This window comes from Hyperoodon ampullatus (assembly GCF_949752795.1).
Source record: "Hyperoodon ampullatus genome assembly, chromosome: 4".
Classification (NCBI taxonomy): domain Eukaryota; kingdom Metazoa; phylum Chordata; class Mammalia; order Artiodactyla; family Ziphiidae; genus Hyperoodon; species Hyperoodon ampullatus.
In genome coordinates this window covers 97,453,326-97,580,523 of record NC_136917.1, presented here as the reverse complement: position 1 = coordinate 97,580,523, position 127,198 = coordinate 97,453,326, and the positions used below count along the sequence as shown (strand labels likewise).

Below are 127,198 nucleotides of genomic sequence, written 5' to 3'. Positions count from 1 at the left end.
TGGAGATATGTAGAAATGTATTGATAAATATAGCTGTAATAGTTTAGCTGCAACACAGACGGTCTACAATGCCCGACATTATGCAACTACAACTTTGCTTCTTTGTTGTTTTTTTTAAACCTTACATAGAATCCTGGAATTAGCCCAACCAGGTTACCTCCAAGGAAACACAGCCAATCTGCAAAAAAATCTTTCTTTTGCATCCTTCCATCTTCTTACTCTCCAGCTCCCTCAACTCAGCCTGAATAGTTTAATTTTTACCATTCATGTAAAATCTGAATCAAATTATGAAGCATACAGATGAAGAAAACAGAGACTTTATCACCAAATCTCAGATTATTAGAAATTAGATGTCAGGGTTTATCAAGGAAGCCAGGAAGGCCTCTTGGCTGGAGCCTCACATTCATGAAGAGCCTCAAAAGTAGACTCTTGAGATCATCTCTAAATGAAGTTAAATCTGTAGTCACAGAGGTACAGGAGAGAAAGATGACACCACTTTAATCCATGTACTATTGCATTTTTAATAAATCTTCTGTAAGTTGCAGAGTTAGATCATACTATGGTGCGTATTTTGGATTAAATTATGGTTTAATGTAACTATTTAAATGTATAATCATATTTTCTAACCCAGTTTTGGCATGTCTTCATATTTTAAGGGAAACTCTTGATCTCTAAAATGCTTTTCTAGATGCTTCCCTTAATTGTTTGACTAAGGTATTAGGAATAAATAAAGAAAACACCACTCTAAATACAGGCAGTAAATTTAATTAAGTAATGATCCACATATAAACTATAAATGTTCTAGAAAAATTTGAATTAATACACAGATGATTGGCTTATCTGGGTTATGGAAAGAGGCTGGGATTATCTGGGTGGGAGTGGGGTGGCAGGGTGTTTTCCAATCCATTTTAAAGTGATATCATGAAGGTCTATAGCTCTTTCTCTGTTGCCATAGTCAGAGACAGGATACAGTTTGGATGGACCATGGGCATGACCCAATACATGTTTTGTTAAGTCTGTTTTAAAATCATTTCTTGGAGTCTTTGAAGCACCTTTGACTCTAGATTTGACCTGTTCATGGCCCTACCAAGGTTTGTATAACACCTAAGTGATATCACTCTAGAATTATATGTAATGTAGCATAAGGAAGCTGAAAGAGTAAAGAATACTATTTTTCCACCAAGATAATATGTAAATTAAGCAGTAAATATGTATGAGTTTCAGTAGAATTGTGCCATCAACATTTCCATGAATAAGAAAAGTACTTTCTCTTGTGTAGTAATTTATCTACCATAAATTTCCAAGTTTTTAATTCTCTTCCTTTTAGTTCTTTATTTAAATACATTTTTAATCTCTCAGATTCTTAAGAATTGAGTACAGAAAGTGGAAATTTTATTATTTGATGAGAATGAACATGAGAAGTATCGTGCCAATAATGTTTTAACGAATAAAGAGTTTTTTTTTAAATGTATTGTACTTACTAGTGTGGTATTTCAAAACCTTTATGGTGGATGCCAGACCCCCAAAACAAACTAGGGTTTGGCTAAAGTTAGTTTTACTTTCTTTTACCTTGAATGAATAAACAAGTTGTAAAAACGTTATATACAACATCATGAATAATGATGGAGTGAGTAGATACAACTTCTCCATGCTTCCCTGATTCCCCACAGAGGCACAGGGAAATTTTTGTGGTTTCCAGAGCCCACTCAGAATGAGAAACCTTCCAGATCAGGGGAGCCCAGAGCAATGACTTGCTCCCTTTTTAGGGTTTGTGTCAGGGAGACTAGGCCCTTCAGCCCTCAAGAGTCCAACTTACTACCGTGACAGGAATTTCTTGTCCTACTTCACGTTCATACTTCTGCATTTCATTCTTTGATATGTCATTGGGTCTACTTGAGGTTCCAGAGAAGCAAGCCTGGCCAGGAACTACTAGGAGAGATCCTAATTTTCTGAGGGAAGTTCCTAGGGTTTTTCTTGGTTTTGTTTTTTGGAATTTTTTTGTGGGGAGGAGGGGTTTATTCCATTCCAAAATGCAAGAAAGGCCTCTAAATAGTCACGGGATCTAGTTTTCTACTTAAACATTAATGTCTACCAAGCACAAGTTTGTTTATAATGGCCACATTTTTACTCTGCAACAAATACCTCTTCACCTAAATTCATTATGACCTTATTTCCATTCAACTATGTCACTACTTTTCATTCAACACATAATTATATTTACAGACTTTAAATCAACAATTTATTAAATTGTCTGCTTCCTAAAACCTTAATCTCATCAAAGTCATGTTTCCAAATCATAAGGAAGAAAGGGTGAAAAGGATAATGAAAGAAGTGGGTTTGCTGGGTTGAAGCGTATATGTATTTTACATAATCTAATATTTTAATAGTTAGTGCCAGATTATTTTTCTGAAAAGGGGTGTTAATTCACTTTCTTCTTACCCCTATATTCTTAGTTGTCGGTATCAAATATTAATCTCTTGTATCTAGTAATCCTTTTTCATAGTAAGGTACAGTTTCTCCAGATACTTACAAAGCTATGTCACTGCTTTCTTTTGATTCGGTATTTGCTTGATACATCTTTTTGTACCCTGTTACTTTGAATTTTTCTGTATCCTTCAGTTTCATATGAGTCGTTTATAAACAGACTATACCTGAATTTTGTTTTTTATTATGTTCCCCACCTCAGGCAGGCCCAGGCTTTGTCCTCTGTCCCCTCTGCTCTCAAAGGCTTAAAAACTGAAGCCTTAGATGCCGTCAAGGAGAACATTGACTTCAGCCTTCTGCTGACCCCTCAGGTTTCCTGCTTTCACTTAGTTTTTTATCCATGACTATTCCTTACTAACTTTTCAGGTCACGAATGCATTAAAGTAATTTAAAAATATATTTCATTCTACATTTTTAGTTATTTTTACCAAGAAGGTTAGTCAGGGTACCTACTCTAGCATATTCCCAGAAACCATAATAATTTATTTTCCAATATGCAAATGCCGAACACTTTTACATAGAGGCTCCTGAGGATGGAAACTGGTTGGTGGTATTGACTGTGTAGTATTGATTTCTCAGAAATAAAGTTGTGGGTGCCTAATACTGTATCATACTTAAGAAGTTAGCAGTATAAACAGACCATTTGTTCAGGATTTAAATCAGGAAAATTTTTCCAATGTTCATAACGAGAAATGGTTAGAAAGTCTGAGAAATGCAGACTTAACAAGATAGAAAAACCTTTCTATGTCTCAATCACTTCTTCAAACTTAACTTCAACCATAACTTCAAGATCTTTTGCTAATTTGTCCTCCTTTCCGCTGAAGTCCTCATCTTCTACCATACTCCCAGATAAGGTCCAGTAACCAGTTTTCTATTCTCAGTCTATGACTCATTAATTCTCATCTTTAGGTATTTACACACATGATTTCCCACACTTCAAAGTTCATGCCTTCCGCTGTTGAATTATACCATATTTCTTTCTTTCAATACAATATTTCAGGTTCATGCCTCTGTAAGGAGTTCCCATGTTAATACCACCTGGCATGTTCCTCTAGTCATCCAAACAATACCTCTGTTATAATTACAAACCTCATTTTAAAGTAGGCAGAGCAAATTGCCTGTGAAAAGACTTAAAAGGTACAAAGGACATTATTTTTCAGTTTTAGAACTGTACTCTCCTTTAAAAACTGTTTTCTAATAAACTAGTAAGATTGGAAATCCTAACTCATTTCTAATATTTTGAGTTGGAGTTGGAATATGGATAAATAGAACATTCTAAAGACTTAAATATGGAAAGAGGTGGGGAAGGGGATGGGGGAACTTTTTCTAAAAGAGAAACAGTTGTCTCCATGGTATAAGGCTACTGATAGGTAATTTTATTTTCTTTCTTTTATTTTTTTAAAAATTTATTTATTTATTTATTTATTTATATTTTGGCCATGTTGGGTCTTCGTTACTGCACGTGGGCTTTCTGTAGTGACCCCAAGCGGAGGCTACTCTTCTTGGTGGTGCGCGGGCTTCTCATTGCAGTGGCTTCTCTTGCTGCAGAGCTCGGGCTCTAGGTGTGCGGGCTTCAGTAGTTGTGGCACATGGGCTCAGTAGTTGTGGCTCGCGGGCTCTAGAGCGCAGGCTCAGTAGTTGTGGGCATGGGCTTAGCTGCTCCGCAGCACATGGAATCTTCCTGGACCAGGGCTCAAACCCGTGTCCCCTGCATTGGCAGGTGGATTCTTAACCACTGCACCACCAGGGAAGCCCTTATTTTCTTTTTATTCATACTTCCAGATGTAGAGTCAAAGAGTAATAGCAGAAATCTTAGAAGGACGAACAGAGTATTTTAGCTGGTGAGGGGGTAAACAGGTAGAGATATGTCAGCTGATAAGGATTAAAGCAAAGATCTGGTCTGAAATAAGTATGCACAACCTATGTGATCAAGACAGAATCCATAGGAGTCAGACCCTGTGTCCTGAGTAAGTTAATTTCACTCACACTCGGGGGGCTGAATTAGGTCACTTAAGAAACAATGAATAGGACTTCCCTGGTGGCACAGTGGTTAAGAATCCTCCTGCCAGTGCAGGGGACACGGGTTCGAGCCCTGGTCCGGGAAGATCCCACATGCCGTGGAGCAACTAAGCCCGTGCACCACAACTACTGAGCCGGTGCTCTAGAGCCCGCGAGCCACAACTACTGAAGCCCGTGTGCCTAGAGCCCATGCTCTGCAACAAGAGAAGCCACCGCAGTGAGAAGCCCTCACACTGCAAAGAAGACCCAACACAGCCAAAAATAAATAAATAAATTTATAAAAATAATGTTCTATATTCTAGAAATGCCATTACCAGGTAGGAAAAGCTTATTATTCTCCTACTTTCAGTTAACTATTTCTCTGGGAAGCCTAGGTGTTTAGAGTTGAAGTCCAAGTGAGTATACCAACTGTTGGCTCCCCGGTCTCACTGAGAACCCAGAAAGAAATAACACCTGCAGTGTTGGCCTTGCAAAGCCAAATCTAAAAAGTGCTGCCTAAAAAAGGAAATTCATGGATTTTTTTCCCAAAATACATCTCCCCTTATCCAGCAGCCTTTTCTTCTGTAACTCCACCATTACAGATTCATTCCTTTGGGTTAATAAAAGTTAAAATATTAAGCTTTAACTCATGCTTTAGTGTGACTTTGTGTTTTTAAATTAATATTTGTTTATAGCTAGCTGACAAAAGGGCCTTAAGGAGAGAAGACCCTGAAGCTGGAAGAGAGGACTAGGGGAGTGGATTCTGGAATGAAGGCAATACCCCAGAAAGGACTGGTTGGGTAGGAAGCTCTGTAGGGCAGTATCTCTTACTTATTTATGGGTATTGTATACAGATGGCATTTGATAAATATGTATTGACTGTGTGAAGCAGCACCTTGAAGTGAGAAAGGAAAATAGAAAATGGGACCTTGGAGAACTCAGAGACAAGCCTACTTGGCAATTTTGCATCAGATGGTCCTGCTAGACCATGATTGTATAGTTCTGCGTCATGTATTACGCATTATGTATATATCCTGTGTGCTGGTCTTGACTGGCCCAGTGTATTGTAAAGCCTTAAAAGCAAAACTTTAGCTCCTGTTTTGTTTTCAGTTCTCTTTGGTCTCTGGGCACCATGGGCACTCCACAGCTGTTGCTGACTGACTGACAGCCTGTTCTGGCAGCTATCAGCCAGAGGGCGGAAGAAAGCATCTGAGCCAGCCTAGAGTCAGTCAAGAATTACAGTCAAGTGTAATTTTCTGCATAAACATTACAGAACCTTCTCATGCTCAAAAACAAACAAAAATCTGAAGGACACATTTTATAGGAATGAACCTTAGCCACGCTTTTCAGCATAGATGTAAGAAATAAAGGAAAATGAAAACTGAATCAGTACCTTCAGGAGTGTAAACATCTCCCTAGAAAGAATAAGTCAATCAAAAATTCCAGCTAGAGATCATTTCTAAAAATAGTTTTTATATCCTCTGACTTTTATTAAAGAGGGTCTATGGTTGGTTTTCACAGCTGAAGCAGGGCGCACCATCCCTGCCATTTGCTGGCCTAGTGAGGCCCCTTCTGATGCAGGACTTAGATATAAACTCGATACCAAAAACTTGGTTTCCTCAGGACCCCATTATTTTAAATTATCAGGTTAAAATAAGTCAGCATTATACAAATTTGTTTGCTCTCTCATTATACTTTGTGTGTCTAATCTTTTTTTGCATGCAATCTACATGGAATTAAAGGTTTACAATTCACATTTAATAGTAACAGCAAATACCTCTTTAGTGCTTATTTTGTGCCAGTCTCTGCTGAAAGCATTTTTGGTGTGTTAGTTCATCTTATCCTCACAATAATCTTAAGAGGGAGGTAGCTGCCCTTAGTTTGCAAAGGAGAAAAGGAAACCCAGGGAGGTTAAGCAACTTGCCCCAGTCAGAGACAATGGTTTTTAGTATATTTACAAAGCTGTGCACCTATCAACATGGTCAGTTTTAGAACATTTTCATCTCCCCAACAAGGAATCTGTACCCATTAGCAATCACTTCCCATTCCTCCCTCCCTTCATTCTTAGGCAACCACTAATCTACTTTCTGTTTCTATAGATTTGCCTAGTCTGGATATTTCGAAAACATCAAATAATACAATATATGATCTTCTGTAACTGACTTCTTTGTTGAACATTTGGATTGTTTATATTTTTTGGCTACTTTGAATAACGCTCCTATGACCATTCATGTACCAGTTTTTGTGTGAACATAAATTTTCAATTCTTTTGGGTACACACCTAGAAGTGAAATTGCTGGATCATATGGCAACTCTATGTTTAATCTTTGGAGGAAATGCCAGACTATTTTTCAACACAGCTGCCTCATCTCCACCAGCAGTGTGTGAAGGTTCCAATTTCTCTACATCTTTGTCAACATTTATTATTATCTGGCTCTTTGATTCTAGCCATCCTATGCCTATGTCTGGCCAGATCATGAAGTGGTATCTTAACTGTGGCTTTGATTTGCATTTGTTTCATGGCTAGTAATATTGAATATCTTTTCATGTGTTTATTGGCCACTTGTATATCTTCTTTGGAGAAATGTTTATTCAGATCTTTTGCCCATTTTTAATTGGATTATTTGTCTTTTATTACTGAGTCGTAAGAGTTGTTTATATATTCTAGATACAAGTCCCTTGTGAGGTATATGATTTGCAAATATTTTCTCCCATTCTTTGGGTTGTCTTTTCACTTTTGATGCTGTCCTTGGAAACCAAACTTATCTTCAACTTTGTCTTCTTTATTTCCATTATATAGATGCTGTTATGATGAGTTGAATTGTGTCCCCTCAAAATTCATATGTTGAAATCATAATCCCCAGTACCTCAGAATGTGATGTTATTTGGAAATATGGGTGGAAATGTAATTAGTTAAGATGAGGTCATACTGGAGCAGGATGGACCCCTGCTTCAATCTGACTAGTATCCTTATTAAAAGGGGAAATATGGACACAGACATGCACACAGGGAGAATGCCTTGTGAGGACTGGAGTCATGCTGTCACAAGTCAAGTAACTGTCAGAAACTAGAAGAGAGGCCTGCCTGGAACATATCTTTCCCTGGTGCCTTCAGAGGGAACATGGCCCCACTGACACCTTGATCTTGGGCTTCCAACTTCCAGAACTATGAGACAATAGCTTTCTATTTTTTAAGTCACTCAGATTATGGTATTTTTTTATAGCAACCCTAGCAAACTAATACAAATGCCTAAGATATTTTTCCATTTTGGTAGTTACTTTCAGCTCAAAATTCAAGGTTGAATAATATATCATTTCTAGGTTTGTGATCCTAGTTATATTGATCAATCATATGAAAAATTACATTGAATTGGGCTCTTCTTTACATTTCCTGTACAAGGGTCTTAGGGTTCTGAAAAAATTGTCAAAATATTATTAAAATATATCAGTATTCATAACATTAAGTGGACCTACCTAACATTTTGGTTGCTTAACCCCTTTTCCTTTCTGAATAATAAAAATGATTTTGTCCAAGTGCTCCCTTGTTCCCCCAGATGAAATAAGGGAAGTGATCCTAGACTCTGCTTTGTCTACGACACCAATCACAGGAACCCCATTTTCATTTCCAGGGACTGGCTTACAGTTTTGGCCAGTGACACCTACGAAGAGTTCTAGTAGGGTGTTTCTGAGAAAAGTTTCCTTGCTCTTAAGAAAGAGACATCAAAGAAAAGGTTCTTTCTTCCTCCCTGACACAGCCACCTTGTTGACTACACGGTCCTCAGACTTTCAGAAAACTGCTCAGAGAGTACACAGAGCGAGAAGCTGGATTTTTATGAGGTTGGGGAGCTCTGACTGTGGATGGCCTTACCTCTGCACTTGTTATGTGAGATGGTAAATTTGCATATTGTTCCAACTAGTTTAATTCAGCATTTTGGTTTTGTAGTCCAAAGCATCTGAGCTAGTATATAACTGCTCCTTCCTGATAACTTTTCACTTCATTTGGCTGAATCTTTTTGCTAAAGTCTAAGCTATACCAGAACTCTGTTGGAGAATTATTCTGCTTTCCTCTGTGCTGTAAACATTTCTTAATTTGATACAATTTCAAGCATCACAATTGATGCAGAGCATGTGTGCTGCAAATATTACAGGAGTAATGAGATACTGACCCCTCCAGTCCTTGAAGTGGCTGGAAACCTCATGGTGGTCATCTGTGTCCTCGCAGCAAGCCGCATCCACCATTTATTCAAGAGTGTTGAACAAATATCATTTTCAAACGTGTACACTGAATCAATGTATTTTTAATTATTTATTTCAAAATAATTAGAAAGCATATTTAATAATGCTACACCTAAATGTGACATGGAACTCAGTAAATTATATTGGAATATCAACTGAACGATGAAATAGCAGTCCAGTAGCCTGAAGTTAGCTATATTTCTCTATTTCATATCCCTCCCATGGATTATTGTCATTGACCTTAATTTCCCTGTGGGAATAGGGAAGAAACAGGAAACTCCAGAGCTCTGGTTTAGAACACAGACCACCTGAGTTCTAGTTTGTCTGCCACTGGACTGTGAGTAAATCCTCTAGCCTCTTAGACTTCCGTTCCCTTCTCTATTAAATGAGGTCTGGGTTAGCTGATCCATGGTATAGGAAGTGCTTTATTTTGATGAAAAAAAAGTTCCTGTTTTCACTGATTAGCACGTTTGTTGCTCCTTTATAAATAAATGCTGTTCGTTATTCAAGGAGCTCATATTTTCCTTTCATGCTATTTATTATATATTATAATTAGCCCTCCAAATTTTTGGTTTTCAAATGTTAAATGGTAGACATCAAAGATTCTGAAAATAGTAAATGAATATAGTAGATAATGTCACACTATCTCCTCTGATAGTAAATAGTTGTTTCATAATAATTTTAAAGTATTATGCCCTTAACTAAAAACGAATTTTTGTGTGGGAGGGTAGGAGGAGGTTAAAGACTGAAACATAATGGGTTTCAGTAGTGAATTCGTGCAGTTGTGTTCCCTCAAAAAGGCTTTGTGAAGTGAAATGTAAAATGGTATCCAAAAAATAAAAACCCAGAATCAAACAAAACAAAATTCACTTTCATTCTGTGAGGGTAGGTAGGATTCTGAAACATTTAGATTTTCTTTCCTCTTTTTACCCCCAGTACCAACCCACAAGCCTTTAAAAATGGTCCTTAATGAGGCAAGAGGTGGGCAAAGGGAGGATAAAGAAGTTATTTGTCTCTATGCCATAGAAATCTCAAAAGACATGATGATCCACCTGTATATGCTAGTGCAATGGTGAAGCCTTTTTACAAGTCTCTGTAGAACTGAAGTATTTAAGACCAAACACAAGGTAACGTGTTTCACACTTAAAGGCATGATAGACTCTAGCTTACAGGTGAGGTGAGGTGAGGGGACTTAACAAGCTGTGGAGTTTTAAATATCTCTAATACTAAGGGCTTTGATTGCAAAAATAACTCCAAAGGAACATGACATGACCTAAAATATAGGTAGCAGTCTCTTATCTAAGCAATACAATGTGTGGGGTCCTTTTAACAAAATCCAGCACTGCATATACTATATAATATTTGAACACTTATGTACCAGCCCCTGTGGTTCACTTCCTATTTTTGGCTCTGAAGTTGGGAGGGGGGCATTGAGGAGGCAGCCTAAAGGCTCTGATTATCTTTGACACAATGGGAAGAGAGCAGCTTTGAGGTATCATATGATATGGACACTTTCTCTGTACTGATCACAAACACACCACTCAATATAGAAATGTTCTCTGGAAGGGTTTTCAACGTTGCACGTGAACTAGAACTCAAAACATCATTGCATCCATTCACAAATTATTTATTGCATACTTATCTAGGGACTAGGATACAGCCCTCTAAGAAGGTAATGACCCTGACTTCATGGAGCTTGCATTCTTGAGAGGGAGATTGATAATAATGAAATAACAAACAAAAACATTGTTTTAGACAGCGATGACTGTTGTGAAGGTATTAAAGCAGGGCTCAGTCTTTTTAGAGTAGACCATGTGTGGACCTATTTTCGATTGTGTGGTCAGGGAAGAGCTCTCAGCAGAGATGACGTTTGAGTTGAGACCTTAAAGACAAGAAGGAACTGGCAGGCAAGGTACCAGGCAGAAGGAACAGTTCTTGCACGAGGAACATGCAACAGGAATGACTGGATGTAACTTGGTGACTAACAGCCAGAAGGCCTCTGTAGACAAAGTATCGTGAGCACGTGTAGGAGATGAGGTCCCAGAGTTAAGAGTTTCGCTTTTATTCTAAGTGATCGGTATCCACTGGAGGTTTTAAAGCGAAAGTGGGTGGTTTAATACAATCGACACTTAAAAATACAACATTGCAAAATACAATACTGCACTTCGATTTTACTTCTTTGAAACCTAATTTCTAATTCCCACGCGGGTCAAACAACACCGCGGGCATCCCCGTTTGCCCGGGCAGTTTGCGCTCGCCTCCAGCGTGTTTGCACCCGACGCCCTGCCGTTGACAGCCTCGGAGGAGCGTGTGACAGTTGGCAGGCGCAGTGAGGCATCGCGGGAGCCAAGTTGCTGCTGGGGCCAGGGCTGCGCTAGGGGAGGAGGGAAGAGGGACAGTTGGCGGTGGCAGCACTCTGGGAGGGCTGCGAACTCCGCAGCGTGGCGGCGATGCGCACGCTGAGCAAGGGATGAAGAAGCGGGGCCCCGACAAGCCTCCCGGGGCTCACGGGGCCCCTGGTTATTTCATCCCGAAGGTTCGCTGTGCCTACCCGGGTTTGCCGCTGGAAACAATGGGGGCTGGGGGCTAGGGCCTGGGGGCTGGAGGCTAGAGCGCGAGTGCTGTGCGGCGGGGGCGACCAAGAGAGTTTCCGCTTCTCCGGCCTAGTTCTGCCTGGCCTGGCCGCGGGCCGCAGAGGCGGCACCTCGGGGAGCCGCAGGTGTTGATTTAAGGCTCGGCTGGGCTGCCTTCTGCCCACATCCTGCGGCGCCCGCGGCACCGGTGGATCCAGTGCCGGGTTTTGTGATCCGCCTGCACGTAGAGGCCGCGCCCCGAACCGCTAGCCCGAGGACAGGACCCCGGGTGCCCTCTGCTCCGCTGGGGTCCCCGCCTCCCTTCAAGTCTCCAGGCCACCGAACGCTTGGGACCACTGTGCTGTAAGCGCGCAGCCCTACAGACACGACCCACAGTGTCTGCTCCCTCGAGCCTTGGCGGAGTGAGCGCCCGGAGTCGGACTCCCCAGGGAAAGCGAAGCTTCGCTGTCAGGGGAGCGACCTTCGCTCGCAGCCTCCTACTCTGCCTTCAGATCTCGGCTACAGTGGCACCTCCCAGCCAGGCTTCTCCTCACCAAGACATCCGAATTAGCGACCCACTCATTCTCCATCACATCACCCTAATTTAATGCTCAACGGGGCATTTATTTCAGCCTCGTGTGTCTTGTGTTAGTTTATTGTCTCTGGAATGTTTGCTCCACGGGGCAATGACCGTGTTTTACCGGCGCGGTGCCGGGTTCCTGACGTCTAGGGCCCGGCGCGGCTGGACGCAACTGGCCATCACATTTGCTTGATGACTGACCGCTGTTCTGAGCACTGGACGAGACAGAGCCGCCAGCCTTTCTGCCAGGGGCGGGCTTGATCCGGCCACGCCCACGGACCCGCCCCCAGATCTAACCCGCTCTCCTAGCTCCTCTCGCAGGAGTCAGCCAAGGCCTGTGTGATGCTTTTTCCTCTAGTTTCCCTCGCTCTTTCTGCAGCTGTCGCGAAAACCCGGAGCGGCGGATCTCAGAGCGGGCGGAGCGGCGCCGCCCCTCGCGGCACCTCCCCGACAGCCCTCGGCGCCGCGCTGGGCATGCTCAGTCGGCAGGGCCGCTTCAGCTCTTGGAGTAGAAAGCTTGGGCTCTCCGGCTGAAAGGAGCCGCGGCGGGGGGAAAATGGAGCCCTTCACGGATGGTGAGTGGGCGGCCAGAGGAGCCAGGGCCGGGACCGGTGCTCTCTGGTGCCCAGAGGGTCGTGGGCAGTCGTGACACGCGAGGTCGAGCTGCAGTCGCCCCCGCCGCGGTTTTCCCGAGAGCGTTTGGGGGCGGTGGAAGGGGACCGCGGGAGGCAGTTCGAGGCTCGGGGGAGGGGGTGGGCGGCAGCGGTCGCTGGCCGGGGACTGGCGTGAAGGTCAGCGCCGCCGCCTGCCCCGGGTGGGGGCGGTGTCGGGTGCGGCCGGACCCCACGCTCCGCTGCGCGCCCAGGTGGGCGAACAGCAAAGTTTGGGCTGCTGTGCGCAGAGGAGGGGGCAGCGGGAAAGTTGGCAGCCTGGGTTTGCCCCGGGTGAAGGGGGTGTCGGCCATGGCTCTGGGGCAGGAAGGGTTAAACCGCGACCAAACCCAACTTCTGTGGCGCGCTGGGAGCTGTCCCCCCCGTCCTTCAGCGAGTTGCTGGTGTGACTTTTCCTAATAGGACGGGGTGGGGGCTTGGCAGGTTAATTTAGTGGAAGGAAGAGAAACTTGCGGAAAGACTTGATCACCCCTGCTGGGTGCCGAGGAGGTTCCTGCCGGCATTGCCACCCTCCCGTCTGTTGCGGACGCACTCCGCAGGGCGTTCAAGCCTCGTTTCCCTAGCTCCTGAGAATGTCAGTTTTTCAGTCGAAGACTCATTAAATATCAAGGGTCCGTCACGGTGATAGCACAGTGTGACTTGAGGCAAGAGTCTAAGCAGGAGCCTGCAGGATGTTCTGCAAACAGCCACAGCCCTTTACTGAATGGACCAAACAAATCCCACCCTACTTAAAACGGTGGCTTTTGTTTGGACCAGAAGTGCCAGAGTCACAGTGTAGGGGTGAGATGTCTTACAGTTTGCGGCGTTGAGTATATGGATTCCCTTTTGGGATAGAAAGTAGGAAAACTGCCAGTAAGGGAGAATTCACACTAAAATGACAGAGTTCACTTTCTAGTTGATATGTGTTTTCCTGCGGGTGGTTGGTTACTTAAGGTAGATATCAGTAGTTTGTCGCATTAATAGAAAACAAAATCTATCCCTGTTTGGGTGGGTCCGTTGCCACCCAGGAGACAGAAACGTTGTCCAGTATGCCCTAAACCCTAGCCAGACTTTGTTGTATGCGGTGTTTCATTCATGGGACTGCGAACTACTCGTATTCTCCCTGTCCCTAATTCAGAATGCTTTATTCTACTGCCATCTTCCTGCCTGTTTAATTAGGCTTAATGATGACAACTTTAATTCTGAATTTTCTTTCTCATTCAGGTTCTATTTGTAATTACTAAGGCTCTAAGAATAGTCTGGTAAAGTTACTAAGAAAAATAAGGAAGATTTGAGCTGAAAGGAAGCTTAGAGACCATCTAGTACTTTGGTATAGAATATGTTTAATACAAATCCTTAAATCCCTTCCAATGAGTATTCCAAGGCTTTTTCTTTGTTCTAGATAGAAAGCTTGGAGATTCCGTGTTTGTGGGATTTTAAACGAGAAGTTTCCAATACATTAAAAAAAAAAAAAAAAACTCACAGCAAGGCTGAGTCACCCAGTTGGTCAAGATTTTTGCTAGCTGATTTGGTGAACCTGTGCCTACAGAATTAAAGTACATTCTCAAGTCTTAAAATTGGGGCCTTTTCTCCCGTCTTAGAATAGTTTTAGAATATGCTTCTCTAGATGTGAATATTTGCAAATTGTCACATTTGGGAGGGCAGTGGAAAAGCCCCAGAGAGGAGAACAAAAAAGAAGCAATGCTTCAACTTTCATGTAGGAAATTGGATTTCTAATCCTTTCCTGTCTATCTTCCAGATTTTTCAGAGTCTGTGCTGGAGACAGTTTAGCAATGCATCATTTTAGTTAATGTATTAATCACTCCTTATCTAGCGTCCTTTAACAAGGAGAATAGAAACTACAACAACTAAAGTCAACAAGAAATTAGGTCCTAGCAATTTGAGGTGCTTTTCAGGTTTAAGGTGGACTCATTATTTATTTCAGAACTTTTTAAGAATAACTGTAGAATTTTCTAGTGTCTTCAAACAGGACAGGGTATAGTGTAAAGTATGTTTATCTTTGTACTTAATCCTTTTGAGTGCAAAGAATAGGTACATCTAATTCTCCCATAGGTCTGGGTGTTCTGGTGCAGAGTATTCCATTACCCATAGAATTTATTATTGCAGGGTTTATCAAATTTGGTGTGGGCTTTTGTTACACATTTATTCTCTTTCAATAAAATCGTCACCACTTACATTTTCTCATATATCCCTGTATATGGAGAGAGGTGTGAGAGCTTAACAAAAAAGTTTCAGTAATTTGGGACCCACGTATCTTTCAGTTAAAATCTTGTCAATGATTTCACCGCCTGAAAAGGGGTAAATTTGTAAAGGAGGCAAATGTAGTTTGTTTTGCTAATTTGGTTTTCAGTACTCATCTGTTCCAGTAAGGCTTTTTCTACTTTCCGTGTTTTCTGTCAAAAGTTGCTTCAGGTGTGGCTCATTTTTCTTGGACCCTGCTCTCTGTCTGCTGATAATGGATTTATTTGATGACCATCCTATGTTAACCTGTTGAGGTAACACACTGCTGTAATCCATTTAATATGCACATCTCCAGAAAGGGCTTACAAGGAGGCACCTTATTGCCAAGAATTTCCATTTGGCTCAGGAGATATTTTTGGTCTTGCCCTTGGTGGGGACTCGTGACTATTGTGCTGAAGACTAGATATCCAGTCTGGCTTTGGATCTTTGGTGCTTTTTTTTATGGGGCGAGAAATGTGCTGGACTAGTACTCAAGATTGGTTTGGTAGTAACTATTATGTTCTGTTAGGCAGGTAGAAGTGAAACTGTTAGGGAGCAGTGATTGATATATTACCAAAAACCAAACAAAAAATAGATAGCAACTCTAGAGGTCTTTTGTTACATGTACTAGATTAGGGCAAGTTATTATTTGATGACCACCTAGTTTTATTTGTTCTCATTTGCATGCAGGGTTGGGGTATTTTAGAATAATTTAAATTTATGTTAAGGAATAGAAATACAGAGCTCACCTTCAGAGTCTGATTGAGGAGGTCTGAGGTTGGGTCTAGGAATCTGCACTTCATTTTGAGCATACTAGAAGTATTCACCAAAAGGGAGCTTTTGAGACGTTTACTAGATAAGCAAATTCCATATGTATATATTTGTGTGTATATGTTTTTTTTTTTTTAAATTTATTTATTTTTGCTGTGTTGGGTCTTGGTTTCTGTGCGAGGGCTTTCTCTAGTTGTGGCAAGCGGGGGCCACTCTTCATCGCGGTGCGCGGGCCTCTCACTATAGCGGCCTCTCTCGTTGCGGAGCACAGGCTCCAGACGCGCAGGCTCAGTAGTTGTGGCTCACGGGCCTAGTCGCTCTGCGGCATGTGGGATCTTCCCAGACCAGGGCTCGAACCCGTGTCCCCTGCATTAGCAGGCAGACTCTCAACCACTGCGCCACCAGGGAAGCCCTGTGTGTATGTATTTTTAAATGCTTTCTAGTTTGTGGTATGGCCCAAAGTAAGTCTTCAGAGGGTGGAAGAGGATGATATTTTGAAGCTCCAGCACTGAAAACATAATTTAAACAGTTTTTTTTTCCCAAAAGCCCCCAGTAATCACTTTAGTACTACAGCCTGGTGCATAATCAAACAAGGGGGACTTTCCTGTCTTATCAAACTATTTTTTTGTTGTTTTCAGATTGGTATCCAAGTGCAAGTATTTCCCAACTTCCAAAATGGGAAGTCTGGACAACTAATTAGATATTCATGGATTGTAAGGCAGTATAAAATTGTGATTTCACCTTTTTAATCTTACAAATAACATTTATCCTATAGGTATGCATTTGTTTTAAATTTTGTTTTTAGCAACTGTCAAAAATGTGAGCTTACCACATTCTGTTCATATACAGTTTTCTTTTGTTCTGTGATAACTTACCATATTGAGAAAAAAACCTTAAAAATAGAAGATAATAGTTTCTCTATATGATGGGATATAAGTTAAATTCTGCTTTTATCCTTCTGTCTTAAGTATTTATTTCAGTTAAGGGAAATAGGAGTGTACTGGATTTGAAAGTTAACATCATTTAATAGTATACGATTGAGGCTGTAACTAGAAACCAATCCAGTTTTTAACTGGAAAGCAGAGGTGGAAAAGTTCTTCACTTTACATAACAACTTCCCCAAAAAAGTATCTTGAGACAAGATAAATAGACAGCATATTTTAGAAACCGTTAAAACCAGTGATTATCATTTATCTGTAGATGATTCTTGAGAACACAGCTTGAAAGAGATAGAACCATAAAGATTGGTTATAAGGAAATTATCATATAGAAAATAAGCAAGGGGTGATTTCCTCCTCAATAATTCAGTCAGACACCATTTTTGAAATGCCTGTTTACAAGTAGATTTTCTGCTAGACACAGTTACAAAAAGCCCCACAGACCTGCTATCAGTTAATGCTAACCTCAATAAGAGAAATGAAATGGAATAATCTAGTTTTATTTTCATGCTACTATGAAAATAATAGAATATAGAAGAATATGAAAATAATAGAATACAGAAGAAGAAAATATAGAAGATTTCTAATTATGAAATAAATGTACAGGATTGTCTTTATAACCTCTTCATATAACATCTGTCAACAATAAGTTTACATTTCTACTGATTAAGTATAACACTCCTGTTAGAAAACAGCCTCATTTTGACTCTCTATGAAAATGTTAGGAGATTGAGATATAGAGGAGTTTAGCCAGAGTTACCCCAGAAGTTGGGATGGAGCTAAATCAGGCCTGTGGTTCTTGGCACTTGAGGTGAGGAGGACAGTGCAGCCATGTTCTGTTAATTAGCTTGTCTTGAAAACTGTAGGCGGTTGGAGTTGGAGCTAATACCACTACACTTTTCCATAATATCATTAGAGCAAGCTGAGAAACAGGTTTTGTTTTGTTTTTTAATTTGAATTCCTAGATATGTACCTTTTAAGAGTGTTCACTGGAAACTAGGAATGGGAATGAGGGAAATTTTGGAGCCCTTGGTGGTAACAGCTCCTTTTTTATCCAGTGGTCTTTGTAGAGAAGGCTGCTCATTGCCCTGGTGTTTCTGTGCAGTAAATGTGACAGTAAGAGTTCCTGTGTCTATGAAAGAGTGGTCAGGATTCCCCTGTAACCTGATTCATTGTTGTAATCCATTTGTGATTATCCTGGGAGTGCCTGTAGGACTCTGAATCCAAAGATCTTTGGGGAAAATTGGGACGTAAGAGAATTAGTGATGAAGGTGAGAGCTATGTAGAGATTTAAGGTAAGGAGGAAGCTGATAGGCAGAGATTTTCAAAATAGTCATACATTGGAGCCTTGCAAGTCTTTGGCTTGGAAATGAGTCTCTTTTGGAGAGTAGGACACTGTTGTGTGAGGTTGAAAGATAGAGTCAAGGTTGGAAAGGGGAAGTAGGTGGGTCTGGTTGGACAAAAGGAATGGAGGGGTGAGAGGATGAATGAGTTAAGACTGGCATTTGGAGGCCCTAGAAGGAGATAGAAAACAGTTGCCATGAGTTTAATCATACTGTGTGCTTCTCTTTCCTAGTCAGAAAAGTCATAGTTACTTGTAAGTTAGTACTGTTCACTTTCCTGAATGTTTCAGATTTCAAGAAAAAAAAAATACAGAGAACTGTTGAGCCGTTGACCTTGTGGGACCATCGTGGTGGCAGTCACTGTTCTTTATTGCCTGGTTTTGTTTCACCTTTCTACTGATGCTTATGGTTGAACAATGAACCAGTTTTTAAAAAAATTCCAGCCTTGCATCTAAACTAGAAATCAGTTCATTTTCCAAATAAAGAAAATTTAGGCTTCCAAGGGAGTTTGAAAAAACAGTGGAGAATCAAGTTCAAATGTAGAAGACCCTTTGAAGCTCTTTTCCTTAATGAAGGTCCTCCTGGGAATTCCTCCCACTTAGTTAAAGAATGAAGTCACCAAAACAGAACTCCAGCCAATTCTCTGGACTTCAGTAGATTGGGGGATTGGATGGTCCAGAGTCTTCTCCAGACCTCTGGTTCTATTGGGGGAGGCCAAGCCAGAGATCTGGGAGGAAGGGTGTTCAAGGAGGTTTTCTGATGTTCTACAGGGAGAGCTTCATAAGCTGGGAGAACAGGAGAATGGGAAGTGCATTGAGAGAACTGGTACCTCCGTGGGTTGGATGTGCTCCTTTCCTTCCTGGATCTCACAGCAAATGATGACCAGGACTGTGTGGTAGTGTTTCCCAGACAAGTGCCTCAGGTGTCATTTGGTGTCATAGAGGAACTTTCCGGCGGTTAAGGAGGCTTTGGGTCACAGCTGAAATTGTTATTTTATAAGATTTAAAACGGTTGTTAGAATATTCATCACCTCAACAACATGACACCATTCCAGAGTTCTGTTTAGAGGAAAAATGGAGTTTAGTGGGAGTGATTAAGGAGAGCTCAATGTTTAAAAGATCTTTCTTTAAGTTGGTGTTAGTAGTGTGATTTGAGGACAGAAGTAGTGTAATATTTGTCTAGTTTCTTCTTGTCCCATAATTGTCAAAAGGGCCTCAATGGTTAAGTAAGCCCCTTGGGGCTTGGTGGGAGGAACTAGTGTGTCCTAGATATATTAAGATCGTGCCTGTTAATTTTGGGCTGGTTTCCCCTTATACTTTTAGCAGTAGTTTCTCCGCTCTTTAAACTAAATGCTTAGTACCTAAACCTTTTGGGGCACTGACATTGTCCTTTCAGTATCTAGATTGGACACCTAGATTAAGAAAACAGCTCAAACTGAGGGTAGAGTGTTGGGTGTTTGTGGGAATAAGAAATGCATTGCTGTTTAAAACAGCAGCCTCACTTCCATCTGCATCCACACAAGCTACCGAGACGCTTAGTAATTTTCCATTTGGAGGAAGCACACAGAAAAATAATTCAATGTAGGAAGGAGGGTCTAGTCTGACTTGGAGATTAGATAAAAATGATAGTGTGCTGAGTTGGATAGAAACAAACGCACATTCACTAAAGTGTAGCTAGCCTAGAGTGCAGTTGTTCATTGCCGTTGGGTACATAGTTCTGTTGTAATTAATTGCCAATTTGGGAAATGCTATTGAGATAAAGACTTGAAGAACTCATACATAGAAGCTTTTCTTGGCAAATAATCAAGTGACAATAACTATTGGTAGAAAAAATGTGGTTACAATCCCAGACTTATGGATAATCACTATTTAAAAAAAAATAGGTTCATGATAATCAAACTGGCTCTCAGTAAGTTGTATATTGATGGCAAAATTTTTGCTATAGATTTGGTATGATTATCATTTACTTTGTGTTTTATCATTCTGATGGAGAAATATTTCAGAATTACCAATAAAATAATTATTTGTTCAAATCCATCTGAGATCAAGTCTAGCAAATTTATTCACCAACTGAAGTATTATCTAACTCATAAGCATTCTGTATATTGAAGAGTTCTTATAAACTTCTGCAGATCTCATGCAGTGATATGCACTCTCTGTTAAATCACTCATAATAAACACTCATAATAAAACTAATAATTTATTATGCTGAATGCCGTTTTTCGTGTTAACTAAGGAATTATGCAGTTAAGATTTTTTTGAAACAATATCCAGGTAGTTGGTGGAAATAAAGATAAACTTTTTAGCTTTAGATTTTACAAAGGTATGTAGCTTTGCCTGAGAGATTAATGAGCATAAATATTTAGTCATCAATGACATTTTCAATTACTTTTTATAGCTAAATCTTTCTAAGAGGTGCCCTGAGGATTGTCAAGGACTGTGGGACCTATGTTATGAGGAAAGATTTTTAGAAATATTTTGTAAGATAAAGATTATAAGTTTGACTGGAGGGCATATTTGATATAAATATAAACATTAGGATAAAATAATTAGCCTAGAAAAGGAAAAGAAAATTGAAAATTAAGCTAAAATAATTTTATTTTCCCCACAAGGATATTGGCTAACTTTTAAGTGACTAAAATGGCATATCTTTATGTGAATTCTGATCATTGTCATAATAATAAATATAAGGATAAAGGAACTAAATGCTCTCAGTATTCTGAACTGGTCCATTTTTAGTCCATGGACTATTATGTTGCACTGTTAACTTGATGCTGTTTGGTGTCTTCTAGCCAGAATTGTTTAACTAGATTATTTCCTCTGCGGAATTGACACCGTTTTTGAGTGCTGTTCAGTAGAATTAAATGGTTATTGTTAGAACCTTGTACATTATTGTAAATTTTATATTTTCTCTTGGTTCTATATTAATTCCACTGTGGATAACAACCAGAGAAAATAAATGCAGAAATATATAGTACAAAAATTTTTGTAGAAGATGAGTGCTTTAGGCTTAATTCTTTTTCACTGAAACCAGGTAGTGCTGGGGTTCAAATCTACTTAATTATTTTCTTCTCTTTTTTTTGTTGTTATTTTCCCTTTTTTTTTCATTTTGAATTTCTTCCTGTTTACATGATGCTAATAATTTTTCTTCATCTCTTATTTTTATCACCAAGATTAAAAGTATAACAAACCAAAATTAGTTTTCCATGTCTCCTTGCTGCATTCTTCTGCATTGGGGAGTCAGGAGTGGGGGTCAGAGAAGAAGCATACTGTGAATGTTTTAATACAAATTTTCTTGCATACCATTTTAAACTACCTCAATTAACAGATTTTAAAAAATTTGTCTTTGACACATCCCCACTTAACTCTTTTTTTAAAGATAATAGTTTTTAAAAAGATACCCCCTCAAATAAATACCTTCACTGTATGCTAACTTAGTCCAAGCTTTACTTAAAGCTGGAGTACAATGTGAATGCAGAATGGTCTCTGCCCTTGAGGAGCTTACATTCCAGTAGAATTAAATTTTTTTTGAAGGTATACGGATGCACAAATCAGTACACTCTCTTCAAAGACTATCAGACTTTGAGAAGGACAGGTCCCATCCTACATCATTTTTCTTGGGTACATTTGGTTTTGTACTTTTATTTCATTTTTTTTAATTTAATTTTATTTTTTATACAGCAGGTTCTTATTCGTTATCTATTTTATACATATTAGTGTATATATGTCAATCAGTACTTTTATTTCTTCATTTTGGAGATCTGTCCATGAATCTACCTCATTTCATAAGACTACTGCATAGTGTAGCATAATAGTAAAGAGCAGGTCAGACTGCTGCATTCAAATCCTAGCTCCTCACTCACTAGCTCTGTGATTCTTATTTAAGGATATTACTGAGATGTTTTAGTATCTTTAGTTAAAAAACTAAAATATGCACAGAAACTCAAAAATTTTTCTGATATTCACTGAAGTTTTTTTTTTTTTTTTTTTTCTGCTTTATAACAAAGTGAATCAGTCATACATATACATCTGTTCCCACATCCCTTCCCTCATGCATCTCCCTCCCTCCCACCCTCCCCATCCCACCCCTCCAGGCGGTCACAAAGCACCAAGCTGATCTTCCTGTGCTCTGCGGCTGCCTCCCACTATCTATCTACCCTACGTTTGGTAGTGCATATATGTCCATGCCCCTCTTTCGCTTTGTCACAGCTTACCCTTCCCCCTCCCCATATCCTCAAGTCCATTCTCAAGTAGGTCTGTGTCTTTATTCCCGTTTTACCCCTAGGTTCTTCATGACTTTTTTTTTTTTTAATTCCATATATATGTGTTAGCATACGGTATTTGTCTTTCTCTTTCTGACTTACTTCACTCTGTATGACAGACTCTAGGTCTATCCACCTCATTACAAATAGCTCAGTTTCGTTTTGATATTCACTGAAGTTTAAGGTACATGATGGTTTGGCATATTCCAGCCATGGTGAGATTTTGAAATGGTGAACATATGGTATTTCTTGTATCTTGTTTACTAAAGGCTTGAGGCTAGTATGAGGGAGGATTCTTTCCATTTTATATTTATTAACCATTATTATGCATTTGTAACACTTTCAGGGAAGTGTTGCCTAGCTAGAGGAACTACTCATTTCTACATCCAATTTAATTCTGGCTTAGGTGTGTTTTTCCTGTTCCTTCAAGCAAATGTAATATGAAACACCTCATTATTTGTACAGGTAGAACTTATTTCAGTCCTAGGTATTATATATATTTTGTCTGTTAGGTGGGGTTCAAATAGTGAGGAATTAAACACCAAAAGGGGTAGTGTTAGCATGAGGATATAGAATAAACGTACTTCGTTTACTGGTAACAAGGCCTACAAATGTCATAAGCGTCACAAATGCAAACAAACATGTCTATAATATAATGTGTATTTAAATTCATACCTATTTTGTTATGTTTCCTCACAGGAAGCTTACTAAGAAGCTAGTTTTACTAGTGAATTTGTATTTCTGCTAGTGACAGTGACACCCTTATTTTATTATTATTTTTGCTGAATAAATGTAACTTGGCAGCAGCTTCTGGCTCTAAGAATCTATTATGAATTATGGCAGTTTACCTCCTTACTTCAACCCTGCCAGGAGGTTCTGGATCTGGTTTTTGTTTGTTTTCCTCACAAAGATAACATTTTGAACTTCTGAAACATATAAGGTAGTGATTTTGATCAAACATCAAGGTAAAGGATATAAGGAATCATCCTTCAAGTGTTTGGTGGCTATATGGATGGATTGCATGGGAACGAGTAGAGGTATTCCTCATCTTGGGCTATAATTGCCCCTGGGATACCTCAGGGTTAAGAAGACAGTGTTTTCCTACAGGAATAAGTTACTGGAGTCCACATTTATTCCCAGGGATGCTCAAAGGATAAAGTATGTTATGAAAGCAGAGGCACCACTAGTTTAGGATTCATGTTCTCAGTGGTTAAAACCACATTTCGAATTCTGTGTAAAAAACATGCATACTTGTTCAGCCAGGGACTGTCAGTTACATTTAACAGATTAAAAACACGGTTCTCTTGTATTTGGTTGCTACTAGAGTTGGCATCTAATATAGTGTTTCATACATATTGGATATTCAGTAAATGTTATCTAAGACTAATATTACATCAAACAACTCTAAAACATTTAAATAGCAATTTTGTTTTGTTTGTGCTCTTTTAATTTGGAGTTCTTTTTCTTTTCTTTTTTGCAAGTAAAGTTGAATTTCAGTGCTCTTCCTTTTTTCTATAAATATCTCTATAACAAATAGAGTAATTTCAAGGCGCTTTTTTTGAATATTCTTATCAGTGTTCATTCAGCTTCCCTTTCCATTGAAATGCATTTTGAGCACTTGCTGTGTTTCAGACCCTGTGCTTTGTACCAGCAAGATAGTGCTAAATAAGACATGGTCCTTGTGTTTGAGGGGAGGGAAGATGATGCTTAGAGAGAGGGTGTCTCTTACTCTGAAGCATTTTCAAAATCAAAATTAAAGAATGACCCAACATTTTCCTCCCTTGTCCTTTCATCTTCTGTGCCTTTTTCATAGCTAGAGAGCTGCTGTGCATTTGAGACCAAAGTGGTACAGTTAAATCAATTTCTTTTCCTGCAGTGCTGTAGGGCCTTCTGGCTGACCTGCCATTGGGCTATTTTGCCCTTCATTAGAGAGCCACAAAAACAATTCCCAAGCCAACTAGATGTGACTTTTAGAAAGGAATTTCCTAATATCCCAGAATTGGTAAGAGGCATGAATTGGTTATGCATAAGCATTCAGCTGGCCTTACGGAAAGAGTAAAGGAGGTGAAGCTGTGTCATGGCTGTTAAGTAGGTAAAACCATTGACAGGCAGGGCTCTCTTGACAAAATAGAATAACTAATGGTATGAGTTAATTATAGTATGAACTGAAATATGAAAGCATGAATTTTAGACCTGACACTAACCAGTAGGAAAAAATGTGGATGTTTCTGTCCTGATATTAATCAAAGGTAAAAAATAGGTGACATTTTGAGAAGAGCAACACTTAAACATCTGCTTAGTGGCCATGTAACATAAATAATGGTAACTGTAAAGACATTTATTCAACATCTCCTTCCCACTTAAAAAGTCTCCTTTTCCCCCTCTTACTCAGTATATTTATGGAGTGCTTACATGGAAACAGAGTATAGGCAGGGTACCACAGACTGGGTAGCTTAACAAAAGTTTTCCTACAGTGTGAAGGTTAGGAGTTCAAGATTAAGATGCCAGCATGGTTGGTTTCTGATGAAAGTCCTCTTCCTGGCTTGCAGATGGCTGCCTTCTTGCTGTGTCCTCACATGGCCTTTCTTCTGTGTGTATAGAGAGCACTGGTGTCTCTTCCTCTGATCAGAACACCAGTTCTTTCAGCCTGCTCTTATGACCTCATTTCACCTTAATCACTTCCTTAAAGGCCCTGTCTCCTAAAACAGTCACACTGGGGATTAGTGCTTCAACATATGAAGCTGGGGCGGGGGAGGAACAATTCAGTCCATAACAGGCAGCCTTCGTTTTGGACAATTTTGTTTACCTGAAGGTAAAGAAGGTTGTGTTTTTTCATAGGGACAATTATTGAAGTGTACGTTCCTGCCTGAGGATGCTCAAAGGAGCATATATGGTTAAATTCAAGTAGTTTTTTCTGGACCCAGGAATCCAGGATGATCCAAAATCCCTTGTCCCTTCCGGCCCTACTATAGTGTGATTCAGACCTTCTATATTTACTTTCCTTACTTTATGTGTTTACTCTATATACATTTTCTAACAATATACTGAGACGTCCATGCTTGAATCAAGATGTCTGGAGAGTTTGGGAATTTTTTTCTTTATCTTTGAAGGCACAGTTAACGCTTCTCAAACTTTTTCATCTCAGGACCCCTTTTATATACTCTTAAAAATTACTGTGTACCCCTAAGAGCTTTTGTTTGTGTGGGTTATGTCTCTAGATACTTACCAGATCTGGATACTTAGAACACTGAGAGATTTTTTTTTTAATGTTTATTAACATATTTCATAATAACAATAAAAAGCCTTTTACATGTTAACATAAATAACATTTTTAATAAAATAACTATTTCCAAAACAAAAATATTAGTGAGAGACATTATTTTACATTGTTGCAATTTTTTTTAATGTCTGGCATAACAGAAGACAAATGGATTTTCACATTTGCTTCTGTGTTCAGTCTGTTATATAAAGCGTCATATAGCCTATGGAAAACTCCACTGTACACTCATGAGAGAATGGGCATGAAAACAGCAAATAACATCTGATTATGAAAATAGTTTTGACCTTGAAGACCAGCTGAAAGAGTATCAGAAATTCCCAGGGGTACCCATACCACATCTTGAGAACTGTTACTCTAAACGTTAAACCTGTCTTTTATAGAGACTGGGGTGGAATACCTCAGGAATCCGCAGCAGGTAGAAAGTGGGGCTGTTGGAATCGGGCAGCAAGTTTCTTAAGACAGATCTAGGTCACAGGAGAAGGAAATGTTCTAGCCAGGCATATCTGACAAACCACACATCAGATGCCTTTGTTATTTGAGTATTCTACAGTCATTTATTTCATCCCTGGATGGTTCTAAACTAGGGAGGACACAGAATTATTTAAAAATTTTAAATTAGCTTTAAAAAATAATAATTGATTTTTATCTATTTTCTGTTTATACCTGAAGGGTTTTCTTCTTTTTTATTATTAAAAAAAAAAAACTTTATTGTTATTTTTTGGTGGTTGCCAAGCCATGATGTTCCATTTGGATCAATCATTTTACATTTATTAGTTCCTATCAGACCTATCCATTTATTGAAGTATAGTTGATTTACAATATTGTGTTAGTTTCAGGTGTGCAGCAAAGTGATTCAGTTTGTTTTATATATATATATTTCAGATTATTTTCCATTATAGGTTATTACAAGATACTGAATATAGTTCCCTGTGCTATACAGTAAATCCTTGTAATTAACCTATTTTATGTATTAACCTATTTTATGTATAGTAGTATGTATATAGTACACTACTATACTATACTATAAAATTTTATACTATAGCATAAAATTTTATACTATAGTATAAAAATTAATCCCTCTCCCTCTCCCCCCTTTTCCCTTTTGGTGACCATAAATTTGTTTCCTATGTCTGTGAGCCTGTTTCTGTTTTGTAAATAGATTCATTAGTATTATTTTTTAGATTCCACATGTAAGTGATATTATATAATACTTGCCTTTGTCTGTCTGACTTACTTCACTAGTATGATTTTCTTTAGATCCACTCCTGTTGCTGCAGGTGGCAATATTTCATTCTTTTTTATGACTGAGTAATATATATACCCATATATATATATATCCACCACACCTTCTTAAACCAGTTGTCTGTTGATGGGCACTTGGGTTTTCAACAAGCTGCCCCTCTTTCCCAAAACCCTCTCTCTCCAACCTACACATAATATGGAAATATCATTTAACTTCTCAGTCCTTTGGTAATTTCTTAGACTTATCTTAATTTTGATGAATTAAAGTCCTACAAGGTTAAAGTTTAATTATTTTTTCCTACTTGTCCTGATCTACTGAGCCGAGAATGATAGAAAATCCTTTGTCCTATGCCTGTCCCACCATAGGATGATTTAGACCTTTAAGAGAACTAGAATCAACTCTCTTTTTTTCTGTGGGTTCTTTGGGGCCATGAATGACTAGGATTGATCTACTTAAACTATCTTCCCCTTCAAAAAATATCTGTGCCCCCCATGTTCATAGCAGCATTATTTTCTGTAGCCAAGGCATGGAAACAACCTAAATGTTCATCTATGGATGAATGGATAAAGAAGTAGTGGGGTGTGTGTGTGTGTGTGTGTGTGTGTGTGTGTGTGTACGTATATGTATATATATGTATGTATATATGTGTGTGTGTATATACACACATGCACACACACGCAGTGGAATATTATTCAGCCATAAAAAGAGGAAATCCTACAATTTGCAACAACATGAATGGACCTAGAGGCTAAGTGAAATAAGTCAGGGAAAGACATATACTGTATGATCTCACTTATATATGGAATCTAAGGAAAAAAAACCCCACACACAAACACACATCAAACTCATAGGAAAAGAAATCAGATTTGTGGTTACCAGAGGTGCAGGGTAGGGGAAGGGGAAGTTGGAGGAAAGTGGACAAAAGGTACAAACTTACAGTTATAAGGTAAATAAGTACTAGGGATATAATGTGCAACATGATGACTGTAGTTAAGACTGCTTTGTGATATATAGGAAAGTTGTTAAGAGAGTAAATCCTGAGTTCTCATCATGAGGAGAAATTTTTTTTTTATTATATCTATATGAGGTGATGGATGTTAAATAAACCTATTGTGGTAATCATTTCACAATACGTGTAAATCAAACCATCATACTGTATATCTTAAATTTACACAGTGATGTATGTCAATTATTTCTCAATAAAACTGGGGGAAAAAACTGTCTTCATTTTCTCTACCCCCCAAATAAGACATATGGTGAACTGTGATGAAATGCAGACATGGACATCCTGGCATGTGCATGTATGTTAAGCCAACTGAACTTAAAAGTGCTGTAAAACTTCTGTAAAAGTATATGATGTACCCACACATCCTAACCCATCTATTTAAAGTACCTTGAAATATTTGTATACTTACTGACATTATAGAGAATTACCCCTTCACTGTGTTCATGTTTATAATGTCAGGAATATTTTTGAACAGAAGACCTTTTATGGTTCCTTTGGGTTAGTGGACAAAAATAATTGTGGAACAAAGGCCTGGAGTGTGGCATGTGAATGTGCAGTAATTGTTCAAATGAATAAGCCTCTCAGATTGGTCTTTGTATAATTAAAATCAGAGTATCGAAATGTTGGATATTCCTGATTATTGGTGTTACATTTTTTAAAGTCAAAGAAAATAAAATCCCTCCCTCTTTCCCCATTCCTAGGCAACCACTGATCTGTTTTCTCTCACTATAGATTAGCTTACATTTTCTAGAATTTTACGTAAATGGAATTATATAGATTTTACATAAATGGAATCATACACTATTGTTTTGGGCCTGGCTTCTTTCACTCAGCATAATTATTTTATTTTGAGACTCATCCAAATAATATCAGTAGTTCCGCCCCCCTTTTTTTTGCTTTTCTTATTGCTGAATAGTATTCCATTATATGGATAGATCATAATTTGTTTATCCATTCACCTCTTAATGGACATTTATTTCCAGTTTTGGGTTATTATAAATCTCCTGTGATCATTCAAGTACAAGTCTTTGTGTAGACATTTGTTTTTTTTTCTCTTGGGTAAATACCTAGGATATGATTGGTTGGGTCATCTAGTAGCTGTATGTTTCAACTTTTTAAGAAACTGCCAACTGTTTTCCAAACTGTTTTTACCACTTCACATTTCCATCAGCAGTGTATGATAATGCTTATTCTTCACATCCCTGCCAAAATTTGGTATGATTAGTCTTTTTAATTTTAGCCAATCCAAATGGGTGTGTAATGGTATCTTTTTGGTTTTAATTGGCATTTCCCTGATGACTACTGATGTTAAGCATGTTTTCATGTGGTTTTTTGGCCATTAGTTCATTTTCTTTTGTGAAGTGGCTGTTCAAATCTTCTGCCCACTATTCTGAGTTGTAAGAGTTCTTTATGTATTCTGGATACTAGTTTATGCAAAGATATAAATATATTTGTGTAATATATGTAACATGTGTCATATGTATTGTACAAACATATATAATAGTTCCATATATATAAAAACACTAAAGACTCTATCATTTTCTGGTCTCCGTAGTTTTTTGTTAAGAAATCCATGGTATTTGAATTGTTGTTATCCTATACGTAATATGTCACTTTTTTTTTCCTAGCTGGTTTCAAGTTTTCCTTTACTTTGTTTTTTTTTTCTTTACATCTTTATTGGAGTATAATTGCTTTACAATGGTGTATTAGTTTCTGCTTTATAAGAAAGTGAATAAGTTATACATATACATATGTTCCCATACCTCTTCCCTCTTGCATCTCCCTCCCTCCCACCCTCCCTATCCCATCCCTCCAGGCGGTCACAAAGCACCGAGCTGATCTCCCTGTGCAATGCAGCTGCTTCCCACTAGCTATCTATTTTACATTTGGCAGTGTATATATGTCCATGCCACTCTCTCACTTTGTCCCAGCTTACCCTTCCCCCTCCCCATATCCTCAAGTCCATTCTCTAGTAGGTCTGTGTCTTTATTCCTTTCTTACCCCTAGGTTCTTCATGACATTTTTTTTTCTTAAATTCCATATATATCTGTTAGCATACGGTATTTGTCTTTCTGTTTCTGACTTACTTCACTCTGTATGACAGACTCTAGGTCCATCCACCTCATTACAAATAGCTCAATTTCGTTTCTTTTTATGGCTGAGTAATATTCCATTGTATATATGTGCCACATCTTCTTTATCCATTCATCCAATGATGGACACTTAGGTTGTTTCCATCTCCTGGCTATTGTAAATAGAGCTGCAATGAACATTTTGGTACATGACTCTTTTTGAATTATGGTTTTCTCAGGGTATATGCCTAGTAGTGGGATTGCTGGGTCATATGGTAGTTCTATTGGTAGTTTTTTAAGGAACCTCCATACTGTTCTCCATAGTGGCTGTACCAATTCACATTCCCACCAGCAGTGCAAGAGTGTTCCCTTTTCTCCACACCCTCTCCAGCATTTATTGTTTCTAGATTTTTGGATGATGGCCATTCTGACTGGTGTGAGATGATATCTCATTGTAGTTTTGATTTGCATTTCTCTAATGATTAATGATGTTGAGCTTTCTTTCATGTGTTTGTTGGCAATCTGTATATCTTCTTTGGAGAAATGTCTATTTAGGTCTTCTTCCCATTTTTGGATTGGGTTGTTGTTTTTTTGTTATTGAGCTGCATGAGCTGCTTGTAAATTTTGGAGATTAATCCTTTGTCAGTTGCTTCATTGGCAAATATTTTCTCCCATTCTGAGGGTTGTCTTTTGGTCTTGTTTATGGTTTCCTTTGCTGTGCCAAAGCTTTGAAGTTTCATTAGGTCCCATTTGTTTATTTTTGTTTTTATTTCCATTTCTCTAGGAGATGGGTCAAAAAGGATCTTGCTGTGATTTATGTCATAGAGTGTTCTGCCTATGTTTTCCTCTAAGAGTTTGATAGTTTCTGGCCTTACATTTAGGTCTTTAATCCATTTTGAGTTTATTTTTGTGTATGGTGTTAGGGAGTGTTCTAATCTCATACTTTTACATGTACCTGTCCAGTTTTCCCAGCACCACTTATTGAAGAGGCTGTCCTTTCTCCACTGTACATTCCTGCCTCCTTTATCAAAGATAAGGTGACCATATGTGCGTGGGTTTATCCCTGGGCTTTCTATCCTGTTCCACTGATCTATATTTCTGTTTTTGTGCCAGTACCATGCTGTCTTGATTACTGTAGCTTTGTAGTATAGTCTGAAGTCAGGGGGCCTGATTCCTCCACCTCCGTTTTTCATTCTCAAGATGACTTTGGCTATTTGGGGTCTTTTGTGTTTCCATACAAATTGTGGAATTTTTTGTTCTAGTTCTGTGAAAAATGCCAGTGGTAGTTTGATAGGGATTGCATTGAATCTGTAGATTGCTTTGGGTAGTAGAGTCATTTTCACAATATTGATTCTCCAATCCAGGAACATGGTATATCTCTCCATCTATTTGTATCATCTTTAATTTCTTTCATCAGTGTCTTATAATTTTCTGCATACAGGTCTTTTGTCTCCTTAGGTAGGTTTATTCCTAGATATTTTATTCTTTTTGTTGCAATGGTAAATGGGAGTGTTTTCTTGATTTCACTTTCAGATTTTTCATCATTTGTGTATAGGAATGCCAGAGATTTCTGTGCATTAATTTTGTATCCTGCTACTTTACCAAATTCATTGATTAGCTCTAGTAATTTTCTGGTAGCATCTTTAGGATTCTCTATGTATAGTATCATGTCATCTGCAAACAGTGACAGCTTTACTTCTTTCAAGTTTTCCTTTACTTTTGATTCTTAGGAGTTTGATTGTGTCTTGGCTTGGTTTTCTTTGGACTTAGTTTTTTTGATGTTCATTGAACTTCTTGAATATGTAAATTTGTGTCTTTCACCATATTTACAAAGTTTTGGGCCATTGTTTCTTTGGATAATATTTTTGCCTGAGTATTTTATTTTTTTCCTGTAATTCTGGGACTCCAATTACATATGTGTTTTTAGTTCTTTTGATATTTCCTAACGGTATTTAAGGCACTGCTTATTTTTTCTCAATCATTCTCTCTCTGTTCTTCAAACTGAATGATTTCTGTTTATCTTTAGGAAATATTTACTGTCTGCTATGAGAATCATAATTAAAATTGACCTTCAGTTGAGCTTCTAATCCCCTGAAAAATAGCTGGAGTTAACAGCTGCAGTGAAACTTGGTTCAATGAATAAATCTAAAGTATAACTTTAAAAAAATCCTATGCAGTATGATTTGTTGTAAACTTTGTTGTTAATTGAAATGCGTTTTTAAGCAAGTTGGCCAAATTACGAGGTACAGGGTTATCATTTCCTATATTGGTAATCTTATCACCCAGCACACTGAGTTCTATGTCCCAACAAGCTTCAGTGCAGTTATTTTTTCCCAATGATGACCATATGTTACGTCTAGTCTTTGTAAGAAGGTGGGAAAGTAGTAAAATGTGTTAGAAATATTTGCATCAAAAAACAAATTTTAAAAATTAGTAAAGTTTCATCACTTAGCCAGAAAATGCCTATATTAGTAATTATACAGATTCTCTCATCTCCGTGATCATGTTTTACTGTACCAGGATTCAACTAGTACTACAGGGAAAAAAGGAGACACACACAGATACATTTTCTCAAAAAATCAACTACAAGGATGACATAAGAAATTTCTCTAAAAATATAATTTTTCAATACATATCTGATCTCTGTTTTGTCTGAGATCTGGATGAAACCATGCTGCTCAGTCTTGAACTGTCAGCTTGTCTTTTCCTTTCAATGACTTTTATTCTTCTGGTTTGGTCTTAAAGTCTTGAGAATTCATTTTATTGTAAATTGTAAAAACTGATTTAAAAATTATTCTCTTTGTTCTTTTTAAAGGAAAGAAGGATATCTAGATTAGTGTAATAACTTGTAGCATCTTGTAGACTTGTTATTTTAGTTGATGAGTGCTTGGACAATGTTAAGATGTTGTATTACCTAAAAAGGACTCATTAAAAAAAGAAAAATGTCTCCCACAGTGCAAGAACACATGACTTCTCTGAGGTTGCTTAACCATTTCCTTTAAGTCTGAGAAAGTGGTTGTTTTCAAAATCACCCAGCTGAAATTTGGGTAGAACTGAACTTAGCTGAACAGTTCTGTGGGTTAAACTCACTTACTGTTTCACTTCCTCCTTCCTGTAGAAAAGTTAAAGTTTAAAAATTAAAAAAAGAAATCTCCTTGGTTCCAGTAATTTTTGCTAATCAGTTGAATGACTTTGGACAAAAGTTTATTGTTTTATCTGTAAAACATAATAGGTTTAGAGGGTCTCTAAAAAAGCTTCTGTCTTTCTGAAACAGCAAACAATAAAGTTTCAGTAAAATGAGCACGCATTGTTTTATATTTGGATAATTTCATAATCGTAATGAGCAGGGGGAGTGAGGGAGTTCAACTTACTGCCCATAATGGAATAGTAATACAGTGAATGCAGTTGGACAAAATCAAAGAGCACTCTTTGAGTACCTACTAAGTGCTGGCTCAGAGAATTGTGGAAACCACAGTGCCATTGTCTGACACATTGTTGTGTTAATCTCTGAGGCCATCCTGAACCTCAGCTCTTCAGCTCTGATCTAGAGAGATGGCTCTGTGATCACCCTTGCCCAACTCCAGAGGCTGTGAAGACATGGAACATGTCCCTAGCACAAGGAGTCTGGTTTGACACTCCTCGGCTACTTTAAGTTATGTCACATGGCGCTGAAGGGTTTAGCTACTGCAGTTCAGAAAAATGTGAGTTTGGAACTCAGTGCCACTTCCTAGCAAGTTCTTCACCTCCCTGACACTTCTTCACCCATAGAATGTTGTGGGGATTAAACTAAATGAGATGACACATGTAAAATGTTGATTACATGATACAGAAAGCTAATAATTATTTTTTTTTTTTTTTTTTTTTTTTTTTTTTTTTTTGCGGTACACGGGCCTCTCACTGTTGTGGCCTCTCCTGTTGCGGAGCACAGGGCTCCGGACGCGCAGTCTCAGTGGCCATGGCTCGTGGGCCCAGCCGCTCCGCGGCATGTGGGATCTTCCCAGACCGGGGCACGAACCCGTGTCCCCTGCATCGGCAGGCGGACTCTCAACCACTGCGCCACCAGGGAAGCCCAGAAAGCTAATAATTATTGAGCACTTACTGTGTGCTAGGCTCTGTTCTAAATGTTTTACACATATCTCATTTAATTCTCACAACTCAGTGAGATACATACTGTTATTATCTCCATTTTACAAATAAGCAAACTGAGCTTGGAAAGATGAAGTAACTTGCTCAAGGTTACACAGGAAATGGCAGAGCAGTGTGGATCCAGAGACATTCTTTTTTTTTTTTTTTTTTTTTTTACAACTTTTTTGGAGTATAATTGCTTCACAGTGGTGTGTTAGTTTCTGCTTTATAACAAAGTGAATAAGTTATACATATACATCTGTTCCCATATCCCTTCCCTCTTGCGTCTCCCTCCTTCCCACCCTCCCTATCCCACCCCTCCAGGCGGTCACAAAGCACTGAGCTGATCTCCCTGTGCTATGCAGCTGCTTCCTACTAGCTATCTACCTTACGTTTGGTAGTGTATATATGTGCATGCCTCTCTCTCGCTTTGTCACAGCTTACCCTTCCCCCTCCCCATATCCTCAAGTCCATTCTCAAGTAGGTCTGTGTCTTTATTCCTGTTTTACCCCTAGGTTCTTCATGACATTTTTTTCCCTTAAATTCCATATATATGTGTCAGCATACGGTATTTGTCTTTCTTTTTCTGACTTACTTCACTCTGTATGACAGACTCTAGGTCTATCCACCTCATTACAGATCTACTCCTCTGTGTTCAGCCCATTGCTAGCATGTGCTAAACCCCTCAGTGAATGTTGAGTTCTATCATCATCATTATTGGTGGTGGTGTTAGAATGGTGGGTGGTGATTATGAACTTGTTGTTACTTTTTTCAGTGTCTAACCTGGTCCTGTTCTGGGACACCAGGCAGAGCAGCCTCACATCCACTGATGAGAGAGTGAGAAACTATGAAGTCAAGTACATCAAGGTCCTTGGGCTTTGGAAGAAAAGCCCACAGCTGCACACAGGATTTTTGTATAAAGAATGTGAAGTGTTCTGGATTCCCAGTGTTCCATTCTCTCCTTATGTGTCTGAGTTGGAATCTAAAATAACCATGAGGCCCTGCATATGTTCCATTTCAAAGATGCCAGAGAATCATAGAACTAGTATGTACAGTATAATCTTAATTTTGTTTTAGGAAGATAAACTAGTCTATAAGAATAGTACATCCCAAACATGAATAGTTTACTATGTGGATGGGTAAATTAGTCATCTTTTGCTGCATAATAGATCACAGAACTTAATGGCTTAAAACAGCAACCATTTATTTGCTCATGATTTTGTATGTCAGCAATTTGTGCTGGGCTCAGCGGGACGTTTCTTCCACCGTTCTTGCCTGAGGTCACTTGTAGCAGCCATCATCCGGAGCTTAATTTGGAGCTGGAAGATTCACTCCCATATCTGGCAGTTAGCACTGTGTGTTGGCTCGCCTTGTTTTTTCCATGTGGTTCCTCACCCACAAGGAGGCTAGTTCAGATTTCTTCTCACGGGGCTCCCAGGTCAGCTAAAGAGAAATAGTGAAAGCTACAAGGCCTCTTAAAACCTGGGACTGGAAATTTTAGTGTTGCTTCTGCTGCATTCCATTGCTTAAAGCAAGTTACAAGGCCAGTACAGATTTAAGGGTTGGAGATACTCCAATTTCTAATAGGAGGTCCCATGAGAGATTAATAGCAAATTCTATCCTGGTATCCAGGTTTGTCGATTTCACTACCTAGGGCCATTTCTAAGACACCTCAACAGTGTTGACAGTTTTTCATTAATTTAATAAATTTAATTGACAGATTAAAACATGACCTGTACATGTTGGAAGGCGTTTCCTGTTTTCTACATATAAAAAGTAGAAAATATAAATAATAAAAACACCCAAAATACCTATAACTCCACCTTTCAGAAATAACCACTAATATTTTTATTTACAGTGTATCCAGCAAGATGAATGTTCATTTAAGATTCTGTAACCTGCCTCTTAATACTATATTTTGCACACTTTTTAAAAGGTGTTCAAAGGTGTAAAATAGATGTAAATAATTTTTATGTATGCATAATACTTTATTGGGTGTGAATACACCTATCCCCTGATGTTACACATGTAGGTTTTTTCCTTTTTTATTGCTATGTAAACAAAACTCCTGTAAACACTCTTATACATATGTGTCTGTGTAGTTACTCTTAGGAGAAATTCCTCTTGTGGAATTACTTGTTCAAAGAGCGTATTTTAGGCTTTTGACGTGTGTTGATGAGACACGATTTTTAAAATTACCTGGTTTAAACTCACTAATGAGTATAACATTGCAGAGCTAGGTTCTTAAGTGTTATAGTAAAATTGTTCTTTAGACGTTCACAAGTAAATGCATACATTATAGTTTGTGTTTGGGGAAACGGATGTGTGCTCTTGACTGTCAGGATGAACTCCTAGGTGTGAGCCTTAGACTTATGTCAATGTCCTTTAACATGATCTCAAACATAATGAATAATTTTTAAAAGCTTGTTAAAAATGGAAACCATAAAGAAAACGACATTCCTTTAGCATTTCAAGTCCAAATGTGTAAACTTAGTTGCTAATAACATCTTATCAGCTAAAGCTTTTATTTTGCATGTGGGTCCACTGATTAGAGTTCTACTTCCATCTTCTTCCATATGTATGTGCTACCCGTGATACATCTGTCATTTCCAGGTCCTTTTTTTTTTGTTTTCTTCAAGTGGTTTGAGAACTTAAACACTTTGGAGCTTGGGGTGAACATTTTTCGAGGACACCCCGTCGCCCAATCTTTTTTGTTTTTCTTGCTAATACTTAATTTGGCAGCAGTGTTAATTTTGGGGACTCGCCTTTGTAGGGTCTTTCTGGTGCATAGCTCAGTTTTCATAGGAACAATTTTCTTTTTGTGTTCTTTTCATTTAATGCAGTACTTAATTATTGCATAACTGTAATTATAATGTTAACTAGCATAAACTGACTTGCGAGCAGACACTAATTCTTGTTGTCTGCTTTGGTGGGGGAATAAGTGCTTGAACCTTCTAGAGAGTAGCCCTTTAGTTGGACACATTCAGTGGGCACTTGGCATCAGAAAATGTTGCACAGAGGGAATGGGGAACGTTGCTTAATTCGGAGTTTTGTTAAGTGGGCATAGGTTAAAAAAACATATGCCTTGTTTGTTGAGGTAGAAAATGTCCTTCCTTTACTGAAGGAAATGACTCTTTCCTCATTTTTTTTTTTTTTTTTTTTTGCGGTACGCGGGCCTCTCACTGTTGTGGCCTCTCCCGTTGCGGAGCACAGGCTCCGGACGCGCAGGCTCAGCGGCCATGGCTCACGGGCCCAGCCGCTCCGCGGCATGTGGGATCTTCCCGGACCGGGGCACAAACCCGTGTCCCCTGCATTGTCAGGCGGACTCTCAACCACTGCGCCACCAGGGAATACCCTTCCTCATTTTTTAATTCTTGTTTTACAGTTAAGGTTTGTATTAAACTTCAGGTGTTTATTTGTTCCTCTTGTTGATCCTTTACATTAAATTCTATATCTGAAGCATTTCACGGTGGGATTCTTTATGTGCTGTGGCTCTTGTTTCTGTTTGGTACTCTCGTTGGTCATTGGCATTCTCTGGCAAAACACCTCCTTTTCATCTTAAATGTTCTCCTTGATATTTAAAATAATGTACTTCATAGCTGCAACATTAAACTAGCAAGTAGTTCATCTTCTTTACTCCTTCCCTCTAGCAATGAAATGTTGATTTTTGCTCATAGGACCACAAAACTGCACAGAAAAATAGCAGCTGTGATTAGACTCAGTAAATATAATGCAGTGTAGAATCTGAAAATGGTAGGAAATTTATCGACTGAATGTTTTAGTTTGGTAAAGTAAAATCAGTGTCTGTGTAATGCTGCCTTTTAGGTTATTTCAGCCAGAAAATGTTGAGCATTATATTAGTTTAAATTGCCTTCTTACAAATTGTAGCTGTCATTGGATATCTGAGTTTTATTGTGTAAGTGCAATTATAGCAAATGAGTGTGGCCTTTAGATACGCTTAATCCCTAGGGATATTTTGGGAAGAGTTGTAGTGTGTTTACAATCAAGGCAACCATTTGACAAATGTCTTAGGAGTCAGGTGACTTAAAATGTAAAACCTGTGTATTAAAATCTCTGAGAATCAGACACAATTATCTGAAGTTATCCTGTTCCACACTGGCTGACGTCCTCTGTGGACATTGCTGTTGCTGAGCCTAAAAGACATCAAGAAGTCAGAGTTGTTGCTTATGCTGTCATTTGATATTTATGGTATAGAAGACAAAATGAGGTTTCCAGACTCTTCTTATTTTATGAATTTATTTACTGATATGTGCCGGGAGTGACATTTAAGCATCATATTTTATAATAAAAGATGTGAGGGGGGAAATTATACTGATGGCTCTTAAAGAGAAATACTAGTGTGCTTGGCTGAAAAGTAGAAGATACATTTATTTGCTTATGATTTTGAAATTCCTACCCTAATTATGTAATATGTTAGCAATAAACTATTAACGTAGCACTAAATAATTTGCATAGTGTTATGACCCATTTACCTTATTTGACCCTTATGATAAAGCAGACAAGGAAGTTGTTATTCCCATTTAAACAAGGAGGAGAGTGAGGTTCTAACACACACTAAGTGGTGGAGCCAGAGCTAGAACCCCCCAGCTTCTCTTCACTATACTTTATGCCTCCTAAACCATAATTGATTTAAATTATATGCTGGCTTTGAGGAGTGAAGAGGAAATGTCGTCTGTAGAATCAATGTCCTGTAAAAATGAAGTGCAGTGACTCAGAGCTCATAATCACTGAAGTACTACTAAACCTAGCCTCATAACAGGTGTTAGAGAAGCACTTCCTTAACCTCATAGCTAGCATATTAATCCTGTCTTATTCCAAGCTTCAGTAAACCTGGGTTTAGCTCTCAAAGAGTTTATGAACAGAGATGGATGTAATTTTCTTTAACTAATACTTCATTTTAATGTGTTGGGTATTGCTGCTTTGACTTCAACCTTTATTGCAGCCTTCTTCCCTACTAAGCACCAGGCATACAAAGATGAATGAGATAAGGGCCCCTCCCTGGAGCAATTACCTAAGTGTGAAGCAAAATTTAAAATTATAGCTCACTTATGCAGAAATTCTCCTCTATAGGATAAACCAGGCCTTGAAAATTTTCTAAACCTTCTCTTCCTCAACCTGTAATTCTTTGCTAAGCAAAAATTTACCAGGATTAAAATGTAATTTAGAAAGTATATGGAACAGGTTTTGGAACTTAGTATTTCATCCTAAATGTGAGAGGCTGTATAAGCATGTAGTGTGCACAACTTCCATTTTCCAGGTTTGAGAGGCTGCCAGTGGTGTGTGGTGTGGAGAGGCTGCAGTGACTCATAACTGGGGAATGATTGTTTTGATCTCTCGCTGTAGTCTCTGTAGAACATTGGCAGGGCAGCCAGCATAATTAACACTACACAGTCTAATAATAAATAAAATGTTATGGACAATGGCTACCAAGAAGCAAGCCTGCACTGGATAATCTTCCAAGTTGGCAGGATTACTTTAGAGAGATGACCAGATAATGTCAGGTTTACTATAAATTAAACTGCTTTTCCTAGATTATCCATGGAGTTACCGTTGGGTGGGGGGAAAGAATATCATCTGTGGAAGTCTCACTGGGTTAATTTTTTCAGGACTCATTTAAGCATTTTATTATTGCAGTCCTTCTAACCTTTTCATCCTAAGAGAACAGTTAGGCATCTTAGGTTTTTTTTTGTTGTTGTTGTTGTTTTTGCGGTACGCGGGCCTCTCACTGTTGTGGCCTCTCCCGTTGCGGAGCACAGGCTCTGGACGCGCAGGTTCAGCGGCCATGGCTCACGGGCCCAGCCGCTCCGCGGCATATGGGATCTTCTTGGACCGGGGCACGAACCCGTGTCCCCTGCATCGGCAGGTGGACTCTCAATCACTGTGCCACCAGGGAAGCCCCATCTTAGTTTTTATACTATTTTAAAATAGTGTCCTATTTTAGGGAGGGTAGTGGATCAGGTCAGAGTAGGACATTTGTTGAATTGATTTTAAAAAGCTGAAAGAAACTAGGGATTTGAAAAGATTACATTGGACTAGTATATTAAAGAGGGAGAAAAGAGAGGCCTTTGGGCTGAGGAGAGTGGAGAGGTTGGGATATGGGTACGAAGATGAAGTGGCCACACCAGCCATGCGTGTTTGAGAGAAACTGAGATGTTTGCAACATGTGATGGTCTCGCATATGGGTCAGAGGCAGAGCAGGCACTGTGCGTGGTGGCTGTGTGTCCTTTCAGGATTTGAGGAAGCATGGCTTAGAGCCAAGGACCAACTTAATTTTTATATAGGTTTGGCCATTGGGTCACTGAGATTCAGAACAAAGGTGCTAGCTATGAAGATTCCTTTCACATAACTGTAACCTGAACTACTGCAGGATGGTTATATTTCGGCATAATGAGACCCAGAGTTGTGATTACCCTAAATGAAGTGAGCACTTTAAATCAAATGCTTAAAAATGAGGCCAGTTTTTTTTTCTTTTGCATTTTCCTATTGAGAAGTACTCAGTTAAATTTTTAAATGGAAACTTAAAATAAAAAGGGATTTCCCTTTTTAAGAAAAAAATGTACAAAAATCTAAATACAAAAATAGTTAAGTATAGTTTTTTGCTTAAGAATCCTTTTTTACTTTTGAAGAGATAAGAGGTTTCCTTTAAATAGTAGCTCTCTAATCCATTTTAAATACTAGGGTTTACCACTGTGCCCCCCCCTCAAAAAAAATTCCGTAGTTTTTTATTTAAGAGGAAGGGTAGAACATATGTTTTTTCTAAATTTGGGCATAGCTAGCATTATCACTGGCTAAATGGTTTTGTGTTTGCCAGGTCTTCTTGAAAGAGGGACAGAGATGTAAGACTGTTGGGCTCTTTGCCTCTAGCTTAGGAGCTAGTTCTGATCTGTCTCTGTAATGCAACTAGACTTTTGAGGAGTAGTAGAAATTCGTCTTGGAGATCCACCAGGACTTGATATATGTGGATTTTTAGGCAAGTTTCTGGGAAAATATGAATTAGAGCCAATAACACTGATTTCTTGCCCTCTACCAGCATGTTTTGTTTAATTTTCTATTGTTTCTCTGTTTTCTATTTCATTGATTTCTGCCCTTTATTATTTCTCCTTCTTACGTACGTTTAATTTGCTATTCTTTTCTAACTTCTTAGGATGGAAACTTAGATCATTGATTTTAAACCTTTTTCTTTTTTTTTTAACATCTTTATTGGAGTATAATTGCTTTACAATGGTGTGTTAGTTTCTGCTGTATAACAAAGTGAATCAACTATACATATACATATATCCCAATATCCCCTCCCTCTTGCGTCTCCCTCGCACCCTCACTATCCCATCCCTCTAGGTGGTCACAAAGCACCCAGCTGATCTTCCTGTGCTATGCGGCTGCTTAGCACTAGCTATCTATTTTATATTTGGCAGTGTATATATGTCCATGCCACTCTCTCACTTCGTCCCAGCTTACCCTTCCCCCTCCCCGTGTCCTCAAGTCCATTATCTACGTCTGAGTCTTTATTCCTCTCCTGCCCCTAGGTTCTTCAGAACCATATATACATATTTTTTTCCTTAGATTCCATATATATGTGTTAGCATACAGTGTTTGTTTTTCTCTTTCTGATTTACTTCACTCTGTATGACAGACTCTAGGTCCATCCACCTCACTGCAAATAACTCAATTTCGTTTCTTTTTATGGCTGAATAATATTCCATTGTATATAGGTGCCACATCTTCTTTATCCATTCATCTGTCTGTGGACACTTAGGTTGCTTCCATGTCCTGGCTATTGTAAGTAGAGCTGCAGTGAACATTGTGGTACATGACTCTTTCTGAATTATAGTTTTCTCAGGGTATATGCCCAGTAGTGGGATTGCTGGGTCATATGGTAGTTCTATTTTTTATTTTTTAAGGAACCTCCATACTGTTCTCCATAGTGGCTGTATTAATTTACATTCCCACCAACAGTGCAAGAGGGTTCCCTTTTCTCCACACCCTCTCCAGCATTTATTGTTTGTAGATTTTTGGATGATGGCCATTCTGACCAGCGTGAAGTGATACCTCATTGTAGTTTTTTTGTTTTTTCTTTTTTGCGGTACGCGGGCCTCTCACTGTTGTGGCCTCTCCCATTGCAGAGCACAGGCTCCGGACGCGCTCAGTGGCCATGGCTCATGGGCCCAGCCACTCCACAGCATGTGGGCTCTTCCCAGAAAGGGGCACGAACCCGTGTCCCCTGCATCGGCAGGCGGACTCTCAACAACTGCGCCACCAGGAAAGCCCCCTCATTGTAGTATTGATTTGCATTTCTCTAATGATTAGTGATGTTGAACATCACTTGTTTGTTGGCAATCTGTATATCTTCTTTGGAGAAATGTCTATTTAAGTCTTCTGCCCATTTTTGGATTGGGTTGTTTGTTTTTCTGATATTGAGCTGCATGAGCTGCTTGTATATTTTGGAGATTAATCCTTTGTCGGTTGCTTCATTTGCAAGTATTTTCTCCCATTCTGAGGGTTGTCTTTTCCTCTTGTTTATGGTTTCCCTTGCTGTGCAAAAGCTTTGAAGCTTCATTAGGTCCCATTTGTTTATTTTTGTTTTTATTTCCATTTCTCTAGGAGGTGGGTCAAAAAGGATCTTGCTGTGATTTATGTCATAGAGTATTCTGCCTATATTTTCCTCTAAGAGTTTTATAGTGCCTGGCCTTACATTTAGGTCTTTAATCCATTTTGAGTTTATTTTTGTGTATGGTGTTAGGGAGTGTTCTAATTTCATTCTTTTACATGTAGCTGTACAGTTTTCCCAGCACCACTTATTGAAGAGGCTGTCATTTCTCCTTTGTATATTCTTGCCTCCTTAATCAAAAATAAGGTGACCATATGTGCGTGGGTTTACCTCTGGGCTTTCTATCCTGTTCCATTGATCTATATTTCTGTTTTTGTGCCAGTAACATACTGTCTTGATTAGTGTAGCTATGTGGTATAGTCTGAAGTCCAGGAGCCTGATTCCTCTAGCTCCATTTTTCTTTCTCAAGATTGCTTTGGCTTTTCTGGGTCTTTGGTGTTTCCATGCGAATTGTGAAATTTTTTGTTCTAGCTCTGTGAAAAATACCATTGGTAGTTTGATAGGGATTGCACTGAATCTGTACATTGCTTTGGGTAGTATAGTCATTTTCACAATGTTGATTCTTCCAATCCAAGAACATGGTATATCTCTCCATCTATCTGTATCATCTTTAATTTCTTTCATCAGTGTCTAATAGTTTTCTGCGTAGAGGTCTTTTGTCTCCTTAGGTAGGTTTATTCCTAGATATTTTATTCTTTTTGTTGCAATGGTAAATGGGAGTGTTACCTTAATTTCTCTTTCGGATACTTCATCGTTAGTGTATAGGAACGCAAGAGATTTCTGTGCATTAATTTTGTATCCTGCAACTCTACCAAATTCATTGATTAGCTCTAGTAGTTTTCCGGTAACATCTTTAGGATTCTCTGTGTATGTCATCTGCAAACAGTGACAGTTTTACTTCTTCTTTTCCAATTTGGATTCCTTTTATTTCTTTTTCTTCTCTGATTGCTGTGGCTAAAACTTCCAAAACAGTGTTGAATAATAATGGTGAGAGTGGGCAACCTTGTCTTGTTCCTGATCCAAGTGGAAATGGTTTCAGTTTTTCACCATTGAGGACGATGTTGGCTGTGGGTTTGTCATATATGGCCTTTATTATGTTGAGGTAAGTTCTCTCTATGCCTACTTTCTGGAGGGTTTTTATCATAAATGGGTGTTGAATTTTGTCGAAAGCTTTCTCTGCGTCTATTGAGATGACGTATGGTTTTTATTCTTCAATTTGTTAATATGGTGTATCACATTGATTGATTTGTGTATATTGATGAATCCTTGCATTCCTGGGATAAACCCCACTTGATCATGGTGTATGATCCTTTTAATATGCTGTTGGATTCTTTTTGCTAGTATTTTGTTGAGGATTTTTTCATCTATGTTCATCAGTGATATTGGCCTGTAGTTTTCTTTCTTTGTGACGTCTTTGTCTGGTTTTGATGTCAGAGTGATGGTGGCCTTGTAGAATGAGTTTGGGAGTGTTCCTCCCTCTGCTCTATTTTGGAAGAGTTTGAGAAGGATGGGAGTTAGCTCTTCTCTAAATGTTTGATAGAATTCGCCTGTGAAGCCATCTGGTCCTGGGCTTTTGTTTGTTGGAAGATTTTTAATCACAGTCTCAATTTCAGTGCTTGTGATTGGTCTGTTTATATTTTCTATTTCTTCCTGGTTGAGTCTCAAAAGGTTGTGCTTTTCTAAGAATTTGTCCATTTCTTCCCAGTTGTCCATTTTATTGGGATATACTTGCTTGTAGTAATCTCTCATGATCCTTTGTATTTCTGCAGTGTCAGTTGTTACTTCTCCTTTTTGATTTCTAATTGTATTGATTTGAGTCTTGTCCCATTTTTCTTGATGACTCTGGCTAATGGTTTGTCAATTTTGTTTATCTTCTCAAAGAACCAGCTTTTAGTTTTATTGATCTTTGCTATCATTTCCTTCATTTCTTTTTCATTTATTTCTGATCTGATCTTTATGATTTCTTTCCTTCTGCTAACTTAGGGGTTTTTTTGTTTTCCTTTCTATAATTGCTTTAGGTGTTGGGTTAGGTGGTTTACTTGAGATGTTTGTTTTTTCTTGAGGTAGGATTGTATTGCTATAAACTTCCCTCTTAGAGCTGCTTTTGCTTCATCCTGTAGGTTTTGGGTCATTGTGTTTTCATTGTCATTTGTTTCTAGGTATTTTTTGCTTTCCTCTTTGATTTCTTCAGTGATCTCTTGGTTATTAAGTAGTATATTGTTTAGTCTCCATGTGTTTGTATTTTTCACAGATTTTTTCCTGTAATTGATATCTAGTCTCACAGCATTGTGGTTGGAAAAGATACTTCATACGATTTCAATTTTCTTAAATTTACCAAGACTTGATTTGTGACCCAAGATATGAACTATCCTGGAGAATGTTCCATGAGCACTTGAGAAGAAAGTGTATTCTGTTGTTTTTGGATGGAATGCCCTTATCTGTTAAGTCCATCTTGTTTAATGTATCATTTAAAGCTTGTGTTTCCTTATTTATTTTCATTTTGGATGATCTGTCCATTGGTGAAAGTGGGGTGTTAAAGCCCCCTACTATGATTGTGTTACTGTCGATTTCCCCTTTTATGGCTGTTAGCATTTGCCTTATGTATTGAGGTGCTCCTATGCTGGGTGCATAAGTATTTACAATTGTTATATCTTCTTCTTGGATTGATCCCTTGATCATTATGTAGTGTCCTTCTTTGTCTCTTGTAATAGTCTTTATTTTAAAGTCTGTTTTGTCTGATATGAGAATTGCTACTCCAGCTTTCTTTTGATTTCCATTTGCATGGAATATCTTTTTCCATCCCCTCACTTTCAGTCTGTATGTGTCCCTAGGTCTGAAGTGGGTCTCTTGTAGACAGCATATATATGGGTCTTGTTTTTGTATCCATTCAGCCAGTCTGTGTCTTTTGGTGGGAGCATTTAATCCATTTCCATTTAAGGTAATTATCGATATGTATGTTCCTATTACCATTTTCTAAATTGTTTTGGGTTTGTTATTGTAGGTCTTTTCCTTCTCTTGTGTTTCCCGCCTAGAGAAGTTCCTTTAGCATTTGTTGTAAAGCTGGTTTGGTGGTGCTGAATTCTCTCAGCTTTTCCTTGTCTGCAAAGGTTTTAATTTCTTTATCGAATCTGAGTGAGATCCTTGCTGGGTAGAGTAATCTTGGTTGTAGGTTTTTCCTTTTCATCACTTTATTTTATTTATTTTTTTTATTTTCTCTTCAGCCATGTTTAATCTCCTGTTTAACCTATCAGTGGGTGTTTTGTGTTAATTAAAATAATAAATGATTATATTTTCCATTTCTAGAAGGTTTTTTTTTTGTCTTTTTTTTTTTTTTTTTTATTAGTTTCTGCTTTATAACAAAGTGAATCAGTCATACATATACATCTGTTCCCACATCCCCTCCCTCATGCATCTCCCTCCCTCCCACCCTCCCCATCCCACCCCTCCAGGCGGTCACAAAGCACCGAGCTGATCTCCCTGTGCTCTGCGGCTGCTTCCCACTATCTATCTACCTTACGTTTGGTAGTATATATATGTCCATGCCTCTCTTTCCCTTTGTCACAGCTTACCCTTCCCCTTCCCCATATCCTCAAGTCCATTCTCAAGTAGGTCTGTGTCTTTATTCCCGTTTTACCCCTAGGTTCTTCATGACATTTTTTTTTTTTTTAAATTCCATATATATGTGTTAGCATACGGTATTTGTCTTTCTCTTTCTGACTTACTTCACTCTGTATGACAGACTCTAGGTCTATCCACCTCATTACAAATAGCTCAGTTTCGTTTCTTTTTATGGCTGAGTAATATTCCATTGTATATATGTGCCACATCTTCTTTATCCATTCATCCGATGATGGATACTTAGGTTGTTTCCAGCTCTGGGCTATTGTGAATAGAGCTGCAATGAACATTTTGGTACATGTCTCTTTTTGAATTATGGTTTTCTCAGGGTATATGCCTAGTAGTGGGATTGCTGGGTCATATGGTAGTTCTATTTTTAGTTTTTTAAGGAACCTCCATACTGTTCTCCATAGTGGCTGTACCAATTCACATTCCCACCAGCAGTGCAAGAGTGTTCCCTTTTCCCCACACCCTCTCCAGCATTTATTGTTTCTAGATTTCTTGATGATGGCCATTCTGACTGGTGTGAGATGATATCTCATTGTAGTTTTGATTTGCATTTCTCTAATGATTAATGATGTTGAGCATTCTTTCATGTGTTTGTTGGCAGTCTGTATATCTTCTTTGGAGAAATGCCTATTTAAGTCTTCTGCCCATTTTTGGATTGGGTTGTTTGTTTTTTTGCTATTGAGCTGCATGAGCTGTTTATAAATTTTGGAGATTAATCCTTTGTCAGTTGCTTCATTTGCAAATATTTTCTCCCATTCTGAGGGTTGTCTTTTGGTCTTGTTTATGGTTTCCTTTGCTGTGCAAAAGCTTTGAAGTTTCATTAGGTCCCATTTGTTTATCTTTGTTTTTATTTCCATTTCTCTAGGAGGTGGGTCCAAAAGGATCTTGCTGTGATTTATGTCATAAAGTGTTCTACCTATGTTTTCCTCTAAGAGTTTGATAGTTTCTGGCCTTACATTTAGGTCTTTAATCCATTTTGAGCTTATTTTTGTGTATGGTGTTAGGGAATGATCTAATCTCATACTTTTACATGTCCCTGTCCAGTTTTCCCAGCACCACTTATTGAAGAGGCTGTCCTTTCTCCACTGTACATTCCTGCCTCCTTTATCAAAGATAAGTTGGCCATATGTGCGTGGGTTTATCTCTGGGCTTTCTATCCTGATCCACTGATCTATCTTTCTGTTTTTATGCCAGTACCACACTGTCTTAATTACTGTAGCTTTGTAGTATAGTCTGAAGTCAGGGAGCCTGATTCCTCCAGCTCCGTTTTTCGTTCTCAAGATTGCTTTGGCTATTCGGGGTCTTTTGTTTTTCCAAACAAATTTTGCAATTTTTTGTTCTAGTTCTGTGAAAAATGCCAGTGGTAGTTTGATAGGGATTGCATTGAATCTGTAGATTGCTTTGGGTAGTAGAGTCATTTTCACAATATTGATTCTTCCAATCCAGGAGCATGGTATATCTCTCCATCTATTTATATCATCTTTAATTTCTTTCATCAGTGTCTTATTATAATTTTCTGCATACAGGTCTTTTGTCTCCTTAGGTAGGTTTATTCCTAGATATTTTATTCTTTTTGTTGCAATGGTAAAAGGGAGTGTTTTCTTGATTTCATTTTCAGATTTTTCATCATTAGTGTACAGGAATGCCAGAGATTTCTGTGCATTAATTTTGTATCCTGCTACTTTACCAAATTCATTGCTTAGCTCTAGTAGTTTTTCGGTAGCATCTTTAGGATTCTCTATGTATAGTATCATGTCATCTGCAAACAGTGACAGCTTTACTTCTTCTTTTCCAATTTGGATTCCTTTTATTTCCTTTTCTTCTCTGATTGCTGTGGCTAAAACTTCCAAAACTATGTTGAATAAGAGTGGTGAGAGTGGGCAGCCTTGTCTTGTTCCTGATCTTAGTGGAAATGGTTTCAGTTTTTCACCATTGAGGACAATGTTGGCTGTGGGTTTGTCATATATGGCCTTTATTATGTTGAGGAAAGTTCCCTCTATGCCTACTTTCTGCAGGGTTTTTATCATAAATGGGTGTTGAATTTTGTCGAAAGCTTTCTCTGCATCTATTGAGATGATCATATGGTTTTTCTCCTTCAACTTGTTAATATGATGTATCACATTGATTGATTTGCGTATATTGAAGAATCCTTGCATTCCTGGAATAAACCCCACTTGATCATGGTGTATGATCCTTTTAATGTGCTGTTGGATTCTGTTTGCTAGTATTTTGTTGAGGATTTTTGCATCTATGTTCATCAGTGATATTGGCCTGTAGTTTTCTTTCTTTGTGACATCCTTGCCTGGTTTTGGTATCAAGGTGATGGTGGCCTCGTAGAATGAGTTTGGGAGTGTTCCTTCCTCTGATATTGTTTGGAAGAGTTTGAGAAGGATGGGTGTTAGCTCTTCTCTAAATGTTTGATAGAATTCGCCTGTGAAGCCATCTGGTCCTGGGCTTTTGTTTGATGGAAGATTTTTAATCACAGTTTCAATTTCAGTGCTTGTGATTGGTCTATTCATATTTTCTATTTCTTCCTGAGTCAGTCTTGGTAGGTTGTGCATTTCTAAGAATTTGTCCATTTCTTCCAGGTTGTCCATTTTATTGGCATAGAGTTGCTTATAGTAATCTCTCATGATCTTTTGTATTTCTGCAGTGTCAGTTGTTACTTCTCCTTTTTCATTTCTAATTCTACTGATTTGAGTCTTCTCCCTTCTTTTCTTGATGAGTCTGGCTAATGGTTTGTCAATTTTGTTTATCTTCTCAAAGAACCAGCTTTTAGTTTGGTTGATCTTTGCTATCGTTTCCTTCATTTCTTTTTCATTTATTTCTGATCTGATCTTTATGATTTCTTTCCTTCTGCTAGCTTTGGGGGTTTTTTGTTCTTCTTTCTCTAATTGCTTTAGGTGCAGGGTCAGGTTGTTTACTCGAAATGTTTCCTGTTTCTTAAGGTGGGATTGTATTGCTATAAACTTCCCCCTTAGAACTGCTTTTGCTGCGTCCCATAGGTTTTGGGTCGTCGTGTCTCCATTGTCATTTGTTTCTAAGTATTTCTTAATTTCCTCTTTGATTTCTTCAGTGATCACTTCATTATTGAGTAGTGTATTGTTTAGCCTCCATGTGTTTGTATTTTTTACAGATCTTTTCCTGTAATTGATGTCTAGTCTCATAGCATTGTGGTCGGAAAAGATACTTGATACAATTTCAATTTTCTTAAATTTACCAAGGTTTGATTTGTGACACAAGATATGATCTATCCTGGAGAATGTTCCATGAGCACTTGAGAAAAATGTGTATTCTGTTGTTTTTGGATGGAATGTCCTATAAATATCAATTAAGTCCATCTTGTTTAATGTATCATTTAAAGCTTGTGTTTCCTTATTTATTTTCATTTTGGATGATCTGTCCATTGGTGAAAGTGGGGTGTTAAAGTCCCCTACTATGATTGTGTTACTGTCGATTTCCCCTTTTATGGCTGTTAGTATTTGCCTTATGTATTGAGGTGCTCCTATGTTGGGTGCATAAATATTTACAATTGTTATATCTTCTTCTTGGATCGATCCCTTTATCGTTATGTAGTGTCCTTCTTTGTCTCTTGTAATAGTCTTTATTTTAAAGTCTATTTTGTCTGATATAAGAATTGCTACTGCAGCTGTCTTTTGATTTCCATTTGCATGGATCTTTTTCCATCCCCTTACTTTCAATCTGTATGTGTCTCTAGGTCTGAAGTGGGTCTCTTGTAGACAGCATATATATGGGTCTTGTTTTTGTATCCATTCAGCCACTCTGCGTCTTTTGGTGGGAGCATTTAGTCCATTTACATTTAAGGTAATTATTGATATGTATGTTCCTATTCCCATTTCCTTAATGGCTTTGGGTTCGTTATTGTAGGTATAGTCCTTCTGTTGTGTTTCTTGCCTAGAGAAGTTCCTTTAGCATTTGTTGTAAAGCTGGTTTGGTGGTGCTGAACTCTCTCAGCTTTTGCTTGTCTGTAAAGGTTTTAATTTCTCCATCAAATCTGAATGAGAGGGCCTCCCTGGTGGCGCAGTGGTTGAGAGTCCGCCTGCCGATGCAGGGGATACGGGTTCGTGCCCCGGTCTGGGGGGATCCCGTGTGCCGCGGAGCGGCTGGGCCCGTGTGAGCCATGGCTGCTGAGCCTGCGCATCCGGAGCCTGTGTTCCGCAACGGGAGAGGCCACAACAGTGAGAGGCCCGCGTACCACAAAAAAAAAAAATAAATAAATAAAAAAAAAAATCTGAATGAGATCCTTGCTGGGTAGAGTAATCTTGGTTGCAGTTTTCTCTCCTTCATCACTTTAATTATGTCCTGCCACTCCCTTCTGGCTTGTAGAGTTTCTGCTGAGAGATCAGCTGTTAACCTGATGGGGATTCCCTTGTGTGTTATTTGTTGTTTTTCCCTTGCTGCTTTTAATATGATTTCTTTGTGTTTAATTTTTGATAGTTTGATTAATATGTGTCTTGGCGTATTTCTTCTTGGATTTATTCTGTATGGGACTCTCTGTGCCTCCTGGACTTGATTAACTATTTCCTTTCCCATATTAGGGAAGTTTTCAACTATAATCTCTTCAAATATTTTCTCAGTCCCTTTCTTTTTCTCTTCTTCTTCTGGAACCCCTATAATTCGAATGTTGGTGCGTTTAATGTTGTCCCAGAGGTCTCTGAGACTGTCCTCTGTTCTTTTCATTCTTTTTTCTTTATTTTTCTCTGCATCAGTTATTTCCACTATTTTATCTTCCACCTCACTTATCCGTTCTTCTGCCTCAGTTATTCTGCTATTGATCCCATCTAGAGTATTTTTCATTTCATTTATTGTGTTTTTAATCGATGCTTGATTCATCTTTAGTTCTTCTAGGTCCTTGTTAACTGTTTCTTGCATATTGTCTATTCTATTTCCAAGATTTTGGATCTGGGAAATAGAATCTTGGATCAGCTTTACTATCATTATTCTGAATTCTTTTTCAGGTAGACTGCCTATTACCTCTTCATTTGTTAGGTCTGGTAGGTTTTTATCTTGCTCCTTCACCTGCTGTGTGTTTTTCTGCTTTCTCATTTTGCTTATGTTACTGTGTTTGGGGTCTCCTTTTTGCAGGCTGCAGATTCGTAGTTCCCGTTGTTTTTGGTGTCTGTCCCCCGTGGCTAAGGTTGTTTCAGTAGGTTGTGTAGGCTTCCTGCTGGGGGGGACTAATGCCTGTGTTCTGGTGGTTGAAGCTCGATCTTGTCTTTCTGGTGGACAGGTCCACGTCTGGTGGTGTGTTTTGGGGTGCCTGTGGCCTTATTATGTTTTTAGGTATCCTCTCTGCTAATGGGTGGGGTTGTGTTCCTGCCTTGCTAGTTGCTTGGCATAGGGTGACCAGCACTGTAGCTTGCTGGTCGTTGACTGAAGCTGGGTGCTGGTGTTGAGATGGAGATCCCTGGGAGATTTTCGCTGCTTGATATTATGTGGAGCTGGGAGGTCTCTTGTGGACCCGTGTCCTGAAGTTGGCTCTCCCACTTCAGAGGCACAGCACTAACTCCTGGCTGCAGCACCAAGAGCCTTTCATCCACCCGGCTCAGAATAACAGTGAGAAAAAGTAGAAAGAAATAATTAGTAGAAGAAAGAAAGAGAGATTGAAAGAAAGGAAGAAGGGAAGTAAGGAAGGAAGGAAGGAAGAAAGAAAGAAAGGAGGGAGGGAGGAAGGATGGAAAGAAAGGAAAGAAAGGAGGGAGGGAGGGAGGAATGAAAGCAAAAGGAAGAGTGAATGGAAGAAGAGAGGGAGGGAGGGAGGAAGGAAAGAAAGAAAGAAAGACAGGAGGGAGGGAGGGAGGGAGGAAGGAAAGAAAAAGAAAGTGGAAAGAAGAAGGGTGGGAGGGAGGGAGGGATGGAGGAAAGAAAAAGAAAGAAGGAAAGGAGGAGCGGAGGGAGGGAGGGAGGAAGGGAAGGGAGGAAAAAAAGAAAGAGCAGGTAAAGTAAAATAGAATAAAGTATGAAATATAGTAGCGTTATTAAAATTAAAAAGTAATTATTGAAAAAAAACACGGACCGAAAGAACCCTGGGACATATGGTGGAAGCAAAGCTATACAGAGAGAATCTTACACAGAAGATTACACATACACATTCACAAAAAGAGAGCAGGGGGAAAAATCAAAAATCTTGCTCTCCAAGTCCACCTCCTCGATTTGGGATAATTCGTTGTAAAAAGAGGAAAAGGGCGAAAAGTCTGAAATCTTGCTAAGTCCACCTCCTTAATTTGAGATAATTCGTTGTAAAAAGAGGAAAAAAAAGGGGGGGAAAGTCTTAAATCTTGTCCTCAAGGTCCACTTCCTCAATTTGGGATGATTCGCTGTCCATTCATGCACTCCACAGACGCAGGGCACATCAAATGGACCGTGGAGCTTTAATCCGCTGCCTCGGAGGCTGCACAGAGAGATTTCCCTGTCTCTGCTCTCACAGCTCCCGGGTCTCAGCCTTGGACCTGGCCCCGCCTCTGCGCGTAGGTCGCCGGAGGGCGTCCGTTCTTCGCTCAGACAGGACGGGTTTAAAGGAGCCGCTGATTCGGGGGCTCTGGCTCACTCAGGCAGAGGGGAGGGAGGGGAATGCCCTCTCCTCGCGCACCAGGCAACAAAAGGGAAAAAAGTCTCTTGCCTCTCCGGTAGCTCCAGACCCTTTCCCCGGACTCCCTCCGGGCTAGCACTAACCCCTTCAGGCTCTCTTCCTGCCGCCAGCCCCAGACCTCTCCCTGCGCTCCGACTGAAAGCCGATACCCGAGCCTCAGCTCCCAGCCCCGCCCGCCCTGGCGGCCGAGCAGACAAGTCTCTCGGGCTGGTGTGTGCCTGAGGGCACCGATCCTCTGTGCCAAAATCTCTCTGCTTTGCCCTCCACACCCCTGTTGCTGTGCTCTCCTCCGCTACTCCGAAGCTTTCCCCCTCCGCCACCTGCAGTCTCCGCCCTCGAAGGGGCTTGTAGTGTGTAGAAACCTTCCCTCCTTCACGGCTCCCTCCCACTGGTGCAGGTCCCGTCCATATCCTATTGTCTCTGTTTATTCTTTTTTTCTTTTGACCTACCCAGGTATGTGGGGAGTTTCTTGCCTTTTGGGGGGTCTGAGGTCTTCTGTCAGCGTTCAGTAGGTGTTCTGTTGGAGTTGTTCCACGTGTAGATGAATTTCTGATGTATCTGTGGGGAGGAAGGTGATCTCTGCGTCTTACTCTTCCGCCATCTTCCTCCGGCTCTTTTCATCACTTTAAATATGTCCTGCCACTCCCTTCTGGCTTACAGAGTTTCTGCTGAAAGACCAGCTGTTAACCTTATGGGGATTGTATGTTATTTGTTGTTTTTCCCTTGCTGCCTTTAATATTTTTTCTTTGTATTTAATTTTTGATAGTTTGATTAATATGTGTCTTGGCGTGTTTCTCCTTGAATTTATCCTGTATGGGGCTCTCTGCGCTTCCTGGACTTGATTGACTATTTCCTTTCCCATATTAGGGAAGTTTTCAACTATAATCTCTTCAAATATTTTCTCAGTCCCTTTCTTTTTCTCTTCTTCTTCTGGGACTCCTATAATTCGAATGTTGGTGCATTTAATGTTGTTCCAGAGGTCTCTGAGACTGTCCTCAATTCTTTTCATTCTTTTTTCTTTATTCTGATCTGCAGTAGTTATTTCCACTCTTTTCTCTTCCAGATCACTGATCCGTTCTTCTATCTTAGTTATTCTGCTATTGACTGCTTGTAGAGAATTTTTAATTTCATTTATTGTGTTGCTCATCATTGTTTGTTTGCTCTTTAGTTCTTCTAGGTCCTTGTTAAATGTTTCTTGTATTTTCTCCATTCTCTTTCCAAGATTTGAATCATCTTTACTATCATTACTCTGAATTCTTTTTCAGGTAGACTGCCATTTCTTCTTCATTTGTTTGGTCTGGTGGGTTTTTTCCTTCCTCCTCCATCTGCTGTGTTTCTGTGTCTTCTCATTTTGCTTAAGTTACTGTGTTTGGGGTCTCCTTTTCACAGACTGCAGGTTCATAGTTCCCATTGTTTTTGGTGTCTGCCCCCAGTGGCTAAGGTTGGTTCTGTGGCTTGTGTAGGCTTCCTGGTGGAGGGGACTAGTGCCTGTGTTCTGGTGCATGAGCCTAGATCTTGTCTTTCTGGTGGGTAGGACTGCAACCTGTGGTGGGTTTGGGGGTGTCTGCGACCTTATTATGATTTTAGGCAGCCTCTCTGCTAATGGGTGGGGTTGTGTTCCTGTCTTGCTAGTTGTTTGGCATAGGGTGTCCTGCACTGTAGCTTGCTGGTTGTTGAGTGGAGCTTTGTCTTAGAAGTGAGATGGAGATCTCTGGGAGAGCTTTTGCTGTTTGATATTACGTGGAGCCTGGAGGTCTCTGGTGGAACAGTGTCCTGAATTTGGCTCTCCCACCTCAGAGGCACAGGCCTGACACCCCACCAGAGCACGAAGACCCTGTCAGCCACATGGCTCAGAAGAAAAGGAAGGGTGGGAGGGAGGGAGGAAGGAAAAAAGGAAGGAAGGAAGGAAATAAAAAGAAATAGTTATTAAAATTAAGAAATTTAAAATATTATTAAAAAATTTTTAATTAGAAAGTAATAAAAAAATAGAAAAAAGAAAGAAAGAAGAGAGCACCCAAACCAAAAAACAAATCCACCAATGATAACAAGCACTAAAAACTATACTGAAAAAAAAAAACAAAAAAAAAAACGGACAGACAGAACCTTAGGACAAATGGTAAAAGGAAAGCTATACAGACAAAATCACACAAGAAGCATACACATAAACACTCACGAAAAGAGGAAAAGGAAAAAAATATATATCTATATGTAAAAAAATAAAATAAAGAGAGCAACCAAATCAATAAACAAATCTACCAGTGATAATAAACTCGAAATACTAAACTAAGATAAAACCAGAAACTAGTCAGTCGCATACAGCAAGTCTACAGTTGCTCCCAAAGTCCACCGCCTTGATTTTGGAATGATTCGTTGTCTATTCAGGTATTCCACAGATGCAGGGTACATCAAGTTGATTGTGACGATTTAACCCGCTGCTCCTGAGGCTGCTGGGAGAAATTTCCCTTTCTTTTCTTTGTTTACACAGCTCCTGGGGTTCAGCTTTGGATTGGCCCTGCGTCTGTGTGTAGGTCGCCTGAGGGTGTCTGTTCCCACCCAGACAAGACGGGGTTAAAGGGGCAGCTGATTAGGTGGCTCTAGCTCACTCAGCCCGGGGTGAGGGAGGGGTACAGAATGTAGTGTGAGCCTGAGGCAGCAGAGGCCAGCATGACGTTGCACCAGCCTGAGGCACACTATGTGTCTCCCGGGGAAGTTGTCCCTGGATCACAGGACCCTGCCAGTGGCGGGCTGCACAGGATCCAAGGAGTGGAGGTGTGGATAGTGACCTGTGCTTACACACAAGCTTCTTGGTGGCTGCAGCAGCAGCCTTAGCGTTTCATGCCCGCCTCTGGTGTCTGCACTGATAGCTGCAGCTCACACCCGTCCCTGGAGCTCGTTTAGTCAGTGCTCTGAGTCCCCTCTCCTCACGCATCCTGAAACAACGGTCTTTTGCCTCTCAGGCAATTCCAGACTTTTTCCTGGACTCCCTCCTGGCTAGCTGTGGTACACTAGCCCCCTTCAGGCTGTGTTCATGCAGCCAACCCCAGTCCTCTCCCTGGGATCTGACCTCCGAAGCCGAAGCCGGAGCCTCAGCTCCCAGCCCCCACCCATCCCGGCGGGTGAGCAGACAAGCCTCTCAGGCTGGTGAGTGCCGGTCGGCACCGATCCTCTGTGCAGGAATCTCTCTGCTTTGCCCTCTGCACCCCTGTTGCTGCGCTGTCCTCCGTGGCTCCGAAGCTTCCCCTTTCCGCAACCCCCCGTCTCCACCAGTATGTGGAAACTTTTCCTCCTTCACAGCTCCCTCTCCGAGGTGCAGGTCCCGTCCCTATTCTTTTGTCTCTGTTGTTGCCTTTTTCTTTTGCCCTACCCAGGTACATGGGCAGTTCCTTGCCTTTTGGGAAGTCTGAGGTCTTCTGCCAGCATTCAGTAGATGTTCTGTAGGAGTTGCTCCACATGTAGATGTATTTCTGATGTATTTGTGGGCAGGAAGGTGATCTCCATGTCTTACTCCTCCACCATCTTGAATGTCTTAAACCTTTTTCTAATACAGGTATTTAAAGCAGTAGATTTCTCTCTATTTTTGATATCTTGCATTTTTATTATTTGTTTCAAATATTTTCTAAATGCCTTGTGGTTTATTTTTGACTCATGGATTATTTAGAAGTGTATTTTCTATTTTCCAAATACCTAGAGATTGTCTAGATTCACTATTACTGGTTTTTAATTGTTTCCATTGTGGTCAGAGAACATAGTCTCTAAAAAGACTGTTTCAGTCTTTTGAAGTTTATTGAGATTTATGGCCCAACATATGGTCCATCTTGGTGAATGATCCATATGTATTCTGTAGTTGTTTGGCGTAATGTTCTTTAAATGTCAGTTAGGCCAAATTGGTTGATAGGATCTTTCATACATTCTATGGCTGTACTTTTTTGTTGTCTACTATCAATTATGAAGAGAAAGATGATAAAATCTCCAGTTATGGTTGTAGATGTTTCTATTTTTCTCCATATATTCTATGGCTGTACTTTTTTGTTGCCTACTTGTACTTTTTTTTTGTCTACTTGTACTTTTTTGTTGTCTGCTATCAATTATGAAGAGAAAGATGATAAAGTCTTCAGTTATGGTTGTGGATGTTTCTATTTCTCTCTTGAGTTTTGCCATTTTCTGTTTATGAATTTTGAAGCTTTATTATTGTATACATACATATTTAAGAATGGTGTCTTATCCTGATGAATTTCTCCTTTTATCATTGTAAAATTTCATTCTACTTTGTTAACCTATTTGTGTCTTTAAATTTTAAATTTGTCTCTATAGACAGCATATAGTTGAATCTTGCTTTTTTTTTGTTAATACAATATGACAGTCTGTGCCCTTTAGTTGGAATGTTTAATCCACTTACAGTTCATGAAATTATTTACGTGGTTGGGTTTAAGTCTACCGTTTTACCATTGTTTTCATTTGTCCCTTTTGTTTTTGTCTCTTTCTCTTCTAATACCTTCTTTTTGGGTTAATTGAGTATTTTTTAAATATTTCCTTTTATTTACACTGTTGGTTTCATACCTATGCATGTATTAAATTACTTTTTCATTGATTATTCTAGGGCTAATAATATATAACCTTAACTTTTTAAAGTCTGTTTATAGTCAGAATTGTACCACTTCACATTTTACACCTGACCTTTCTCACTTCCTGCTTCACAGCTCCTACTCCTCAGTTGACACGTCCATTTCTCCTTCTCGATTCACAAATATAATTTAATACAATTCTTATTCACCCTCTCCATTTTTCATGCTCTTGTTACCATACCTTTTATTTCTATGTATGTTCAAAACTGCTCACATGTTATTCTTGTTTTATGCAGATAGTTTTAAAACATAGTCTTTAAAAGAAATTTAAGAAGAATAAAAATATAAACTTTTATTTTTTAATAACTTATTCATCATTTTTTGGTATCTTTCTGTCCTTCCTGAAGATCTGAGTTTCCATATGGTATCATTTCCCTCCAGCTTGAAGAAACTTTTTTATAATTTCTTGTAGTGCACATCTGCTTGAGAAGAACTTTGTCAGCTTTCATTTTATTTGAAAGTACGTTTATCTTGTTTTTGAAGGATTTTTCACTAGATACAGTATTCTGAATGGACAATTTGTTTTCTTCTAGCCCCTTAAAAATCTATCATCTTCTGGTCTCCATTGTTGTGATGAGAAGTTAACATTCTTTGAATTATTTTTCTCCTGTATGTAACGTATTGTTTTTGGGCTCCTTTAAAGATTTTCTCTTTATCTTTAATTTTCAGTAGTTTAACCATGATGAAGCTAGATATGATTTTCTTTGTATTTATTGTCTTGGAGTTTGATCAGCTTTTAAGTTTGGAATCTGGTAAATAGTGTTTTCATCAAACAATAAAATTTTAACTATTATTTCTTCAGATATTTTTTCTACTTTATTCTCATGGTCTTCTTCTGGGGCTCCTATTACATATGTGTTAGACCATCTGATATTGTCCCACAAATCTCTGATGCTGTTTTCATTTTTCTTCGACTCTTTTTTTTTCTCTTTATTCCTCAAATTGGTAATTGAGAGTGATCTGTCAAGTTCATAGACTCTTTCTTCTGCTATGTCCAATCCAGTATTAAGTCTCTTCAATGACTTGTTCATCTTAGTTATTGAACCTTTCAGTCCTAGAAGTTCCACTTTTTTCTCCCATTTGGTTCTTTTTTCTAGTTTTGATTTTTCTGCTGAGATTCCCATCTGTTCATATATTCTCCTCTGTTGTTGTTTACAAACACATTTTCCTTTACTTTTTGAGATATGTTTATAATAGCTGCTTTAAAGTCTTTACCTACTTTAGATACTGTATTTTTAAAAAATTGCTCTGTAGAGTGTTGATTTTTGTTTTAGTAGGCAGTTTAGTTCCTGGCTGATATCTTGTGTAGGCTTGGCTTTATATTTTGCTATGGCAGATCTGTGGAAAACTCAAGGTTTTTTCTCAGGCTCCTTTAACCTAGCAAGACTCATCATCCATATTCTGTTTCTACTGTGGATTTTTATTAGGGCTTGGTTTTAGACTTTGTTAGTGTGGATCGAGAGTAGGCCTTACTCTGGGTGTGTCTTTACTCCTAAAGCGAAGCCTTTCTAGTGTCTCATGCTCGGAGTGTTAATGAGTTCTCTTTGTTCGGACTGGGTTAGACTGCCAGTGTTTCCCTTAAGCTGCTTGACCTCTCGTATTTCTATTCCATATTAACCTTAATACAGCCACTCTTTTGTAAGCCTTACGTAATTATGTGTCCTGCATTGGTTAAGGACTCTCAGGAGACCCTTATACAAACTTCTGTGGTCCCCCCTCTGTACAGCTCCCTCCTCTGCAGTGCCCTGTCTCTGCCTCCCAGCCCTGCTCTGCTTGGACTCCAGCTCACTGTACTACAGTTAGGAATATGTCCCAAGGCAGAGAACCAAGCAAATGTGGGCTCACGCTTTCCTTCTCTCAGAGGTCACATTCTTGCTCTGTCTGTTGGTGGGTACCTGAAAATAGTTGCATCATTTTGTCCAGTTTAATAGTTGTTTATGAGAGGAGGGAAAGTCTGGTACCAATTACTCTGTCATACTGGAAGTGGAAGTCTCCCACAGCATTTTTATATGTATTGAAGTGAACTTTAGGGTAGCTTGAAAGGGAAAAATAAATCTTAGTCTTTCTTAGAACCAAACAGGTAAAGTGAGCTTATGGTGCTCATGAACTGAATCATTTCTCTCTGATCGTCCCACCCCCCACCCCCAATTGTCCATTCACTTCTCTTCTCTCTTCACAAAGGAGACAAGGGGGGTGAGGGGAATGGAAGAGAGAGGGACCTTACTTGGATCCTGCATCCTGGGCTATGACCTTGGGCCTGTCAACTGGAAAATTAAATGAGGTTTGTGAAAACGCACTGTTATTAGTGGCAAAAGTAAGAATGTATGCAGGACTTTCTGTGTTTGTATTTTATGACACTGCTTATACTTTGAGGTGTAAGCAAACAGGATGTGTCAGAGAAAGGAACTACAGTACTTAAAACTTCTTCCAAAGTTATTCGGTGTTAATGACTGCCCTTCAGATCCTGGTGAAAAAATGATATATCTAAACTTGTAACTTATTAAAGTGGGCCTTGTGGTTAATAGGAAGAGGTTTTCTTTGATTGTGGTCTGGGGGTTGGGTAATGTTTTGCCAGATAGGACTTGTATAGAAAAATCACTTTTTTGTTATAAATTCTAGTCTTTCTCTTTTCTTTTTCAGCTTAAACTTCTTTAAAATAAAGCCTCTTTTTGATGGAAAAGGATTGCTCATTAGAAAAATAGTTACTTTATTGGATAATTAGCCATCCCTTTAGAAATTTAATGAAGTTTCCATTTGGAAATGGTCTAGAAGATATAAATGCTGTCTCACATATAGAGCTTTTAGTTCTATTCAAATATGTCTTAAGGGCCTCAGAAGAAGAGTAGTCCTTTATTGTTAGGGCCTAGTTTGAATATAGCAAGTTGCTATAGTATACCTAATTGAATATACCAATTCTTGTATCTGCCCAAGAAGGCTTATTTAGATTAGGCTTATTCTTTAAAGTTGTTTTGGTTTGTTGATTTGAAAATACATCCCATTTCATTTCATTTTCTCAGAAAATGTGATAGCAGTTTAAAGGGACTACTGTCTGTGGGAAGTTTGCTCCTTTTATTCGAATCGTTCACTATGTTGTTTGCCGTAGCTTTACTTTTTGTCCCCTTTTCTAAACTGAACCCCTCATTTAAGCACTTACTCTCTTGCCAACGCCCTCTGTGCATTTTCCCTTTAGCTTCTCATCACGTCCTCCCTACATGTTTAACCCTGGATTAACCATCTGCTTTCTCTCTCTTTTTAAATTTTCATTAAAAAAATTTTTTAATTATGGTAAAATACTACATATAATACGCTTTCTCTTCTTTTATACCTGGGCTGGTAAGCACTCTAAAGACATTTATAGAGACTGGAGGTATAACAAATTCCGGTGGGCTTACTGAACTTCCAGGCATGCTTTGTCCCTGGGTCACCCCTGCTTGGTCCTCTCCCATAGCATCTGTTTTTTATTTTTCTCCTCAAGCCTCCTATGCCTTCTCCACAACTGCCTTGGCTCTGGGCAGATGGCCTTGCCACCTCTGTCACAGAGAACATGGAGGCTCTCTGCTGTTTGCACCCTCAGCTTTGCGTGCTCCTGTGTATCCACACTTCTTCCCTAAACTCCACCCCCTGTCCTCCAGGCCTGGAGGAGGAGAGTGCCCAGCTCCCATCGAAGCTAGTCTCTCTACTGGAGTTCTTGATGTCTTCCTAGCCCTCTGGAATATTCCTCCAGCATTTCCCCTTGTCTGCTCCACCTTCACATTTTGTTGTTCTTTGCTTTTCCTTCCTCACAAAAATACACCTTAAGTTATTTCCATCTTAGACACAAACAAAAACAAAAGGATTTAACACTTCTCTATGCCGTATTTTCTTTTAGTTTGACCCTGTGTTTTCTCTTGGTACACAGCTGTGTACCGTGGAAGAATTGTCTGTAGCACTTGCCTTGCCTTGTTAACTTCGCATTCTTTCTTTGGGCCACCGAAGTCAGGCTTCTGCTCTCACTGCTCCACTGAAAGTGCCTCATAAAAGTCACTGATTCTCTGGTTGCCAAATCGAGTGGCCTCTCTCAGCTTCATTGTACTTGACCTTTCTTTTTTTTTTTTGGCCACACCCCATGGCATGCAAGACCTTAGTTCCCCAACCAGGGATCGAACCCGTGCCCCCTGCACTGGGAGCGTGGAGTCTTAACCCCACTGGACCACCAGGGAAGTCCCCTGTACTTGACCTTTCTAAGACATTTAACACCAACCACTTCCTTCTTCATGAAATTCTTCCTTTGCTTTCTACTGTCCTGATTTTCCTGCCTCTGGTACATTCTTCTTCTCCTTTGCTGCCCCTCTTAAATGGTGATGTTTCCTGACTCTTACTTCCCTTTCAGTAGTCTCATCTATCTGCATGATTTTAATTATCATGTATATGCAGCTGATTCTGAAATCAGAATTTTCCACCCAGATGCCTCTTTTGAGTCCAGGCCCACATAACATAATCCTTATAACAGTCCTACAAAATAGTATTGTTTTCCATATGTATAGGTGAGGAAACTGAAGCTAAGGGATGTTTGTTAACCAGTTTGAGATCAAGCAGTCAGTGGAAGAGCCAGGATTTGAACCTCTGTCTAAAGTTAGGCTTTTAACTCTAAAGTATGCTATTAATCACACATCTCCATCTGGCTCTCTGACAGATAAATATGTCATGTCCCATACCAAATGCCATCCCACAACTCCATTCTCAGTGCCCCACCACCACACACACACACAAAACTAAGAGGGAGAATATGAAACCTGTATTCTCATCTCAGTGAGTGGCATTCCTTCTTCCAGTTATCCAAGCCAGAATGTCATAGGGAATTGAATAGACTTCCCTCTGTCTCCATCCTACAGGCCTGTCCAGCCCAACAGAGCATCAGTTCCTGTGTATTCTCACTCTTTAACATAACTTGTACTCATTCCCTCCTTTTCACTTCCACTGCTACTGTAATAGTTGTTAACTTTATATCCACCTGGATTGCCGTAATAGTGACAATCCAGCCCATTGCTTCTCATGTTATCTGAGCTGAAGAATCAAGGTTCCTTGTTTTTTTGTTGCAGAAATTTTGTAGCATATAAAAAAATGAATCATTGGAAAACTGAAATAAAAAAAGACATGTAAAATATAAGCTCCATTTTTAAAATTACTAAATTCGATAGATATAACATTACTGTCAGTTAGCTATAAAAGTTTTTAAATACCAATTTTCTGTGTGTATCCTGTAGCAGACGGGTAACAAACAGTTTGTGGATTGGCACTGGTCCACAGACAACATCAAGGAGCACCCGTTCACGGTATCTGATGAAAAGAAATATCTTCAGTTTTCTTAGATTATAACCACATGGGCCTATGTTATTTAAAACCGAAATATTTCAACTAGGACGTTCTTTGTTTGGGGCTTATAGATAGCTTGTATATGTGGATTTAAGAGGTTTTAGAAAATTTCCTGTTTCTTTAGAATCCCTTCTTTCAATACAAATAAATCCCTTTAGAACAAGGGGTAGTCATGTGTTCCATTAAAATTTTAATGCTGAGATCAAAGTGTACTCACTTAAGAATCCAAAGCAAGATTTCTTAAATAGACTTGAAGTACAGTCTTCATGGGCTACCTGTAATAAAAGTGTTTTCCCTTGGTTTGATGTATTTAACTTGATATGATTGTACACACATACAAAAGTTTGCTTCTAATATGCAGTAAAAATACAGCAGATGGGTTGATGTGTTCCATTTACGAAAGATTAAAATTCTGCATAGGTATTAACCTGATTGGGTGATAAATAATTAAGTTATCTGGATATTGCCAGGCATCTGACTAAGACCTGGTCAAAAGATTTGGAAGTTAATGAAGTGCAGACAGGAGATGCTAAAATGGTCAGACTGCAGAATACCCCTTGGCTTTAAACAGGGCATGGCTGAGAAATCAAAGACAGAAAAGCAAAGTTCTAAAGGGGTGTAATTCAGGTATGGGAATGCTGTAAATATTAAGCTGAGATTATGCCTACAGTTAGTTTAGAAATTTATTACATAAAACTGCTCAGACCCCATAGTTGTCTACTTCAGGCATCAGGTCTGATAAAGAACAGAACACATGGGCAAATACCTAAGAGAACATAATCTTCCCATATGAGGTAAAAAAGTCAGAAAGGCCTTTTAGACATTGTAAAGTGAAAAAGCAAATTAAGTAACCTAATCTGCATTACTGTACCAGGTACTTAAAACTACCACAGAAAATTTCTAACCACTGAGAGTTCATTAATAATTAAAAAAATTTTTTTGAGTTCAATTACAGCAGTATTTGCTCTGTTAATGAAATGAATGAGTCTCAAACACAATTAACTATCAAAACAAAACAAAATTATGTCACAAGAAGTTGGGGCACTGTAGGAAGTTTAGGAGATTAAATTCCCAAAGCAGAATGTTATAACTGTCACCCTTCTTACATTTCTAGACAAGTCACAGGAGATGGGTAGACGGCAGATTGCTGAACCCACACACCTGGAAAGTGATTAAAAGTTTTTTTCAGAGAAAACTTTTAAAGCAGCATAGCTTTTAAAAATTTGGGGCTGGATAGGAGGTAGGAAAAGGCAACCTCATTGGAGTCTCTATGCTCCCCAAAGCTAAAAGGAGTGAGAAGAAGTGAAAAGAAAATGTATTTTTGAAAGGTAATAAAGAAAAAGGAAGAAACAAAAAGAAAATAACTTTTTAAATTTACACTGTAGCAAGTTAAGATGAGTTATGGGATAACAAGTGTTCACCAGGTGGACTGGGGTGGGAGAAATGATGACATTGCAGGCAAAGGGAACAGACAGGAAAACAGAAGTGGAGCATGGCATAGAAGAGCAGCCTGTCTTGTCTCAGATGAGCGAGCAGTTGGGATGGCCAGAGCACACGCAAGGATGCAAAGTCCAATGCTGCCCGGGATCTGACCATGGAGAAGGCTTAGACCAGTGCTTCTCAAACTTATGTGCACATAAATCTCCTGAGGATTTGTTAAAATTCAGATTAAGGGAAGGGACTTGAGAGTCTGCTCTTATAAATAGTTGCTGTGTGATGTAGATGCTCTGGCTTGCAGACCACACTTGGAGTAGTAAGACACTAAACTTTATCCTGATGTTTATTGGTACTTGGTTTCATGTATTATGAGTTGCCACTCTTTAGTTAGTACTTATTGAGTAGCACTGAACACATGGCATTTATGTCAAGCTAGATATTAAGGAATTTTATGTAAGTTTTGCCTTGCTGATGGTGAAATAATACTCGAAGCAAATTCATTGCCAAATACAAAAGAAATAAATAGGTGCAAGCTCTCATCCCTTGAGCTAGTTGAGTAGGGAGATGCAATATAATAATGGAAAGAATCTAAAATTTGGGATCAGAGTTTTAGACCTGAGCTCTAGTATCAGTTTTGTGACTAAATAACTGTCACTTTGTGAAGGTAAATTAACTCCTATTTCTGTTTTTGGCTTGTTTGTTTTCTTATGTCTGAAATAGTATAATACTTGCCATTTTATAGAATTATTGTGAGGATTAGAAATGATATGTATAAAGTACCTTGTAGGGAAAGGTTAATGGGGGGTTCATTTATCAAACTTTCAATCTAGCCCTAGGAATTATTTATCTGTATGCTATTATTTACTCCTCTACTTTTTGAGTCTTTTTTTTTTTTTTCTTAGTGATTCTTGGCAAGTTGGAGAGTGCAGCTTTTTTGTGTGGTTTTAAAAGTTCCCACCACTACCCCACCCCAGGATCCACTTACACTTATGGTGTATTATGTGGTTGTTACAGAGGGGAATCTCTTGTACTTCTAAATGCTCTGGAAGCATGAAAAGACAGGTTGGATTGTAGTTTTATCTGATTTTTATAGTTCTTTCGTCTTTTTAAAAATTCTTTCTTTTCTTTTTTTTTTATAAATTTATTTATTTATTTTTGGCTACATTGGGTCTTTTGTTGCTGTGTGTAGGCTTTCTCTTGTTGCGGCGAGCGGGGGCTACTGTTTGTTGCGGTGCCCGGGCTTCTCATTGCGGTGGTTTCTTCTGTTGCGGAGCACAGGCTCTAGGTGCGCGGGCTGCAGTAGTTGTGGCACACGGGCTCAGAAGTTGTGGCCCGCGGGCTCTAGAGCACAGGCTCAGTAGTTGTAGCGCACGGGCTTGGTCGCTCCATGGCATGTGGGATCTTCCCAGACCAGGGCTCGAACCCATGTGTCCTGCATTGGCAGGTGGATTCTTAACCACTGCACCACCAGGGAAGTCCTAAAAATTATTTCTTGATTATGGAAATTACCTATATAATTTGACCCTTGCAGTTTGCTGTGGAACAGAAACATCCCTCTTCCAAGGGGAAATAAGTAATCCAGCCTGTTGCTTACCCATCATTCAAGCTATGAATGGGCATTCCAGCTGTGGTCCTCCCTAGGGAGAATGGGACTCAGAGAGGAGACCCACAAAGGCCGTAGAAGCAGGTTTGAGCCTTTTAAGCAGGAATTCTGGGGATTCTGGTACTAGACTGCAGAAGAGGGACATGGACTATGGATGGGCATTCTTTGATCTTACTGACTCCTCACCCGGCTGGGGACATGCACAGCTAGAGGCAGGCAAAAGCAGGGCCCTCTAAAGCTCAGGACAAGGGCCCAGGTTGTTGGGCAGGAGTGTATTAAGGAAATCAGTATTTAATCTCAGCTGCCTTTTTTGATACTAGCCTGTTTGTTTAGCTTTCTTATTTTAAGACTGTGATATGCTCTTATCTATGCTTGAGTTTTTAATGGATGATACAAGAGTATTATAAACATTTAATTCAGCACCTCTGAGATGGAAATAAGTCTTAGTGATTTAAAAAAAATCCTTAGATTAAACGTGGTATTATGAGCTTTTTTTTTTTTTCTAACTCTGTGCTTGGTCCTTATGTTTTGGTTTTTTTAGATCGGCTTCAGCTCCCCAGGAATATGATTGAAAACAGCATGTTTGAGGAAGAACCAGATGTGGTGGATTTAGCCAAAGAACCTTGTTTACATCCTCTAGAGCCTGATGAGGTGGAATATGAGCCCCGGGGTTCACGACTGCTGGTGCGGGGTCTTGGTGAGCATGAGATGGATGAGGACGAAGAGGATTATGAGTCGTCCGCAAAGCTGCTGGGCATGTCCTTCATGAACAGGAGCTCGGGCCTTCGAAATAGTGCAGCCGGCTACAGGCAGAGCTCAGATGGGACTTGTTCAGTACCGTCTGCGAGGACCATGGTGGTCTGTGCTTTTGTCATTGTGGTTGCTGTTTCTGTAATCATGGTGATTTATCTACTGCCCAGATGTACCTTTACCAAAGAAGGCTGCCATAAAAAAAACCAATCAATGGGATTAATTCAGCCAATTGCAACTAATGGGAAGTTGTTTCCATGGGCACAAATCAGGCTTCCCACTGCCATTATGCCAGTACGCTATGAACTTAACCTACACCCAAACCTAACCTCGATGACATTCAGGGGCTCTGTGACGATTTCACTTCAGGCTCTTCAGGCCACATGGAACATAGTTCTTCACAGCACAGGCCATAATATTTCAAGAGTGACCTTTATGTCAGCAGTTTCAAGCCAAGAAAAACAAGTTGATGTCCTGGAATATCCATTTCATGAACAAATCGCCATTGTTGCCCCCGAGGCCCTTCTTGAAGGACACAATTATACCTTGAAGATAGAGTATTCGGCAAATATATCTAGTTCTTACTGTGGGTTTTATGGCATCTCCTACACAGATGAAAGTAATGAGAAAAAGTATGTAGCCCTCTTAAATGATTCTGCTTCTTTGCTCTCTGATGACTTCTGCAATATGGATCCCTTTGCCCACACTAGAGACATTAACTGCAATTTTTTTTTTTAATTTAAGAGGTTAGGTGAAAGATAGTAGAATGGTGATTTGGAAGAGTATACTCTTTCTCTCTTAGTCAAAGCCTTGAGTATGTATCATATATATGATATGTCACGGTGGGGCTGGGGGCATGCTGATGGAAGGAAATGGACAAGGATTATATCAGTTACATTCTCTATCACAAACACTTAAGTTATCTTGAGCTTTTCATATCTTATAAGATGAATCTAGTTTTCTATCACCTTCAAGGTCTCCATGTGAACCAAATATAGAAGAATACAGGTTATTCTTTCAGTCTTAGTTTCCTATTGTGTGGAACTTTTAGGAGGTGCTTACTGAGATGGAGAAAGAAAGCATGAAGAAGTGTTGTATACTTATATATGTAATTTTTAGTATCTTTGCTGTTTTTTGTTTTTTTAATGCCATTCTGTTTTGGATTTCTGATGGAAAAGTAAAAAAAAAAGAAATCTTGGAGAGATTCATTTTTAAAAAGCGACCTAAAATTATTCAGCTCTCCATTTAAACCATATATTTTGTTCTTTAATCTTAGTATTCATAGATGTACTTTGAATTTCTGGAAAGATGCAGTGCACAGTTGCATACAGACTATTCTTAAGTAGCAGTAATGTCACATCTCTTACGTGTACAAAGTCCTTGTCAGATCTGCTTAGTGCATTGGAGCATTCTCTCATGTTCCTTTGCAAACCAGTATGTGAATTACCATTGATGGCCATTTGGCTAATGTATGTTGGTATATTGAGAAAAATAGAAATGAATATTTTAAATCTGTCTTAAGTTTTTTGATCCTTCTTAACTAGAGAAAGAGACAAAGCAAGATCTATAGTCCTATTCAGATAAGTAATTTTTCTCTTTCCCCTTAGTGTAATACTTTTAAAATAAATGGCATGCTGGCTCTTGCCATGAGATCTGACATGAAAAGCAAATTTATAATTGCAGGGATAGCTTGGGGCTTCTCGGCTTTACTTCTCCTATAATCTCCATCATCTCTAGGAATTATAGGATATACATAAAAACAGTGTTCTTAGTATGCAATCAGACCTTTACGACAAATACCCTAGTCATCTCTTCCAATCAGATTATTGCCCTCGGATCCTCTTGGGCCTGCCTGAATGTAGTGGGAAGAGTCAATGTTGTGTGGCAGAGCGAGGTGGTTTTGGACAGGGTCACTTGTTGACCCTTTTGCTGTGGGCTGGATTGAGTCATGGAAAATGCTAGAAAAATGGAAGACATTCTTTTTTTTTTTTTTCACACACACACACACTATATTTTATTTTTACAGGAGATAAATAAACTGACACCAAACATTGTAAATGGACGACCACAACAAAAGCAACAATGATTGCAATTATCAAACACGAAACACACTCATACTATGGGAAGACATTCTTAAAATTACGAAATAGAGTATTTTTTTTTAAATAGTACTTTAAAATTTGTGAAACTCTGCTATTACAAAAAATATATAAATCCATTAACCTACCTGGTTCCATAAAATGGATGCCCCACATGATTGTATATCTTGATGCAAGATAGAAGTTTAGAAGATTATTTATACCTTTCAAGAGGTCTGAAAACTAATTCAAAACAAGTAGATAAAGTAATTAAGTATTTATACCTCTCAAGAGGCCTGAAAACTGTAATTCAAAACAAGTAGTTAAAGTAATTAAGGGATATATTTCCTATTGATTGGAAAATCAAAGTAAATGTAAATGTCAAACGTACTGACACTGCTTGTGGTAAAGGAACTTTACCTGTGTCATCTAAGAAGTGGAGATGGTCAGTAACCTTGCAGTTAAATCTAGAAGGTATTGACCATAGATTTAAGGTTCTAGATAACAAACTGATACTAAAAAACTAGCAAAGGAATTTAGGCTGGAGATGTGTTTTATTTCTTTGTCCTTCAATCTCTCAGTGTCTTTTTCTCGAACTCTTGATTCATCTTCTTCACTGGACCCCTGACCTCTAATCTTACTACAGCTTTCCCCCTCCTCTTTCCCCCGTCTTCCACACTGCTGCCAGACTATTTCTAGAAGTGCAGATCTGACCATGTTGGTCTTTGGTTTATGATCCTTCAGCAGTTCCTCATTTTTAACAAGATTTAGTTCAATTTCTTTCAAGATCTGGGCCGTTTTTTCTCTCACAGCCCTCACCTGCCTTAATGAACTTCATGTGCACTTTCCAGTGATAATGGCAGCCCATATTTACTTGAGAACTGAAGTGCTAGAAACTGTTGCAAGCATTTTATATGTTTAGTCTTTTATCTTGTCAAACTCACTAAGAGGTGGAAATTATATTTTATTCACTTTACAGATGAGGAAGCAGGGGCACATGAAGTAATTCATTCAGCATCTTATGGCTAGTAAGTAGCAGAGGGGAACTCAAACCCAAAGTCATTTTAACTACAAAGACCACATTCTTAACCACTGTGGTGCACTGCCTCCTTAGTTTTCACCTCTTTACCCATTGTTTTCACCAGTGCTTAGAATTCTCTTACTGACCCTCAGCTAATTCATAACTGTCTTCAGTGCTCCTGGAGGTGGTGCTCAAACTGCAACTAGTATTTCTGAAGGCAAATGCAGTCACTAATGAAAGAACAAGCTTTGAGGTATTCAGCTTAGATAGAATAGATTATAAGTATCATCAAGCAGCAGCCTTTTCAAAGGGACTTCTATGTAAGATAGTTCTTATTGCATCTCTTTTAACAATAATTTAAGATCTTATTTGTCTTAGAACATTATAATCCAGTTTTTATCCAAAATCATGGTCCAAGTAGACTCTCATATGAATAATATGGATGTCATCAAACTTTATCCCTTGGTCCCTTGTGGCCCTTCTCCAAAATCTTCAGTTAACTGGGTAAGAATTTGGGAGTTGGGTGAAGAAATGGAAAGTTCGAAACATATTTTTAAATTGTTTCACATATGTTGATTGCTGTCGTTCTTGCAGTTTACCCTAACAAACAGTTATTTGGGCAAATCCTTACTAGGACAGAAGCACAGTAATTCTAAGCGTGAAGGAAGAGTTATGACTATCCAGCATTTATAATAGACATCTGTGTAGGAATTTATGGCATACAAGTGGTTGTTACTATGAATAGTCTTATTCGATTCTAGCAAAAACCCTAAATGTTTGGTAGGGGGTCCTACCTTGATCCTAGTTTAACAAATAAGGAAATGAGATGTAGATCACTGATTTGCTGAAGTCATGTGGCTGGTAAGTTGCAGAGTTTGGGTCTTCTGACTCTAAATCTTACACTCTTTTCTACTTGCCTTTTTTTTTTTTTTAAACATCTTTATTGGAGTATAATTGCTTTACATTGTTGTGTTAGTTGCTGCTGTATAGTAAAGTGAATCAGCTATACGTACATCCCCATATCCCCTCCCTCTTCCGTCTCCCTCCCAGCCTCCCTATCCCACCCTTCTAGGTGGACTAAGTCCTAAGCAAGCGAGGCAATCATGTCCGTAGTGGTGGTTGTCTATGTACCATATTGACTGGTAGTTGATATGTGCACACCAGGGCCACACGTGTCCTGATTTCTTATGACCATGTTTGTATGATTTTCCAAATGCAGATCTATTTTATTCCTCTGCTTAACTAAAAATCTGCATTTCTCCTCTTTTTATGCTTTTCTCCCAACCTTTAATTGAGGACTTATAGTTAAATTCTCAAGTGTTGTTGCTGTAGGAGAGGAGGAAAATTTTTGATTCATTTCTGAAGAGAGTAAAGAACAACAGCATACTATAGGACACCTAGTTTTTTCAGTCCTCATGAAAGTGCAGGTTGTGAGTGTGAGGTTTAGTGTTATGAAGACACAGTCTGTACAGAGAATAATGGCAATGGATGACAACCTTTTATAGTGATCTTTCATCAGAAACCTTTTTAAGACCTCAGTGGCCAGCTATAGCCTATCTTTGTGGCTTCACCTCCAGCCACCTTGGACACCCACCCCCAGTCCCTGAATATGCACTGCTCAGTCCTTCCTTGTGCTTCCTACTCTTTCTAGGCTGCACTGTCTTCCTTTCTCTACCTTTTCAAATATTCCTCATTTTTAAAGGCCCTCTTCATATTTTGTCACCGGTTTCCTTACAGTGTCTCTACCACTAGGCAGACTTTGTTTCCTACCCTTTGTTTCCACTGCTTTGTTCGCACTATTAGGACATGATTCGCAGCCTGATAAGTTTCTACTGTATAACCTCTGCCTCTCCCAGTTGATTGAGAATCCTTTAATGTCTGGGCTTGTATGATATTTATCTTAGTATCCCTAGAACTTGGCAAGGTGCCTTGAATAGTAGGTACTCAATAACTGTTGGATGGATTTGCATTTGTTTTAGGTACTTTGCAGCAACTCAGTTTGAACCCTTGGCAGCAAGATCTGCTTTTCCTTGTTTTGATGAACCAGCATTTAAAGCCACATTTATCATCAGGATCATAAGAGATGAGCAATACACTGCTTTATCAAATATGCCTAAGGTACTGTTCTATTCCTTGAATGTAAAATCTTTGAGTAGGTCTCTTTCTTTGTTTTGAATACTTGAATTCTTCTTTGCCATACTGTTGAGAATGATTAAAATCATATACATTCTTATTCTTTCTTAAAATGCTTAAATAAAAGTAAAATATGTATTGGAATCAATTGGGAAGTCAGCCTGAGAAGCACTTGAGGAAAGAGAAAGACTGGATGTGGAAGGAATGGGCAGGAAATGTGAAGTCTGTGCTATTGTACTAAAGTTCTGCAAATATTAATACTGTGAACTGCTACTAAAGAGCACAGTGATATTTTCAAAGACATGGTGAATTTACTATTCTAAACAGTGATATTTGGTAGTGTTGAATCATGATTGACCTTGGTGTTTTAGTGGTTACTGAGAAATCGAGATGGTAACATGGAGGTAACAAGAACATGGACATCTTTCTTGGCTGTGAGCTCTGCATGGAAGTAGTGGGGGTGAAATCTGGCAGAATTGTTTTTCTCCTAAACAGAACTTAGGGGTGGGTTCTTTTGTTACACCTGAGAGCTGTGTGCAGCTGATAGGAACCTCTCAGAAGCCATGTGACTGGGGAGGAGGAGCAGCCACATCTAACAGACTATGAGTCAGCCCTTGAGTCAAGGAGAGGACATGGTCTGTCCTTCGACAAGGACATCACTTCAGCAGCTCTACTCCTAGCCATACTCTTCACCTTAATCTTTCTCTAAGGGAGGTCAAATGCTTACTTGCATAGTAACCCAAAACATATTTTAAATTCACGGTTGGAAAATCCTGCAAGGTTGCCTGCCTTCCCTCATCTTGTGTCTACTGCAGACTTTTCTAGTGACTTATCACCTTTAATCTCACTAAGCCTTCTTGTGGTCATCAACACGGTCCTTTACGAAGCCATTTCAGATCATTTGGAGGGATTAACCAGCTGTAGCTCATTCTTGTGTGAATGTATTTGTAGCAGTAGAATGGAGTACTCCTAGGTCATAAGGAAGGATTTTTGGTTTTGATGGTGTTTTAAAGGGGAGAAACAGAGCCACTGCTACTTACTGTTTCTAACTTACATTTATTTAAAGCCATTGTTTGAGACTAGGAACTTCTTAAGGATTTTTACTGTACTCAGTATGTCCTCATGATGAAGGATGGTAGAACAGACTGAGACTGAGGGCCGTGTTGTTTGGAAACTTGTGCTGAGAGATTAAAATATGCCAGCATCTTCACTACTTATTTCCTATTTGAATCTTCAGTTTCCCAGTTTATATGTCACTGTCATTTATTCTCATAGTTACAGAACTGTCATTTTCCCCATTGCTTGTAGAAGTCATCAGTCATTATGGAAGATGGACTTGTTCAGGATGAGTTTTCTGAGAGTGTGAAGATGAGCACTTACCTGGTTGCTTTCATTGTGGGGGAGTTGAAGAATCTGAGTCAGGACATAAATGGAACCCTGGTATGTATGTTGTTGTGGTAATTGTCTTGAAAACCTATATTCACAGGAGGTTGAGAGGAATCCTTTCATGATATCTGGTAAATGCTTTATGAAGGAAAACAATCTTTTGGTTCACAGCTCTGACATTTTATACCAGCCGTGTTACTTTTTACTTAGTTGTTATTTACTGTTATTATTTGAATACCTAAAAAATCAATAATTTTTAAGTTCCTTTAAATTTTACTTTTATAAGAGAATTTCAGTAAGACAATATATGTATAAGAAAGCCTCTAGAACTGTGCTGTATAATATGAAAACACAGAAAGACAATTTAATTAAATCAAGAAACAGTACATGAACAAAATGAAATGTTTAGTGGAGACATAGAAATCATAAAAAAAAAAAAGAACCAAACAGAAATTCTGGGTCTGAAAAATACAGTGAATGAAATGAAAAATGCAATACAGACCATCAGCAGCAGAATGGATCAAGCAAGAAAAAGAATTTGTGAGTTAGAAGACAGGAAATTTTATATTATCTGGTCAGGGAAGAACAAAGGTAAAAAGGATGAAAAAGAAGTCACACACACACACACACACACACACACACACAATGGAATGTTATTCAGCCATGAGAAAGAAAGAAGGAAATCTTGCCATTTGGGACAACATATATGGACCTTGAGGGCATTATGCTAAGTGAAATAAGTCAGACAGACAAAGACAAAGACTCTGTGACCTCACTTAGGTGTGGAATCTAAAACTGAACTCATGGACTCATGGTTGCCAGGGCCTGAGGGGTGGGGGAGATGGAGAAATGTTGGTCAAAGGGTCCAAACTTCCAGGTATAAATAAGTTCTGGGGAGCTAATGTACAGCATGGTGATTATAGTTAACACTGTATTATATATTTGAAAGTTGCAAAGAGAGTTGCTTAAATGTTCTCACCATGCAAAAGAAATGGTAGCTATGTGAAGTGATGGAAGTGTTAACTCGTGCTACTGTGGTAATCATTTCACAATATATAAGTATATCTAATGAACATGTTGTATACCTTAAACTTACATATTATATGTTAATTATATCATTAAAGCTGCAAAAATTAATTAAATTTAAAATTCACTTCCTTAGTCTCAGTAGCCACATTTCTAGCATTCTTGTGGCTGTGGCTACCTTATTGGATATCAAAGATATTGAATATTTCCATCAATGCAGAACATTTTATTGGACAGCAGCAAATCTAGAAGATTGTGCAGGCTTAAAAGATAGCATAAAAATTTAGTTAGAAGAAAAACTCCAAGTTGTAAAAGTCATTTGAATGCACCTTTTGAAAAAGCAAGTCCTGATTGAATTTTCTTCGTCTTAAAGAGAGAAGATTGTTTAAATGTCTGGTATGTCTGTAATTTGTCAAGATTGACCCTTTGTTCTAATTAGGCTCCTCTGCTTTTCTTCGTCATTTGAATCTGTCTGTAAATGATTGTTTGATTGGATTTTATGCCTTAATTTCACTGTAAAGACCTTAAAAAGCTAATATCTTCACATACTAACAACATAGGAAAAAAGGGTCTTTTAAAGCTAAAAGTGATTATTTTTCTTGATAGAAATATGACGGAATTCTTTAATTTTTTTTCATATTTTTGATCCCCACCAGGGTATGTTTTCTACCCTTTGGACACATTCACTTGGATTTGGGCTTCCTTTCCAGACCAAAGAACTTTATTTTAATCACAGTGTATTTGGATCTTATTATTTGCTAATTAAGAGGGGCATACTCCTTCTGTTAGAAAAGATTATCATGTCTACTCCATTAACTCTTAGAGAGAAGGGGTGAGGTAAGGATTATCTGGCTCTTCATCAGCAATAACACTGCCATATGACCTTATGCTCAAAGGATGGAGACCTGTTCGTGTTCAAGGGTAATGTGGACTACATTGAGTAAGTGCTCACCTTTGGGTTTAAGAGAGTTTTTGGCAAGTCTAAACCAAAGAGTTTTTTGGAATCCTTTCGAAAGGATATTAAGACTGGTTTAATCCTGAAAAAAATTCAATTAACCTCTCTTCAAGTTTTGCACCCCAAATTTAGCCCTTGATGCAGATGTTGCAGCCTTTATAAAACCTAAAAGGTTCAATCTTAAATCAGGTTGCTTCTTCAAGAGCCAGCTGAGTACCACCCTCTCCTTGAAGCTTTTCATTCTTTCCCCAGCTGGGATTAATCATTCCCTCTGATATTTCATAGCACTTTAGTTACATCTCTGTTGTAGTTCTTATCATACTCTTTGATATAAAATCCCCAGCACTTTTTTTTTTTTTTTTTTTATTGCGGTACACGGGCCTCTCGCTGTTGTGGCTTCTCCCGTTGCGGAGCACAGACTCCGGACGCGCAGTCTCAGCAGCCGTGGCTCACGGGCCCAGCCGCTCCGCGGCATGTGGGATCCTCCCAGACTGGGGCACGAACCCGTGTCCCCTGCATCGGCAGGTGGACTCCCAACCACTGCGCCACCAGGGAAGCCCCCCAGCACTTTTTATTGTATCTCAAAATGTATGTAGTCTAGGCTTTTTATTTTCCCTCTCTCTCTTTCTCTCCCCCTCCCTCCCTCTCTCTTTCTTTCTTTCTTTCTCCCTCTGTCCCTCCCTCCATCCCTCTCTCATTCTTTCTTTCAGCAGCTATGCTGGCTTCTTACTGTCTGTAGGATTACATTCAAACTCATCATTCTGTGATATCCAAGGCCCTCATAAATTCGGTTATATTTCCAATTGCTCCAATGGAATTCTTTCATCTAGTCAGGCTGAATTATTCACTGCTCAGATATATACCTCATATATTATATATATATATATATATATATATATCTCATATATATAACATATATGTATAACATATATATAAAACATATATATATATATATTTTGTCCACAACAGTTGACCCTTGAAGAACACGAGTTTGAACTGCACAAGTCCACTTATTGCAGATTTTTTTCAATAGTAAATACTGCAGTACTACATGATCCGTAGTTTGAATCCTTAGATGCAGAAGACTGACTATAAGTTATACTCAGATTTTCAACTGCTCCGAGGGTTGTTGCCCCTAACCCCGTCATTGTTCAAGGGTCAACTGGAAAGAGAGAGAGACTGAAAGAGAGAGAGGAGTTTCAAGTGAATTTTTTTGCTTTTTATTTACATGTATTAGGAAGCAACATGGTTAAACATGGACTCTGGCATCTACCTCGGTTCAGATCTCTCCTATACAGCTTTCTACCTATGTGCCCTTGGGCAGACTGCTCTGTAATTCTCTAAACCTCACCTTCCACAACTCTAATACTATATTGTCTATATTACCCTGCTCTCTCAAGGATTAAGTTTTTTAAATTCCTGTAAAATCTTTGGTACCTGGCAGATAGTAATACACACACAGAGAAACTCCCTTGTATGTACGTAAACTCCCTTGTATATATAAATATAAATATAAATATAAATAACCTTTATCATTTTTAATGCTACCCAGTAGTAAATGTATTTTGAAAAAATTACAAATAAACAACTGTTTTATTAACTTTCTCTTTTTATTAGGAAATGGGGAAGACTCTAGCATGTGTGGAGTTATACTCTGTGCAGGCAGTTGTCTTGAGCTCTCATTTATAAACATCTTTTTATTTTATAAACCAAATGAGGGGAAGGCATTAGCCTCATATTGCTGATGAAGAAACAGTGTACCAGAGAGGTTAAGTAATTGACCTAGATTGCATAGCCAGTGAATGATAGTCAGAATTCACTGTCTACCACAATATACTGCTTCTTACAACAAATGATGTAATTTCTGTAGGTATGGTGATCAGAAATTCAGACTTAGAGTCTAATAAAGGATTTTTGTTCCACTAAAATGTTGTAATCTCTAGGATATGTTCTCTTTTGTAATATTTGACATTAGGCCTGTTTCACAAGATTCAGGAATAAGGCAGTAGGGCTTTACTTATTAATGTCAGTCATAGTAAACAACTGAAAATGTCAAAGTTGACTGTGGATTATTACACGTGGCCTGTTCAGTGATAAAGATTACTATGTTGTCAAAGACCTAAAGAAAGAGAGAACATTTGTTTTATCATTTCTGTCCGTTATTCAGTGTTCCTTAAACCTCTCTCTGCCTTCAGGGATGCCAGAATTACCTAGAAAATTCTAGGCTAGTTTTGAAATACACTTTATTAGTTTGTCTTGAGGTTTTTATTTTGTTGTTGCCATTGCCTGATTTCATTTTTACCATAACAGGTCTAATTTGTAGAATCAGAATCCATTGGTGGTTAGTCAGATGTGGACATCATGTCTGTTTAACATCCAAACAGAACCTTCAACACTATTATCCATGTGAAGTTATAATTTTAATTTATTCTTATTTAGTCAGGAACATGACTTAGCTCCACAAACAACATTTCCTCAAGTATCCTTCCACCAACTAGGGACATTATATGTAATTTATATCATTCTACTAAAGTCTCAAGTCCCATGTAATCAGTTATTCTGGATAGACTTCATTCTGGTGAGGTTTTTTTGTTTTTTGGGTTTTTTTTTTAAGGAATTTATGCTTTTTGTATGTTCAGCTGTCTGTTTAGGAAAGCTGGTGTTTTTCAGGAAACTTAGTTTGGAAGATTCCAATATTTTCTAGCTTCATAAATCTTGCAGGCTGTATTGTTGTTCTTTTGGGGGGATGAGGTTTGGTTCTGGTTTTGCTTTTATGTAGTTTTTGCTTCTTATTAAATTAAGGAGCAGAGCAAGTTAAACCTAACAAATCTGCTATTCCTCAGTCTTAACTCTTTCCTCTGAGAGCTGACTAGGAGACTTTTTTGTGTCTTTTATAAATCTCTCAGGTCTTAGCAAGAGATGTTGTAGGAAAAGTTTTAAGTTGTAAGCCTTAAGGCCTGAGCACCAGTTGACTTGCATTTAACAGTGTTTAGGGTGCTCTTACCAAGTGCAGGGTGCTGGTCAAAACTTCTTTGTTGAACTAGATTGCTTTCTTTGTTTATTTCTTACTGCTTCTGTTGCTCTTAAAACAAGCATGATAATAATTGTAATGACCTGACAATTCATCTCTAGTAAGAATTCACAGCACATTTTTTAAAGGAAGAGAAGTAGAAGGAAAGAGAAAATGCCAAACTACCTTTCTTCCTAGTCATTGTATTCCAGAAATGGGACTCAGTGGATCCTTTGGTCAGATTTCAGTTCCATGTGAACTTCTTTTTTCTCCCTTAACTTTTCATCTAATGAAAGATGCTTTCGCATATAGTGATGGGAGTGGCCAAATGGTGTGTTTGGGAGAAGGATGTTTTGAGGAGGAACCTGGAGTATATGGGTGGTGTTTCTATTAGGACAGCATCTTCTAGATGGTTACATTGACTGGAACATAAAATATGTATGTGTGGAAAGAACAGGCAGAAATAATAAAGACTGGTCTCAAATTCCAAGTGATCTTGGTACAGTCATTTATAATGGTAGTTAGATTTAAGAATATGTCAGGGCTTCTCTGGTGGCGCGGCGGTTGAGAGTCCGCCCGCCGATGCGGGGGACGGGGGTTCGTGCCCCGGTCCGGGAGGATCCCACATGCCGTGGAGCGGCTGGGCCCGTGAGCCATGGCCGCTGGACCTGCGCGTCCGGAGCCTGTGCGCCGCAATGGGAGAGGCCACGGCAGTGAGGGGCCCACGTACCGCAAAAAAAAAAAAAAAAAAAAAAAAAGAATATGTCAGACTTTGTTGTGTGTGCTTGTGTGCTAACACTTTCACAGGGGGACTGATGCAGGAAGTGTGCTTGGTCCTTTGGCAGGTGGTGACTGAATTCAATAAGCTGTGGTCACAGTCCTGTACCAAGGGCTGCAGATGTTCGAGTGCTGGGCTGGTGAAGTACACTTGGCCACATGATGTGATATTAAATTCCTTCCATAGTTACTTTAGAAAGTAACATATTTTAAATGGGCTAACTGAACTCCTAACACTTCATTCTTCCTGTCACCTTTGCCACAAATCTCTGCTCATACATATTTTACCCCATTTCTGATGGGATTCTATTTGTAGTAATGATAATAACTACTATTTATTGAACACTTTTTTTGTGTCAGGCACTATTCTAAGTTCTATACATATTAGTTCATTTAATCCTGACAGCAACCCTGTGAGGATAGGAGCTACTTTTATCACCATTTTATAGATAAGGAGATTGAGGTTAACTAATTTCACACAACTAGCAGAGATTTGAACCTGGCAGTCTAACTACAGAGCTTGTGCATTTAATTTTGTTGTTTGTTTACTTAAAATTTTTTCTTTATATTTAATTTGTAATGCCATGTTACCTCCATGTTTTTTTGATTAATGCATATGTCCTATAGACTAAGGCCCCACATAAAGACAATTAAAGCTGAAATTTTGACCTCTGAGAAATTGTTGACTGTTTTTCAGTGTTTTATTGAAAGACCAAAAATAATTTGGGGTTAGAGTTCACCAATGTATTTTTTCAAATGATGAATTATTCAGTAGGTCTCTATTTCCCACCTGCTGGGATCTTTATTTTGAGGTTTTTATCTTCTGCAGTGTCTTGTCCATAGCCCACTTTCCCAAGTTGAGTACAGAGGGATTTTTTCTTTCAGTCAATTGAAAAACAATAAATATTGCTTTTTAAAACCTGTTGCTTTTAATGTAATTGCTTAAATTTTGCCTTTGATACTTACTGATAAGACATTTATAGTTAGTTACATCATATGTGTTTAACTTATGCACTTAATCAGAAGAAGAGAGAAAGAATAACAATTTAAGTAATGTGGGCAACTGCATCTTCCCTGGAGCATGCGCCCTGAAGTGAGTGGGCTGTGTGGGCATGAATCCCAGTATCCGCTTACTTGGTTTTAGTTACCGTGTGCCACTCACTGAGTGTTTCACTCTGCTGGGTATGGTTATTTTTGATACAACATGGTCCTTAAAAACAAGCCAACAACAGCAAAAAAAAAAAAAAAGAAGCCGTTCCAAGGCTTCCAAGAAAAACTGGCTGTGCCATACTTACTGAAAGAGAATGTGTTGGTCTCTAATAGGTTTTCCCAGGGTAATTTCAACATTTCTGTCTTAGGTGTTTATGTTAGAACTAACTCCCTTGTAAGCTGTGACTTCTCTGTATTGAATGCCTGCTTGATGCCAGGCACTGTGATAGGTGCTAAAAGGATGAAAACTTAGTTTTGGCCTTCAAATAATTCACAGTTTGATAGCTCATAGACAAGGAAGGGTCGTTGTAGGTAATGGAGAGGAAGAGAAGAGTATCATAAAATTAAACAGGCAGTTGCTTATAAATTGCTATATGATATAAAATAGTTTATTTTGGATATCGTGTTAACTTAAAACTTACTGATTGCTTTTATTTTTTAACATTGTTGTATGTATGGAAATGACTTGCTAAATCCTATAGGGGTTAAAAGAACTATAAGTGAGAGTTGCTGTCCTGAAAAATCTCGTATACCTCTATGTAGTTCTCAGGTATGCTAATCTTGACAGTGTTCACCTGAATATCATGCCATTTTAATTGTACCTGTCTTTACATCATACCTGTTACCTTTTAGGTTTCTATATATGCTGTTCCAGAAAAGATTGGTCAAGCTCACCATGCCTTGGAAACAACTGTGAAGCTTCTTGAGTTTTATCAAAACTACTTTGAAATTCAATACCCACTAAAGAAACTGGGTAAGAATCAAACAGTGCCTCTGATTTTCATTATCAGTATAACTGATTTATGTTGCAAATGTTTTTTTCGGAAGAACTTTTGCCAAAGTTATTTTAAAGGAAAACCAAGAAACACTGTTAATTGTTTGCCTTCAAAATTGTTTGTATTTGTTAAGATTATTTAGATTCCATGGATGTATCTGAAAGTGGAGCTTAAAACACTTAGAAGTTTATGGGACTATTTCAAAGGTGCTGTGTAAGTGGGGATTTGCTTAGGGCTTAGTCTGGAGTTTGACTAATTCTAATTTCCTAAGAAATTCCTAATTCAAATAATAGGAGTAATGAGAGCTCAGGAAAGCAAGAGCATTTCAGTGCTGTTCAACATGGAGCTGGTTTTAGCTAGAAGAACGTTGGCCCTGCATTTTGTCCTCCTTGCTCTGGGAACTTCTTCAGTGTGAAGGAATTAGGTATCTTCTCTTGCTCAGGGACAGAGCAACAGTGACTCTACAGGGGGTTGATCAGGTCTTCCTCAGCTGACAGGTAGGTGAGGAGCATACAGGGCTAGGAAGGTTCCTTTCCTTAGGAGTATAAATGAATTCACTGCCTTCTGATTCAGTGATAGACCAGTGGGTAAAATATTTTGATTTAATTAGGGAGTGCCTTAGATGGGTTAAAGTTGATCACTTCTTTCTTGTTATGTCCAGATTTGGTGGCTATTCCTGACTTTGAAGCAGGAGCAATGGAAAATTGGGGTTTGCTCACCTTCCAAGAAGGGGCACTTCTGTATGATAATAATACTTCTTCAGTGATGGATAAAAAACTGGTTACTAAAATCATCGCTCATGAGCTGGCCCATCAGGTATCAGCAACCAAGGCTGTTATATCTCACACCTGTGGTCTGTTTCATATCCTAGAGTTTTAGAATACATTTAGATGCTAATAATAATTCAGCTTTTTATTATAGTATTGCCTTCTTTCATAATAATATGATGCTTTTTAAACGAACTTAATTTTCGGATAAAAATGCTATTTAATGTTTTGTATAGGGTTTTACAGTTTATAAAGCATTTTCACATCCATTATCTCTCTTACTTTTCATAACTTGGTGGGGAAGAAACCTTTTCCCTGAGTTGTACTCTTCTTCTTACAACTCTTGGACTGTAGTTGTCAGGACTAGATTTATTGTTTTGTCTCCTGCTAAAACTGGGTTCTTAGTTAATTCAGGAGAGGGAAGGTACTCTGTATGGCATAGAGAAAAAGAAAGAAAATTATATGAGTACGTGAACCTCCCTCTTTCTTCCCCAACACCTTGTCTCTCTTGTGCCCTCGATGAGGTGTTTGTCAGGGTAGGGTATGGTATGGGGGTGTTGTGATGGTGGGAGGATGTGGAGGAAGAGTGGGACATGCTCTGGCAGTTGACAGCCTACCTCAGACACAGTCTGTAGCCCGCCCTACATCCCTCGTGAGGGCTTCATGACATGCTGGCATAGGAAGCGTATGCTTATTTACTGTTACAGTTTTAGGCATGTAGACAAGTTGTTTTGGGGGGGATCTGCTGTAGGTCTGTTATTTCTGGGTCCGGCCATCACCTCTGGGGGAGTGTTCCTCATTTACTTCTTCTTTAGGACTTACAAGTCATCTTCCTCTGAAATAGGTTTTAAGATAATATCTTTGAAAAATATGCTTTTGTAATTCTCAAAGGTGTTTTGTTTCAGTACCTAGTAACCCTGTCATTTTGCTGATGGTTCGAGACAAGCCCTTGGCCACACTGACTAAATTGCACACCCTTTATTTCACTCTTTATTTACCACTCTTTATTTCAGGGATTTTGAGATGCATTTTTTAAGGGAATCTCGTATCGTTTTTTTCCTTCTTCTTACCACCTCATGGAAAAAGCCATTTAAAGTTCTTTCTGATTTCACTTATTTGTATGCATGCCAAATTTCTTACAGAATGTTATTTGAATTCTGTTTTGAATCATGTAAATACTGCCCTCAACTTGGGTGACTGAGGAGAAACCTGCAGTCCAGGCTCTCTGACTATAGGAACATCCCTCATATAGAAATTTATTTTTTAGTTGTCATGATGATTGTAAATACAATGGAAAATAATATTACTAACTTGACATTAGAAAGTAGAATTTCATTATCTAGGAAATCTTACTTTTAATGAGGTGACTCGTTTTTGTTTACCTAGTATATAACGTGTGTTAAATTGATAAATATGCTAATTGTATTTCTTGCCTGTTTCATTCAAGGTAAAATGTTAAATTTTTTATTTTACTTTTAAAGTGAATTTATACAATTTATGCAATTTTACTTTTAAAGTAAATTTATGTTACAAATATAATTTATTTGCACGTCTTTAATTTGAATATAGTTTGTGTTAACTATAATAAGTATATTTTTCAGTAATTGTAATCTGGTTATAGGTGATTAATTTGACAATTCAATTATTAGGAAATTCTTGAGAGTGTAAAATTGGTTAGTAGTTTGTTTTTTCCCACAGTGGTTTGGTAATCTGGTAACAATGCAGTGGTGGAACGAGGTATGGCTAAATGAAGGTTTTGCTACTTTCATGGAGTATTTCTCTTTGGAAAAAATATTCGGAGAGCTCTCCAGCGTAAGTACACTATTTGTTAGGCCTACTATGAATGCCAGGGGGAAAAAATAGCCAAATCATATCCAACATGTATTTTCCATTCATTTGGAGTAATGAAAATGTTTCTAGAAAGATACGATAAAATTGACCCTTGTTATTGATCTCTATACCTCTTGAGATTTGACAGTGAAAATTGTGCTTTTATTTACTGATGTATTTCAGAAAGCTGAAATTTTGTGAAATTATTTTACACTTTGTCATTAAGATGAACATTTTAAATTGCTTTGCTACATTTTATTTTAATAGATGTGGCCCTTCTGCTTGAAGGAATTTAGATAGAGTTGAAAAGCCTTTTTTTGCAAAACAAAACTTTTTATCCTATGTATAAAGAGAAAAAAATTAAGACATTTTGTAGCAATGCTGTCTCTCTGTTATCACTGTGATCATTCTTACAGCAGTGATACATAAGTTGATACAGACAAATAATTTGCTCTTTTTAGGTACAAACCATATTTTGTGCCCTTTTCAAAGACATGGAACACCATTCTGTTACAGGGAGCATGAAAATATTGTTACTATGTTCTTAGACTCTCTGGAGATGTTTCTTGTCATTAGAGATATTTGGACACACTAGGTCTTATATGACAGATATTGCCAAATAATTCAAGCAGTAGGTGGAAAAGTATAAAGATCCCTTTCAACTCTAAAGTTCTGTGACTTTCTATTAAACTTCCTGAATATATGATCCAAGATTACTTCAAAAAAGGAATACTCTCTGTAATGGCCTATATGGGAAAAGAATTAAAAAAAAAAAAAGAGTGGATATATGTATATGTGTAACTGATTCACTTTACTATACACCTGAAACTAATACAGCATTGTAAATCAACTATACTCCAATAAAAGTCAAAAAAAAAATAAAGAGAGTACTGTTGGACCTTTCAATTTGAAATTTTTATGTAGGGCCTGTTCAAAAATTTCAGGTGGTAAAATGAACTCATTTTAAGTTAGAATATTAATAAGCAAGGTATTCTAAATCTGTGTATGCTACTTAATTAAGCAAAGAGATATACAGTTTCACCACTTGGTGGTGCCCAGAATGTTAAAAAAACTTCTAATATACGTTCTAGAGGAGCTCATTTACTGAGCTCTCAGACTTCTTGCTGTTTAAGAGTTATATTTTACTTCGAATGAACCTTAGTTAAGGGAAATGTATATTATCTTAACAGAAAAGCTGGATTATGTATGAGAAATCAGCTTAAGGAACAGTTCCTATTTTTTTTATTTCAGATTTTATTTTACAAATATACACTAGCCATTTTTAAATATTCATTTTGAATATCTGGATTTAGCATTTGGTTGCTTTAGTAATAAATTCTCAGCTTATACTGTTGTTTAGGAAACACTGTTTTCCATGGGGCCAGGAGGTTATAATTCTACTTTCAAATTTAAGGAATATGCATAAATGTCACATTCTTCCTACATTTTCAAAAGCTTACTTCTGAAGTTTAGTGAAGCTAGTTAATTTTTTATAATGACCTTAAACAGTAATTAGTCTAATTCATATAAATAATTACTATACTTGCCTCTGTCTTTAATACTGTTCATGGTTTCTTAATCTGTTTCATTTTTTGCTAGTATGAAGATTTCTTAGATGCTCGATTTAAAACCCTGAAGAAAGATTCCTTGAATTCATCTCATCCAATATCATCATTATCTGTTCAGTCTTCAGAACAGATTGAAGAAATGTTTGATTCTCTTTCCTATTTTAAGGTATTGCTATACACAAAAAGTACCTGGAGTAGGTTACAAATTAATTTCATATGTGAGCAAGCTGCTTGATTTAGATTATTTTAAAGATTAAATAGGTGTTATTTTCAGGTATCCTGTTAAACTTTAAGCTGTTTGCTTCTATTTAAATCGTGGTCTTAACTTTATATGGGTTTTTCTTTCTTTCTCTGTCTCTTGTTTTAAGTTCTCTAACTAGTATTCTGGGTAGTTAACCAGATCTTATAGTAATGTATTTTTTGAAGTTGGATCACTGTCCAGATTTGCAGGTAGAATATGTCCAGGGAAGGTTCTAAGCCCTTGGCTGTGTTATTCAGGATTGAGGTGTGTTCCAAAGTCAGAATTGCCAAAACAAGTAAGCAAAAGGAGATTTTTAAGAATTGAAGATTTTGTTTTAGAATTAGAAACATAGACTCCAGGTTTGGGGGTGAAGCAAAAACAGAAACATAGAAACCTGATTAGGATCATCGTAAGAGAACAGGATAGGGATATCAGTGCCACTCACATTTGTGTAGGGAAGGAGGGCTGAATGTTACAGCTTGTTGACCTCCTTAGTCTGGCTATCAGATTAAGATCAATAAATTGAGTTCTTGTCCTGCACAGAGAGGAAGATATACAGAACATATGAGTTCATGTCATCAAGAAACTCAAAGTTTAGGTGGTAAGTACTTGTGAAGCAGTAAGAGATAGTATGTGCTAATTGAATGGTACAGAGTATTTTTGCCTGTGATTATGGAGAGAAATTTTCTGGAGGAAAATGGAAATTGAGATGAATTAAATAATAGGAAGAATATAGGTAAAGAGGAATGGGAACAATAGAATAGGGCAAGAGTGGGATGATGAGGTCTGCAAAGAAAAAGTCAGGAATACTAATGGGCAGGGTAATTTTGTTTAGGTAGCAAATGTTTGCAGTGGAAGCCACATGTAGACTAGGGGAAAGATGAGAAAGGTAGGTTGGGGCTCAGTTGTAGAAGGTCCTGAATGCCATCAGGAATCTGGACTTTTTCTGTAATCAGTGGGAAGCTTTTAAAGATTTTTCAATAGAGGAATGGCTTGATCGAGTGACTATTTAGGAAAATTAATTTGTTTCAGTTTATAAAGTAGATTTAAGTGGAGAGAGACCTAAAATCAGGAAATTGCTAATGAAGTACAAGCATGAAATGGTAAAAGTTTAAAATTAGGAGTGGTAGTGAGAGTAGAAGGGAAATGATGGGTGTGAAAAAACCCTGAGTGTAGGGAAGTACTTAAAGGACTTAGCGACAGGGTAAAGCAGGTAAAGAAGGAGGCAGAAATGTGTTCCAGGTTCAAGCCTGACTGGCAGGGAGAATGGTAGTACTGTTAATAAATGAGGAAATCAAGAGTTCAATTAGCTATATTAAATGTATTCCAATTAGAGCTACTGCTATGTGTTGTGATTTTTAAAGCCCATACTGGACCTGCCAATAAAGAAAATTTTATGACTTGCAATTATTTTCTTATACAGAACAGTTATTTCAGGATCTCTTGCTACAGAGCTCTTTCTTCCTCTGACCCCCACCTTCCAAACCCAGAATTCATTGTCTTCTGAGCATGTTGTCTCCACAGCATACCTTATCCCTGTCAGCATGGGAACTACTTATTTCAGAATTGGGAATCCGGCAAATATCCCAAATAACAGAGAAAAATAGGACACTGGGTAATTTACCATTATTGTGTGCAAGAAGTAGTAAGTGTCACTAGGGAAATGTGTTTGACAGACATGTTCTATTTGATCTTCATGATCTGCAAGCCTAATTCTGATGTGGGTTGCCTTGTGAGAATTCAGTCATTTAGCAAATCGTACAAGTACCAACCATGTACCTAACATTGTCCTAGGTGCTGGCAATACATCAGGAAATAAGGCGGCCTATGTCGCTTGTACCATGGAGCTTCTATTTCAAGGGTCAGAGATAGGCACAGACACAATACAAATGAATAAATAAATAGATATTTTGTTTGGTGATTAGTGCTAACATGAAAATAAAGCATGGTAAGGGAAATGAGAATGACAAAGGAAATGCTGTTTTATATAAGATGGTTGGGGACGACCACTGATAAGGTGATATTTGAATACCATCTGGAGGATGTGAGGGAACAATGCATGTGGACTTCTGGGGGAAAAATGTTCCAGGCAAAGGAAATAACCAGTGCATAGGGCTTGTGTGCAGAAATGAGTTAACGTAGTAGGCCTGAGACTGCTATCCTTAGAAAGGCATAATTGTAAGGCTGGCTCTTGGCTGGTATCTGGCAACTTGGATTTGGGGAGAGTTTCCACCATTCCCTGATAAGAATGACTCACTGTGCCCACACTGTTTGTACAGACAATGTGGTTTATGCTAAATATCTGTTTTCCTTCTGGGAGTCTGGAGTTTTGGTACTTGCTAGGCAGAGGACACTTCCATGACTAGCCCCCAATAAAAATCCCAGGTACTGAGTCTCTGATGAATTTCCCTGACAACGTTTTATACATGTTGTCACAACTTGTTCCTGGGAGAATTAAGTGCATCCTGTCTTACTCCACTGCAGAGGACTCCTGGAAGCTTGTACTTATTCACCCCATGAACTTTTTCCCTTAGCTGATTTAGCTTCATGTCCTTTCACTGTAATAAATCATAGTGGTGAATATCACTACTGAGTCCTGTGAGTCCTCCTAACACGTCATCATACCTGGGACTTGTCTTGGGGACCCACACAGCTTGAGATGAAGATTGGTTGGCAGGTTCAAGCACCAGCAAGGAGCCAACGTGTCTGGAGTGGAATAAACACAGGGGAAAGTAGTAGATGAAGTGAGAAGGATTATAAGGGGCCACATCATTTTAGATCATCTTATTAGACGTAGTAAGGACCTTGATTTTTTGCAAAGTGGAATGAAAAGCCATTTGATGAGGGAAGTACCATAGTATGATTTTTTTTTTTAAATCAGCCTTCATCATCATATGGAGTCAAGATGACTAGTTAGGAGGTTGTTGTAATAGACCAGTGGCAAGATATTGGTGGCACAGACAAGGGTGATAGTACTGAAAGTGATGAGCAATGGTTGGTTTTGGAATATATGGTAAACGTTAATCCAGTAGAATTTGCTAATGGATTAGATGTGGAATTAAGAGAGGAGTCAAGGATGACTTTAAGGTTTTTGCCTGAACAGTTGGAAAAATGGAGTTGTTATTTGCTGAAATGAGAAGATTATTGGAAGAGTAGATTTGGGGCAAGAAGAAAAAAAAGTTCAATTTTTGAGTAAGTTTGAGGTGCATAAGTGGAGATAATAGGCATGTAGTTGAATATGAGTCTGGAATTGAGGGGAAGTTTGGTTAGATATATAAATTTGCAGGTCATTTAAAACCCCTGGCATTGAGAAGATCATCTAGGAAATAAATTTAGAGAAGAAAAGAAGTTTGAAGATTAAATGCCACGGGCACCAAAATTTAGTCCTTGAGAAAATAAGGAGGATCCTACAAAAGAGACAGAAAGGGATGGCTAGTGAATAGGGGAGGAATCAAGAGTGGTATGCCAAGGCCAAGTGCAGAAAGACTTTCAAGGAGGAGTGGGTGATCAGTCATATCAAATGCTACTAGTAGGTTGATAAAGGTGAGCCTGAGAATTGACATTGGTTTGACACCATGAGATTCACCAGTGACCTTGATAAAACCACTTTCAGTGGAGTGATGGTTGGAAGATGGCTCAAGAGAAAATGGAAACAGAGCAAATGGAGGTGGCAAATGCAGACAACTCTTTTGAGGAGTTTACTTCAAAGGAGGAACAAGAAATAGGGTGATAATTGGAGGAGGCACAGGGTTAAAGAAAGGAAGGGCATCTTATTTGTTTAAAATGAGGACTGATACATAGTTTTTGTTAATGGAATGTTACAGTAGAGAGGGAAAGTTAATGATGCAGGAGAGAATGGGATCTATTGGGAACAAGAATGAGCATGTAGAGGACATGCCCAGAAAGGGAGAGACAGCACATCCAGAGGAGAGCCTCTGGAGTGTGGAGTTCCAGTGTTTGGAGTTCTGGAGGCTGAAAGTCCAAAATCAAGGTGCTGGCCAATTTGGTTCTTAGTGAGTGCTCTCTTCCTGGATTGTAGACAGCTGTCTTCTTGCTGTGTCCTCACATGCCGTGTGGCTGACAGGGTCTTGGTGCTCTGGCGTGGTGTCAGGCCTGAGCCTCTGAGGTGGGAGAAGGGAGTTCAGGACATTGGACCACCAGAGACCTCCCAGCCCCATGTAATATCAATAGGCGACAGTTCTCCCAGAGATCTCTGTCTCAATGCTAAGACCCAGCTCCACCCAACTGTCAGCGGACTCCAGTGCTGGACACCCCATGCCAAACAACTAGCAAGACAGGAACACAACCCCATCCATTAGCAGAAAGGCTGCCTAAAATCATACTGAGTTCACAACACCCCAAAACACACCACCGGATACGGCCCTGCCCACCAGAAAGACAAGATCCAGCCCCACCCACCAGAACACAGGCACCAGTCCCCACCAACAGGAAGCTTACACAAGCCACTGAACCAACCTCACCCACTGGGGGCAGACACTAAAAACAACAGGAACTACAAATCTGCAGCCTGCAAAAAGGAGACCTGAAATACAGTAAGCTAAGCAAAATGAGAAGACAGAGAAATATGCAGCAGATGAAGGAGCAAGGTAAAAACCCACCCGACCAAACAAATGAAGAGGAAATAGGCAGTCTACCTGAAAAAGAATTCAGAGTAATGATACTTAAAGATGAGCCAAAACCTTGGAAATAGAATGGAGAAAATACAAGAAATGTTTAACAAGGACCTAGAAGAACAAAAGAGAAAACAAACGATGATGAACAACACAATAAATAAAATTAAAAATTCTCAAGAAGGAATCAAGAGCAGAATACCGGATAAGTGACCTGGAAGATAAAATAGGGGAAATAACTACCACAGAGCAGAATAAAGAAAAACGAATGAAAAGAATTGAGGACAGTCTCAGAGACCTCTGGGACAACATTAAATGCACTAACATTTGACTTATAGGGGTCCTGGAAGAAGAACAGAAAAAGAAAGAGTCTGAGAAAATATTTGAAGAGATTATAGTTGAAAACTTCCCTAACATGAGAAAGGAAATAATCAAGTCCAGGAAGGGCAGAGAGTCCCATACAGGATAAATCCAAGGAGAAACATGCCAAGAAACATATTACTCAATCTACCAAAAACTAAATACAAAGAAAAAATATTAAAAGCAGCAAGGGAAAAGCAACAAATTACATACAAGGGAATGCCCATAAGGTTAACAGCTGACCTTTCAGCAGAAACTCTGCAAGCCAGAAGAGAGTGGCAGGACATATTTAAAGTGATGAAAGGGAAAAACCTACAACCAAGATTACCCAGCAAGGATCTCATTCAGATTCGACAGAGAAATTAAAACCTTTACAGACAAGCAAAAGTTAAGATAATTCAGCACCACCAAACCAGCTTTACAACAAATGCTAAAGGAACTTCTCTAGGCAGGAAACACAAGAGAAGGAAAAGACCTACAATAACAAACCCAAAACAATTAAGAAAATGGTAATAGGAACATACATATCGATAATTACCTTAAATGGAAATGGATTAAATGCTCCCACCAAAAGACATAGACTGGCTGAATGGATACAAAAACAAGGCCCATATATATGCTGTCTACAAGAGACCCACTTCAGACCTAGGGACACATACAGACTGAAAGTGAGGGGATGGAAAAAGATATTCCATTGCAAATGGAAATCGAAAGCTGTAGTAGCCATTCTCATATCAGACAAAATAGACTTTAAAATAAAGACTATTACAAGAGGCAAAGGACACTACATAGTGATCAAGGGATCAATCCAAGAAGAAGATATAACAATTATAAATATTTATGCACCCAACAAAGGAGCACCTCAATACATAAGGCAAATGCTAACAGCCATAAAAGGGGAAATCGACAGTAACACAATCATAGTAGGGGACTTTAACACCCTGCTTGCACCAATGGACAGATCATCCAAAATGAAAATAAATAAGGAAACAAGCTTTAAATGACTCATTAAACAAGATGGACTTAATTGATATTTATAGGACATTCCATCCAAAAACAACAGAATACACTTTCTTCTCTAGTGCTCATGGAACAATCTCCAGGATAGATCATATCTTGGGTCACTCAAGCCTTGGTAAATTTAAGAAAATTGAAATCATATCAAGTATCTTTTCCGACCACAACACTATGAGACTAGATATCTATTACAGGAGAAAAGCTGTAAAAAATACAAACACTTGGAGGCTAAACAATACACCACTGAATAACCAAGAGATCACTGAAGGAATCAAAGAGGAAATCAAAAAATACCTAGAAAAAATGACAATGAAATCACGACAACCCAAAACCTATGGGATGCAGCACAAGCAATTCTAATAGGGAAGTTTATAGCAATACAATCCTACCTCAAGAAACAAGAAAAATCTCAAGTAAACAACCTAACCTTACACCTAAAGCAATTAGAGAAAGAAGAACAAAGAAAACCCAAAGTTAGCAGAAGGAAAGAAATCATAAAGATCAGATCAGAAATACATGAAAAAGAAACGAAGGAAACAATTGCAAAGATCAATGAAACTAAAAGCTGGTTCTCTGAGAAGATAAACAAAATTGATAAACCATTAGCCAGACTCATCAAGAAAAAAGGGGAGAAGACTGAAATCAACAGAATTAGAAATGGAAAAGGGGAAGTAAGAGCTGACACTGCAGAAATACAAAGGATCATGAGAGTTTACTACAAGCAACTCTATCGCAATAAAATGGACAACCTGAAAGAAATGGACAAATTCTTAGAAAAGCACAACCTTCCGAGACTGAACCAGGAAGAAATAGAAAATATAAACAGACCGATCACAAGCACTGAAATTGAAACTGTGATTAAAAATCTTCTGACAAATGAAAGACCAGGACCAGATGGCTTCACAGGTGAATTCTATCAAACATTTAGAGAAGAGCTAACACCTATCCTTCTCAAACTGTTCCAAAATATAGCAGAGGGAGGAACACTCACAACCTCATTCTACAAGACCACCATCACCCTGATACCAAAACCAGACAAAGATGTCACAAAGAAAGAAAACTACAGGCCAATATCACTGACGAACATAGATGCAAAAATCCTCAACAAAATACTAGCAAATAGGGGCTTCCCTGGTGGCGCAGTGGTTGAGAGTCCGCCTGCCAATGCAGGGGACACGGGTTCGTGCCCCGGTCCAGGAAGATCCCACATGCTGTGGAGCAGCTGGGCCCATGAGCCACGGCCGCTGAGCCTGTGCATCCGGAGCCTGTGCTCCGCAACGGGAGAGGCCACAACAGTGAGAGGCCCGTGTACCGCAAAAAAAAAAAAAAAAAAAAAAAAATACTAGCAAATAGAATCCAACAGCACATTAAAAGGATCATACACCATGATCATGTGGGGTTTATCCCAGGAATGCAAGGATTCTTCAGTATACACAAATCAGTCAATGTGATAAACCATATTAACAAACTGAAGGAGAAACCATATCATCTCAATAGATGCAGAAAAAGCTTTTGACAATATTCAACACACATTTATGATAAAAAACCCTCTAGAAGTAGGCATAGAGGGAACTTACCGCAACATAATAAAGGCCATATATGACAGATCCACAGCCAACATTGTTCTCAGTGGTGAAAAACTGAAACCATTTCCACTAAGATCAGGAACAAGACAAGGTTACCCACTTTCACCACTATTATTCAACATAGTTTTGCAAGTTTTAGCCACAGCAATCAGAGAAGAAAAAGAAATGAAAGGAATCCAAATCACAAAAGAAGAAGTAAAACTGTCACTGTTTGCAGATGACATGATACTATACATAGAGAATCCTAAAGATGCTACCAGAAAACTACTAGAGCTAATCAATGAATTTGGTAGAGTTGCAGGATATAAAATTAATGCACAGAAATCTCTTGCATTCCTCTACAGTAATGATGAAGTATCTGAAAGAGAAATTAAGGAAACACTCCCATTTACCATTGCAACCAAAATATAAAATACCTAGGAATAAACCTACCTAAGGAGACAAAAGACCTATATGCAGAAAACTATAAGACACTGATGAAAGAAAGATGATACAAACAGATGGAGAGATATACCATGTTCTTGGATTGGAAGAATCAACATTGTGAAAATGACTCTACTACCCAAAGCAATCTACAGATTCAGTGCAATCCCTATCAAACTACCAATGCCATTTTTCACAGAACTAGAGCAAACAGTTTCACAATTTGTATGGAAACACAGAAGACCCAAAATAGCCAAAGCAATCTTGAGAAAGAAAAATGGAGCTGGAGGAATCAGGCTCCCTGACGTCAGACTATACTACAAAGCTACAGTAATCAAGACAGTATGGTACTGGCACAAAAATAGAAATATAGATCAGTGGAAGAGTATGAAGAGCCCAGAGTTAAACACATGCACATATAGTCACCTTATCTTTGATAAAGGAGTCAAGAATATACAATGGAGAAAAGACAGCCTCTTCAATAAGTGGTGCTGGGAAAACTAGACAGCTACGTGTAAAAGAATGAAATTAGAACACTCCCTAACACCTATAAAAAATAAACTCAAACTGGATTAAAGACCTAAATGTAAGACCAGACACTATAAAACAGTAAAATATAGGCAGAACACTATGACATAAATCACAGCAAGATCCTTTTTGCCCCACCTCCTAGAGAAATGGAAATAAAAATAAACAAATGGGACTTAATGAAACTTCAAAGCTTTTGCACAGCAAAGGAAACCATAAACAAGATGAAAAGACAACCCTCAGAATGGGAGAAAATATTTGCAAATGAAGCAACTGACAAAGGATTAATCTCCAAAATATACAAGCAGCTCATGCAGCTCAATATCAGAAAAACAAACAACCCAATCCAAAAATGGGCAGAAGACCTAAACAGACATTTCTCCAAAGAAGATATACAGATTGCCAACAAACACATGAAAGGATGCTCAACATCACTAATCATTAGAGAAATGCAAATCAAAACTACAGTGAGGTATCACCTCACACCAGTCAGAATGGCCATGATCCAAAAATCTACAAACATTATATGCTGGAGTGGGTGTGGAGAAAAGGGAACCCTCTTGCACTGTTGGTGGGAATGTAAATTGATACAGCCACTATTGGGAACAGTATGGAGGTTCCTTAAAAAACTAAAAATAGAACTACCATATGACCCAGCAATCCCACTACTGGGCATATACCCTGAGAAAACCTTAATTCAAAAGTAGTCATGTACCACAATGTTCATTGCAGTGCTATTTACAGAAGCCAGGATATGGAAGCAACCTAAGTGTCCATCGACAAATGAATGAATAAAGAAGATGTGGCACCTATATACGATGGAATATTCCTCAGCCATAAAAAGAAATGAAATTGAGTTATTTGTAGTGAGGTGGATTGACCTAGAGTCTGTCATACAGAGTGAAGTAAATCAGAAAGAGAAAAACAGATACTGTATGCTAACACATATATATGGAATCTTAGAGAAAAAACAATGGTTCTGAGGAAGCTGGGGCAGGACAGGAATAAAGACGCAGACGTAGAGAATGGACTTAAGGACACACGGAGCGGGAAGGGTAAGCTGGGATGAAGTGAGAGAGTAGCATTGACATATATACACTACCAAATGTAAAATAGATAGCTAGTGGGAAGCAGCTGCTTAGCACAGGGAGATCACCTTGGTGCTGTGTGACCACCTAGAGGGGAGGGATATGGAGGGTGGGAGGGAGACGCAAGAGGGAGGCGATATGGGTATATATGTATACGTATAGCTGATTCACTTGGTTATACAGCAGAAACTAACACAACACTGTAAGCAATTATACTCCAATAAAGATTAAAAACAAAAACAAAACAAAAAAAAAGAATGAGCATTTAAATTTATAGTAGCACTGAAGTGTGCTACAGAAGTAAGAGAGTAATAGGTATTAAGTAGTAGGTATTAAGTTTAGTAGTTATGTGTATCTGATAATCTTGATGACTTAACATTGCTACATTTTTATCAGAAGTGAAATTTATTCAAAAAGTATTTGAGTGCCTCCTCTGTACCAGGCATTATTTTAGTCATAGGAATTGAGCTTTTCAGTTTTTCCCTAAATTAACTTACTGTCTAGAAGAGGAAATAAAAATATATCTATAGCAGATGCAGGAAGTGTGGTATAAATTGCTTTTGAATATGGAGAAATACGATTTATGTCTCAAATCGGGGAAGGCTTCACAGAGGAGGTGGTTATTTTAAGACTGGAGAAGATGACGTGCATCAGTGAGTATAGTGTGGCCTTAACAGTTGCATGTCTGACTCTGAATTTTTGGTGTATGCTTACGACCCTATACGTACATTCATATATTCCAAACATATTTGAAGTGAGTCTGCAGGAAGAAGAGAGATCTTGAAAACAGCTTCAGCAGCATGACATACTAAAATTTGAAATTAATGTACTCCCTAGCAAAGAGACCTTTGAGAGTTCAGCTACTTTATTGTCTCCAGCAGTGTGCTTTAAGCATTGGAGATAGGGGTGGGGAATGCCACAGAAAATTCGGCATTTTTTAAATTAAAAATATATTTATACTTGTCCTACAGATAGGTTCATCTGTACCATTTTTTCAGAGTCCACATATATGCGTTAATATATAATATTTATTTTTTTTCTCTTTCTGACTTACTTCACTCTGTATGGCAGACTCTAGGTCCATTCATGTCTCTACAAATGACCCAATTTTGTTCCTTTTTAAGGCCGAGTAATATTCCATTTTATATATGTATCACATCTTCTTTATCCATTCATCTCGGTGCTCTGTGGTGACCTAGATGGGTGGGATGGGGGGGTGGGAGGGAGGTCCAAGAGGGAGGGGATATATGTATACATACAGCTGATTCACTTCATTATACAGCAGAAACTAACACAACATTGTAAAGCAACTATACCCCAATTTAAAAACATATATGTATATAAAAACACTTAACTTTTTTAAAAATTAATTTATTTATTTTATTCATCTTTGGCTTCATTGGGTCTTCATTGCTGCGCACGGGCTTTCTGTAGTTGCAGTGAGCGGGACTACTCTTCATTTCAGTGCACGGGCTTCTCATCGTGGTGGCTTCTCATTGCGGAGCACGGGCTCTAGGCACATGGGCTTCAGTAGGTGTGCCACGCAGGCTGAGTAGTTGTGGCTCACAGGCTCTAGGGCGCAGGCTCAGTAGTTGTGGTGCCCAGGCTTAGTTGCTCTGCGGCATGTGGGATCTTCCCGGACCAGGGCTCGAACCTGTGTCCCCTGGATTGGCAGATGGGTTCTTAACCACTGCGCCACCAGAGAAGCCCAAAACACTTAACTTTTTAACAGTAACACTGAAACAGTGAGTAACTGAGAGACCACACAAAATGGCTCATAGAAGAATTAGTGCAAATAGGAATTTACTCCATTAATTCTTTTTCAAACCTCTTAAAATAATTTTTAAGACAATTTCAACATAGTACACAGCTGGTTATATGAGACTAAATAACAGTGTATTATCACTGGGTTATGAAAGTATTTGCTTACAGTGATAGTATTTTGAACCCTAGATTCTTATCTCTATAAACCTATTCTATTATTTTCTTCCCATTTTTGCTTTTTTTTTAAATAGGGAGCTTCTCTGTTGTTGATGCTGAAAACTTACCTTAGTGAAGATGTATTTCAACATGCTATTGTTCTTTACCTGCATAATCATAGCTACGCATCCATTCGCAGTGATGATCTGTGGGATAGTTTTAATGAGGTAAGTGACCTGGATATTTTATTTAGCTCTTAAACTAAGAAGAGAGGAGTTCTTACGTTTTTATCAAGTATGTAAATAAGCTGTGGTACCAAGGATAGTTATTTAAGAGAGAGGGGAATGGAGCTTAGTATATAAATATTTATGAATAAGAGCACAGAATTAAAAGTCATGAAATGAAAGTCCTGGTCTTAATTGTTGAAAAAATTGCATGAGGCCTTGTGTAAGCATCTTTAGTCTATACCTTAATCTCCATTCCTACTTTGTAAGAAAGTTCTCTTTTCTGAATTAGTGTATATTATTATGTTTTCATTATTTGATTTTTTTTTCAAAAATCTCTTTTCCTTTCCTTATGTTTTTGCAGTCTTTCTACCTTACATTCATGATTTTTTGCTCTATACTCTGCCTTATGAATCCTCTTATCTTTTGTGGCCATGTTCCTCTAAATTAGATGATGTATCATATTCTGGCTGCCATGGCTCCATACTGCCATTGGATCATTTTGCTGCTTGGATTTTGTTGTGCCTAGAATTCTAACAAGCAGTGTAATCAGTTACAAGTTATGCTTCATAACAGTGTGTGAACCCAGCCTGCATCGTGCACATATGCTGACGGCATAGCCCTTATAAGCATTTGAATTTGTTACCCTGATCTAGATCAATGGTTTTTAATGTTTTGGAAGATCACAGACATATTTGAAAATTTGATGAAAGTTTTGGACATATTCCCCAAAAAAACCACAGATAGGCAAAATATCACACACAGATTCAACGTTTTATGGATCCTGGGTTAAGAACCCCTGCTCTATCCGCCTGCTGATGCAGGGTACGCGGGTTCGTGCCCCGGTCTGGGAAGATTCCACATGCCACAGAGCTGCTGGGCCCGTGAGCCATGGCCGCTGAGCCTGTGCGTCTGGAGCCTGTGCTCCACAATGGGAGAGGCCACAACAGTGAGAGGCCTGCGTACCGCAAAAAAAAAAAAAAAGAATCCCTGCTCTGGATCTTTTCCATGTGCTCTCTCTGCTCCTTTGCCTTCCCTGAAATTTGGTATCTTCTAATTGTTAACCCTTTTCCCAGAAGATATATCTTCCCTACTGTCTGAGTTCTTTTTGAGAAGAACGATCAGTCCTTATTACCTAAGAGTTGCTTCTAAATCACTGTTTTTCCTCTTATCAGGTAGTAGCATTTCAAATGAAAGCCACATTATTTACTTTATACTCATTGTATTATCTCCTGATGTTTAGAATATATTTCTGCCTTCCTCACTGACTGCAACTTTTGCATCACAGTGTTTTCCTATCCAGACCTAGCCCCTTAACATTATCCTCAGGTTTTTCAGCATGCACATCAAATTATGCACTGGACTTTTCATTTCAGTTCTGTTTCAGAGACCCAAAAGTGCCTTGCTTTGAGGCAAGCTTGTTTTCTTCCCAACCTCTTGTCCAGAAATAAATAGGTCAGAGCCATGAGAAACATAAGGTTAATATCACAAAGCATTTGGGAAGATTTTCTCCATCCTTTTCGGCTTTAAATAAATAGGCGTATGTCGACTGAGGTGTAAGGCCTGCCATAGTGGCGTGATATTACAAAACATTTTAAGTACTTGATGATTTGAGTTGCTTGCAAATCCATAGGTAATCTAGAAAAATAATTTGAATCGTAAATTTAGCTCACCTGCTTCAAAGAGATAGTTCAAAAATTGCTTCTTAATCATTGATACCAGATGTCTTAGGGACAGGGAGCTTTAGAGGGTCTGTGAACCTCTGACACTGGATTCTAGATCTTGTAGATAAATTCATGTATTTTATAGGAAAAAGGGGTATGTGACCATGAAAAACATTCACTGCTGTTCTCTAGAGAGACCTAAAGTCCAGGCAGCCAACCTGTTTGTATCTCACTCCTCTGCTGCTGCTGCTGCTGCTCCCAGGCACTCCCACAGGATGAGCTCTTTAAAAGATGAACTTTAACATTTGTGAAAGCAGAGGGTCTGGGGAATAAAGAGAAATCTGGACCGAGAAATCTGGACCTAGATGATTCACAGGAGTGAGTAGCAGTGCTTCTGATTCTAGACTGCATATCATTATCCATACCTTCTAAATGTTAGTATTGTGACCTGAAGGAGTGCTTATATCTTCTTAGGGATTTTAATGAACACTCAGTTGGTTGATAGCATATGTGCTGCTTTTTCAACGTAGTTCCTCTCTCACTCTCTTTAGTTATCACTTAGCTGTATTCCAGGTTACTTTCCTTTTAGCACTTGCTCAATTACCTAGAGTAAAAATGTAAATTCAACTCAGCATTTGTGCTTCTTTTTTATGTTACCATTAAATGTAGTCTCCATAGAATGTGGTAGGGAAAGAGGGAAAGGTACTATAAAATTTTTAGACTGTTTAAGAAAAAATAATTTATTTTTTTTTTCTATAGGTCTCAAACAAAACACTAGACGTAAGGAAAATGATGAAAACCTGGACCCTGCAGAAAGGATTTCCTTTAGTGACTGTTCAAAGAAAAGGAAAGGAACTTCTGGTGCAACAAGAAAGATTTTCTTTAAATATGAAGCCTGAAATTCAGCCTTCAGATGCAAGGTGAGTGCCCTCTCTCTCTCCCCGCTATCTCTTTTGCACCCTCAGGTTAAAGTATTTTTAAATGTTTTGTAATCATAAGTTCTTAAGAAACCTAACAAGATTATCCCTTTCTGGGAATAGCTCAAAAAATGTCACCTTCCTGACAAAAAAAAAAAAAAAAAACCACCCAACAAATTGTGTAACTGACTGAAATATTGGAAAGAGTGATAATCTTCCAGTATTTTCTTTTTACAGCTCTCTGTGGCATATTCCACTATCCTATGTCACTGATGAAGGAAATTATTCAAAGTATCGATCAGTATCATTACTGGACAAGAAATCAGGTTTGGCTATATTTAACACTTTTCTGAAATGAAATTAGAAACAGCATATTTTCTAAAAATCTGACCAAGCAGCAGAAAGGAGATTACACTTTCCATTACACTTTCCAATGCACACAGCTCTCTGAGCTGGTTCTATGAGACACCTATACAAAATGTGACTAAGGTGAGATTGATTCTATGTATCATGCATAAAACTGGTCTTTCTTAGTCATGTGAAATAAGGTATAAAAAATTGCACTGAATATGCTAACAGTTGTGGTAGAAAATAGCGAATATTGTGTTTTTGTATCCTAGATAAATATTTTGTTAGAAGTAGTAGATCAGTTTCTTAAAGTATACTCTGCTGTCTACTCTCTAGGGCTGGGCTGAGGCGACTGCATTTTAATAAGCACCCTAGATGATTTTTATGCATGACAAAGGTTGATTCATGAGACAGATTTGTAGTAAATAATTATTACAAAATGTCCTGTAGACATAGTATACATTTTTTATAATGAGAAAATAGGGCAAGAAATTATGATTGTGGGGGGATAATAAAATGTAAAGATTGTATATGCTGACCCACAAGGAGTCTATAGAAAGAAATTAAAATGTAGTTTCTAACCATCTGTTAAATACCACTGAATGCTACACCACGTATCCTCTTAATTTACATCCTGAAAACATGAGGCTCTTGGGTTCTGCAGGAACCATTAGTGATACTTTAGATTTATGGAAAGGGAAAATTTCTTGTTTGAATTGGATCTGTTGTTCAATCCTATATCTTTGAGAGGGGAATGTAGCTTAGTAACAGTCTGACTTTGGAGCCACATTACCTGGTTCAGTCGTATGATTTTAGGTGAGTTATGTGACCTCTCTGAGCCTCTTTCCCTGAGCTATAGAATGGAGAGAGTAATTATACTTGTGTTATAGTGTTATGTGAGGATTAATTGAGCTCATTTATATGAAGCACCTAGAATAATGCCTGGCACATGTTATGTGCTATATAAGTGTTAGTTATCATTATTAATGTTACTATTGAAAAAAATAACTTTTAATCATAACATATCCACCTTACATAAAATCCAGAAGATGGAGAACAAATCTTATTACCCTATTGTAACTACTCTCATGATTATTTCTTTCTAGTCATTTTTTTAAAATATTTTTTTACTTGGTTGATATTGTGTACATGTGATTTTTATATCTTACCTTTTTTTTTTAACTTAACATATGCACTAATTGACTTAATCTTTCTTACTGTTGGACACTTGATTTACCATTTGTATCTATAAAAAAAATGCCTCAATAAAATTTGAGTTCTTAAATGCTTTCTCATTATATGCACTATTTTATAGGAATGCATCTCAGAAATGAAGACCATGTTACCGTTTGTGGTTTAATACATATTTCCAAGTTGCCCTTCTGTTGTGTGGTAACAACTTATAAGGCCAGTTGAAATATATGAGCATACCAGTTGCATTTCAGTCTAACTGGAGTGTTACAACAACAATTTCATTATTTAAAACACTAAGTACAATTGATGATGTCATCATATCTTTGATTAATACAGCATAGCTGAAGGTACAAGGAAGTGCTGCCTTCTTGATAAAAACAAAACTTCATACTTTAAGTGGGCCCTGGAAGGATAGTCTCTGACCTAAGAGAGAACAATAATCCCATCTCCCTATTTATTTTATTTTATTTTATTTTATTTTTATACAGCAGGTTCTTATTAGTTATCTATTTTATACATATTAGTTTATACATGTCAATCCCAATCTCCCAATTCATCCCACCACCCCACCCCCCTGCAGCTTTCCCCCCTTGGTGTCCATACATTTGTTCTCTGCATCTGTGTCTCTATTTCTGCCCTGCAAACCGGTTCATCTGTACTGTTTTTCTAGGTTCCACATATATGCATTAATATACGGTATTTGTTTTTCTCTTTCTGACTTATTTCACTCTGTATGACAGTCTCTAGGTCCATCCCCGTCTCTACAAATGACCCAGTTTCATTCCTTTTTATGGCTGAGTAATATTCCATTGTATGTATATATGCCATATCTTCTTTATCCATTCATCTGTCTATGGACACTTAGGTTGCTTCCATGTCCTGGCTATTGTAAATAGAGCTGCAGTGAACATTGTGGTACATGACTCTTTTTGAATTATAGTTTTCTCAGTGTATATGCCCAGTAGTGGGATTGCTGGGTCGTATGGTAGTTCTATTTTTAGTTTTTTAAGGAACCTCCATACTGTTCTCCATAGTGGATGTATCAATTTACATTCCCACCAACAGTGCAAGAGGGTTCCCTTTTCTCCACACCGTCTCCAACATTTGTTGTTTGTAGATTTTCTGATGATGCCCATTCTAACCAGTGTGAGGTGATACCTCACTGTACTTTTGATTTGCATTTCTCTAATAATTAGTGATGTTGAGCAGCTTTTCATGTGCTTCTAGGCCATCTGTCTGTCTTCTTTGGAGAAATGTCTGTTTAGATCTTCTGCCCAGTTTTTGATTGGGTTGTTTGTTTTTTTAATATGAGCTGCATAAGCTGTTTATATATTTTGGAGATTAATCATTTGTCTATTGATTCATTTGCAGATATTTTCTCCCGCTTGTCTTTTCATCTTATTTATAGCTTCCTTTACTTTGCAAAAGTTTTTAAGTTTCATTAGGTCCCATTTGTTTATTTTTGTTTTTATTTCCATTACTCTAAGAGGTGGGTCAAAAAATTTTGCTGTGATTTATGTCAAAGAGTGTTCTTCCGGGCTTCCCTAGTGGCTCAGTGATTGAGAGTCTGCCTGCCGATGCAGGGGACACGTGTTCGTGCCCTGGTCCGGGAAGATTCCACGTGCCGTGGAGCGGCTAGGCCCGTGAGCCATGGCCACTGAGCCTGCGCATCCAGAGCCTGTGCTCCGCAACGGGAGAGGCCACAACAGTGGGAGGCCCACATACCGCAAAAAAAAAAAGAGTGTTCTTCCTATGTTTTCCTCTAAGAATTTTATAGTGTCTGGTCTTACATTTAGGTCTTTAATCCATTTTCAGTTTATTTTTGTGTATAGTGTTAGTGAGTGTTCTAATTTCATTTTTTATACATGTAGCAGTCCAGTTTTCCCAGCACCACTTATTGAACAGACTGTCTTTTCTCCATTGTATATCCTTGCCTCCTTTGTCATAGATTAGTTGACCCTAGGTGCGTGGGTTTATCTCTGAGCTTTCTATCCTGTTCCATTGATCTATATTTCTGTTTTTATGCCAGTACCATATTGTCTTGATTACTGTAGCTTTGTAGTATAGTCTGAAGTCAGGGAGTCTGATTCCTCCAGCTCTGTTTTTTTCCCTCAAGGTTGCTTTGGCTATTCGGGGTCTTTTGTATCTCCATACAAATTTTAAGATTTTTTTGTTCTAGTTCTGTAAAACATGTCGTTGGTAATTTGATAGGGATTGCATTCTATCTGTAGATTGCTTTACCCATCTCCCTATTTTTAAAAGGGACCAATAAGGAAATTTTGCAAACCTCCCGATAGTATGTAAGTTTTTGGTGGTATTAGAAATAATTGGACAATAAGAAATCTGCTTTTATTAGCCCTCTACTTTTTAGCTCAGTTCATATGCCAGTTTCTTAAACTCTTTCTGAGATTCACACCCCAAAGTCTTGCTCATATTTTCCTGCTATTACTGTTTCCTTCTAAGTCCTTACCTGGCACTCTCTGCTTCCACTGCACAAAAATTGTTTCAGCAACTCAAAAATGCCGCACTGCCTCTTGTCTCTGGGCCTTTACATATGCTGTTTTCTCTTCTGGAAGAACACTCCTGCCTCTTGATTCCCTGGTTTTACTCCTATGCACTCTTCAGATCTCAACTCATCCATTGCTTGCTCTAAGGAGCCCTCCCTCACCCCAAGACAGGTTAGATGCCCTACTTATGTGTTTTAATGATATTCTCTACTTTTTATATACTATAAGTACTGTTTTGTTTATATTTATCCCACATTAGATGTATCCCCCATTGAGGGTGGAGATCTTGGTTACACAAATCACTTTTGCAACCTTAGCACCCTATAGGTACACAAAAATTTATTGAATAAATAAATTTAGTCTATAACAACGTGACTCAATTTCAGATCTCACTGTAAAAAGTTCTAGGAAAAGAGCATTCCAACCTTGATGAAATGATACCTTCTGTTTCTCTTCATTTGAAAATATTCTTAGTAAAGGGAAATATATGAAATGCACTATAATATGATTGGTTTAATCTAGAGGTGGAACTGAGCCAGTATGTGCTGAAAGCAGTGTCTGCTAATTCCTCTTCTCAACTGTGTTGTTTACCTTGCTGCTGCAATTTTAATTCCTGGCAGTTCAGGTTTTAAAAGTCCACACTGAAAATGTCTGTCCTCACAAAAAGTGTTTGAGGACAGTTGGGTCTTCTTGGTTCCTGATGCTCCTGTGAGAACGAATTTTGGTTTAATTGAATTTTAATTTTTTCTTTTCTCAAAAGAAATGTAGCACAGACAGTGACTACAGAGGCTTATTTTATGCCATATGACTTTAGTACAATGTGTTATCTTGGTGGTTTGTTAAATCTATAGTATATTTTCGTGCGTTCTAATGTCAGGGTTGCTGGGTTAGTCCATTAGTTCAATCAAATATAGAAGTTATATATGGTCAATACTTTTGTCACTTTTCCCCATGTACATGGATTTTGAATGCTTAATAGTTTTTTTTGCATAAGAAGGGCTGAATGGGACCATTTTTCTAAACTACCTATTGAGGAAATTACACTAAAATGTCTCCCTCTCCCTTCTCTTCCTTCCTTTCCCCCCTCCTCTTTCCTCTCTCTCTCTTCCACATTTTATTCAAACCTAATCTCTTTCACTATAGGAAATTTTTATATTAACTCTAACTTGGAACATTCATGTTTCTAAAAGGATATCACTGTGCCAGAAATATTTCTCTGAAACTAAAGGACGTGACATTGAAATGAAAGGCAGTTGAAAAAAAGAGGAAGGAGGAAGGGCATGTAGTTAGGATTGGATATTTATCATGTGCCGTTCTCTGCTCTTGCCTTTTCCCCCTAATAAAATAAAGGGGAAGAAAGGAGTATTGGAGAACGGAATGCTTTTGAACAGAAGGGGATGCATGCAGTTCAACTGCATGTATCATGCTAGCCCTCTGGAGCAAGCTACACAGGAAATTTTGCAGCTTTATAGTGAAAACATATTTTTTGTTTCTGTGCTTTAATGTTTCTTTATAAAACAGTAGTTGATTTTCATAACTCATTGACAAATGTTTTTTTAAAATCACTATTAGATTACTTAATCTGGGCTTCTGCCATTTAACACTGGAGTTGCTCACTCTTGTTTTACTACTCAGTGGACTGTGAAAATTGAACTGTTAATCTGTTAATGATTATAATAAATTAAAAACATATGAGGATAGCCTCACCCACATTTGAGCTGCAGGATGTAGTTACCTCCCTTGTGTGCAAAGCTATTATTTTTTGATACCTGTGGTTTTAAGGTCCTCCATTCTGGATCAATCAGAAGACCTGAAAGAGACTAATATGTTGATTCTTTAAATGATAAATTTCCTTTCTATGCTGTCGCTGCACTGCTTTATATTCTGTCATCAAAATGACAGCAATAATTTCAGGCACACTCCCAGCTGTGTTCATCCTCTCTACCATCTGGACTTGGCTAGGTTTACAACATGGCAAGTTGCTTATCAGTGAAGATACTCTGTATTTCAATATTTTCCTGTATCTATCCAATGGGAAATTTGCCATACTTATCATTCCTTGCCTCCTTTGTTGGGAAAGGGAGATTTGAAGCTCTTTAGTTCTTCTTCCCAAGGTCCTTTCTTCATCAAAGCTCTGTAGGAAATTGTGTTTGGTGACCCAGAGAGTGTTGATATTTTTGCGTTAGCTAATGATAAAGTTAATTTCATTAGTCATAGGTTTGTTTAAAATATCTCCAACTTGGAGCAGCTACTGTTGCCATCACAAATAAACCTTAGAACTGCATTCTGCTCTAGAAAAGGAATAAACCCTATTAATGTAATTAATCTTTCCCATCTGTTGCTATAGCAGCAATAAAACAAATTAGTATGGAGTTCTTTTTAATGAAAAAGACTGATTATCTGATATGTCATGTTAAGACATGGTCAGAATGTAAGTCTTTCCATCTTAAAAATCTTATACAGTTTCAGTAGAATTAGAGTAACTAAGGCATTAAGAAAATCTGATAAATTTAAATAATTCATGCTTTTGAAGTTGATCAACCCTAAGACTTCAGGTACTAAAGGGTTTAAATGTGTTTCCAAAGCATTTTATGTGTAAAAGCCTTTATATATAATTATTATGATAGTGAATATTTTAAAACAGCCTAAATATTTCCAAATAGGAGATTGGTTAAGCTGTGGTAGGTCTCGAAATAAAATATTCTGAAGATACTTGAATACTGCATATGAAGACAGTGGGAAAATGGCAGGAGGTGAAATCTGATAGGTGAAAACGCAGTATAAAATAAATGTATATAGATCCAGTGTATTAAATATTAATTCAGTTAAAATGTTTACAGGAAAAATCTTGGCAGGAAATATGCCCCGTAATGCTTTTATCGTCTGAGTTTATTTTTCTTATCTCTACTCTTTCTCTTATAATTTAAAAAATTGTATTCTCTACTTTAAAATGGGGAAGAAAACTTACATCATAAACATCTACAAACTTTATTTAGATTTGTTTGAAACAACTTACCATGACATAATCGTTTTGTTCATTTGTTAATTCACTGAGTATTTTTTGAGTACTTGCTAGGAATATCGTTCTAGTGCTGAGGGATTAGCAGTGCACAAACTAAAGCTCCTGGGGTTTATAGTCTAATAAGTATTAAACCTTAAGATGCTTAGAAGCATACATACCCTTAGCTATTGTTTTAAATTCACATCCTCACTGCCAACTTTGAAGGACATTTCTTGGTAGGTAATTTTAAAGGTTTTTAAAATTCCTATATATATTTTGTAGTCCAGCTTTTGTAGTAATATTTTTTATAGTCACATATTTTTAGCTTCTTGTTAATTGTACGTTAATTGAAATCATTCCATATAAATTTCTAACAACTCTCTCAGCATTTATATTTAATGGTAGGGACCAAAAAATGCATTATCAATGTTCTATTATTTTAACTCAGTAATTCCTTATTTGTGCTTAATGAGACCTTAGTCCTTCCCTAATGTTTTTTTTGCTGTCTTTGAATTATGTGACTTTTTTTTTTTTTTTTTTTTTGCGGTACGCGAGCCTCTCACTGCTGTGGCCTCTCCCGTTGCGGAGCACAGGCTCCGGACACGCAGGCTCAGCGGCCGTGGCTCACGGGCCCAGCCGCTCCGCGGCATGTGGGATCCTCCTGGACCGGGGCACGAACCCGTGTCCCCTGCATCGGCAGGCGGACTCTCAACCACTGAGCCACTAGGGAAGCCCGATTTATGTCACTTTTTAAATGGCTTTGTTTGTCCTTCCTTTGCTAACATAAACAAAGACAAAGGCTGAGATGGAACACGTTTTCTATAGTTCTCTCACTGTCTTCCCCTGTGCCTCACCCTGCACACACTGCCCCTCTCCCTGCCTCTCTCCTCTAGCCACAATGAACTTGGGAGCTGGTTCAGTGCATGGATGGACTCCGTGTACACTTTCACTCTGGGCCTTGAACACTCAGAGTTCCTCTTACTTGGCTAACAACACCTATATATCCTGAAGTCTCAACTTTGATGTCATTTCTTCCAAGAAATTTCTCCTAACCTTCCCTAGGAGGTGAAGCATTTCTACTCTGTGCTTCTACAGAATGCCATGTTTTCTTTTTCCAAAGACAGCATTTATATGATATTCTATTCACCTGGTTACATTAGATCGTAAGATCTATGAGAGAAGGCACATGTCTACCTTGTTTACCATTAAATAAATGTTAAGTGAATGAGTGGTGATCTTTGTTAACATGAAAATAACTGCCCTGCGAGGCAGACATTTAGTTTCTTAGTGGAATATTACATAATAATACCGTATTAACTTTGAAACAAAGTATCTGTTTAATATTTTTCTTTCCCTATTACCTTCTCTCTCTCTCATTTTTTGGTCTGTATTAGTTGTCATCAATCTCACAGAAGAAGTGAAGTGGATCAAGGTCAATACAGACATGACTGGCTATTATATTGTACATTATGCAGACAACAACTGGGAAGCACTGATCAAACAGTTGAAAATAAATCCTTATGTCCTGAGTGACAAAGATCGAGCCAACCTCATCAACAACATCTTCGAACTTGCAGGGTAGAGTATGCTTGTCTTGGGTCTTATTTTGTTTTGTTTTAAAATAAGTATTCTCAAGGAAAAGGACATTATAGAAAAGCAATTCAAAAGAACTAGCATGTATTGCCTGTTACGTATAATTCATTTTGGAGGATTGGGAAAATATAAGACATATTCCTTGCCTTCAGGGGCTTTATAGTCTATCTAGAAACATCAGCTACAAACATATTGAACAGTTGTATAATAAGATTTAAATAATATTTCAAGACTGTAGATACCAACAAGCAGGACACACATTTGCTGAATAAATTGATGTAGAAGTTCTGCATTTGCTTTATTTCATGAGAGAATTCTTGTCAAGCAGCAGGTGGTTTCAGCATAAAGCTTGGTGCTCCCTCACTAGTTTGAGGGACATCTCTGAGAGCTGGAGCACCACTTACCTCCCCAGCCATCCCACAAGTCACTGCAATGACTTACCTCTCCAGCCAGTCACTGCAATGGCAGTGACCCCGTGTATGACTATCCTCTGAATAGCAAGATTACTGGTTTAGGTTGTTAATGGGTCAGACACACAAGGAATATTCAAATGTGTTCCTTCTGACTGCTCTTGACCATTCTATTTTGGTTCATATTTTATGAAGTGACCTTACATTATCTCAGCCATCATTGTTGTGATTTCTGTAAAGTGGTTAATTTTTTAAATGTGCTCACCATAAATTCACAGCAGACCTTGCCTTAGCAAGTTTGACAAATTCCCATACAAATAACAAATAAAAAAGTTCTTTCTGATTCAAATCCTCTTTCTGCCACCTGCTCTCACCTGATAAGTAAAAGTAATTAATACATAAATAAAATTAGCACTCTTCATCTTTTCTCACCTAAAATATTATAATACTGTTCCTGAATCAGTAGTAATTTACAGATGACTTATATAACAAAAGCTGAGCTATTGTTTATTTCTCCTGCGATATGTCTTTAACCTTGAGTCACACACACGAACTAATCAAAGATAATAATATTTAGTCTAACTTTACAGAATACCACCCAAAGCTTAAAATTTAGGTCTTCAGGATCCCCCTACCCCCTATCTAGCCATTTGTCTCTCAGCATACATACAGTTCATCTGCCTGTCTTGGCATATTTACTTTTTTGTTCTTTTACCCTTTAGCCTAGGCAAGGTGCCTCTTCAGAGAGCTTTTGATTTGATTGATTATCTTAGAAATGAGACCTCTACTGCACCCATCACTGAAGCCCTGTTCCAGACGGAACTCATCTATAACCTTGAAGAACTGGGGCACATGGATCTGGCCTCAAGACTGGTGGTAAATCTGCCTTTTTGCCAAGTTCTCTTTGTTGCTTGCCTTTCCTGGTGTTTTGCATGTTCTGTTCAGCACTAATAGACTGAAAAAGCAACCAGTTGAATTCCATTTTCTTCACTTGGTTGTGAAGTCTTTACTTTGAATCAAAATGTCATTTCTTACCTTGAGGAGTTGATAAAGGGTTAGCATGACATGATCTTATCTGAATATCAAAATATAGACTTCTGACAAAATGGGGCCACGTGAAAAGAAAACGTCTCTATTCAAATCTTGGTTTATTTTTATATAATAAATGCTTGAAATAGGCCCTTTTGCAAAGTAGTGCTCCCCATTGACTTCCTAGTGGTCATTATAAAATGACAGTTATGTTTGTACTGAGAATATTCTGTTTTAGGAGTCCTCACTGATAACTGCCTTATGGATGGTGGTGCTGGTGAACATAAGTTCTCTGCAAAGCACTAAAGGAGCCTTGGTATTGGAGAATGTTTTACCTTTTTTTAAAACCAACTGCCTGATCTTAACAGTTGTTATTTTAGACACTTTCAGTATTAAATTGTTGACAGTGTCTTTAAAAGTTTGGGAAGGAGTGATGAATTCTTTGTCTTATCTAATTCTCTGAATCACATTCTGACAACAAGGTTTGCTTTATAAACTAGTCAGGTTTTCCAAGGACCAGGCAAAAGGCAGCTTTCAGGAAAAAGAAGAAGGTGATGGGCCAGGAATTAGATTAAGTCTTTTAGGATTTTGGTGTCCTCACTGTTAAAAAGAAGGTGTTGGATTGCTTTTTTTTTTTTCTTTAAATCCTCTTTTCTGCTGCTCTTTCTGTTACGCCGCACAACCCCTGTGATGACTTCTCTCATCACGTGCGAGATTCTCAGTGCAGGGAGGGAGTGCAGGACAGGGGGCCATATGGAGTTTGAAAAGCACCTTTCCTACAAGTTTCTGATCTGACCCCAAAGGAGCCACCCCCCATCCCTACCCGTAAGTGAGATGCTTCAGTTAGGTGATTTCTGAGGCATCTTTTATTACTAAGATTTTTATCATTCTTCTATTTCATAAGGCTTTCAACTACCAGCCTTAATGAAAACCAGCACCTGCAATGTGACCTGGCCCATAGTGACACTCAATAAATGTTGAATGAATAAGTGAGTGAAACATACCAGAAACAAGCACATTTCAGTGCTTATTATATTCTGCACACCCTGCTTAGTGCTTAATGCAGATTACCTCATTTAATCCTCACACAATGCCAAATAGATACTTCTACCCCCAATACATAGATGAGAAACTAAATAAATTCCCCAGAGTCACTTACCTAGTAAATGATAAAGCTGAGATTCAAACCCAGATGACTTTCACTCCAGACCCTGCTCTTTGTGTTATATGGCTGTATTTTGTGTTTCAGCAATGTCATCTTTCAGAGGATACCCTTTTATTGGAAAAATCAAAGCCGTTTCTTGCTATCTTTTTTTCCCCTTTTTTAAACTGATAGCTTAAATCAAAATAGTTTGAAGGCTTGTTAAAGTTCATGATGGCAGAAGCCACTCTTCTGCCTGCCTCTCTCCATTAACTCTGTTGAGGGCCTGGTGCCAGGAAGCACTTGATACTCACGCTGTCCCTGTGCTGAGAACACAGATGCTGAACTCAGTTCAAGGAGTTAGGTCTTTTGAATATTTTCCGACTGTGACACTCAGCTAACTCTGCATCTTCATCCCAAATGATGATTTCCAGTTTCCTGGGCAGGTATGTGTTTATTCAGAACACAGCAGAATATACATAACCCCAGTCCACGGGATTAGTGGTTAGAGGGCAAGGGCAGGAGGCTTAGTATGTGTTTGAAAGACCCTTACTGCTGGAGGTCTTCATGCACTTGATTGTTAGTTAAAAGTCATGTTAGCTTTAATTCAAGAGAGAGAAACTGTATCTTTAAAATTCTTATTCTAATCTTAGGGCATTCTAGTAGCATTAAAATTCTTAAAATATGAAATGTGACACACCATAGATGAGATTAGAATGGCAGACCTTTCTGAGACCTTAGATCCAATCTTCAAATAGTATTTGTAATTAAGACTGATGTCTAATTAATTTTTTAAGTCAGTGTCACCAGAGCATTGTGTACATTTATTGGTCACTGTGTTATTTAGGCTGCACAGACCCACATAACATAATACCCATATATCACATTTTGTGATGTCTGCTGTGGTGTGTGGTGGGTAGAGTCTGGAAGCACATTTGAGTTGTGTCAAATTGTTCACATCTGATGCTAAAATCTGATCTCAGTCATATTCCTGTTTCATCACTTATAACTCTGTCATTCTTTTACATATGAGGGCTTGGTGGGATAAACCTTTTGCAATAAAAGCTGACACTTCACTTTTAAGAAGCTCAGTTGACCCAAGAAAGAACTCCCTGGGAACATCAGTGTAAAATTAAAGCAGTAAATCAAAATGTAATATATAACATAAGTGCCAGCTTCTTGCCCTGTGTTTTATTTTTAAAACCATTTTGTGTTATTGTTGTTGCATATTATTGCATATACATAGCTTATATAACTCATCAATTTATTCCTCTCCCTACCATCTTCACTTTATGAAATCAGAGGATTAAATTCTATTGTTTAATGAGGTTAAATTTCAAAAAATTAATGCAGAACCATGGAAAAACAGGTTTAATTTTATTTCTAAAAAGGAAAGATAATTTGAAGCACTTGCTGTGATTTATTAATATTAAAAATATAACCTGAATCACTTACAAAAAGATTTTATAATCCAAATTTTCTTAAAACAGAATTATTCTTTTTTTAAATAAAATCTTTTACTCTTTTATGTTATCATTTGAAATATTTTTTTCAAATGATAAAAATGATCCAGCTTGCAAGACATTAGTTCCCCGACCAGGAATTGAACCAGGGCCGTGGCAGTGAAAGCGCTGAGTCCTAACCACTGGACCGCCAGGGAATTCCCCTGAAATATATTTAAAATCAACTGTTCGGGGACTTCCTCTTGACTCTTTGGTACAGGGTATAAGTAGTAAAGTTATACCCCGTAATTCCAATGGAGTAACTGCTCAGGAATTAGCTTTAGCATCTTCAAGTGTCAGGTTTCCCATACTTCCAGTACTTTAAAGTTCTGTTTTTCCCCACTGGCTTCTTTGTTTTAGTAAACTCTTAAGGATCATTGCCATTTTTCTCCACTGAATTTTTTTTAATGGTATTGTAAGTATGGAACTTTTTTCTCTCTCTCTCTCTCTCATTCTTCCTTTGTTTCTTTTTGACAGTTATGAGTAGCTTTTAAATTTCTTTTCTGCATCATAATGCTATCATGAAGCCATTGAGAAAGTCAGGACAGTGGAAGACAACATGTGCCAGTGCAGTCATGTGTATCCAGCAGGATCTCCTGCATTGCTTTTATGTTCCTTGCACTATCAGTCAGCATGGCAAGTATTTTTCCACTTCACATCTTCCCAATGACTGGCAAGCTTTGTTACTCACACGTTCCACAAGGTGTCTGTTCTCTATTTCATTGCTTTTGAAGCAAACAAACAAAAGGCAGTTGACATGTTATCACACACTTTGAGTCCGTCTTCTTGTACAGATTCTTTTTTCCATTCTCATAGTCAGATCCACAAGAGACTTATTCAGAGAAGGTCTGGTGAGAAAATGGCCTCAGCAGTTTAAAACTCTCCAACTAGGATTCATTTTAACTATTGACAGAGGCACTCTAGAAGAATATTATGCTCTGTGAGGAGCCTGAACTAATTTGGGGGGGTTAAGAGGTGTTGTATGTGGTCATCTGTGGCACTTGACTACTTGAGATGAGACGTGGCAGTGATGGTGTTAGGGTACCAGTGGGAGGAGACCCTCCTGTGCCGAGAACCCTGTGGGCCGGGATGCCTCTAAATTGTTTTCGTTTTGAGTCTCCTTATTTGTAGCCATGAAGGTTTTCTAAAAAAATACCTATCAGCATTTTTATATTAGAATTTTTGTTCCTTTTAGTGACATTCATAAGTGCATATTTTATATGGTGACTTTTTTAAATCCCCTGTGCCCTCACTCCTCCCCCCTGCACCACAGCTTGGAATATGGAAATAGTTCCATATACTATGAACAGCTTCCACACTTTTGTTCCGAGAAGAGATGAAACAGAAATAAGATATCTGTTGGTTTCTTAATACCATAAGTATATATTTAAGAATGACATCTCATTCAGAAGTAATTATAACAATGGACTTAATAGTAGATGATTCTATTGAATAACTGTTAATTTTCTTAAGTGTGATAAGGTATTATGGCTACATAAGGGAATTGCATGCTGAAGTATATATAAATGAAATATCATGATATCTATAACTTACTTTCATATAGTTGAGCTAAAACCAGAAAAATATGTGTGTATGCGTTGCTATACACAAATGTAAGAGTGTTAAAAAAAAACAGTGAATCTAACATATGGGTATTAATTTTACTATTCTTGCAGCTTTCCTGTAGGTTTGAAAATTTTTTAAATAAAAAGTTGGGGAAGGAGAAAAATAACTATAAACAACTATTCTTCCCTGCAGACCTCATTTTCTTGCTAATTTGATTAGATTAATTTGTTATAGCATCAAACTAGATGATATTTTAAATATTCCTTTAACACTGGATTCAGAAACATTTAAGCATAAAGAAGTATATTTTTCTCTCACTGCTGAATGGATTTATGGATTCAAAAGTCACGAGGTCAGGAAGTTCCAGCTTCCTTCCAGCAGTGGTGATAGGTGATACTTTTTGGCAGGAAAATAACTTCTAGCTGAGTATACACAGAAGAAAGGTTCCCTACTGCACAGAAGTCATTAATTCTCTGTCTTATGTCATTAAGTCCACCTTGGCTAGAGCAACCTTATTTATGGCCTTAGTTATTGAAGGGTTTTATCCCAGCTGTATGTGGACTTCATATGTCAGTTGATATTTAGTGAGTAATGCCTGTGTCCCCCTTTTTTTTCTCCTTGGGTGAGTGTTGGGAAAAAAGAGACCTAGTTGTCCTGATTTTTCTGGTTGTCCTAATTATGATCACTCTGTTACAATCCATTCTGTCTCTCTAGGCCAAGGTATTTAAATTGCTTCAAAGCCAAATCCAACAGCAGACATGGACTGATGAGGGCAGCCCATCTGTTCGGGCACTGCGATCAGCCTTGCTAGACTTTGCTTGCACCCACAGCCTGGAGAACTGCAGCACTGCCGCCATGAAGCTGTTTAACGACTGGGTGGCATCCAATGGAACTCAGAGGTAATGTGTGCGTCCACTCAAATGACCTCGCTTTCTCTTCTGTGCCCTACATCGTATACTGAAACCAGGACCTCTACGTTCTGGGTCATAAATGTTATACAACAGTGTTGATGTAGGTGAACTCTATGTACCTGATTCTCAAGCACGGCTCTTTGTGTGTGTGTGTGTGTGGTAAAGTACATATAACATAAAGTTTAGTATCTTAACAATTTCTAAGTGTACGGTTCAGTAGTGTAAGTATATTCACACTGTTGTGCAACAGATCTCCAGAATTCTTTCATCTTGCAAAACTGAAACTCTTTACCCAAACAGCAGTTCCCCATTTTCCCCCCCACTCTGGCCCTTGACAGCCACCATTCTACCTTCTGTTTTAGGAGTTTTACTGCTCTAAGTACCTCATATAAGTGAAATCATACAGTATGTGTCTTTTTGTGACTGGTTTATTTCACTTAACATAATGTCCTTTAGATTCATCCGTGTTATAGCATATGTCAGAATTTCCTTTCTTTTTAAGGCTGAATAATCCATTGTATGTATGGACCACATTTTGTTCATCCATTCATCCACTGATAGACATTTGGGTTGCTTCCACTTCTGGCTCTTGTGAATAATGCTGCTATGAACATAGGTGTACAAATATCTCTTTGAGACCCTGCTTCAGTTCTTCCATATATTGTATACACCTAGAAGTGGTATTGCTGGATCATATGGTAGTTTAATTTTTAATTTTATAAGAGCCCCCATAATGTGTTCCACAGGGACTGCACTATTTTACATTCCTACCAACAGTGCACAAGGGTTCCAGTTTCTCCACATCCTCACCGACACTTATTCTCTGGGTTTTTGATAACAGCTCTCCTAATGGGTGTGAGGTGTCAAACAAGTCTCTTTTTATTTAGGAATAAAACACAGCAGGTGGAGTTAGCAGTTAGTAGACATGTTTTTGATGATGATTGGTTCTCTCCAGGTTCCTTACTGGGCATTATGGGAAAAGATTCAAGCATCAGGTGGGGTATTTGGGTAACCCGTTGAAGCCCTCTTCAGCTCTGAGATCTTAATAAGGCAGCAAACTGTGCTTCTACCCCTCTTCTCACCCCTCCTGCTACATTTGCTGCTGCATTCCGACCATGGGACTTACCACACTGTATTATGATGTATGTATTTACTGTTCTGTACTTGGTGATAGCCTGTGAGTTCCTGAGGGCAGAGACTGTGTCTCATTCTTCTTCCCCTCCACAGTGTCCAGCCAGTTGCTTGCCTGGTTCTTTGTGGGTACACAGTGAATAATTATTGTATTAAATTGAATTGATATTCTTTTAGTCACACCACTAGGAAAGTAGCAGCCACTGAATTAATCATTTTCTTGACAATTAACTGTACAGTAAAGACTCTTATTGTTACCTGCTCTGTACCCCAGAACACTACCACTAGTCAATTCCTTGCCTTTGTATTCAGGTTTTTTTTTCTTGTTCTTCTCATATTTGACCACCTCTCTTACAGCCTACCCACTGATGTCATGACGACTGTGTTCAAGGTTGGAGCGAAAACTGAGAGAGGCTGGTCATTCCTCTTAAGCAAATATGCCTCTATAGGCTCTGAAGCAGAGAAAAATAAAATACTTGAAGCTCTTGCCAGCTCAGAAGATGTACGGAAACTTCACTGGTATGAAACCACCAAAGGAATATGATCTATAGAAACCAAAAGCATAAAAGCACCATGCTCCTCCGGTGGGGATCCCCCTTTTCCTCCCTTTGCTCACAGGCCGGACCTGACTTGAACAGTATGGTGAGCAGCCTGCATGTGCAGGGCTTCGTCTCAGGGATCGGACCTGTACCCATAGGAGGCAGTGCTTTGCCCAGAAGAGACTGGAGATGCCAAGAGTCACAGCCCTGCTTTCTCCTTGAAAACGTCTTCATCCCCTTGGCATGTTGTCTTTAATTCCACAGTTAGCGCTTCATTCTTTTTGGTCAAGGCATTGTTCTGTCGCAGCTGTCATTTTGAAAATGCAGACACTTCAGAAAAAGGTACCCTGTAAAAGCTGATAGGTTCCACCTTCATGCGAGTTTGTCAGACTTTTCCTTTTTAATTACTCAGCTGATGAAGACCTGAAAATGGAAGCTTCACGTGGGGAAAGAAGGGCAGTGAGTAGGGCCTCCCGACAGGAAGAACAGTCAGTGGCAGGGGAGAGGAGCTCTGCGTAGCCTAGAGAAACAGGAAGTATCTCGAAAGAAAGTCAGTGCCAGGAAGGGGTGGAGGGAGGCACTTGGGTCTCGTTGCTTCTCTTTTTTTTTTTTTTTTTTTTTTTTTTTTTTTTTTTTTTTTTTTTTTGTGGTACGCGGGCCTCCCACTGCTGTGGCCTCTCCCGCCGCGGAGCACAGGCTCCGGATGCACAGGCCCAGCAGCCATGGCCCACGGGCCCAGCCGCTCCGCGGCATATGGGATCCTCCCAGACCGGGGCACGAACCCGCATCCCCTGCATCGGCAGGCGGACTCTCAACCACTGCGCCACCAGGGAGGCCCTCGTTGCTTCTCTTGTATAATTTTGCTCAGATAAATCATAATAGTGTCCCAGAGATGTCTTCAGCACCTGCCCAGATCCACTTTCCAAAGGATACACTGTAAATGGTCATTTTCCTTAAAGTAGTAGCCAGCCTCTGACCCAAACAAATAGAGAAAAGGGTTTGTTTTTAAATTAGTAATAATTTTGTTTTAGACTATTAATACACTGATAAATTTCCACGATAAAGTACCTAAGAAAATAGTGTAAAATGTGAAAGTATCTCTTGTTTGATCCTTTACTTCTGTTCTTATCCTCTCCTCTGTTAACAGTGTCAGTCCTGGTCTGAGCATTTGTAGGTTTATACTATACCCAGTGTTTTGTGATGTTCTTTTTAGTGAATGATCAGTCTTTGAGATCTACCATAAAGCCTACTTCATTTTTATAGCTGTGTATTATTCCATAACATGGCTCTATCATAGTTTATTAATCCATCACATCTCAATGAGCATTTGGGTTTTTTCCCCTATTAAAAATACTGCTGCATTCTTTTAGGGGTATGTGTTTTCTCACTATAAGCAGATATTATCACATAGTAAATGCTTACATTCAAATGCCCAGCTTTAATATTTATTAGCTGTGTAACCTCAGCTTCTTAAACTGTAAAATGTGGATAGGTAGTAATGACCTATTTCAAGCACTGTTATTCAATAATTTAGAATATTATCTAGTACACATGAAGTATCAGTAAATTTATTGAGTGTATTCTGAAATGTATCTTCATTTTCATATGACAGCCCAGTTTTTTAAGAGTAATAAGATACCTCCCTATTCAAATTAAATAGTTTTTTAACAGAAAAAAATACTAGTCTTCAGAATTATAATTCTACTAGAATTTATTTCCTAAATGTCCTTATTACATAAAGAACTATTTATTACTATGTGACAGTACATTAAACTGCTTATCTCATTGGTGAGTTTTTCCTTCATTTAAAAAAAATGACAAGTTCTCACTCTATTAATGAATCTTAGACTAACCCCAAACTTATATCCCTTGAATTGCCACAGAGCTTTAATTAGGAGACCAGTATTAATTTAAATTCAGTCACCACTTCATCATGAATAATTTTGGAAGCTAAATCTGCTTTGCTCTTCAGGTTAATGAAAAGTAGCCTCGATGGAGATACCATCCGAACACAAAAGCTGTCGTTTATCATTAGAACAGTGGGCCGGCATTTTCCTGGACGCTTACTGGCGTGGGATTTTGTCAAAGAGAACTGGAGTAAGCTTGTACAGAAGTAAGTTTCTCGAAGAATCCCTAATTTTTAGTGTTTGCAGGCTCTGCATTTGAAAACAGTTCCCAAGGTTGTACTGGTTCACAAGAGTTACGTGTTGCTGTGAGAGAAAAAATGTTTCAGTTCTAGTTTAACTAAACACCCAGAAATCCGTAAACATAATTCCATAATTCCATGGCAGGAGTCCTGTAACAGTGGTGTTCCATGGAAGTTCCACTGAAGTGCTAATCAAACCCAACCTTGCTCCACGCCGGCTCACTTAGCTTGGCCTGGCCACGGACTCTTTCAGAATAGCTGTTTAGTTACATGTGTTGAAAATACCTCCTCACTACTGGGGGATTGGTTAGGAACTCACACCCAGCTCAATAGCATGTGTAGCTCATTTTTTTCTTTTAAATCAATAATGACACCTTCTGGGTGTCTGATGTGATTTTTGAGGAGAAAATGGGCTAAGAATTTCTCTGGAACTCCTTCTGCCCACTCTTTCCTCCCACTGGTAGAGGTGTGTATGGGATGACTCCTGATGTACGGAGCTGCCGTTCCCAGGGGCAGGACTCCTCTCTGCCTTGGGCATGTATAGCTTACATTAAGCATTTCCTTTGCACTCAGGAACTTTGCTTACCAGCAGCTGACTCATTTTTTTGCTTTTCACCCTTATGTTTGTGTTGCTTCAGGTTCCATCTGGGGTCCTATACCATACAAAGTATTGTTGCTGGATCAACTCACCTGTTTTCAACAAAGGCGCATTTATCTGAGGTTGGTTGTATATAATGCTACTGGGGAGGTTGGGTATCCCTTTGCCCTCAGGCTGCTCAGTTTAAGTCAGATGGTGGATTCTCATGCCAAATCCTGTCCCTTCTCTCTGCCTTCATCAATGCTAATGATTCTGCATCTGGATTATTTCTAAACGGTAGATATACAGCAATGAGGAAAAATCCTGATTCCATTCTCAACAATATTCCTTTGTCTCCCTAATACAAATGATATTTTTGAATTAAAATCAACATATGCCAAGTTTCTTTTTAAGTGGTGATTAAATTGTTTTTGAAGAATTCCATTCCAAGGGTAAAATTGGACACCAGGCCTAACTTTAGACTCTACCTTATTTACTGTTACTTGGCCTTTTTTTTTTTCTTTCCTACTTTAGATTTGAAAAATTCATCCTTGTGGGAGTAAGGGGAATTCATTTTTTAAATTACTTCAGATTTCACCGTACTTGATCAGGACCTTGATGTAAATACCTCAAATATTAAAATATAATATTTCTCATCTCTACTTCTCTTAAGACATCAGCACGGCCATCACTAACTTAAAGCTTATTTGAAAAGGATATTCAGAGTTATCTGAGAAATACCATCCTTTTCTTCTTTTGAAATACTTCTGTGTGCAACTTACAGGTCAAGGCATTCTTTGAAAATCAGTCAGAGGCAACCTTTCGACTTCGTTGTGTCCAGGAGGCTTTGGAAGTCATTCAGCTGAACATCCAGTGGGTGGAAAAGAACCTTAAAACTCTGACGTTTTGGCTGTAACATCCATACCTGCACCTCATTCGGTCACCCATTCAGACAGCTTGTTAACTTGGGCTCTGCTGCTTTTGCAAAAGCCAAGGTGAAACCAGGATCGCTGCTGAGTTGTTTGCACTCTTAGGAGTTCTAGTTTGCTCAGGGCCCGTCTGTATTTTTCATTTGTCTTTTCTAAAATGTCTTTGGGCAGTGTGTAGTTATTTATTACCAAATTATATTCACCTACATGCCAACCATCTACAAAAACAATGGGTAGTTTTCTACTTTGAAGATATTCAAATGGAGAAAAAATATCTGTTTTGGAATTCTGTTCTATCTCTCAGTATCTGGAAAGTGCTGACACCATAAAATAAGGAAGGAGCTACCATATGAGCCACCATCTTTGCAGGCTGCTGGTTTATTAGCGACTTGTTGCTTCTTGTTGAGAGATGTTATTTGGATGTGGTTCAAAGTTAGCTTCAAAAAGTATGGTAATGAAGTCGACGAAGCATGCAACTATAGAGAACTGACCTCAAGTGTGCAGATCTACTTTGGTGGTTTTGAATAATCCTTTATTTTCTGGAAGAAGTTTATAACTATTATATTTTTTTTCTGAAGAATAGCCAGGTGCTACAGAATTTTTAATTTTTTGTTGTATTGTAAAGCTAAATAACAAGGCCAAAAGATTAAATTTTCCAAATATTTAACACTTCCTTTTTCATCTTTCAGGGAAATATTTCAAACCAAGTTAACGTTAATTACAATTATTTTACTTATGAATTCCAGTATTCTCCAAACCTCTGTACACCTTTATCACTCCCTGCCATAGATACACCTTATGTTATAAATAAGTATTTCTACATTTATGGCAAGCATTTTTTTAATACTGGTGTCTCTTATCCTGACTTTATTACTAAGAATACAATTTGTTTAAGTTGCTTTTTGGCATAATCATAGACACTTTCTCTGAATCATACCCGTTGGGTGGATTTTCATTTTATATGATAGAGTTGCATATTAGAAGCATATTTTAAAATAGGGCCTTTGAGAAATTGAACATTTTTATTTAAAGTTCACCACAGTACCTTAAAGGAATAAAGAGAATGTGGGTAGGAGTAACTTGATTTAGGTTTAATATGGTGGGCTTTGAATTTTTTCTACTGTCAGAACCAGTACTTTTCTTTAGTTGAAAAATCAAAGTTTTCTTTTGTAATGGCCAAACTAACAGATTATAAGGAATGGCCATGGAAAGAAAGAAAGAAGGAAAGAAGAAAGAGAGAGAGGAAAGTATCCAAAACTGTATGGCAATCTTACTCCTTCTAAAGGAGGAATACTGTACTTGAATTTTTTGAGCTATGCAGACTTATACCTAGATTGTTGTGTTTCTTTGATTCTTAGGAGAAAAGCATTCTTCGTAATAATTCTTGTACTTTATATTTTGCCTGAAAACATCTACATATATAAAGAGGATATTTACCCATTTTTCACCTAAGATTTTCCCATGGAATTCCATACTTTTTAATGTTATGCTATCCCATCTCTATGGGGCTTCCAAAAACTAACTCTAAGTCAGGAATATAAGGTTAAATAATAGGTAGAACATGTATAATAAGTATTATTGGAGCTTTTGAAGTTTTTTCCCCCAAGAATTTTATTTCACCACTGTATTTCTGAGAACTCAAATAGATTGAAGCACAGCAGAATAGGATTCTATTTTACATGAGCACATAAATCCATGACACAATTAAGTACTGTTTGACAAGTGTTATATTCATTGCAGAGTGACAGTCTATTTGAATTAATGAAAAGGTACATCGTACTAGATTACTAGTACGATGTACCTTCTTATTGTAGAAGAAAAAAATGTATGCTTTGGAGATCTGAAAGGCTATGAAAGTAGAAATCTGAGGAGTCCAGTTTGTTTATATCTAATCACTTGTTAATACCAAGTGATTAGACATAATTAAACTGAAGTAGTGTCAGCTGCCACCATAAGTTTGTGCCTTCCTCCGTCTTGTTTTATATAAATCTCTTTAAGTGAAATTGTGTTGTTTGCCGTTGTTTTGGTGTTCATGAACTTTCTTACTGTCACTGGTTCTACTTAATGCTAATGTCCTTTGCCTTTCGTGTTTTCATTTTACTGTACTTTAGCCACTGTAGGAACAAAGAGCTGTCAGAAGAGTTCTGGGTATATAGAGGATATTGAGCCGCGTCAGTCTTACTGGGTACAGAACAGAATCCTTTCTGAATATTGGAAAGAAAGAAATGAAAGTTAAGTGATGAGTTTGTTGGATTACAGATAGCCTGTTATTGAGTTGGATTTTAAAAGAGTCTACTCCATCTAAAGCACCTGGAATGATAATCTGCAGTCAGATTGCTGAACATTCACGTAGTCCCCATGTATTTCATGGGGCTGCAGGGAAGGTGTATGCCTCTCAGGAGATGTGTCATCAGCAGGAACAGCAGTTCCTGGGCCGAGTTTGCAAAACAAGACCTGAATTTCGTAGGTATGATGTAGCTCTTCTTCTCCCTTTTGCCTTTGTTATTTTTTTTGAATTGAAATTAACTCTCTCTTTAAAGAGCTTGCTTCCTCCTTCTGCCCTCACACCCCCATTTGTACTTTAAAAAGCTTATGTAAATATATATATATATATATATATATATATATTTTTTTTTTTTTTTTTTTTTTTGCTGGGTTTTACTTTCTTTTATTTTGTGCTTCATTCTCCACATTGGCAAGTAAGTACCAAATGAAAAGTGGAAGTCCAAAAGTATGATAAACCTCCTCTTCTCCCTTCCCTTATTGCCGGCATGGGCAATAGCTAATAGAATAGTTGATTGATTTCTTTGAGTGGCTCTTTGGGGGTATATACTTTTTAAATGTAGGAATGTGTTTTGTAATGTTTTTATATTCTTTCATTTTAATATAGTTTGTCCTGATGAAAAGTAAAATATTTTCCTGTGAAAATCTCTTCTACCCTTCCTATTTTTCCTGTATGGACAACAGCTACAGAGTAATTATGTGATTTCCCTTTTTGGAAGGAGATGGTAATAGTGGGAGAAGAGCAGAGTATGTTCTTTTTAAAATGTGTACAAATGTGTTTGCTGCTATTTTGTGGGTGTTGTTTGATTTTGCATTTCCTTCATCCTTCTCATGGATAAGTAGATAACTAATGGACTGTGAAGGTCCAAAACTATGACAAATGTCCCATTTTCCCCTCTTCTTATTGTCTGTGTGGACATACTAACAGAGTAGTTGTAGTTTCTGTTGTTTTGATCTAATCTGTTCTAGAGGGCAGGGAGGGGGAGGGTTGTATATTCTTCCTTCAAGTGTACGTAAATGTTATGCTACTTTTTTTTAAATTTATTTTTTATTTATTTTTGGCTGCATTGGGTCTTCATTGCTGCACGCGGGCTTTCTCTAGCTGCGGCGAGTGGGGGCTACTCTGTTGCAGTGCACGGGCTTCTCATTCTGGTGGCTTCTCTTGTTGCGGAGCATGGGCTCTAGGCACGTGGGCTTCAGTAGTTGCAGCATGCAGGCTCAGTAGTTGTGGCACGTGGGCTCAGTAGTTGTGGCTCGCGGGCTCTAGAGCACAGGCTCAGTAGTTGTGGCGCACGGGCTTAGCTGCTCCGCGGCATGTGGGATCTTCCCAGACCAGGGCTCGAACCCGTATCCCCAGCATCAGCAGGCAGATTCTTAACCACTGTGCCACCCGGGAAGCCCTATGCTACTTTTTAATATTTCATTTTTATATGTGTTCCTTTGCATGAATGCATATATACTTAATGAAAACTGAGGTTCAGAGGATGACAAATCTCTTTTCCCTTTTCCTTATTGCCTCCTTGGGCAATAGCTAGAATAGTAGTTTTTGTTTTGTGGGGTGGGAGAGAGTGGGGTATGTACTTAATGTATATAAATAAATCTACTACTTTGTATTATAACTAATTCATTTCGTACTACGTCCTTCTCATAGGACATGAAAGTACCTAATGAGACGTGGAGGTCCACATGTTTGACAGTCTCCTCTTGTCCCCTTCCCTTGTTGCTCATGTGGGCAGTGGCTAGTAGTTGATTAGTTTTAGAGGCTCTTTTGTGGGTATTGGGGTAAATACTTTTTAAATATATATTCATGTTTTATTATAGTATTTCATTGGGTACCCAGTCCTTCACTTGGACCCGTAGGTTGCTAATGGACCACAGAGTTTCGGATGTATAGCAGTCTTCTCCCTTTCCCTTTTTATCTGTGTAGGCAATAATTTTAAAGTAGTTTGGGCTTTTTGAAGTTCTGGCGGGTGGGAAGGGACTAAGGGCAAGATATATACTTTTTTAAATTGTATATATACAGTGCTAGTTACTATATTGTGTTATTCCATTTTGTACCTGTCCCTTGCTTGGACGTGCAGGTACCTAACGAGATGTGGAGGTCCGGATGTATGAAAATCTCCCCTCTTCCCCTTTCCTTGTTGCCTCTGTGGGCAATAGTTGTAGAGTAGTATAGATTATTATTTCTACCTCTGTCACTCCCTCTCCTGGGAGCATAGGGATATGTACTTTTTAAAATGTATATAAATGGTTTTTGCTCCTTTTTTCTGTTACTTTATTTTGTACCTAAATCTTTCCATGGATACTTAGGTACATGATGAAAATTAAGGTTCATTCTATGAAAAAAATCTCCTCCCCTTCCCTTGCTGCCTGTCTAGGCAATGACTAGTAGCCTAGTTGTTTGGAGTTTTTTGTTTCTTTTTTTTTTTTTGGCAGGGTATTGGGGGATTTCTGGGTTTGCTTTTTTTTTTTTTTTTTTTTAGTATATATAAATATTTGCTGCGTTTTTTTGTTCTTTCACTTTTTTTGTTTGGACTTGTAAATATCAAATGTAAGGCAGAGGCCCAGATCCAGAGATGTAATAAATCTTTTATCCCTTCCCCTATAGCCTGTGTATACCTGCAGTAGTATGAGTACTTGAGGATTTGGTTTTCTGTTCTTTGTTTAGAGGCTTTTAATGGGGAATGAGCTTGTTGGGCAAGATACGTAAATTTTTTAATGTATATAAATGTTTCTGCCTCTTTTGGTGTTTATTTCATTTTGAATCCAGGTTTTTGCATAACTATTTAGGAACTTAATGAAAGTTGAGATTGATTCTATGAAATATCTCCCTGCTCCCCTTCCCTCATTGCCTGGTGGGCAATGGTAGAAGAATAGATGTTTGGCTTCTGTTTTTGGAGAGGCAGGGATGGGAGAGGTCTGTGTGTGTGTGTGTGTGTGTGTGTGTACACTTTTTTAATATATACAAATGTTTGCTACATTTTGTGTGTTATTTCACTTAGTACCCAGTCCTTTGCTGGGATCTGTAGGTACATAATGAAACATGGAGGTCCAGATGTATGATAAATCTCCTCTACTCCCTTCCCTCACTGCCAACATGGGCAATAGCTTAACAATTCGGGGTTCTTTTTGGTTTTTCTTTTTTTTTTAAGAGGGAGGAATTATTGGGTTGAGTAGTAGTTAGTGGGAAAGGACAGGGTATGAACTTTTAAAAAATGTGTATAAATGTTTCCATGTTATTGATTTTATACCTAGTCCTTTGGGTAGATGTCAAGGTACCAGATGCAAATTGAGGAAAAGTGTATGACAGCCTCCCCTTCTCCCCTTCCCCTTGTTGCCTGTGTGGGTAACAGCAAGTAGAAGAGTTGGGCATTGTTTGCTTACTTGTTTCATAGAGATTTATATTTTTGGCAGGGGAATGTTAATACATATGAATGTTTTCATTTGTTATGTTATTTTGTATTTAGTCCTTTACATGGCTATGTAGGGACTAATGAAAATTGAGTTTCATAGATTAAGTTACTTCTTCCTTTCCCACATATTTGCTCCTTCAGCTGGAGCTAGTATAGTTATTGTTTTCTGGTTTTGTTTTATTCCCTCGGATATATGCCTTTAAAGATGTAAATATATACATGCACATATATGATTTGCTTCTTTTCTTCCCCCATTATTTTCCTTTAATACTTAGTCCCTTGCAGGGCTCTGAATGTATCTAACTAAAAATGTCCCACCAGATCCCTGCCATCTGACCTAAAGGGTAGCGTTGTGGTGGTGTGGCTAATGGCAACAGGCATGCAGCAGATAAGATGCAAGAAGACACTTGGATATGGTTGAGTTGTGAAAGCTAATCAGATCCAGCATTTCTTAGGTTGATTCAAACTGAATGAAATGATGAGGAGGGACGTGTACTTTGGAAATTCCAAAAAGTCAAAAAGACGATACTTCAAGTGTGTTTGTTTAAAGTTTTTTGCTGATTCATCTCTTAGTGGTAAGCCAGTTGACATGCTGCCTAGAACTCACTTGAAGACCCTTGAGAGTAGCTTCTTTCTGAGGCCTGGATTCTGACTCAGTTTGTTGCAGTTCCATCAGTAGCATATTCTTGTGTACTCAGTAGAAATTATTTTGGTTTCTGGGATGAATCTTTTGAGTTATTGCCATCATTCTAGTAAATGACAACATGGGCCCCGAAAACTAATCCAAGAAGAATTTGGGTGGCAAACCCTGTCTGTCTTCAGCACCTTACACATGGTAGGGCGAGTTGGCCCTTTCCTACCCAGAGCTTTTCTGTGTGGCTGCATCTGTCTCTCCTCACTTCTCCACTAGCTGAACCATTCCTGTTCATTCTTCCTTTCTGTCTTCAGTGCTTGCACTGTTAGATGTTATCTTATGGTTTTGCATGCATTTCATACATCCAGACCTGTTAGCTTTCAGCATTCTTTAATCATTATTTCACACTGACTCTTCACCCACCACATGGTAAATGTTATGACTCCACATTTGTCTGTATCAAAAAAAAATGCATGTGTAAAATCCATCCATCCCTCTCTCCCTCCCTCCAAGCTTCTGAGCACTGTTTGTTCTGCAATTTATAATGAATATAATGCTGAAGATTTGCCATATTGTTATTTTTAGAAACACTGAGTGATAGGACTCCTAGAAGGTTTGCAAAGAGATGTTATTTACCATATCAAACTCTCAGGTTCTAGTGATGAAAAATTTGCTTATACTTTGCTGTTACTTATACCTGCTGCTGTAGGAAAAATAAAAGTTTATTCATGCCACATTTAACTTTGATCATAAAGAAAAGGGGGCACCTTTTTGGAGTTAGT

At 38.4% G+C, this 127,198-nt stretch overlaps 1 protein-coding gene across 1 annotated transcript; it reads left to right on the top strand.

Moving 5' to 3' along the window:
- Nucleotides 1-12,295: 12,295 nt before the first annotated feature.
- On the top strand, nucleotides 12,296-120,073 carry LNPEP (leucyl and cystinyl aminopeptidase; the record flags this gene model as incomplete). The annotated part of the gene is made up of 18 exons (XM_079703931.1): nucleotides 12,296-12,445; nucleotides 66,219-67,059; nucleotides 71,506-71,644; nucleotides 72,968-73,099; nucleotides 80,656-80,776; nucleotides 81,460-81,614; nucleotides 83,264-83,377; nucleotides 84,995-85,129; nucleotides 96,853-96,984; nucleotides 99,405-99,565; nucleotides 99,800-99,888; nucleotides 108,007-108,190; nucleotides 109,338-109,491; nucleotides 114,568-114,752; nucleotides 116,253-116,414; nucleotides 118,407-118,547; nucleotides 119,219-119,300; nucleotides 119,942-120,073. The coding sequence occupies exons 1-18, from the start codon at nucleotides 12,427-12,429 to the stop codon at nucleotides 120,071-120,073; spliced, it is 3,078 nt and encodes a 1,025-aa protein (XP_079560057.1). The 5' UTR covers nucleotides 12,296-12,426.
- Between the last annotated feature and the right edge of the window lie 7,125 nt (nucleotides 120,074-127,198).